Genomic DNA, 144,179 nt, shown 5'->3' with positions numbered 1-144,179 from the left:
GTAACCCTCAGCATCCGAGCCGAAGACTCCCGGAGCTCGGGCGAAGACATCCTCTCCCCCGGGGCCGCACACGTCCTCATTAACTCTCTAGCGAAACTATCAGACACCCCAAGCCTTCCCATCGCAGTACCTAATTTTCTCTTTTTCGAAGAGGTGGCAGCCGCCAGCGCAGGGTCGCCTCCGGTCTCCACCGCCGGTTTCTTCCCGCGGCGGTCTGCTTCGTCCTGACCAGGGTAGCCGCCGTACGGCAGTTGATTTAATTCGAAGACCCTGTTCAAACGATCGTTTGACCCGCGGATGTCAAAACTGCGCTGGCCTTCCGTCCTCGGCACGTAGCGCCCCACGAGTCGCACCGCCAAGTCCTCTGCATCACGCACAAAGGCGGCCGGGTCACGGTTCCGCAAACTCAGTGCGAAGGCAGGACTTCGCACCTCCCTTCCTCGGTGAAAGGGCATCTGGCGAGGGCATACTTCGCCCAGCGCCCAGCCGTGCGCCAAGGGCCAGACCCCGTACGCCGCAAACTCTTCAACTAAATCACGACCGCTGCTCTGACCGGCGGCGTACCGAAGGGCCCCTTCGTCTGCATCCTCTTCTGCCACTTCGAAAGGCGGATACGCAGAGTAATAGTGAGAGCACATTTCGGACACGGGGAGCCCTTGATAGCCTTCGACAGTAGCCTCAGCAACATAAAACCAAAATTCATTCCAATTGCCCCACTTGTTGCGGGCGCACGGGACCAACTCCACTACTGGCATTGTGGTCTTGCCGGTCTTCGGCGTAAAAGTGCATGACCCGAACTGAGCAACTACACCCTCAACCACCCTTTTCTGCCAATGCAAGCAATAATTCTTTGCAAAAACTTCAACCGACGGCTGCCCGCCGTACGAAGTCGTCGCCCAGACATACTTCGCCAGCGCCACTATGGCGTTCGGTGTCAGCTGATGTATTTGAACGCTGAATCTGCGCAGGACTTCGCCGACAAACCGGTGCGCAGGCAAGCGGAGTCCGGCGGCGAAGAACGCCTCGAAAACAACCAACTCGCCCTCCGGCTCGGGGACTTCCTCCGTCCCCGGAGCACGAGCGACTCCGCCGCCAAAGTAGCCCAACCGCTGCATATCTTCAATACGGGCTGACGTCATCCGTGACACACCAAATTCAACAGAGTCGCCGGCGCGCAACTCCTCCACCATCACGTTACTCAACGTCTCCTCAGACGAGGCGGCGGCCGGCGGCGTGGCGGTGGCGGAAGAAGAAGAGGATGGCATTGCTACGTACCGTCGGCGGCGGTGGGCGGTCTGCTTCACTCGAGCCAGAACGCCGGCGAGCAAAGGGAGCAGCGGAGGAAAAGGAGCAGCAAGACGGCGGGCGGCTAGGGTTTTACGGAGCGCGGAAAGCAGAATTCAAACAGCGCCGCCCCCGCCCCCCTTTTATAGGCAGGGCGCGGCTCTTCGGAAAACCCGCAATCCGACAGGCCGCGACGCTTCGGGAAACCCGCAATCCAACAGTACGTCGTCCATCAACGGTCACATCAAAAACCCCCGCGGAACCACTTCGAGCGAGGGCAGCGTCTCCGCCATCTAGCGACGTCTTCGGCACCAGGTGACTTTGTCGAACTGGTCCCTCGGAGGGCAAATGTTGGGGCGAAGGCAAAGACGCCACCCTTCGCTCGAGGCCTTCGCTGCAGCCGCTGGTCCGACGGAGACAAAGCGGGCAGGGACACCCTTCGCAGGACTCGGCACTTTGACGAAGGCCTGCGGCGACGTCCTCCCACGGCGCGGCCTCGTTCAGCCCCAAGGCCCACGTGTGATCTGGCCCATCGTAACGGGCCCCGCGTGGCCGCCTCTGTATTACGGGCCTAACTTGTAAAGGCATACTTGTAATTACAGCTTGTAACCCTGCTTTATGGGAATCTTCCGGGGATAAACCAGGCGTCTGAGGGCACATGCGTCCTTAACACGAGATGCTGGGCACTCAGATACCTATAAATACCCCCGCACAGTGCCCGTGAGAGGCTAGATTAACAGAGCTATTGCCCCCGTGCACGTAACCCTGTTGTCACCACTGTTCACCCTTGTTGGTCTACTTGCAGCAGAGAGCAAGTTCCAACAACAAGGAAGGCTTCCGACCTCCTTTCCGACCTTGAAGTGACATTCCGATGTCTCAAGGCGAAAGGCGTCAAGCTCAATCCCGAGAAGTGTGTCTTCGGGGTCCCCCGGGGCATGCTCTTGGGGTTCATCGTCTCCGAGCGAGGCATCGAAGCCAACCCGGAGAAGATCGCAGCTATCACCAGCATGGGGCCCATCAAGGACTTAAAAGGCGTACAGAGGGTCATGGGATGTCTCGCGGCCCTGAGCCGCTTCATCTCACGCCTCGGCGAAAGAGGTCTGCCTCTGTACCGCCTCTTAAGGAAGACCGAGTGTTTCGCTTGGACCCCTGAGGCCGAGGAAGCTCTCGGGAACCTGAAGGCGCTCCTTACAAAGGCGCCTATCTTGGTGCCCCCAGCCGATGGAGAAGCCCTCTTGGTCTACGTCGTCGCGACCACTCAGGTGGTTAGCGCCGCGATTGTGGTCGAGAGGCAAGAAGAAGGGCATGCATTGCCCGTTCAGAGGCCAGTCTACTTCGTCAGCGAGGTACTGTCCGAGACCAAGATCCGCTACCCACAAGTTCAGAAGCTGCTGTATGCAGTGATCCTGACGAGGCGAAAGTTGCGACATTACTTCGAGTCTCATCCGGTAACTGTGGTGTCATCCTTCCCCCTGGGGGAGGTCATCCAGTGCCGAGAGGCCTCGGGCAGGATCGCCAAGTGGGCGGTGGAAATCATGGGCGAAACAATCTCGTTCGCCCCTCGGAAAGCCATCAAGTCCAGGCGTTGGCGGACTTCGTAGCCGAATGGGTCGACACCCAGCCGCCGACGGCTCCGATCCAACCGGAGCTCTGGACCATGTTTTTCGACGGGTCGCTGATGAAGACGGGAGCCGGCGCGGGCCTGCTCTTCATCTCGCCCCTCGGGAAACACCTACGCTACGTGCTACGCCTCCATTTCCCGGCGTCCAACAATGTGGCTGAGTACGAGGCTCTGGTCAACGGGTTGCGGATCGCCATCGAGCTGGGGGTCAGACGTCTCGACGCTCGCGGTGACTCGCAGCTCGTCATCGACCAAGTCATGAAGAACTCCCACTGCCGCGACCCGAAGATGGAGGCCTACTGCGATGAGGTTCGGCGCCTGGAAGACAAGTTCTACGGGCTCGAGCTCAACCACATCGCTCGGCGCTACAACGAGACTGCGGACGAGCTGGCTAAAATAGCCTCGGGGCAAACAACGGTTCCCTCGGACGTCTTCTCCCGGGATCTGCATCAACCCTCCGTCAAGATCGACGACACGCCCGAGCCCGAGGTACCCTCGGCACAGCCCGAGGCACCCTCGGCACAGCCCGAGGCGCCCTCGGTTCAGCCCGAGGTACCCTCGGCCCCCGAGGGCGAGGCACTGCACGTCGAGGAGGAGCGGAGCGGGGCCACGCCTGATCAAAATTGGCAGACCCCGTACTTGCAATATCTCCGCCAAGGAGAGCTACCCCTTGACCAAGCCGAGGCTCGGCGGGTGGCGCGACGCGCCAAGTCGTTCGTCTTGCTGGGCGATGAGGAAGAGCTCTACCACCGCAGCCCCTCGGGCATCCTCCAGCGATGCATCTCCATCGCCGAAGGTCAGGAACTCCTGCAAGAAATACACTCGGGGGCTTGCGGCCATCATGCAGCGCCTCGAGCCCTTGTCGGGAATGCTTTCCGGCAAGGCTTCTGCTGGCCAACGGCGGTGGCTGACGCCACTAGAATTGTCCGCACCTGCGAAGGGTGCCAATTCTATGCGAAGCAGACCCACCTGCCCGCTCAGGCTCTGCAGACAATACCCATCACCTGGCCCTTTGCAGTATGGGGTCTGGACCTCGTCGGTCCCTTGCAGAAGGCGCCCGGGGGCTACACGCACCTGCTGGTCGCCATCGACAAATTCTCCAAGTGGATCGAGGTCCGACCCCTGAACAGCATCAGGTCCGAGCAGGCGGTGGCGTTCTTCACCAACATCATCCATCGCTTCGGGGTCCCAAACTCCATCATCACCGACAACGGTACCCAGTTCACCGGCAAAAAATTCTTGGATTTTTGCGAGGATCACAACATCCGGGTGGACTGGGCCGCCGTGGCTCATCCCATGTCGAATGGGCAAGTAGAGCGTGCCAACGGCATGATTCTACAAGGGCTCAAGCCCAGGATTTACAACGACCTCAACAAGTTCGGCAAGCGATGGATGAAGGAACTCCCCTCGGCGATCTGGAGCCTGAGGACAACGCCAAGCCGAGCCACGGGTTTCACGCCGTTCTTCCTGGTCTACGGGGCCGAGGCCATCTTGCCCACTGACCTGGAATACGGCTCCCCGAGGACGAGGGCCTACAACGATCAAAGCAACCAAGCTAGCCGAGAAGAATCGCTGGACCAGCTGGAAGAGGCTCGGGACAAGGCCTTACTACACTCGGCGCGGTACCAGCAGTCCCTGCGACGCTACCACGCCCGAGGGGTCCGGCCCCGAGACCTCCAGGTGGGCGACCTGGTGCTTCGGCTGCGGCAAGACGCCCGAGGGAGGCACAAGCTCACGCCCCCCTGGGAGGGGCCATTCGTCATCGCCAAAGTTCTGAAGCCCGGAACATACAAGCTGGCCAACAATCAAGGCGAGATCTACGACAACGCTTGGAACATCAAACAGCTACGTCGCTTCTACCCTTAAGATGTTTTCAAGTTGTTCCTATACCTCGCACCCACGCAAAAGTTTGGTCATCAAGGAAGGGTCGGCCTCGCCTCGGCGACGCCCGACCCTCCCTCGGGGGCTAAAAGGGGGGAGACCCCCTCTGCGTCGAAATTTTCCTCGAAAAAAGATCTCTTTTAGCAGAATATCTTTCGTGCTTTTTGACTACTTCGAAAAGCGGATCCTGGAAACGACGGAGTACACGTAAGCAGCCAAGGCTGACCGAGCCGAGGGACTCCTACGCCTCCGGGATACGGATACCTCACTCATCACCTTCTGCGATAAGTAACTCGCGTTCGGATAAAGTGATTCCGCGGACCGAACAAGTCTTTACGTTCAGAAGTTCTTCTGCCGAAGCAGATCCTTCGAGCCCTCTCGACTGAGTCGGAGACAGGGCCTCATGGATGGGTGAAAGTACGCGTAAGCGGCGAGGCCGACCGAGCCGAGGGACTCCCACGCCTCTGGGATACGGATACCTCACTCGTCACCTTCCGCGAGAAGCAACTCTCGCCCGCACAAACATCCCTGTTACCGACAAAAAGTCCAGATACTCGAAATAAGAGGAAAGGAGGCGCAGCTTTACAACGCAGCGAGGGTGTGTTTTCTGGCCCCCGCGGCCGCAGAAGGCACACGCTACAAGACAATCTGATCCTGCAGGCTCGGGTCTTCACGCTGGAAGGGGGCTGGCACCCTCGGCATCGACGACACCTTCAGTGAGGTCCGACCCAGCCTCGGATGGCGACGCGGTCCAGGGACTTCTCCGGGAATCCGGCCCGAGCAGGCGGCTCGGCCGGTTGCCTCAGGGGCCTCGGCCAACCATCTTCCAAGGGCGCCAGCCCGGCCCGAGGCCTCGGCTGGTCAACTCCGGCGTCGGTCCCGCTGACGGACAACCCGGCTAGGCTCCGGCCAACCAGGTTTTCATTTTCGAGCCAACTCCGCCTCTGTTCGTGCTGATATCGCTACCTCTGGCCTCGGCTCATCGAAGAGTGGCCAAGGGGTCTCTTTAACTAAGCTAGAGGAGCCTCAGACAACAAGGTCGATCGAGCCGAGGGACTCCTACGCCTCCGGGATACGGATACCTCACTCGTCACCTTGACACGGGGCGACTCATGCTTGGTGAAGCGGTTCAGATAATCAATAGGCGAGACTTAGTGCTCGAAAATGAGGAAAAGACACAGCTCCGTGCCGAAATTACATACATGTTCAGGCCTCGACAGCCACAATGAACAAAAAACACTGGCATTCAAGGTGCCATTACCAACGGAACTCCAGTTCCATCCCCGCGGGTACGAATAACCCCACAAGATCGGGGAACCCGCGGAGCGATCGCGAACAGACGGGCGGCCCGCCGCCGCCCGCTCCGGCAGCAGCGGCAACCACCCTCGCCCCGGGCGGCGAAGCAGCTTCGGCAGCGGCTTCGGGGCAGGTGTTGCGACAGGAGGGCTCTCACCCGCAAAGGACGAGAACCAGCCATTCAGGCCGGGAGACGGAGACCCAGGGCTACTGGCGGAATTGGCAATCTCATCGGTAGAGAAGCCATCTCCGGCTGGCGACGCCTCGAAGCGCGCCGGCAGGTCTTCGCCCTGGTCAGAACCGCCCAGAGCGTGGGCGCCGCCCTCGCGGGACGCGCAACCGTCGTCCGGACGGAGGGCGTAGTGCTGCGCCCTAGCCGAGTGATGGCGGCCCACCCATCCCGGCATGGCTGGAGGAAGTCTCCGCGAAACTGGAGGATGCCATTCTCCCCCAGACGCTAGGGGAAGAAAAGGGCAGCTGACCCACGCGGGGGCAGCCCCCCGACTCGCCTCATCCTCCATCTTGGCCTGGATGACAAAAATCCTTGAGGCTGAGGGAGGGGCAGAGGCCGCAGCCCGACTCGCTTTCCCCCACCATCAAGCTGGGGGTCACCATCTTGGGTGACCGCCGGTGGAGGGGTGCAGCCGGGCTGCATGATGAAAATCCTTGAAGCCGAACGATGGCTGAAAGGTACCAACTCCCACGGAGTTGCGTTCCTCCAACGATGAGGCGGAAAGACGGCGGGTACCCCCCATCCGGGGGCATGGAAGATGGAAAGACACGACGCATAAGGGAGGAAGAAGACATGGTCGCCTTCCGAAAGGGGTCACCCTCCTTTTAAAGGCAACTCTCCCTACGTGCGCCCTCAAACGTCACGGGCTGAGTCTTCTCCAACACGCTCCAAGGCCCTCCCCTGCGGCGCGGGGGCTGGGTCCCGCATGTCATGCAAACCGGCTCAGAGCAGAAGAAGCCAAAGCGCCGCGCGTGGTGCACACAACCACCCAGCGGTTACAAGCGACCCCCCACTTTTGCCCAGACCAACGGGCGGAAGGAGCGGGCAGCCATGCAGGCGGCATGCAACCGCGCCAAGTGGGCACACTTCTCCGACTCCCAACACGCTAGCATGGAGGCCCAGGCCCACGCGTCACGCGACCGGCGCGCCGGATGCTGCATGCAGGCAACTGCACCGCCACTTGCGCCACCATCACGCCTCTTCGGTTGCGGAACCAATGCCGCGGCTCGAGGCGACCCAGCGCACGACCCAGCGGCGCCAGCCTGGCGCGACGGTCAACGCAGCCGAAAGTGGGCCGGCAGTAATGACGGTGGCAGGCGAGCGGGAGCAGCAGTCACGTCGTCAGCCAGGCTCACGTCCCATCCAGGGGCAGCAAGAGAGCCTCCTCTCACGACGTGAAGACGGCGCGCCCGTGATCCGTCCCTCGAACGGCTCGCGCACGCGCAACGGCCGCCCCGCCAACCACTCGCCCCGTCGCATTAACTCCGCGGCGGGACAGGCGGCGCTTCTGGCAGGAGAAGCGGGCGACGCTTCGCCTTCGCCGTAATAACCGCGCCAAAAAAGGTACGCCACGTCGTTCGATTTCGTATCCTTTTCCTTTTTTCCTCTTTCTCTATCTCTTGCAACAGGGACCGGGAAAGGGGGATACCCTGAAAAGGATCCTTCCCTGTGAAGGAACCGGGCTCCGAGCCCCCCTACTGATCAGAGGTTCGAAGGCTGGCCCTCCGAGGGGTTCAACAGTCGCCTCAGATCGCGTGGGCCCTACACCCACTACTGGTCAGAGGTTCGAAGGCCGGCCCCCCGAAGGGCTCCACGGCCGCCTCAGGCTACTCGGGCTCCGCGCCCATTACTGATCAGGGGTTCGAAGGCTGGCCCCCGAAGGGTTCACAGTCGCCTCAGACACCGAGCGAGGGATGACCAGGGGTACGTTCGATACATAACCAAGGCTCGGGCTGCGCTCCCGAGGTACCCTAGGACATTTCCGAGACCAGCGGGAGCGATCTTGTAACGGAATCCCACCAGAGGGAGGCATCGAGCCCTCGGACCCCGTCGCCAGGGGACCGGGTCCGGCAGATCACCCGCAGGTACTTTTGGGCGTGCCTCTGGGCCCCTAGCCGACCCCCAACGAACGGGGCACGGACGTCCACTCGGATTACCCGCTTGCAGCTCACCGGAGACACCATGTTCGGTGCCCATCGAGGGTAACATGGCTGAAAGTCGCCTAGAGGGGGGGTGAATAGGGCGAAACTGAAATTTACAAATATAAACACAACTACAAGCCGGGGTTAGCGTTAGTAATAAAGAAACGAGTCCGCGAGAGAAGCGCAAAACAAATCCCAAGCGAATAAGCACGTGAGACACGGAGATTTGTTTTACCGAGGTTCGGTTCTTGCAAACCTACTCCCCGTTGAGGAGGCCACAAAGGCCGGGTCTCTTTCAACCCTTCCCTCTCTCAAACGATCCACGGATCGAGTGAGCTTTCTTTTCTCAATCACTTGGAACACAAAGTTCCCACAAGGATCACCACAAGATTGGTGTCTCTTGCCTCAATTACAAGTGAGTATGATTGCAAAGAATGGATCAAGAAGGAAGAAAGCAATCCAAGCGCAAGAGCTCGAAAGAACACAAGCAAATCACTCTCTCTAGTCACTATGGCGTTGTGTGGAATTTGGAGAGGATTTGATCTCTATGGTGTGTCTAGAATTGAATGCTAGAGCTCTTGTAGTAGTTGGGAAGTGGAAAACTTGGATGCAATGAATGGTGGGGTGGTTGGGGTATTTATAGCCCCAACCACCAAATGTGGTCGTTGCTGGAAGCTCTCTGTTCGATGGCGCACCGGACAGTCCGGTGCACACCGGACAGTCCGGTGCCCCCTGCCACGTCATCGTTGCCGTTGGATTCTGACCGTTGAAGTTCTGACTTGTGGGCCCGCCTGGGTGTCCGGTGCACACCGGACATGAACTGTTCATTGTCCGGTGCACCGGTATGGGCGCGCCTGCCGACTGCGCGCGCAGAGCGCGCATTGAATGCGCCTGCAGGTGACCGTTGGCGCGGAAGTAGCCGTTGCTCCGTGGTTCACCGGACAGTCCGGTGCACACCGGACAGTCCGGTGAATTATAGCGGAGCGGCTTGAATTAAAGTCCGAGGCTGGCGAGTTCCTGAGGCCGACCTCCCATGGCGCACCGGACACTGTCCGGTGTACACCGGACAGTCCGGTGAATTATAGCGGAGTCGCCTCTGGAAATTCCCGAAGGTGGCGAGTTTGAGTCTGAGTCCTCTGGTGCACCGGACACTGTCCGGTGGTGCATCGGACACTGTCCGGTGAACACCGGACAGTCCGGTGCTCCCAGACCAGAGGGCCTTCGGTTCCCACAATGCTCCTTTGTTGAATCCAACACTTGGTCATTTTATTGGCTAAGTGTGAACCTTTTACACCTGTGTAATCTATACACTTGGGCAAACTAGTTAGTCCAATTGTTTGTGTTGGGCAATTCAACCACCAAAATTATATATAGGAACTAGGTGTAAGCCTAATTCCCTTTCAATCTCCCCCTTTTTGGTGATTGATGCCAACACAAACCAAAGCAAATATAGAAGTGCATAATTGAACTAGTTTGCATAATGTAAGTGTAAAGGTTGCTTGGAATTGAGCCAATATAAATACTCACAAGATATGCATGGATTGTTTCATTCTTATATAACATTTTGGACCACGATTGCACCACATGTTTTGTTTTTGCAAATTCTTTTGTAAATCTATTTCAAGGTTCTTTTGCAAATAGTCAAAGGTAAATGAATAAGATTTTGAGAAGCATTTTCAAGATTTGAAATTTTCTCCCCCTGTTTCAAAATGCTTTTCCTTTGACTAAACAAAACTCCCCCTAAAAGAGATTCTCCTCTTAGTGTTCAAGAGGGTTTTGATATATCATTTTGAAATACTACTTTCTCCCCCTTTTGAACACAATAAGACACCAATTGAAAATATTCAACACTTAAGGTTTTGAATTTGGTGGTGGTGCGGTCCTTTTGCTTTGGGCTCACTTCTCCCCCTTTTTGGCATGAATCGCCAAAAACGGAATCATTAGAGCCCTCGAAGTTACATTCTCCCTCTTTGGTCAAAAATAAATGAGTTAAGATTATACCAAAGATGAAGTACGGTCCTTTTGCCATGAGCTCATTTCTCCCCCAAGGATGAAGTCCGGTCCTTTTGTTTGAGCTCATTTCTCCCAAAGACACGGTCCTTGTGCTTTGAATTTTCCCCCAAAAGATGGAGAGAAGCGTGGAGTGACGGCGAAGGATGTTTTACGGAGTGGAAGCCTTTGTTTTCGCCGAAGACTCCAATTCCCTTTCAATATACCTATGACTTGATTTGAAATAGACTTGAAAACACATTAGTCATAGCATATGAATGAGAGATGATCAAAGGTATACAAATGAGCTATGAGTGCAAGTTAACAAAAAAATTTCCTAGAATCAAGAATATTGAGCTCATGCCTAAGTTTGTTAAAGGATTGTTCATCAAGAGGCTTGGTAAAGATATCGGCTAATTGATCTTTAGTATTAATGTAAGAAATCTCGATATCTCCCTTTTGTTGGTGATCCCTAAGAAAATGATACCGAATGGCTATGTGCTTAGTGCGGCTATGCTCGACGGGATTGTCGGCCATTTTGATTGCACTCTCATTATCACATAGCAAAGGGACTTTGGTTAATTTGTAACCATAGTCCCGCAGGGTTTGCCTCATCCAAAGCAATTGCGCGCAACAATGACCTGCGGCAATGTACTCGGCTTCGGCAGTGGAAAGAGCAACCGAATTTTGCTTCTTTGAAGCCCAAGACACCAAGGATCTTCCCAAGAACTGGCAAGTCCCCGATGTGCTTTTCCTATTGATTTTGCACCCCGCCCAATCGGCATCCGAATAACCAATCAAATCAAATGTGGATCCCCTAGGATACCAAAGCCCAAACTTAGGAGTATAAGCCAAATATCTCAAGATTCGTTTCACGGCCGTAAGGTGAGCTTCCTTAGGGTCGGCTTGGAATCTTGCACACATGCATACGGAAAGCATAATATCCGGTCGAGATGCACATAGATAGAGTAAAGAACCTATCATCGACCGATATACCTTTTGATCCACGGACTTACCTCCCGTGTCGAGGTCGAGATGCCCATTGGTTCCCATGGGTGTCTTGATGGGCTTGGCATCCTTCATCCCAAACTTGGTTAGAATGTCTTGAGTGTACTTCGTTTGGCTGATGAAGGTGCCTTCTTGGAGTTGCTTCACTTGAAAACCTAGAAAATACTTCAACTCCCCCATCATAGACATCTCGAATTTCTGTGTCATAATCCTACTAAACTCTTCACATGTAGACTCGTTAGTAGACCCAAATATAATATCATCAACATAAATTTGGCATACAAACAAGTCATTTTCAAGAGTTTTAGTAAAGAGCGTAGGATCGGCTTTACCGACTTTGAAGCCATTAGCAATAAGGAAATCTCTAAGGCATTCATACCATGCTCTTGGGGCTTGCTTGAGCCCATAAAGCGCCTTAGAGAGCTTATAGACATGGTTAGGATACTCACTATCTTCAAAGCCGGGAGGTTGCTCAACATAGACCTCTTCCTTGATTGGTCCATTGAGGAAGGCACTTTTCACGTCCATTTGATAGAGCTTAAAGCCATGGTAAGTAGCATAGGCTAATAATATGCGAATTGACTCAAGCCTAGCTACGGGTGCATAGGTTTCACCGAAATCCAAACCTTCGACTTGGGAGTATCCTTTGGCCACAAGTCGAGCTTTGTTCCTTGTCACCACACCATGCTCATCTTGCTTGTTGCGGAAGACCCATTTGGTTCCTACAACATTTTGGTTAGGACGTGGAACTAAATGCCATACCTCATTTCTAGTGAAGTTGTTGAGCTCCTCTTGCATCGCCACCACCCAATCCGAATCTTGTAGTGCTTCCTCTACCCTGTGTGGCTCAATAGAGGAAACAAACGAGTAATGTTCACAAAAATGAGCAACACGAGATCGAGTAGTTACCCCCTTGTGAATATCGCCGAGAATGGTGTCGACGGGGTGATCTCGTTGGATTGCTTGGTGGACTCTTGGGTGTGGCGGTCTTTGTTCCTCATCCTCCTTGTCTTCCTTATTTGCATCTCCCCCTTGATCAATGCCATCATCTTGAGGTGGCTCAATTGCTTGATCTTCTACTTCATCAATTTGAGCTTCATCCTCATTTTGAGTCGGTGGAGATGCTTGCATGGAGGAGGATGGTTGATCTTGTGCATTTGGAGACTCTTCGGATTCCTTAGGACACACATCCCCAATGGACATGTTCCTTAGCGCGATGCACGGAGTCTCTTCATCACCTATCTCATCAAGATCAACATGCTCTACTTGAGAGCCGTTAGTCTCATCAAACACAACGTCACATGAGACTTCAACTAGTCCAGTGGACTTGTTAAAGACCCTATATGCCCTTGTGTTTGAGTCATAACCAAGTAAAAAGCCTTCTACAGTCTTAGGAGCAAATTTAGATTTTCTACCTCTTTTGACAAGAATAAAGCATTTGCTACCAAAGACTCTAAAATATGAAATGTTGGGCTTTTTACCGATTAGGAGTTCGTATGATGTCTTCTTGAGGATTCGGTGTAGATATAACCGGTTGATGGCGTAGCAGGCGGTGTTGACGGCCTCGGCCCAAAACCGATCCGAAGTCTTGTACTCATCAAGCATGGTCCTTGCCATGTCCAATAGAGTTCGATTCTTCCTCTCCACTACACCATTTTGTTGTGGCGTGTAGGGAGAAGAGAACTCATGCTTGATGCCCTCCTCCTCAAGGAAGCCTTCAATTTGAGAGTTCTTGAACTCCGTTCCGTTGTCGCTTCTAATTTTCTTGATCCTTAAGCCGAACTCATTTTGAGCCCGTCTCAAGAATCCCTTTAAGGTCTCTTGGGTTTGAGATTTTTCCTGTAAAAAGAATACCCAAGTGAAGCGAGAATAATCATCCACAATAACTAGACAGTACTTACTCCCGCCGATGCTCATGTAAGCAATCGGGCCGAATAGATCCATGTGTAGAAGCTCTAGTGGCCTGTCAGTCGTCATTATGTTCTTATGCGGATGATGAGTGCCAACTTGCTTCCCTGCTTGGCATGCGCTACAAATCCTGTCTTTCTCAAAATGAACATTTGTTAATCCTAAAATGTGTTCTCCCTTTAGAAGCTTGTGAAGATTCTTCATCCCAACATGAGCTAGTCGGCGATGCCAGAGCCAACCCATGTTAGTCTTAGCAATTAAGCAAGTGTCGAGTTCAGCTCTATCAAAATCTACCAAGTATAGCTGACCCTCTAACACTCCCTTAAATGCTATTGAATCATCACTTCTTCTAAAGACAGTGACACCAATATCAGTAAAAAGACAGTTGTAGCCCATTTGACATAATTGGGATACGGAAAGCAAATTGTAATCTAAAGAATCTACAAGAAAAACATTGGAAATAGAATGGTCAGGAGATATAGCAATTTTACCCAATCCTTTGACCAAACCTTGATTTCCATCCCCGAATGTGATAGCTCGTTGGGGATCTTGGTTTTTCTCATATGAGGAGAACATCTTCTTCTCCCCTGTCATGTGGTTTGTGCACCCGCTGTCGAGTATCCAACTTGAGCCCCCGGATGCATAAACCTACAAAACAAGTTTAGTTCTTGACTTTAGGTACCCAAATGGTTTTGGGTCCTTTGGCATTAGACACAAGAACTTTGGGTACCCAAACACAAGTCTTGGAGCCCTTGTGCTTGCCCCCAACATATTTGGCAACTATCTTGCCGGATTTGTTAGTCAAGACATAAGATGCATCAAAAGTTTTAAATGAAATGTTATGATCATTTGATGCAGTAGGAGTTTTCTTAGGCAACTTAGCATGGGTTGGTTGCCTAGAACTAGATGTCTTACCCTTATACATAAAAGCATGATTTGGGCCAGAGTGAGACTTCCTAGAATGAATTCTCCTAATTTTGCTCTCGGGATAACCGGCAGGGTATAAAATGTAACCCTCGTTATCCTGAGGCATGGGAGCCTTGCCCTTAACAAAATTGGACAATCTCTTAGGAGGGACACTAATTTTGACATTGTCTCCCCTTTGGAAGCCAATGCCATCCTTAATGCCCGGGCGTCTCCCATTATAAAGCATGCTACGAGCAAATTTAAATTTCTCATTTTCTAAGTTGTGCTCAGCAATTTTAGCATCTAATTTTGCTATATGATCATTTTGTTGTTTAATTAAAGCCATATGATCATGAATAGCATTAACATCAATATCTCTACATCTAGTACAAATAGACACATGCTCAACAATAGATGTAGAGGGTTTGCAAGATTTTAATTCTACAACCTTAGCATGTAACATGTCATTCTTAGTTCTAAGGTCAGAAATAGTAGTATTGCAAATATCAAAATCTTTAGCCTTAGCAAGCAATTTTTCATTTTCAATTCTAAGGCTAACAATGGAAGCATTCAACTCATCAATCCTAGCAAGCAAATCAACATTATCATCTCTAGGATTGGAAGTTGAATCAATACAAACATGAGAATCAACCTTAGCTAATAAATTAGCATTTTCATTTCTAAGGTTGTCTATTGTCTCTCGGCAAGTGCTTAGCTCACTAGATAATTTTTCACATTTTTCTACTTCTAGAGCATAAGCCTTTTTAACCTTAACATGTTTCTTGTTTTCTTTAATTAGACAATCCTCTTGGGAATCCAAAAGGTCATCCTTTTCATGAATAGCACAAATTAATTCATTTAATTTTTTCTTTTGTTCCATGTTAAGATTGGCAAAAAGAGTACGCAAGTTATCCTCCTCATCACTAGCATTATCATCACTAGAAGACTCATATTTAGTGGAGGAGCTGGATTTAACCTTCTTCTTTTTGCCGTCCTTTGCCATGAGGCACTTGTGGCCGACGTTGGGGAAGAGAAGTCCCTTGGTGACGGCGATGTTGGCGGCGTCCTCGTCGTCGGAGGAGTCGCTTGAGCTCTCGTCGGAATCCCATTCTCGACAAACATGAGCATCGCCGCCCTTCTTCTTGTAGTACCTCTTCTTCTCCTTTCTTCTCCCCTTCTTGTCGTCGCCTCGGTCACTGTCACTAGATATAGGACATTTAGCAATAAAATGACCGGGCTTACCACATTTGTAGCAAACCTTTTTGGAGCGGGACTTGTAGTCTTTCCCCCTCCTTTGCTTGAGGATTTGGCGGAAGCTCTTGATGACGAGCGCCATCTCCTCATTATCAAGCTTGGAGGCGTCGATGGGTTGTCTACTTGGTGTAGACACCTCCTTTTTCTCCTCCGTTGCCTTGAATGCAACGGGTTGAGCTCCGAATGTGGTGGGTTCATCAAGCTCGTTGATCTTCCTCGAGCCTTCAATCATGCACTCAAAACTAACAAAATGCCCAATAACTTCCTCGGGGGTCATTTTTGTATATCGACGATTACCACGAATTAATTGAACTTGAGTTGGGTTAAGAAAAATGAGAGATCTTAGAATAACCTTAACCATTTCGTGGTCGTCCCATTTTACGCTCCCGAGGTTGCGCACTTGGTTCACCAAGGTCTTGAGCCGGTTGTACATGTGTTGTGGCTCTTCCCCTTTGAGAAGCCGGAATCGACCGAGCTCCCCCTCGATCGTTTCCCGCTTGGTGATCTTGGTGAGCTCATCTCCCTCGTGGGCGGTCTTGAGTACATCCCAAACCTCTTTGGCGCTCTTCAACCCTTGTACCTTGTTATACTCCTCTCTACTTAGAGAGGCGAGGAGTATCGTTGTTGCTTGAGAGTTGAAGTGCTCGATTTGGGCCACCTCATCCTCATCGTAATCCTTATCCCCTATTGATGGTACCTGTGCACCAAACTCAACAACATCCCATATACTTTTGTGGAGTGAGGTTAGATGAAATCGCATTAAATCACTCCACCTAGCATAATCTTCACCATCAAAAGTTGGTGGCTTGCCTAATGGGACGGAAAGTAAATGTTTAGATGTACGAGAGTAGTGCAAGGGGATCTTACTAAACTTCTTACGCTCTTGGCGTTTAGAAGTTACGGAGGGCGCATCGGAGTCGGAGGTTGATGTTGATGAAGTGTCGGTCTCGTAGTAGACCACTTTCCTCATCCTCTTTTCCTTGTTCTTACTCCGATGTGGCTTGTGGGAAGAAGATTTTTCCTTCTTCTCTTTGTGGTGAGAAGAAGATTTCTTCTCCTTCCCTTTGTTGGAGGAGCTTTTCTTCTTCTCCCTCCTTTTGGTGCGGGACTCTTCCGATGAAGTGCTCCCTTGGCTTGTAGTGGGCTTTTCGCCGGTCTCCATCTCCTTCTTGGCGTGATCTCCCGACATCACTTCGAGCGGTTAGGCTCTAATGAAGCACCGGGCTCTGATACCAATTGAAAGTCGCCTAGAGGGGGGGTGAATAGGGCGAAACTGAAATTTACAAATATAAACACAACTACAAGCCGGGGTTAGCGTTAGTAATAAAGAAACGAGTCCGCGAGAGAAGCGCAAAACAAATCCCAAGCGAATAAGCACGTGAGACACGGAGATTTGTTTTACCGAGGTTCGGTTCTTGCAAACCTACTCCCCGTTGAGGAGGCCACAAAGGCCGGGTCTCTTTCAACCCTTCCCTCTCTCAAACGATCCACGGATCGAGTGAACTTTCTTTTCTCAATCACTTGGAACACAAAGTTCCCACAAGGATCACCACAAGATTGGTGTCTCTTGCCTCAACTACAAGTGAGTATGATTGCAAAGAATGGATCAAGAAGGAAGAAAGCAATCCAAGCGCAAGAGCTCGAAAGAACACAAGCAAATCACTCTCTCTAGTCACTATGGCGTTGTGTGGAATTTGGAGAGGATTTGATCTCTATGGTGTGTCTAGAATTGAATGCTAGAGCTCTTGTAGTAGTTGGGAAGTGGAAAACTTGGATGCAATGAATGGTGGGGTGGTTGGGGTATTTATAGCCCCAACCACCAAATGTGGCCGTTGCTGGAAGCTCTCTGTTCGATGGCGCACCGGACAGTCCGGTGCACACCGGACAGTCCGGTGCCCCCTGCCACGTCATCGTTGCCGTTGGATTCTGACCGTTGAAGTTCTGACTTGTGGGCCCGCCTGGGTGTCCGGTGCACACCGGACATGAACTGTTCATTGTCCGGTGCACCGGTATGGGCGCGCCTGCCGACTGCGCGCGCAGAGCGCGCATTGAATGCGCCTGCAGGTGACCGTTGGCGCGGAAGTAGCCGTTGCTCCGTGGTTCACCGGACAGTCCGGTGCACACCGGACAGTCCGGTGAATTATAGCGGAGCGGCTTGAATTAAAGTCCGAGGCTGGCGAGTTCCTGAGGCCGACCTCCCATGGCGCACCGGACACTGTCCGGTGTACACCGGACAGTCCGGTGAATTATAGCGGAGTCGCCTCTGGAAATTCCCGAAGGTGGCGAGTTTGAGTCTGAGTCCTCTGGTGCACCGGACACTGTCCGGTGGTGCACCGGACACTGTCCGGTGAACACCGGACAGTCCGGTGCTCCCAGACCAGAGGGCCTTCGGTTCCCACAATGCTCCTTTGTTGAATCCAACACTTGGTCATTTTATTGGCTAAGTGTGAACCTTTTACACCTGTGTAATCTATACACTTGGGCAAACTAGTTAGTCCAATTGTTTGTGTTGGGCAATTCAACCACCAAAATTATATATAGGAACTAGGTGTAAGCCTAATTCCCTTTCAATGGCGCACTCCCCCTCTCCTCCTTGCGGAAAGGCGACGTAGAGGCGTATGTAAAAAAGCCGAGTCTGTCCCTGATCGCCCTCTCGCCCTGCGCGGAGGCTCGGGGGCTGCTCTCGCAAACCCGGCTCCGGCCGAACCGTTGACAGCGTCAACATACCAGCCCGAGAACTTGGGCCCCGACCGTGCACCCGGGCTACGGCCAGTTCGCATGAGGGAACAACCAGACCAGCCGAAGCGTTACGCAAGGCACTAAGACCTCAAAGGAGTGAAACCACTCCTCTGAGGCCTCGGGGGCTACACCCGGTGGGTGCGCTCACGCGCACCCACCGGAACAAAATGCAACCGAGAAAGGCTGGTCCCCTTGCAAAAAAGTGCGATGAAAGCCTCCAAGCGAGTGATAACACTCCCTTCGAGGCTCGGGGGCTACTGTCGGGGACCATAATTAGGGGTACCCTCAAGACGCCTAATTCTCAGCTGGTAACCCCCATCAGCATAAAGCTACAGAGGCCTGATGGGTGCGATTAAGTCAGGGATCAGTCCATACAAGCGACTCGATCACGCCTCGCCCGAGCTTAGCCTCGGGCAAGGGCAGCCGACCCCGAGGGATTTCCGTCTCGCCCGAGGCCCCCTTTAACGGCGAACACATCTCCGGCTCGCCCGAGGCCTTGCCTTCTCTCAGAAGCAACCCTGACTAAATCGCCGCACCGACCGACCGAGTCGCAGGAGCATTTAACGCAAAGGTGGCCTAACACCTTTATCCTGACGCGCGCCCCCCGGCAGAGCCGAAGTGACCGCCGTCACTTCGCCGCTCCACTGACCGGTCTGACAGAAGGACAGCGCCGCCTGCGCCACTCCGACTGCAGTGCCACTTGACAGAGTGAGACTGACAGGCAGTCAGGCCCTGCCAAAGGCGCCATAGGAAACTCCGCTCCGCCCGACCCAGGGCTCGGACTCGGGCTAAGCCCCGGAAGACGGCGAACTCCGCTCCGCCCGACCCAGGGCTCGGACTCGGGCTAAGCCCCGGAAGACGGCGAACTCCGCTCCGCCCGACCCAGGGCTCGGACTCGGGCTAAGCCCCGGAAGACGGCGAACTCCGCTCCGCCCGACCCAGGGCTCGGACTCGGGCTAAGCCCCGGAAGACGGTGAACTCCGCTCCGCCCGACCCAGGGCTCGGACTCGGGCTAAGCCCCGGAAGACGGCGATCCGCCCGACCCAGGGCTCGGACTCGGGCTAAGCCCTGGAAGACGGCGAACTCCGCTCCGCCCGACCCAGGGCTCGGACTCGGGCTAAGCCCCAGAAGACGACGAACTCCGCTTCGCCCGACCCCAGGGCTCGGACTCCGCCCTGGCCTCTGCCGAACGACCTCCGCCTCGCCCGACCCAGGGGCTCGGGCTCGGCCTCGGCAACGGAAGACAGACTCGACCCCAGCTTCGGAGGAGCCCCCACGTCGCCCGGCCTCGGGCGCGGACCCGCCACGTCAACAGGGAGCGCCATCATCACCCTACCCCGAGCCGACTCGGGCCGCAGAGAACAAGACCGGTGTCCCATCTGGCTAGCTCCGCCAGATAGGCAATGATGGCGCCCCGCGTGCCCTGTGACGACGACGGCTCTCAGCTCCCTTACGGAAGCAGGGGGACGTCAGCAAGGACTCGACCGCTCCGACAGCTGTCCCTCCGCCAAGCTCCGTTGCTCCTCCGACAGCCACGACATCACACCAGCAGGGTGCCAAGATCTCTCCGGCTACCACATTGGCATGTACTTAGGGCGCTAGCTCTCCCTCCGCTAGACACGTAGCACTCTGCTACACCCCCATTGTACACATGGATCCTCTCCTTACGACTATAAAAGGAAGGACCAGGGCCTTCTTAGAGAAGGTTGGCCGCGCGGGGACGAGGACGGGACAGGCGCTCTCTTGGGGCCGCTCGCTTCCCTCACCCGCGTGGACGCTTGTAACCCCCTACTGCAAGCGCACCCGACCTGGGCGCGGTACGAACACGAAGGCCGCGATATTTCCACCTCTCTCACGCCCGTCTCCGGCCACCTCGCTCTCCCCCTTCGCGCTCGCCCACGCGCTCGACCCATCTGGGCTGGGGCACGCGGCACACTCACTCGTCGGCTTAGGGACCCCCCGGTCTCAAAATGCCGACAGTCAGCTTCGGCAACAACACATTTTAATTTGGCCTCAGCCAGTTGTTTTTGAAGGTCTTCAATCTCATTCTTTTGAATTTCATATTGAGCCTTGAAGTTAGCTTCATCTCCCTTTACTTTGTCCACCAATGTAAGTAGAATTTTGTCTTTTTCCATGGCTTCGTTTCTTAGCTTGATAACCTCTGTTCGAAGGTTGTTGAGAGCAATAGTGCAGCTCTCATCTTCAGCATTCTTTTGCGCCCTTAAGGCGTTGCTAAGTATTAAGCCCTACAAGAAAGAATAAATGGATTAACGTGAGAACAAAAGACTCCAATATAGAATCCACAAACTTCAAAATTTACAACTTTTGTACCTTCAGACTATTGTATGCAAGGCTATCCGCAAGATCGTCCTTCGTCATGGCACAAAGGCCAGCTTCAAGCTTCGGAAACCCCATACTTCTGGTCATCTCCCAACAGACGGATAATTCTTTGTTGTCTGGGAGGAAATACAAGAAATCATCTTCACCCGTACCTTTAAACACTAAGGCCCCTTTCAGGTACTTTAGTTCTCGGGCATAGTGTTTAGCTTCAAAAATTTCTTCTTCAGATAATCTTTTTCCCGAAGCATGTCGAATAACATAATCAAGGTCTTCGGAAGGTGCTTCGGGAGTAGGAGTGGCAGCTTTTTCAGGCAAAGTTTGTTCTATAGCCTCTTCCTCCGCTGTCTTTTCTCCAATTTCCGAGGGTTTCTCCTTGGCAGGCTCTGAAGGCCCAGCTCCGGCGCTAGCCTGGCTCATTGCAGCTTCGGCTTCGGTTAGTTTTGTTTTGGCTTCAATTTGCACTCTCGAAGCCTTGGCAATTTTCCCTGGAGTAGAGCTTGAAGCCTTTACCGTCTCCAACACATCTAGTACACTTGCCATCCTTTTTCTCTTGGGGGTCGTCGCAAGACCTTTTTGTGCCTTCGGCATTGTCACTTCTGCCGAAGGGTTTAAAACTCCTAATGTTTTTGTTCCTTCGATTCTTGGCTCCATAGGTTTATCAGTCTTTGGCTCAGCTGGCTTGGCTGAGGGTGTCTTCGGCAAGGTGGCCGGTTCTTCAGCCTTATGCATAGAAGGAATTGGCTCCTTTGGAGCAGCAACTGAAGAAGTTTCCCCACCAAACTCAGGCACCATGGCCAGCTCAATGTAACGGGGCCGGTGGGTGAGGACTTTTAACTTTTTACTCTTCAGCGCAGGCTCGCTTGGAGCAGCCGAAGCAGTAACCTTTTTAGAGGTTGCACCCTTTCTTTTTTGCCCTCGTGGTGGGTAGCGATAGTCAGGGTACACAAATCCGATAACATCAAAAACTCTATTTAATATTTTCTTTGTTCGGCTCCCGAAGGCCGCAGATAGTGCATTATCTTCGGACTTGGAATATGCTCCAAGTAACTCATCGCTAGTATTTTCAACACACTTCAGCCAGTCATCATCTGGTTCGACAAACTGGTCTCCAAACCTGAAGGTATATTTCAATCGAACCAGGCTGTCTTCACTAGGGTTAGTGATGGTTTCTTTCGGCATTTCCCAGCTGTCTATCAGTGGCCATATCCTGTAGGCTACATGTTCTTGAACTAAGTCTCTTGTCCCAATAAAAGAGCAAACTATGCTGAAGGCCCTTCGGCATGCTTCAGTCGCTTCATCAATTTCTACCTTCGGCTTTCGAAGGCTGAAGCGGGACCAGATGGGGCGTATGATGATCTCTTTAATGTCTTCTCTCGCTTTTAAATCGTTTTTCACATAAAACCACTCTTCCATCCAGGCCCCGGGCCATCTCTTCCGAAACGTTGGCACTAGGTAGCTTGCGCCAGAGCGAGCAACAAAGCTATAGCAACCGAAATTGTTATGATATTGTTCTTTACCCCAGGGCTTCGTCTCATATGAAAGTTCATGCATACTGCAAAAACATCTTGCACTTGGCTCTAGACCTTGACTCCTCACAGCCCAGACGAAGATCCCCATTCTAATAACTGCTTCGGGAATGATCTGGTGAAGGAAAATCTGGTATGTCTTTAAAACTTCAACCACAAATCTGCTCAATGGGAATCGAAGTCCAGCTTTGAAGAAGCTTCGGAAGATCATAACTTCATTTTCTTCGGGAGCAGGAACGGCTCTGTCTACGTCAGCCCTCATAATAGACATATCTCGAAAATACCTTCCTCTCATATTATCAAAGATGACTCTGTTTGATAGTTGATTTCCCAAAGACTGCATGGCTTGGTCACTAGGGCCGATCTTCAAAGTCTTCGCCTCCACTCTCCACATCATAACTGTCGCTATCATCAATATCTTTAGACAAGCCTTCTAGTATCTCTTTAGTAATCTTCTCCGTATTTGTCTTTGCTATTGACTCAACAAATCCAGCAGTCTTTTCCTCAAGGAGCTTCTCCTCTTCGCTTAGCTTTATCTCAGCAGCAACTTTTTTGTCTTGAGACATCTTTTCTTCGGAAATGACGAAAATGTGTCCTTAAAACCGAAGCTTAGGAAGTCTGAGAAACTAAGTAGGCGTTGGCAAGCAAGAGCTAAAAATTGAGTAAACAAAGCAAGCGGCAAGTAGCGTACCAAATGTGCTCAGGGTGAGTTCCTATTTATACGATCGACGCGCTCCAAGTTGGAGGGTCCCGTTTGTCATTGACTGTTGCTATTCTAGCAAAGGGAAGGTGTTTTTTCAGACCTTCGGCTTAGGGCCTTCATCCATGTCGCAATCTGAATTCGTTATTCTAACAAATTAATATTGCGAGGGGCTATTGTTGGGGGCCTTCGTCTTCCAAAGGCCCTCAAAAACATAATTTAACAATGTTTTCCGAGTGTAACATGTGAACAGTGCCTTCGGTCTCGGATCAGAATCACGCAATGTGAAAAGCACGAATAATACGAAGGTTGACGCAGCACCGAAGCTACGTGCAAGGAAGCTTCGGCATAACGACAAAAAAGGGAACCGACCTAAAAGAGAAAAGGCTATTTAGACCCTAGTGATTTACCTTAAAGTTATTAGCAAATGTAAAGGGCTTGGATGTAATTTTACACGGGCTGTGTCCCATGCCTATAAATAGATGAACAGTACCCCGTATTGTTCACGCTATCCTGTAATTGCTCGCGTGTCACACTTGGATTTTTGCCTTCTGTCAAGCCGAAGGTATAAATGTAATCAAATATTATGTTTAATATTCAAGTTTACATAATGATAACATATGAATACCATTATATGTCTGTTCATATAACCTTTCATGTTTCATACGTTTCATCTTTCATTATCTTATAACCGTGGTGATGAAGGTACGTCCTTCATGACCTTCGTCCGAAGATCGTTATATCCTATGGGAAATAATGCTTCGAAGGACGAAGGACTTTAACATTTAATACTTTGTGTTGTCTTGTTCTTGATTCATAGCATTTGAGAACAAGTCGCCAACATTGGCGACCAGAACGTGTGTGTAGCCTCGGGTGCCTTTTTTAGGGGTCTGACCAAATCAAGCCCAAAACCGTGAACGGCTAGGTGATGGCATTGTCTAGGGTGTCTGTGTAGACAGGCGGGTTTGTTGTGCATAGTATTGGCATCCTTCGCACGTTCGCACCACTCGATGTGTGTCGTACACCATAGTAGGCCAGTAGAAACCCTATCGGAAGTTGTTCCCTACGAGGCTTCATGGGGCGACGTGGTGTTCATAGGTTCCGCTATGGATGTCCTCCAGGAGCTACATCCCTTGTTCGATCGAGATGCACCATTGCTTTATTCCGATGTGTCCCTTTTTGTGTAGTTCTTCCCCAATCAAGACAAAGAACTTGGCTCATCAATGGAGCCTTCGCGCCTCCGTCTCATCTTGGGGGAGTGAGCTGTTGGGGGCCTGCTTCGTCGCCGAAGGTCCTTTAAGAAGAAACACCTTCGAAAGATTAGCACATAAGCAAATACAACGCGAATGTGCACGCCGAAGCTACGATCCAGGGAGCTTCGGCATAGCGACATGCCTTGAGACAAAGGGCTGCACCGACTTAAAGAGGAAAAGACCGATCAGTCCATGATGACTTGTGTCATGATTGTAACTAGTCTTCAAGGACATAAATGTAATTCTAACCGGGTTGTGTCTCGTGTCTATAAATAGCTGGACAGTACCCCCGTACTGTTCACGCTGGATTGTATTCGCTCGTGTATCACACGTGGACTTTTGCCTTCTGTCGAGCCAAAGGTACAAACGTAATTCAATATTGTTCACGTTCATTCTTGATGGTATAATTAAGATATATTGATGATGTCATATGATTATTCACATTATCTCTCATGTTTCATATGCTTCTTCTTTCATTAATATATATTGCGATGATGAAGGTACGTCCTTCATGACCTTCGTCCGAAGATCATTATATCCTAAGGGAGATAATGCTTCGAAGGGCGAAGATCATTAACCATTAATCTCTTTTTGTGTTGCCTTGTTCTTAACTCATAGCATTTGAGAACAAGTCCCCAACATGAGCATTGGACAAGAAGTTATGGTACGATGTTTTTCCAATCAACTGTGGAACTTGTTGGGGGGTCCCCACCTTCTATGACAGCGACAGACTCGAGGGCCAGTGGGATGTTGCCTGAGAGTTGCCTACCCTCTCGACAGGTTTCATTATAATGGATGGTCGGTTCGAAGAGGTCGGTAACAAAAACCCTTGGGGAGCGTTATTCGTCCCGATGCCATCTTCATGAGGGCATCCACCACTTCATTATCTCGTCGGGGGACAAGATTCAGCTCGAGGCCATCGAATCTATCTTCAAATTGTCGTACCTCCCGACAATATGATGTCGTCCTAGGGTCACAACATTATGAATCCTTCATCACCTGCCCTACGACGAGTTGAGAATCCCCCGGATGTCAAGGCACCGGATGCCCCAACTCCACGGTGATGTGTAAGCCATTCACGAGGGCCTCACATTCTGCCACGTTGTTGGAGGCCTGGAAGCTAGGAATCGACATTCAGTTACCTAATTTTTTGGTTCGATTTTTAGTTTTTTGAACGTTTGTTTTTGAATAATAGTAACCGAAATTCTATATGAAAAAGGGAAAATCGACCATCCGGGTTACCATCAAGTTCAACTCAGATTTTGGTTTAACCGAATAAACTGAACTTTGCGATTGGTGATTGACGATGAAGGTTGCAAAGCCTGGGATCCTAAACCATAATGACTGGTGAAGGTTGCGGGTCGTGACAAAGGCATTGCGCACGACGGCTGGCGGCTAGCTCGTGGTCGTGATGTGGGTGGGCCGTTGGTGACTTGTTACAACTGATGGACACCAGGAGACAAGGGTAGGCTGCGACTTGACAACTATGGCTCTGTGCTGCCATGTTGGACATGACCATGAGGGTTTGAGGCCTGACTACCTAATGGGCACATCCACGTGAGGGCTCTGCATGCGCATGTGGGTTGTGGCTGGATAGTTAATTGGCTTGGGCCAACGTTGCAAACTCATGGCTGGAATGTATGCGAACTAGGGCAGAAAAGGGTGTGCTAAATATTTTTGGTTTTCCGCTACAAAACGTACAAAAAATCGAAAACCAAAATTTAGTTCGGGTTCTAAAGAATAGTAACCGAAGAGTACTTTGGTTTGATCGGTTCCGGTTTTTTCGGTTTCGCTTCCTTTTTTGATTTCGATGATTGGTTTTTGGTTTTTATGGCCAGGCCTACTGGAAGAGTAGTCGAACAGTGTATCACAACTATTCCCCTGAGGGTGATGTGAAAACGACGTGTAGGAAATCTTGTACCCCATTAGCTCAAGGGCCCATTTGGCGATCCTCCCTATAGTGTTCAGGTTGTGGATTGCTTCTCCCAAGGGGAATGACGTCACCACTATGATAGGGTGTGATTCGAAATAGTATTTCAGCTTCCACTTGGTAATTAGAACGATGTACAAGATTTTTATTACCTAGGGGTAGTGGGTATTTGCGCCTATGAGGACCTCACCTATGAGGTAACGAGACGTTGGAGCGGGCGCGCACTTCCCTCCTCTTGCCTTTCAACGACGAGCACCACGTTGACCACCTGGGCAGTCCCCACCACATAGATCAGGGCGACTACTTGCCCTCTGTCCTCCGGTGGGACCAGAATGGGGGCATGGGTCAGGGGACTCTTGAGGCCGTCAAGGGCCTTATGTGCTTTGGTTGTTCACTCGAAGCGGTCGGTCTTTCATAGCAACTTATAAAGCGGAAGTTCACGCTCTCTAAGGCACGAAATGAAGCGACTGAGGGAAGCCATGCATCTCGAGACTCATTGGACTCCTTTAAGGTCCTGTATGGGCCCCATGTTCGTGATGGCCATGACTTTCTTAGGGTTGGGCTCGATCCCACACTCGGAGACTAAGAAACCCACCAACATGTCCCCTATGACACTGGAGACGCATTTTTAGGATTTAACTTGATGTCGTTGGATTTTAGCCTATCGAACATCAACTTGAGATCGGATACGAGGCCCTCGGACCACCTGGTATTGACCACGATGTCATCAATGTATGCTTCTACGACCCCTCTAACGAGGTCGCCAAAGCATTTGATCATGCATCGTTGGTATGTTGCCCCTGCATTCTTCAGACCAAAAGGCATCGTCATGTAATTGTATGAGCCGAAGGGGGTGATGATGGAGGTGGTTGGTTGGTCGGATTCCTTCATCATGATCTGGTGATAGCCTAAGTAAGCGTCGAGGAAGTTCAATAACTCGTGGCTTGAGGTGGAGCCGACCACCTGGTCTATGCATGGGAGGGGAAACAGATCCTTCGGGCACACCTTGTTCTGGTTGGTGAGTCGACGCATATCCTCCATTTCCCACTCTTCTTCCACAGCAACATGGGGTTATCTAATTGTTGGATCCTTCTAACACATGGGTGGGTGGGCCCAACACTCGAGAGATAAAGAGTTCAGGTGCACAACGAGACAGTAGGTAGGGAATCGTGGCGTCTTGTTATGTGTGCCCCATCCGTGTATAGTGTTGAGGTATTTATAGTTAACTAGGAGGGGTAGTGGCTCCCCAAGTACTATCATACTGTGGTTACCTCCTACATTCCCGGAATATTCCCCTATTTGCAAACGTTCCTGAGCACTAATTGCAAACATCGCTGCACATCTTTCAGCGCCACTCGCGCCAAGGAATCACACACCGCCTGTGAGTTGGCCCATGTGAAGCAGGCTGCTTGTCACTGTAGATGGTACATGATGTCGTCTTATTTGACGTCGTCGTCCGTCGCGACTTCGTCGTCGAGTGTGACGTCCTCGGAGAAGACGATTAGTTATTCAGCAGTGGTTGTGGATTTGTTGCCGGGGCACACAATGGAGTTTGGCACGTCCAGGATCTATCGGGATGCATACAGGAAATGCAACGTTTAGGGTATTTCAGAGACGGTGTGGGGCGCGCTCCGGGACCGAGGAGGTCCCGGAGCCAGATAGAGATTTGGTGGTTTTGAAACATTTTCACTATTGATCTTCGACTGCCTGCACATCAATTTGTTGTCGAAGTCCTGCAACGTTTCGAGGTCCAACTTCACCAGCTCATGCCCAATGCCAAGGTGGCATTGATAAAGTTTATGTGGGCAGAGGCTACATATGGTGGTGAGCCTACGATTGAGGTCTTTGTTAAGAACTACTGTCTATGGAGGGATTTCCCTCACCTTCATCATCACTACTACTTTCATCACTAGAGGATGGAATACTCATTTTACCTCTTGCCATAAGGCACTTGTGTGATGACCGTGATGAGGATCGGTGGCTGCGCGTCCTTGGAGGTTTATCTTCTCTTGAAGAATCGTCCCAAGTTTTGACACTTGTTAGCGCCTTGCCTTTGCTCCTCTCCTTTTTGGGTTCGACAATAGTTGTACAGCTGTCCTTGAAGTAGCCCTTCTCCCCGCATGCGAAGCATCCTTTCTTTCTTTGCTTTTTCCTGTCAATATTAAAGAGATGATCCTTTACCTGCAGGGGCACACATATTAGATTAATCTTGTGGATCATCCCCATTACCTTTCCGACGCGTCAGATTGTTACTTCGTCCTCGGAGGATGATGTTGATGGTTGATTATCTTCTTCATCATCACTTTCTTCTTCTTCTTCCTCTTCTTCACTTGAGGAACTTGGAGTGGAAGCCTTCTTTTTACCCTTCCTTTCATCACATGCAAAAGCATATGGCCTTGAGGAAGTTGGCTCCTCTCCCCGACACATTTTTCGCGACATCTCAAAGGCCGCGATTTTCCCAATCACAATGGTCGGGGTCATTGTACTCAAGTCCTTCATGTTGTGAAGAATAATGATGATGCTCCTATATCTTTGTTGTGGTAGCAGGGAGATAATCTTCCTCACAATGTCCGCATCACCTAACTTATTAATGCCAATAGAATTGAGCTCATTGATGATTAGATTTAGACAAGAATACATATCTCTAACAAGCTCATTATCTTTCATAGCAAAAGAATTATACTCATTTAAGACTAGGCAATATTTTTGCTCACGGACATTGGATGTACCGTCATGGAGCTCATGCAATTTTAGCCAAATCTGATTAGCAACTTTCAATGTAAAAACTTGATTAAAAATATCCATGCTAAGAGATTCATACAAGCAATTTTTGGCTCTAGCATTTAAATGAATTCCTTTTTCCTCACTCGTGGTGGGTTTCTCGGGTTTTTTGGGTGGTTTCATCCCATCACGAGTGACTCTCCAAACACCTAGATCAACGACCTCTAGGTAATAAGCCATTCTAGCACTATAATATGGAAAGTTAGTGTCGTCGAAGTGTGGTGGCCTATGGGTATCCACCCCTTCCTCTAAAAAGCGTCGGCTCTTTTAGCGGTGAAGCTAAATCGTTTCAAATGAGCCAAACTAGGCTCCGATACTAATTGAAAGAAACAGGTGACACATAAGAGGGGGGTGAATTAGGACTTCTAAAACTTTCAATAAACTAGGCCACAAATAAATCCCTGGAGCAAAACCTATGTAATTAATCAAACTAGAATGTGCAAACTAGGTTTTGTCTAGTGTTGCTATCTCTAGCGCAATGGCTAAGTTTCAATCTACAACAATATAACCATAAATACAAGATTGAGACTTAAATTCTTAATATAAATGCGGAAGCTAAAGAGCAATGTAGACATGCAAACTCTCGTGGATGACGCCGATATTTTTACTGACGTATCCAGAACCACGCAAGGTCCTGACTAATCCTCGTTGGTGCCCCAACGCAAAGGGAAGCCCATGCGAGGGCCAAGCACCTCGATCGAGTAACTCTGTAGAGAGTCGCGGGCCTTCTCCACACACAAGTGGTGCTCCACTTTCGGCTCCTCTCGGACGCTCCCTGCCGTCTCCACTATCGAGCTTCCGGTCGAAACGCCGCAGGCCTCGTTCCCTCCGGTACACAGTGGCGGCCGTGACACAAATGCGGTTGCCACGGTCTCGCAAGACTCTCGCCCCACTCGGTACAATTATAATGGCTCGCGCAAGAGCCGAGGGGTTATGTGGTTTGTCTAAACTCACTCAACTAACTAGGATTCACCTAGAGCAAGCGCTAATGCGGTCTAACTAATCTAAGCACTTCGCAAAGCACCTACGCTAATCACCGAGTGATTCTATTAAGCATTTGGGTGTTTGAGCACTTGGAAATGTCTACAATATGCCTTGGTATGTTGCTTGGGCTCCCACACCTTCAAAATGGTTGGTTGGGTGAAGTATATATAGGCCCCAACTCAACTAGCCGTTGAAAAGCAGACCGTTGTAAGGGTGGCACACCGGACAGTCCTGTTAGTCAACGGTGTGCTAACGGTGCGCCAACTGTGTGCCACCGGTGAGCCAACTGTGTGCCAATGGTGTGCAGCCAATGACTAGTTCTGGTACACCGGACAGACCGGTGCGCCAATAGTGTGCCAACGATGAGCCAACTGTGTGCCACCGGTGAGCCAACTGTGTGCCACCGGTGAGCCAACTATGTGCCAACGGTGTGCAGCAACGGCTAGTTCTAGCAGCTAGCCGTTACATGCATCAGACAGTGAACATTGATTGTCCGGTCAGAATGGAAACTCTGTTAGCTATCCTATGCGCCAACTGTGTGCCACCGGTGCGCCAATTGACAGCCCATCTTTTAGGTCTTCTGTATTTTGTTCTTGGGCTCATTTGGTCTTGAGTCTTGGACTTTTAAGCTCTTTTTATGTCTTTCATTTGAGGTGTTGCATCCTCAGTGTCTTAGTCCAATCGTTTTCGTATCATGTGAACTATAAACATAAAGACTAGCAAACACATTAGTCAACAGATTATGTTGATCATCAAACACCAAAACCTATTGAACCAAATGGCCTGGGGTCCATTTTCCTTACAGCAACCGTACACTAGTTTCTCAATTCATTTTAACTAATCAAAGACCCTAGCTTCACCTTCTGCTTGGACATGAAAATTTGCAGCTTGGGCGCTGCTAGCCTAGCAACGCGAATGACAAGAAGAGCTGACTATTGTTGTGTCTCTGAAGCACCCATCATATCCTCCCATTGCAAAATACTGATCATCTCCCGCATGAGCAATATCAACACGAAATCAAAAGAGACAAAACAAAATGAAGTCGCAGTAGCTAGACTCAATATAAAATAAGAGCACTTTTGGAAGTAGCCCCCAAAGTTATCCTGTGGGGTACTGTCGATAAGAACTCTATAGTTAAGGCAATACACCCTCATCCGTATAGGAGCAATACTCGATGCTTGAGGCATCGTTTCCACGCAAAGATGCAGTAGGGAATGAGAAGAGAAAATAACCTCATAAAATGGGATGTAGATAAAGGAAGTGCTTTATATGCGCAACGACTCGATCCAGATAGCTAGCGGTAAAGTTCTTGCCAAAATTCGAAACTCCTGCATCATGGAGGGCAAATGGAAATTTAAAGATTGGAAGTAGGGGTAAAAGTATTATTTTATTTTATTCTTAATACTAGTTTGGAAACTCAATTCTCTTTGGATCCTATTCTGTTTCTAGGATGAAGGAATCCCAAGGGGCGTCATTTGAATAAGATATTTAATTATTTAGGAGAGGTCTTTTCTCCCTAGGTTTATCTCACCTTGTTTTCAAACTAGCACCCAGACCTCCATTCGTGTGCCCCACGGTGAGCTCTCTAGCCGCTCCAGACCTCCGTCCGTGTGCCGCTCCGGCCCCACGGTGAGCTCGCTGGCCGCTCTGCCTCCCCTAGCGTGCAGTTGCTGGTTGGATTGGGAGCTTGGGAATCAGCGAAATTTTGCGCTGCGAGGAGTTTATACACGTGCGAAAAATAAGGACCCTAGATAGGTCAGTGAACGTGTTTTTTCTTTCTCTTTTTCCTTAAAATAGAGATTGACTCTAGAGTTTTAAGTAGTTGTTGGAGATGATCCAAGATATTTTAATTTTCATGAGAATCCAATCATGTCAAGTTCAAATAAAATCATAGAAAAAATACAAAGGTTTATAATATTGAATATATATACTACAAAAATATAACCAAATAAAAATATAATATGTTTATTTGTTTATTATTATTATATAAAATTGGTTAAATGATGATTGGGTTTAAAAAAAATAATCATAGAAAAAATACAAAGGTTTATAATATCGAATATATATACTATAAAAATATAACCAAAGAATAATATAATATGTTTATTTGTTTTTTATTATTATATAAAATTGGTTAAATGATGATTGGGTTTAAAAAATAGATATAAGGTAATTTTTCATAATGGCTCCAGGCTCATTAAAAATACCCTGCCCCAAACCAAAATCCGCGGCGCCCAAAATTTTCCCTCCGTCGCTAGGGTTTCGTCCTATAGCAGGAAACCGTTTGAAGCGCCCAAAGGGACGGCAGCTTGCCAGCTTTCGCCTCACTCCGCCAATAGTCCACACCGCGCTCCGCCTGCTCCCCGGCGCCGACTCGTTTCCCCTCCTCCTTGACGCCGCGGCCGCCAGCAGTGGGATCATGGCTTCGGTCGGTTCGCGGCGGCTAACGGTGCTGCGGGAGTTCCGCCCTCACGGGCTCGCAGTCGAGGAAGCCGACGGCCAGGGCGTCCCTGGGGCGCCACCGCCGCAAGACTACGACTACTTCCTCTTTGACCCTGCACTCGCCATTTCCCCCACCCCTGACCCCAGCGATGAGGCCTCCTCTTCTGGTGCAGACGGCGACCACGAGCTCTTCATCCGTGACAATCAGTGCGCCTCGTCTCCTTTTTCTCTATCAGTAGCTCTCGATTAAGTATTGCAGCGGAAACGAGAACTCTGAAGTAGCAAGAGCTAAAATGTTACTGCAGTAGTAATGCTTGTTGAACATTGAGTTTCGAATTCCTCTGCTCAGCTTCAATGACTAATAGTCTCTCATCTGACTCTTTTGCCGCATACCTTGTAAGGTGTCTATTAGGTGGTTTACAATGTCAATCGCGTGCTTGCTCTTTTGCAACGCTTGATTGCTCACTTTTATAATTTTTCTGTTGCTCATTTTTGTCTATTTACTCTCTGACGTAGTCATGGTTGGAATTGGTTATTTAGTCTTGCCGTGCAAGAATAATATCCAGCCATTTTTATCCCGCAACAGTTTGTAACTAGTATTTCCAACTGGAAGTCAACGGTAGCGCTTAAAGAGTTCACAGGTGTGGGTACCACTAATATACAATGACTCTTAAATTTGGATCCTGGAATTGTATGACAAAATAGTGCAATTGGCTACATGTGTGCTTGTTGGTGTTGTTTCAGAGACCGCCATCTTTTTTGTTGGGGGTGGGGGTGAGGCTATCTGTTCACTTTCTCAAACAAAACGGTTTCCGCTTATACTGTCAAAGAATTGGATGGAGGCCACAAAAAATACTAGTGTAACTGAATTGAGTTCAATATTAGTTATTGATACTAAATATTGTGCTATATTGTCTTTATTTTTGCACTTTAGTTGATTCTTGCATTTTTTTACATTTGTTGAATTCTTGACAATTGATATTATCTGTTTTTGTTTTATCTTTCTTCTAGGATAATATGGAGTAATGGTTCTCGAGTTCACAAAAGATATGTATCACCTAATACAGTCATTATGGTATGGTTGCTCTTATGTCATGGTTTCTCTTGATTTTTCTCGCACTTCACCTTCTCTCGTATTTCTTGTATACCTCTATATTTAACTTTTCTTTTGCGTATCCAAGCTGGTATCATTGTTTCAAACTTGTCGCATTTGACTTTGCATGGTCTTTGATGCACGTCTGGCAACTAATATTCTTCTAGACTATATTATATTTCAGCATTTTGAATATAATTCTACACATATAAATCACATGTTTTCAAGCTAAATAATTTAAAAGTTATTAATGTTTGTAGTTTTTAAGGTTTGACTAAATTCTGTTCTAATGACATGTTTTTATAAAAAAAACTCGGTCAGGGAGAGAAAGACCACCATCCCGGTATTATATTAAGAAGATAACGAAACATGGTCCCGGTCGAGAAACCCTGCCCCCCATCACTAACGGGCTGATCAACTGCTCACTCTGCAACGACCCAACCGGAGGGTGGCACGCAAGTTATCGATCCCCGAGAGCGGGCGAGGCATAGCGAGTGGATTTTTTTAACCAAGCCCTGTCGGTACCTCAGAATTGGGGTACCCACTACTGCTAGGTCAAGGCGGACCCTTTGGGACTACCCTTAGCCATCATGCTAATGGTGGTCCGTCCTAGCCCTGTGGCTGGGTGGGCTGCCTAGTAAGGCCACTGGTCTCGGGTGGAGGCTAGCACCTGTAATCAGCGCTCTAGAACCCCAACGGAGGGGGTCCGGTTTTGCCACGTGTCTTGAAGCCGTGGGTGCTTAGCACCTATGCTCGGGGGCCGGACCCTCGGGAACGGCCCTGACTCTCGTGGCGAGCCACTCGAACCTCTGGCCTAAGGGGGTTTGATGCTGCCACGTGCTGGCCAACACTGGAGGAGACATGACCTCCCCCGAACACCATCAGGACCCTCAGCCAAGGGAGGTCCGGAGCTGTTACAAGGAAGGGCACTACTCCCCACACAAGGCGAGGCCCGGTGCTGCCACTTGTTCTACGACGCGTGACGTAAGCCGTTGGGGAAAGCCCGACGTCAGCCTCTGAGTGTAGTGCGCCTCTGCATTAACTGTCGATAAGACGTGTACCTGCCCGCCCCAGTGGCAGGTGGTGCGTCCACAGCATGGGCCGCACAGTAACTTGCGCATTACCGAGGTAAGACCATTGACTCCCTGCGCCGCGTGGGCTGCTATCATCATGACTCCCACTGTAGCCCGCACGTTACCGAGGCGAAAGGAAACATACGGAGAAGACAGGACGTCGCCGCCTGAGCACCCCTACGTGTGGTAGCGCATCAGCCTACGTCGCAACCTACTCATGCTCCCTGTCCGATTAGACGGGGCAAGGGCACATCAAGCCAGGAGATCTACACTGTGACCAAGAGAAGATATCTGTTCTCCAAGAACCGATGCTCCATTACTTCATATCCAGCAATAGATTGCTGTGCTCACTTGTCGGGGCTCGGTCACCATGTACGTGCCTCCCTTGGGCTATGAAAGGGAAGGCACACCCACGGTAAAGGGGGAACTCAAACTAAGTCTGAAACGAGTCCCAACTCAGGCTTTGGAGATTCACAACGACTCCTAGGCAATACAACTCACAGTGGATGTAGGGTATTACGCTCCGGCGGCCTGAACAACTCTAACCCTTGTGTTCTCGTGTTCTCGTGTTCTCGTGTCCTCATCTTAGGATCAAGGCGGGTGCACTCTGTCACCCGACCGGAGGATTTTCTCTCCGACAAGCCTGAAATTCGCCCTCGAGGGGGATCGAACCCGGGACCTGGAGGTGCTACTCGGAAGCCTTAACCATTACGCTATAGGCCCTTTCACACATAGTTGTTAAAGCGGCAAGGCGACCGACCCCCTTTTACCTTTTAAGCGATAAGGCGTAAGGCAAGGCGATGCCTTAGTAATATACAAAAATAGGCAATAAAAATTGAATATATAGGAACATAGTCTCAAATAGATAGGGATAATAGTATTATAGTAGCAAATAAGAGTACAAGTTCAACATAAATCAACATAATAGACTAGTCCAACTGAAGCAATAGATGGTAGTAGATAACACCCTCATCTCTCAATAGCCATCATCAAACTCATCATGAAATGTAGGAGGATTCTCTTCATCATCTTCCACCTCGTTCGCCTCATCACTATCACTCACATTCATATCCGGATTTAGAGAACTAAAACTGAGTTAACTAACTAAGAAAACTGGCAGTTAACTGAAACTGAGTTATTTGAAACAGAGAGAGAGAGAGAGAGCAGAGAGGGAAAGAACATAGAAAACAGAGAGGGGAGATAACAGAGCGAGCAGAGAGGGAAGGGAAGATAGCGCACCGGGGGAGAGCAAAGAGGGAAGAGAGCACACCGAGGGAGGACAGCCATCCAAGGCGTCTGCAAAGTGTCGCTAAGGCGACACCTTATTGTCTAAGGCGACGCCTTATTGTCTAAGGCATACGCCTTAGTCACAGACGCAAGGCGAGGTGGACGTTTGCCCCTAAACCTCGCCTTACCGCTTAAGCGATGCCTTAACAACTATGCTTTCGCATGACATGTTTTTATGACTAAAGGTACAAAAAAAGACGCCTCTACTAATATCTACTTTACATATTTCTCGAAAAATACAAGAGTTGTTGCAGATATTGTGTGACATAAAATATCTAGTTCAAATCGGGAGAAATTTAACCTCTTTTTTGCTACTCGTACCATTCATTTTACTCATCACGTTTCTGATTTACTTAATGGTAGTTCTCATTTGGTGATGCAAAACTTTAACTGTAGGCTTGCTGGTGTAGGATGAATGCTATCAGTGATGCTCTTCTATGTGTCCTGCAAGTTGATACTTTATCTCTATACAATGTAACTGGTTAGTTTACCCTGTTGGTCAATTATGATGCTGATTAATATTGAAATTTAATGTCTTCAATAGTTCAATTTTTTGAGGCTGGTGATTTATGCATATGTTGCAGGTGAAATTGTTTGTATTCCCTTACCTTATGCTGTTTCATCAATATGGCCACTCCCTTTCGGTCTTCTACTTCAGAAATCAACTGATGGAGGTCACATGGTGTCATCCTCGAGTTCACTGTTAAATGCAAGGGATTTAAATCGTCCTAGCAAGGAATATGGATTGACCTACAATATTCCATTCCAAGCAAACATCTTGGAGACAGACAACAAAGCTAATGGCGCCATTATCTCGTCACACCTCATCTTGAAACATCCATTTGAAGAGCCTCAGGTATATAACGTACAGTAATACAATATCATCTTTGTGGTGTACACTTGGTCAATGTACTGATTTATATGCATATTCAATGTTATTATTTTATATAATTTCTGTTAGTGGTTGTGCCATGTGGTCTCAATATTTTAGCTGCGACTACCTGCTTGGTGCCATTTTGATTTCGTAACTGTTAGAATCCGTTGATAGATGTTATGACTGGAAAGAGCTACAAGAGAAGAGCTAAGGGCGGCCAGGGCCAGCCCACCTAATAGGATAAGTCTGTTATGAACTTATGATATTATGCAGTCTAGTTTGTTAGGATAAGCAGTCCCAGTTATTAGATAAGTATTAGCATTTAGGATCTCCTATCTAGGGTGGATTCTGTTGGGCCAGACACCTATAAAACCAGGGATATTGTAATCAACGATCAGGCAAGAAGTAATAAAGAGAGCTTACTTTCAGCTTCCCTTATTCTCAATCCCCTTCTCCCACCTTCCTCACGACGGCACCTCCTGGACCATCCTCCAGGCGGCGTGTCATTGCCCAGCGATCCCCAGTTCATCACCCCTACCCGCTGCGAAGCTCGAGCCATACCAATAGTTAGATTGGTCTCTATTAGGCAAGGATCTTTGTTGATTGGTGTTAGAAACCTGCTTATATGGCTACGGCGGATATATCGATCTCTATTAGGCAAGGGTCTTCGTTGACAGATCGATTGACCTATATTAGGCATGGATCTCCGTTGATTGGTTCTGTTTCTATAAACCCTCAGCTATCCTTGCTTATATATGTGAAATACCATATCTCCTACAATACATCGATAACATATCTCCTACAATACATCGGCAACCTTTCTATCAATAACCAATGACTCTTTACAGGCAACATATGTTGAAGAAAAGGACAAACTAACTATGATGAGAGATTTTGATGAAAAAACTATCTGGACAAGTGATGTGATACCTCTAATAGCATCATATCATAAAGGTTTCTGTTTCACATTTCTCTAGTCTTGTGTTTTCCTGTTTTTTATTGTTTATTAAGAAATTTAGTTGTGGCATGCAGGGAAGTTTCAGCATTCTGTCTGGCAAATTGACGGTGCTAGTTACCAGGAAGCAATGAACGAAAATACAATGCTACCTGTCGATATTTCTTCACATAAATGTGCATTCCGCAAGATATGGCAAGGGAAATGCTCCCACTCTGCTGCTAGCAAGGTTGCTCCATTCTAATCATGGATTAGGGAACTCCATCCTGTTATATTTTATCTATATATATGCTTATCTTCACCTTCCTTGTCTTTTTCAGGTTTTTTTGGCAACTGATATTGATGGGATGCCGATAATTAGTTTTTTACTGCATGAGCAAAAAATATTGCTTGCTGTAAGGATTCAAGTTGATGATGCTACTGAAGAAGCTTTTGGTGATATTAAGCCTCACATGAGCTGGAACATTCCTGCATTTGCTGCTGCGCCAGTTGTTGTGACTCGTCCAAGGTGATTGCCTAAGCACATTGTTTTGGATCCATATCTACTACTCTAATGTTTCTATGTTATCTGCAGAGTACGAGTTGGAGTTCTTCCCTTTACAGACATCCTTGTTTTGAGTTCAGACAATGATCTACTTCTCTATGTAGGTTCCCTGTTCAAACTATGCCATCTTTATATATTTTGTTATGTAGATATGATCATGAAGTCAAGTTCGCACTGTTTTTGTAATTTGGTCTTGAAGACCCAGCACTACTATTTATCACATGGAAGACCCCAGTTGTTCATTCTTTTATTTTGACCAGAAATCGATATAATTAATTTCTATTGCATTATGAATTCAAACAGGTTTTAGAGTTAAAACATCAGTAACTTTAGATATTGTAATTCTTTTGGACATGGTTTTTAAAGCGGTATGGCGAGACAAGACGTTGGACCACCGCCTGGACGCCTAGGCGGCGCCTAGGTGTTGGACCACTGCCTGGACGCCTAGGCGACACCTTTAAAACAGTGCTTTTGGAGCTTACTCTTCCAATCTGAAGTGAATTTTGAAGAGTTACAAGTCTTGTGGAATACCATTGTGGGTTGCACCTTCTCACGCAGAAGGAAACAATGGCCCCAATTACCCAGGTGGCGTGGGCATGACGATAAGCTTCTATGCTAATTAGTAAAGATTGTTAGGGCTGGCCTATATAGAAGGCTGCAGGCACATTGCTTTCTTTTAACAAGAAACATACCTAAAATTTCCCCCATTCAAGGGATCTGTGACCAGAGCGTCCTCCTTGTCCTTGGCTTATGGCTTTATCAAGTCCAGCTGAGTGGCATCTAACTTACCTTGAGCCTCTGTTCATATTAAAAAGCTGTACAGACTGCATTTTGAATTCTGTAAAAAAGATCCTCACTTCAGACCTTATTGTTTGGTTATTGAATAGTATGCTTTTTGATTGTTTTTTTTACGAAGTTACCTGACAGTTCAGCGTAGATTTTATCCAAAAAGGACATCACTAGAAAATCTGGCTGTACTGTTCAACTTTTTGTCTTTCTCTTTGCAAGATGTAAATTAGTAATCACTGGCTCATTTTAATATGTCAAATGCAGTCTGGGAAGCAGTGCCTCTGCAGATATACTCTCCCTAATGAATTGGGAAAGGGGTTCTTTTCAAATCATGAGCTAAATTCAGATATTTCAGATACTTACTCTGATCTGAAGATCACAAGCATAGCTGATGCTGTTGAAGGGCGTATAAATGTGACATGCAGTAATGGCTTGGTAAGATGTCCATGTACTTTGTCGTTATGTGTCCTGGTTTACTCCACATATTATTGGTTTATAACTGTCTTTGCTCCTTTCTTTTTGACAACTATGCCATCTGCAAAGGGTGTGATATGTTGGGGTTGTGTTTTGGTCCTTTGTTCTGCATCAGCTTTGTGTTTGCTGTGTTCATTTTTGATTATTTTATATGGTTTATAGTCAAATTAAATAGCAAATAGGAAAAATGCTATTGTTTTGTTTTATATTTTTTTGCATGTTGCTCATTGACTAATCTATTATTATATCAAGATTAATCATAACTTTCCTATGCGATCTATTCTGAAAATATTAATCAAGAAATCTATTTTGCTTAACTCTACAAAAACTAAAATTTATATGTCCTTTTCAACTGTGCTCTTTTTCTCACTGTAATTTTCAATTTTAGTCTGCTTTGATATGTAGCCTTCGGTTGATCTTATTGCAATTTTGTCCATTTACTCCTTTCCAGATGCTCAGATGTTCGTTGCGCAAAAATCCTTCCTCTTCTTTGGTTAGTGACTGTATAACTGCAATGGCAGAGGGTTTGCAGAGTTGCTTTTACAATCAGTTCATTTCTCTTTTTTGGGGTAGTGATGCCGCCTACCTATATTCAAGCTCTCAGGTTGATTCAGAATGGGAATTTTTTAGTCATGAAATAAAAAGAGTTTGTACAAAGTATGGACAAACTTTGTCAACTAAATCACTCACTTTTCCAAGTAAAGCTTGGGACTTCCTGATCAACAGCAAATACCATTCCCAATACTGCAAAAGAGCCCTATCATCTTCCAATTCTTTTTTGCCTGTGTCATATAATACAGGCAAAACTGTTTTTAATTCCTTTCTCCAGGATGAACATAGTTCAGATGTGTCATATAATATTCGGTTCATGAGAGAAACATTGGAGACATTGCATGCCCTATATGAGAACCTCAAGCTTAATATTTTGCGGAAAGAGTTAAGTTCTGTTTCTTTCTTTTGTTTAAAGTATCTTGTTAATGTTACTTTTCCAGTTTTTAAGATGTTAGTTTGTTACTTTGTTTTATAGTGTAGATTCACTGAAAAGTAAAACATTTGGTTAAACGCTCATGTCCTTTAGTTATGTATGGCATTCATGAAAGTCATAGTTTAATCTTTAATGCAATTCTCTACAAACATATTTAACTGTTGTGTTGACTCATAGGAGAGTGTAGCTTTGGTTCCTCTTTGTGGTTGCCTCTAGTTATCTGATTAATATTCTCAATTTTAAAAGGTAGCATTCATTATCCTGTCTTGACAGAACAGTGTTACCTATACCTACTTAAAATAATTCCAACATAACCATGGTTTTTGAGAACAAAAACCTCATGCTGTCATGCATTGAAGCTGCTGCCTTGGCATTTGCTATATGCATGAAAATAATGGTACATACATACATAAACTAATGTTATCCTCATTGCATGCTGTTATAGCATTCATCAACATATAAATAATCAAGTAGTAATGTAAGCCTTAAATTTTCTGGTTTTTATCATGGCTTATGGGAAACTCAGCTTCTCTTGAGTTTTATATTAGAGGATGAAGCTAATGGCATAATAATAATTCCTTTGTAGCCTATCAAGTAGTATGAATCAATGTGTCTGGCAGCCAAAAGGCACTTAAGGCGCCTGCTAAAGTGATTTCACTAGTTATTTTCGTGTTGTAGGCACCAAATTTTACATAAAACTCCCTCTTTTCCAAGTTTAGGTCATGTGAGTTTTGTCCTAAATCAAACTCTAACTTTGATCAAGTTTATAGAAAAAAAGTGCATCAACATCTATAAAGTAATATTTGGTATGTTAATATACTACTGGTGCTAAGTGTCTGGGATCCTTAGACTTAGCTAGGGCATTGAATGTGGCCGGTTCCATTGCTATCTAGCTCTCCCTCCGATTAGGCTTTGGTCTTGCTTTTTTAGCAGGTTCTCTGCTTTGTAAACCCTTTTGTATTCCTTCCCTAATTTATATAAAGATGCGCAGTTATCCTGCGCGTTCGATAAAAAAGTTTAAGAAGGTTGACTTAGGACAAAAACTAAACTACCTCCATTTTGGATGGAGGGGAGTAGGTCTCGGTCTGTATTTTACTTCAGTTTACGGTGCAAAACTCAGAGGTTTTGAATGGCTGGAGACCCTTTTTATTTATATCAGTGTTTTACTATCATATATGACCATATTTCAAATCAGTCTTTGACCTTTTGGATTACTTTTTCAGGGATCTAGGATGTCTCGCTTCATTGTTATGTACTGTTGCTTCATCTCTGGGTGAACATAGTTATGTTGATTATTATTGCCGTGACTTTCCACTCAACTTGACTGAATCCCCATCCCTAGTCTCTTCAAATTCTTTAACAACTCCACCGTCCCTGTTTCGTTGGTTTGAATATTGTCTACGTCATGGTTTGAACTCCGCAAAGCTGGAAGACATTCCTACTCTAATGCGCAAACAGAAAGTTTCTGCCGTGAGTTGGAGTAGGAAGGTGTTGTCATTCTATAGTTTGTTGTTAGGAGCAGAAAGGAAAGGCAAAAATCTCTCTTCTGGTGTGTATTGTGAAGTTGCCAGTGGTTCAGCGAGAAACACTGAAGAACTTACTGTTCTGGCTATGGTTGCTGAAAAGTTTGGTCATCGGCAGTTGGATTTGTTACCAGTTGGTGTATCTCTTGTGCTTCGTCATGTGAGTTAACTCTCTAGTCTATGTTTTGATATGGTGCAGTTGAATTTTTCTTGAGACGTGGTTTCGTATTACAGGCACTGGACAAATGCCGTGACTCCCCACCTGATGATTGGCCTGCAACTGCTTATGTTCTTGTTGGCAGGGAAGACCTAGCTACGGCAAAGATGGGGACAGTTAGGAAAGAAAACCTGTTGTGGAACAATGATAATTTGACATCAATGTCAGTCCCTTATATGCTACATCTGCAACCTGTAATCATACCGACAACTGCACCTGACATCCCTGCATCAGAAGTTTTGAATTCTGATGATTCAGATTCTGTCTATAAATCTGTTGAGGATGGCATGGAACATATCTTTACTTCAACAACACAACTCCGATTTGGTCATGATTTGCGCTTGAATGAGGTTTATCCTTTCTTTTGAGTCAGACTGTCTTTCTGAATTACTGGATTGCAATTGCAATATTGCATTGTTATTTGCTTAATAATAATGTTTTGGTTCTTACTTTCAATCGTGCAAGCCTTTTTTGCTTTATTTCTATGATTTTTATGCTTCATGTATTTTTGTGACAGGAACACTCTGGCTTGTGTAAGTCACATTAGTCTGCTGTATCTTGTTTCATTCTTTATATGTCTGCTTAAAATTCTGTAATATTCTTTTGATTAGGTTAGACGCCTCTTATGCTCAGCAAGGCCTGTGCCTATACAAACACCTACTAATCCTAGCGTGTCGGATCAAGACCTACATCAGGTATTGCTATTTCTTTATTTGCTCATAATTGCAGATATTAAGCTATTAGTTAGTAAACACAAACAAAGCCATAGGTCTTTTGGATCCCTACGTTTTTTGTCATTTGAGGCTGCTGGTCGCTTAGTCCTGTTTCCCTAGTTTACTTTCTAGTATGCTGTATTGACTAAAACCAGTGTGGGGGTGCCTAGCAGGGGGGTTTCTTACTTCTTTCCCTTTTGTATCTTATTTCTTCTTAGGACCCGTTCGTTCCCTTCATTTTGAGGAATTGGAATCCAGCTAATGGAATATGCTATTTTTTTTAGAATGTGACATTCCACAAGTTTCCAAAGTTTATATATAAGCCTATCTCAAATTCATGGGGTGAGAGATGAAAATTGATTTTATAGATTTACATGCTACTTTTCTAATGTACAATTTATAGCACACTCATCTACTTGCTTCTCTATATCATAAATGTAGCGTATAACTCTCTCTCATATGATTTAGGATAATATACAAATATATTACATATACAAATATATTAACTTAATTAGTTTTGTCTAATTTATAATTATTAGAATGAAATTGAATTCCAACGAAACAAACAGGGCCTTAATTGTTAGACTGTGTGTGTGGGCCGGCACCACTGTTGGGCTGCCGACCCATTAGGGTTAGGGTTGAGTCTCTATATATATGTACCCCACTCTATGCATTATATCAGTCACTTTCATATTCTTACATGGTATCAGAGGACTAGGTTAGGGTTAGGGTTTCTCTTCTCCCACCTCCCCTAGCCACCCCCACAGCCGCCAGCCCAGGTCTAGCCGTCGCCCCGTGAGGCTCATTCGTCCCCTCATTCCTCCCACCCGGGGCGGCTCCCTTCCCAGCCGCCGGCCACCCCTCTGCCCTGGCCCTCTTCCCTCCGATGGACGCGACCGTCACGGCAGGGCTCCAGGAAGCTCCGGTTCGAGCGTTCGCTCGGCAGCCGAATCCGGCGGGAGTAGCAAAGCCCCATCACGCGCCTAAACGTGGACGTCGACGCCGCCACCCCAGGTGCCCCTCCCCGCGGCGGCGCCCTCCCTCCCCAACTCCGGCGCGGGCTCGTGGCCTCCGGCCAGGCATGGCTCAGCGGGGGCGCGTCCCGGCGCGGGCGCCAGATCCAACCCGCCGGCACCGCCCAGGCGTGGGTGCAGCTGCCGGGCTGGGCGCGGAGGCCGGGCTGGGCGCACAGGCCGTTGCGGTCCTGGGAGCGAGCACTGCCACAGCCGCCGCCGTCAGCGCTGCCACGACCCTGGGCCTCGCCGCCGCCGCCATGGCCGTGGATCTGGCCGCTGACTCTGTTCCCCGCCCCCCCTCTGCAGGCCGTCGTCACACGCACATGCGCTCACCCAGCTGCCGGCCTCCTCCCTCTAGCCGCCTGTCCTCCTTGGCGCTGGCGCGCTTCCTGGCTACGGCGTGACAGCCCCTCCCCGCCAGCCACCCTTCCCCCTCCTTCCGCTGCTGACCGGCCATCAGGCCGCTCCTGCGCTATGCAGCCCCGTCGTCGCGCTGTCCATCTCGTCCCTGACTGTGTCGATGCCCAGCAGCGCCTCTTTTCTTTAAGCTTCTATCGCTGCCAGCGTCAAACTGCCGCGCCCCTCCCTTCTTCGCCGCCTTCGTTGGTTTCGTCGTTGCCGCGGCCTTCTCGGCCGGACCCACGTTGCTACGGCCATCCCGGCTAGATCCGCCATCCCTTTGGCTAGATCACCGTCTTCATGGCTTGACCCGTCGCTGTCGTGGCTTTCCCAACCGGATCCGCCGATACCCCTTCTTTTCTGCCGCGGGCGCGACCATCCTGACCGGCGCAGACGCGTGCGCTGTCGTCAGCCTTCCCTGGCGAGGCTCCTCGACGACCGATCGCGGAACGAAGCAAGAAGGCCCTGAGGTTGCTGCTGCTCTTTTGTTGTGTCGCCCTGTCGATCGTTGATGCTCGAACGTCGACCCCTCCCGAAGAACAGGCTTCTGCTGCGTGTCTCCCTACCGCGACCACCTCGACTTCTGCTACCTCGGCATCTAGGGGCTATCGTCTTCTTGGAGCACACACTGGTCTCTACTCCAGTCGCAACATTCGCACCATCACGACGCTGCGACTGCGGGGGGATTTCAACCCGTCGGCTCCTACCTTCGGCCTCTACTACAGTCTCATCGTATGTGGTGCCCCCGTTGCGACTGCGGGGGGATGTTAGACTGTGTGTGTGGGCCGACACCACTGTTGTGCTGTCGGCCCATTAGGGTTAGGGTTCTCTCTATATATGTACCCCACTCTATGCAATATATCAGTCACTTTCATATTCTTACATTAATGAAATGCCACATAGCTCTCACCTGCATAGTTTGAGTAGAAAAAAAGGAAAACCGTAGCTGAGCTTCAAACGACTTATTTCCTGCCTCCTGTACCACCAACAATGCCCGTACCCGCTCGCGGGCATGAAATTGTACCCATATCCGTACCTACATGGGTAAAAAAACCCGTCGGGTAACCCACACTCGATTAAATACCTACTAAACACATATTAAATAACATAAATCTAATGAATATATGGCATATTTAAAACTAGAAATCATCAAATGTAAGTAAATAAAGTAAAAAAGAAAATAATTAATAGCGTAGAAAGTTGCAAGCTGGTCATATTTTTAGCTATTATATATTTGTATGTACTTAATTGAGTAGATTATAAATATGACTGAAGCGGGTATAAATTACCCATGGGTATGCGGGTGTGGGTAGTACGTACCCATACCCGCACCTGTCTACCCGATGGTTAGAGTATTATGCCCATTAATGTACCCATGGGTAAAGAATTTATCCCATACCCGTCTTTATATCGGGTAAAACACGCCGTGTATATGGGTTTCGGGTACCCATTGCCATCTCTAATGGCCCCACCCGTGGAAAAATATGCAAACCTATGTCTTGCGCAGATCTGCTCGCGACTGTGTTTTTGCCACCACTTGCGCGCTAGGGCTCAACAAAGTCAACGTGAATCTACTCGACACTAGGCAAAGCGACGACGGTTAGGTCTTGGAAACCGATCAAGAGGCGCTGAAGCCAATGTGGGTGTTGGGCAAGCGGTCCATGGTAGGGGGTGGCTCTGGCCGGAAAGAATACCAGTGGGAGGCCTGTCTGCCCTCTTCAGCGGTGCCTCAGGCGGCGGTGCTGGAGCGCTACTGGGTGCCTTGCGCACCCCCGGATGTCAGCGCATGGTTGGCGAGACCATGGCCACAGTCCGCAGGCCACCTTGACCTAGCGTTCTAAGCAGTTGGTGCCTAGGTGGCGGAAAAGTGTGGACGTCCGCAAGTAGCTGCATCAGCGAGCTGGTGCTGACAGTGCTTTGATCAGAGCAGCTCTATGTGTTGAACCTGCCCCCTGTTCTTTAGCAATTTCTTCTCAAATTTGTTTGTACATTTACAATCAATCTTAATAAAATATGTTCATGATATGTAGCTCTATAATTCTTGTTTAAATACTACGATCTAATTCATGGCATGTACCTCTGTATTTACAATCAGCGCCTCTTGACGAGTGCTTTGGCCTCGCCACCAGGAAGAAGCCGTTGTTCAAGGAAAAGATGCGGTCACCAAAATAGTTTCATGTGGGACAATGATTTCAAGTCGGGCGACTTGCTAGTCGATACACCTGGGCGACCAGGCGATTAATCGCGATTAGGACGATGACTAGGTCGACTAATCGGGTCCTAGTCGACCTGAGCGTCCCTACAGCACTCCTGCATATTTGCAGGACCTATGTGTATATATATATACTGTATTTATATATTACACTTGGGTGCATTCAATATAGAGAATGCACCCAGGTCGAACCTACGCGCCAGGTCCGAGCCAACCGCCCCACTCAGGCCGTCTTCGTCCCTCCCGCACGCCTTCGTCCCTCCCGTACGCTCCCGACAGAACCTTTTCACTTTCCCGCCCCCGCCCCTCTTTCTCCGCGAACGACTCAACCTCTTCACATAAGTTGCAACCACACCAGACCAGCAGTTGCAATTACAGCAGACAACAGTTGCAATCATTGTTTTGTTTAACAGATTTTTGGACATAGTTATATAGAAGTTGCAATCACACCAGACCAGCAGTTGCAATTACACCAGACAGCAGTTGCAATCATTGTTTGTTTAACAGATTTTTGGACATAGTTATATAGAAGTTGCAATCACACCAGACCAGCAGTTGCAATTACACCAGACAGCAGTTGCAATCATTGTTTTGTTTAACAGATTTTTGGACATAGTTATATAGAAGTTGCAATCACACCAGACCAGCAGTTGCAATTACACCAGACCAGCAGTTGCAATCATATTTTTTAACAAAATTTCCCAGAGTTATTCAGTACTTGCAATCACATCAGAGCAACTCAGCAGTTGCATCCACACCACAGTACCACACCAGCAGTTGCAATTACAACACACCAGCGGTTGCAATTACAACACATCAGCAGTTGCAATCATTTTGTTTACATTTTTTAACAAATATTTGGGTAGAATTATACAACAGTTGCAATCACACCTAATGCGGGGGACAGGGAGGCGCGCTGACAGAGAGACGTGCGGCGGCGCGGGGACAGGGAGGCGCGCGGCGGTGCGGGGACAGGGAGGCGCTCGGCGGCGGTGGGGGAGAGGGTGGCGCGGGGACAGGGAGGCGCGCGGCGGCGGCGGGGGTCAGGGAGGCGCGCGTATAGGAGGGCCGAGGGCGTGCTCGAGGTGTTATTGCAGCTGGGTGCATTCAATATAGAGAATGCACCCAGGTGCATTTTAGTGCCGCCGTACACACACACACATAGCATATAGAAGCCAACACCAAACATAAGTACATACCAAATATGAATACTGGAACTGGACAATTCAGATTTCAGAACATGAACATCAGTCACTGACTCAATTATATATAGCAATATAGCATATATAGGAAGTAATACCAATTACCAAACATAGCAAATATGAATACTGGAAGACAGAATTCAGATTGCATGTTTCAGAACATGAACAATTGAACATCAATTACTACTCAGTAGTCACTAACCCACTAATTCATATGATGCAGAGTTGCAGACTTACTAGTTACTACATAAATGCCAAGTACAGACTTACTATTGACCTAAACTAGGAGTCCAGGGCAACTAATCGCCCCCACCCAAATTGGACGACTAATCGCGTTTAGTCGACGACCGGACGATTAGTCGAGCAGATCGGGTCGGCCTCCCTAGTCGTGCTAACAAAACCGACTAGCCCGACTAATCGCGATTAGTCGGGCGACTTGAAATCTTTTTAATATTTTAGGAGTGATTTTTTGGCACTGTTAGAGAAACTCTTCTTGGTGCTCTCAATACTTTTTGGTGACTTGGAAAACTCAATGGTTTTGGGAACAATTTTTGAGGACCTCTTGGAGATGCTCTTAAGTTCTTTCATGTTCTTAAATATATCACTACTTCGAGTTACTGAGGAACAATCATTTTAATTGGAGCATCTCTTTTATTACCTTTTTCTGGATTTCACTGATTATGAACTCTCCTTGTTACTGTTTTTTCCATGCATTTTCAGCAACAATTATGGAATTTTGCACAAAGGACAACTGCTTTACCTTTTGGGCGTGGAGCTTTTACTTTAGCTACAACGTACACTTTGTTGACAGAGGTAAGAGCTTGTACCAAAATGTCATGATAGCCTGGATGGTCGATGTTGGTCTCTGTTAATGTTTTGTACAGCAGACAGCCATGCACCAGCTATTTTCTCCTGTTTCAGTACTTCTTCCCTCGCTGCAGGTTCTGGTGTTCCCAAAGCTTGTGTTGGCTGGTCGATTGCCTGCACAGCAGAACGCAACAGTAATTCTTTTTTAGTTTCAATTCCATTTTCTTCATAGTTCTTTTGCTATGTCCAGAAAATCACTATTCATGTCACTTGAGGGAATAGTATCATTTTAGCAGTACTTAAAAACGACTTACTAGTTCTACTAGCTCATATCAGGAATTCAGTTCTCGAAGGTGATTAGATTTGGGTAGAAAGTTGAATAGCAAACCTCACTACTGTTATGATATCAATCAGAATTTCTGAGCTTTTGGGAACAATACCTTGCCTTATGATAGGTTGCTAGTTCTCAGTTATATCTTTTTCCTAACTGCATTTTATACAGGTAAATCTTGATCTAAGTAGTAGAAGTGTCTCAGAATTCAAATCTTGGGCTGAGTTTCATAATGGTGTTGCTGCTGGCCTGAGGCTTGCTCCTTTTCAGGTTATACACAAGATAAGAGGCAACTGTAGCAAAATTCAGAGTTCACTGCCTCTGGCAGATGTTTTTTTTGCTACTGTATTGTTTTCCTGTAGTTATAAGTGGAGCTTATTATAATGCTTTTTTGCAGGAGAAAATGTTGAGAACTTGGATACAATACAATAGGCCTTCTGAACCAAATTTTACTCATGCTGGTTTGCTTCTAGCATTTGGCTTGCATGAGCATCTAAGAGTCCTAACTGTGACTGATGCATATGGATATCTCTCACAGGTGATCTTATTATTTTTTGGTCTTGTGTCATAGGATTGTGTTTTACGGTTATAATGGATGTGGTAATTGTTTTTTTTATCGAACCGCGCAGGAGAACTGCACCATTTCATTAAGAGAGGAAAAACCCCTGGGAGATTAGGATCCCCTAGGGTTAAAACAGTACATCGGACTCACGGACTTACAGACCAGGCAAAGGCACACGACCACGACCTCTAAGACCTGTAGGTCTGTAGGAGCCGATCCTACCGACTAACTCCTGGAGGGCTTTTGCCCCAGCCAGACACCATAGGTGCCCCTCAGCCACAACTGACTGGATCACAACATGAGCATACGGCCTGATTTTTTCAAAGACACAAGCATATCTATGCTTCCATAACTCCCAGCAAACAAGGATGGCCAGAGAGTTAAAGCCCTTCCTTCCCACCTTAGGCAGGGAGTTTGTTGCGCGACCCCACCATGATTTGAGTCGAGCAACATGGTCAGGCGGCAACACGCCCCGGGCCTAGCCCATGCAGCACTGAAGCCCATACCTCCCTGGCCAACACACAGGAGGAAAGCAAGTGGTTGATCGTCTCCGGTGCTTGGTTGCAGAAGGGGCATGCCGCCTGATGGGGCAAACCACACTTGGCCAAGCGATCTGAGGTCCAACAACGGTTATTAATGGCCAGCCATATAAAAAACTTGCAGTTCGCTGGGGCCCAAGTTTTCCAAATCCGCTTCCAAGGGGAGAATTTGATGGTGCCAACGAACATTGCGTTATAGGCAGATTTGCTGCTATAACACCCAGAAGAAGAAAGTCTCCAAACATGCTTATCTGGTGTGTCAGGTTGAAGGACAGCACCCTCCACCAGATCCCAAATATGGAGGTAACCAGCCAACACCTGAACTGTTAAGGCTCCCTTGATATCTGAGATCCAACATCTGTTTGAAAGAGCCTGACACACTGTACGCCTTTTAGCTACTCTCTTGGGGATTGCATGGTAGAGCTCGGGGGCAAAATCAGCCACACATCTGCCCTGCAACCCTTTGTCTGTCCAAAAAAGTTAGGCAATTCGTTTTTTTGGTATTTCGGTTTGGTATACGGTGAAAATCGATTACGATACCGAAAACCGAACTTTTGAGATACAAAAACCGAAACCGAACCGAACTACCGAAATTTCGGTTCGGTTTTCGGTTTCTGGTAAAAATGTGCCCACCCCTAATCATGTCACTGTTATGACAGGATATATATATATATATATATATATATATATATATATATATATATATATATATATATATATATATATATAGAGAGAGAGAGAGAGAGAGAGAGAGAGAGAGAGAGAGAGAGGATAGGCAGGGGTACACTAAGAAAATAAGAACTAACATAATATAATACTGAATTAATCGAAAATTAAGCTTAAGCTAACAAAATACCAAATAAAGCAATATGTGATAAAAGTCTCATCTCTAGGACTGAGTGAACGGTGCGGTGTTGGCATAGTTACTGCTGTTCTTGGTCTGCCGAGACTAGGTACGACACACTGCCAAAGTTTTGCTAGGCGCTAGGCGGAAGAATCTAGGCGATGACCCTTAGCCTAGGGAGTAGGGACTAATCCAGCCTAGGCTTGCCTAGGCGATGCTAGGCGTTTTGCCAACTTATATAATAATATATACATTTATAGATAAAAAATAGAGAAGGACCAGTAGACATACAACCGTGCAGGAGAGAAGCAAGCAGTGGGAGAGAAGCAAACATGAGAGGAGAGAAGCAGGGGTTCGGCGTCAGCCGTGCTGGAGAGAAGCTGCAGCCGCATCTCCGGCGTCCGGCGGAGCTGCAGCCGCGTCTCTGGCGTCAGCGTGCAGGAGAGAAGGGAGAAGCAAGCGTCGAAAGGGGAAGAACTGAAGAAGCAAGCATGCACTTTTCAACCGCAAACCCTATCCCGCGCGCGCACCCTTTTCCCGCGCGCTATTTCTCGCTCGCGCGCGCGCGCCTAGCTCGCCTAAGCGCCGCCTGAGCTCCTGGGCGCCGCTTAGTCGCCGCGGAATCGCCGCCCGGCGCCGCCTAGGCGCTCCAATCGCCTAGGGGCCCGTCTACCCCCCCTAGTCCATGCGGGAGGCCGTGTCCTAGCGACTAGGCGCGTCGTAGGAGACGATTTTCAAAACCCTGCACACTGCGAAACATGACTATTTGGTCCTTCGTCAGAAAAATAATTTGTTTTACTATATTCTTGTGTTCTTTGGTATAGCATTAATGCATTATGCTCACAGCATCTTTGGAGAGAGTTTCTCTGCATTTTATTGAGTAAATTTAGCAAAACTTATCTGGTCCAAGCTATCACAAAACTATAATTAAGAAGTTGTACCACAAGTCCACAATACTACAGATTTAACATGTCATAGTTTCACAAAAATACGAAATTAAGAATTTGTATTGCAAAGCTACAAGTTTAGTGTGCCATACTATCCCAAACCTACAGATTCAGTATGCAATGTACACTTACAAACATATTTCACTTGTCCAAATCTATAGTTTTGACACACTATTGGATTAAATATGTGGTTTTGTGATTGACATGCGAAACCTATAGTCTGTGATGTATCTTCTTAAACCTGTAGTTTTATGAAATTTACTCTATTGTTCAGTGAGCATATGTATATTTTGTATAATTTGATTAATTATCTGAATGCAGGAGCATGATATAACAACACTTGGTTTGTTACTTGGTTTGGCAGCATCTCATAGGGGAACAATGGATCCTGCAATATCAAAGGTATTAACTTAAGTATGTTGGATGTATGTATACTATTATTAGGTGGATTTATGTAATAATCATGGATGTAAGTGAACTTGTTTAAGGGAGTGTTTCAAAGTGTTGTATTCCAGTATGCACATATCAGATCTTTTTTTTTGGAATTTGGTTCATTTTTTCTGTAGGCAATTTCATTTTGCTGTTCCTACTTCCCCATCTGGTATTATTGTTACTCAACTAAGAGCAACTCCAATAAGTCCTTAAACCCTGGTCCCAATTCCTTTTTTAGGGGAAATGGAAAAATGTACCTCCAACAGACTCCTATCTGATCTCTCTAAAGTCCCGCACGCGCAAACGTCCTGTTTCGTGGCACAAATGTTCGCTGCTGGCCAGGCTCCCAATCCACTTTCTCTTTTCCGTTCCCGCGCCTTTGCCCAGTCCGCGCCTCTGTCGGTCGTTCAAATTTAGCCACTGTTCGTCAGCAACACGAGGTCAGTCAGTCTACGTTCCACATGCCACAACCTAAATATATTTGCTTTACAGTAATTCAATCTGCAGGGCACCGTCTAGAAAACAAATACGACCCACACCTGCTACTCTGGCCACGTGACAGGACTGATTGCTGCCGCCGATTACCTACAGCAAGGAGACGATGGCGCAGGATCGTCTTCGTCGGCCACTTGGGATCCCTTGGCGGCGCATGCAAGACAGAAATAGAGCCCCAGAGACCCATATTTGACCAGTTCAACAGGTTTTAGGGAAAAAATGGGATCTCTTTTCGTTTGTGTAGCTCTTGTTGCTGTCTTCTTGCTGCTAATTGCATCCAATGTTAGGTTAATTGTGCATATGATCTCAGTCGCTATAGGGTCTGATTGTTTGCTTGCATTAGCCTTAGCCTGCACTTGACCTTATGCAGCACGAATGCAATGTCTTGGTGTTTGGTTGTTCTGCACTGGCAAGCCACATTTGATAAAATAGTATTTGGCTGTTTGCATGTTGTTGCATGTAGTCACATTTATATTCTAGTTGAGGTCTCATGTTTCTATTAGAGGTATGGGGAACGGGAACATTTCATTTTTTGTGTATGCATCGGCTTGTGCAACCTGTATTGTCTTCATAGGACCAAATCTGGCATACTAGCTAATGCACCATTGGGCCTGCTGTGAGCACAAACACGAGCAAACTGCACTGCAAAAGCCTGGATATGCAACCAATCAGGCATACTATTTTGTCCTTAATCACATGGGATGTTCATCAGACAGATCTTGAGGATCCTATCTTGAAACAATCGTTTGTGTTTGTGTTACTAACCAAATGTGTACTGTATCACACACGCTGTTAGCAGTTACAGGTCTAAATGACCTTCCTAACAAGGATTTGGGCACTTTGACACAATTTGTGGCTAGATTTTTAGAAGGACAAACAACCCAATATTTTTATGACCCTTTCTTTTAAGGCTTCTTGTTTGGTGCATGTGTATAAACTATCAGTTGCTCCCTCTTTTCTGTATATACGACCCGTTCTCCTCTGATCTTGTTTCTGAACATAAGGCCCCTGGCTTAAACTGGGTGTAGCTACTAGCTAATGAAGTACCTTGCAGGCTTGCACCCTTACCTAAGGCACTACCGCACTACAGCTACGACCATTGTTTTTTCTCGAAAACACGCAGGACCTACTACGACCATTGTTACCTTGCACTTTTGCCTTCCAACCAACATGGTGCAATATCATGAAATGAAGTACTTTTAGTTTAGTTGCTTTAACGTAGTTCAAAACTACATGCTTTGAAACCCCTTTCAGTTGCTGTCCAACCTAATGGTTTTTGCAAACATGTAGCTTTGAGATAGTATGGCCGAAGTTTGTTTAGTTCTTTTTTTTTGAAGGAAAAAAAGTTTGTTTAGTTCTACAAAATAAGTTCCAAAAAGTGTGGTTTCGGTATCATTTAAATCCCACAGGTGTACTCTTAATTTTTACTCTTACAGAGTTTTGTTCTGTTCCATCGTTGCTGCATGGTCACTTGGATTTTGTGACCACCTAATATTCTGCTCTATGGCAACTTAAAATGATTGTGGCTTTACTCTTCTCCCTTTTCTCTCTTGAATTTATACAAAATACATAGCTCTCTTGTGTCCAGAGCAAAAATGAATATAGCTTTCTATGATAACTTTACAGATGCTCTACTTTCATGTTCCTTCTCGACATCCATCTTCTACTCCAGAGCTGGAGTTACCAACTCTTCTACAGGTAACACTGCAGTAGGCTACTGTTTTTTTGCATGTTCTCCTTTTAGTTTAATACTTGATTTTATTTCGGAGCCTGGTCTGTGTTTATGGTATTTGTACTAATGCTTTAAGAATCTTTACTGAATAAGATGCTAAACCATGCAATTCTACACAAGTTTTGTTGGTTGCTTAGAATACTGACTTGACTTAGTACATGATTTGCCTTATCTTTGTTTCTGTCACCCTAATGGGATGTGTTTAGGTGTAGATATGTACAGCAACAACAGACTTTTAGTCCCAAGCAAGCTGGGGTAGACTAGAATTGAAACCGAACAGAAACCACAAGTCAAGGTTCAAGCACCACCTCCACTACCTCGGCGATCAATCTGTACTCTCTATGCATGATCCTCGTGAGCCCTATCTCGCGTTGATCAAGAGTATCCTTCGGTACGTCAAGGGCACGGTGTCCTACGAACTTCACATCAGTACTGCCTGGTTCACACCTTGACTGCTTACATAGATGCAGATGTTGTCTGTCTTGATTTTTGGCGTTCTACCTCCGATTGTTGTGTCTACCTTAGCGATGATCTCATTTCTTGGTCCTCAAAGCCCCAGACGACTGTCTCCCGCTCTAGTGCCGAGGCAACGTATCGTGCCATCATCCGTGCCGTTACTATGTGCTGCTAGTGCGAAATGGCCTCTAAATGAGTTGGTTAGGTGGTCTGAGTAGCACTCCTCAGGTCATGAGTTCGACTCCCCGTGGGAGTGGGAGAAAATTTGAGGCTGTGGTTAAAAAAATCCCCTCGTTTGTCCCACGCCAAAGCATAGGTCCAAGGCTCGGTCCTGGTCGCGGTTGTTTCTCACATGGGCTACGGTGCTGCTGTGTATGGGTGAGGTAGGGGTTCAGTGGTTTTCTCGACTTGTGTGAGGTCTTTTTAATATAATGGCCGGGGGCTGTCATACTCACCGCAGGTCAAGTTTTTTACTATGTGCTGCTAGTTAGGACAACTGCTACATGAACTTCATATCTTTGTTCCTAAGGCGACCAATGTGTATTGTGAGTGCTGTATGCCTGTATATATGATGGCCAATCCAATGCATCATCGTTGCACGAAGCATATTGAGATTAACATACACTTCGTCCACGAGAAGGTCACCTTGGGCCAAGTTCGGTGTTCCATGTGCCGTCCTCTCACCAGTTTGTCGACATCATGACCAAAGACTTGCCTGTGCAGCTTTTTATTGATTTTCAGTCCAGTCCTTGCATCCGTGATTCTCTTGCTGCGACTGCTGGCGGGCGTTAAAGATTGCATATGATTCTATCTAGGCATATCTTTTTGATTTGTAATTACCTTGTACTCTAAGCCATATTGACTTGCCTTGTACTCCAAGTCGGCCCTATATATATGGAGGCCACCCCCACCTAAGGGTATGTGGTGTTTTCCATCTATCTTTATATTGTTCCCACTACACACTGTTGTCTCTAGAGGTTTTCGTTGGACATGTTCAAACCATCTCAACCAGTGTTCGACAAGCTTTTCTTCAATTGGTGCTGCCCCTAGCCTATTATCTATATCATCTTTCTAGGCTCGATCCATTCTTGTATGACCCTAAATCCAACACAACATACACATTTCCACATCACTCATTTGCTGAACATGTCGTCTTTTGTTGACCAATGTTCTGCACCATTCAACATAATAGGTCTAATCACCGTCCTATAAAACATGCCTTTTAGCTTCTGTGGTACCATCTTGTCACATAGAACGCTAGATGTTTGACGCCACTTCATCCACCCTACTTTGATTCTATCTTAGTAACCAGGTTCCTAGATTGATGGGATCGAGGAACGGGAACGTGGTACACGGTACGCTACTAAAACTAGGTTTTAACACTACAGGAATGAGATTGTTCCCACGTTCCCGGAACAGAACGAACGTTCCTAAAACGAGGAACGCGACCATGTTCCCAGTTCTCGGTTACTAAGGATTCTATAGCTAACATCTTCATCAATATCTCCCTCTATATCATTGACCCTAAATTTCGAGGAAAGGGAACCATATGGAACATCATATGGAACCATGGTTGGGACACGATCCTCACTCGAGTGGGATGTCGGATGGATCATCATCCCGCACAGGCAAGGGGTGTTTTCCTTTGTATGCTGGGTTGTCGCGGAAGCCGAGCACCGTGAAGATCTCGGAGGAGCGGAGGTCGGAGGTCGGAGGTCTGGAGGAGCACTGAGACGAAGGGATCGCTAATCATGTGCTTATATTAAATGAAGTGCAAATCGTTAATCATGTGCTCACGTTGCTTTCAATCATTTTTTCTATACATGAATATCTACTAGTTGACTGTTTTGGGAACCTCATTTCACATTATCGTTCCAAAATTTTATGGTTCACATTTCGGCTATCGAATAAATCATACAAGGAGGTATACCTCTTTGTTCCATGCCTCCAAAAAATATCCTCGACCCGTGTTCCTGTTCCTCGATCCCTTCGTTCCGAGTACTTGGCTTCTTTGGTCTAGCCGGAGAGAAAGGCCCTATTCCTTCATCCCACGAAATCTGATATTTCTGTGACCCTGGATATCTTGCAGTTTTTTTGAGATGCATATGGACTATATAATAATGCTTTGAAGTATAATATATACCCTATCAAATGCTCTGTTGATGCTATGCAAGAGGTCCAATCCTTACTTCCATGTACAGTGGCCTCTTTCCCTTGCAAATATTTGGGTCTCCCCCTCTCATTACACAAGCTGAACAAACAATAGTTCTGGCCTCTTGTGGACAAAATTGCTGACAAGTTGCCAAATTGGAAGGCATGCCTGATGACTAAGGCTGGAAGAAGGGTCTTGGTTCAACATGTTCTCTCAGGCATGACAATCTATGTTGCCATGGCAGTGGACATTCCTCAAGGAACTCTGGATGCTATTGATAAGATCAGAAAAGGCTTTCTCTGGAAAGGAAGAAAAGAAGTGCGGGGTGGCTATTGCTTGGTGGTTTGGGGGAAGGTCTGCAGACCCTTGCAGCTAGGAGGTCTGGGCATCTCTAGCCTGAAGGAGGTTTGTTGGGCCTTAAAAATGAGGTGGCTTTGGCTCAAGAAGTTTTATATCCTGGCCCCTGTGATGGTGATATCCTGATCCAAGGATTAATAGAATTAATAGACTATCCATACCAACAAGGTGCATCTTCTTTTTTGGAAGCCTATCTCGAAAGAATCTTCGAGTTAAGCGTGCTTGGCTTGGAGCAATTTGGGATGAGTGACCGATCGGGATGTTTTCTCGGGTGTGCATGAGTGAGGACAAAGTGCACATAAAAGACTCGTGTTGGTCTGTGGGGATAATATATGATTTTAGAGAGCTGCCAGGAGTAAGTACCGCCGGTTTGTGATTGGACGGGGTGTTACAAGTGGTATCAGAGCTGACCCTCGCGATTTTACGGGTGTGTGTGGGTTAGGGGTCCGAGTATATGGCGCATGTGGGCCCGGAGTGGTCACATGACATGGCATATGACGACACTAGACACACAGACGTGGCTAAGAGGGAGGTTTCTGGGTTGGGGTTGACCGACGAGGACGTCAATCTTCTAAGGGGGGTGGATTGTGATATCCTGGCACAAGGCTTAATAAAATTAATAAAGTATCCATATCAACAAGATGCATCTTGTTTTTCGGAAGCCTATCTCGAAAGAACCTCCAAGTTAAGCATGCTTGGCTTGGAGCAATTTGGGATGGGTGACCGATCCGGAAGTTTTCTCGGGTGTGCATGAGTGAGGACAAAGTGCACACAAAAGACTCGTGTTGGTCTGTGGGAATAATATATGATCCTAGAGAGCTGACATGAGTAAGTACCGCCGGCCGGGATTGGATGGGGTGTTACAAGAAGACTGACCATCATCGACCCTGGATAGGTCTCTCTATCCAGGTTCCTAGGAAGGTTCAATCTTTCTTTGAAACAATACCTTATTCTGGACAGACAATTGGGTAAATGGAAGAAGAATTTCTGATTTGGCCCCTAGATTGCTACATGCAATCCCAAAAGCTGTTGTTTCCAAGAGAACTGTCCAGGAGGCCCTGTCAAATAGAAATTGGATTTCAGACATTAAGGGTGCACTTACCGGTTGGATCTTTGATTGACTATCTTCACTTATGGGACCTGCTCTCAAATATTGAGCTACAGCCTGGTAGGGAAGATAGACATATTTTAGTGTGGCAACTAATGGCATTTATTCAGCAAAGGAGGCTTACAAGGGTTTTTTCTTGGGGTCAAGCTCTCTTGGGCACTATAGCAGGGTTTGGAAATCTTGGGCTCCCTCAAAATGCAAATTCTTCATTTGGCTTGTGGCCCAAAACAAATGCTGGACTGCAGATAGGCTGGCCAAAAGAGGTTTGAATCATCCAGATAAGTGCCCTCTATGTGATCAGGAAGAGGAGACAATAAACCACCTTTTGGTGTCCTGTGTGTTTGCTAGGACCTTCTGGTATAGGCTGCTGTGAAAATATGGTATCCACTCTCTTTCTCCTCTTCACGGATCTGAGATCTTCTTGGATTGGTGGGAAGAGGGTTCTGATGCTGTGACTGGGTTGATCAAGGGTTGGACTCCCCAATCATTCTGGGGGCTTGGGTAATATGGAAACATCGTAACAGATGTGTTTTTGATCATTTGCCTCCAAGTCTGAATCTGCTTCTTCGGCTTGCTGATGATGAAACAAGGAAGTGGGTTGTGGCTGGGGCCAAGGGATTGTCTCACCTTGCTGCTCTGCCAATATTATAGGTCGTTTGGTTTTTACCTTATGGATTGTTTCTTGTATGCTTGTTTTTGGCCTCCGTAAGGAGAACTCTGTATGGTCTTTTTGGGCTGCCTTTTGGCCCTGTAAAACTCTTCTGCTTAATGATAATGATGCGCATTTCTCCCGCGCTTTCGAGAAAAAGAAAAAAAAGCTGAGGGCAGTTTGGTACTTTCATGTGGGCCTAATTTGTTTCTCTATTTTTTGTTGTTTAATCCAATGCCACTAAATTAACTTAACTTGATAACTTTCGTGAGAGCAAGCTGTTTTTGTGTTAATTGTTGGTGAATATTGAATATTTCAGAACTTTTAAGTGGAAATGTTCAGCTCAACAACTGTAAATCATATTACAGCTGTGAAAGGGTCTCTAGCCTAGTGATTAAAGGCTTCCGAGTAGTACCTCCAAGTCCTGGATTCGATTCCCCTCTGGGGCGAATTTTTCGGCTTGGTTAAAAAAATCCTCTCATTGTGCTCCATCCGCTCTCGGGTTACGATGTCTTGTGCGCCACCCTCCGGTTGGGCCGTTGCAGAGTGGACGGTTGACGTCGGCCCGTTAGTGATGGGGGGCCGGGGTTCGGGGATTTTTACGGTTGAGGCCATTGTTTCGGTCTCTTTTTAATATAATACCGGGAGGGTGGTCATTCCCTCCCTGGCCGAGTTTTAAATCAGATTACAGCTGGTCCTATGACAGGTCACGTAAGTAAAATGTAGAAATGGTGTTTTTTTACTGTTTGTACTACCATGATATGTACATCATGTGTGTTAGAACTGAATTAATAAATTTTGTAATGTGACTTGCTGCTTTATAGCATTGTTGTAGTTTCTCACATTGGTTCTCTAGTTCATCTTTACATAGCTATTTATAAACTGTGATAAAAAACCACTTGATTAGTAATCTGTTACAGTTTTGTTGTGTCATCTGATCAATAGTTAAGCTAATTAATTGCTATTATTGGGCAATATTAGATGTCTATCCTTATTTTTTTATCCGTTCAGTCAGCAGCAGTAATGGGAATTGGACTTCTATATGAAGGCTCAGCTCATGCACTCACCATGAAGATACTTCTTGTAATCATGGCAATAAGTCTCCCTTCTCTTTTGATTCTGTATCAAGTTATCCTTCCCTTTTCTTGGTTTCGAACCAATGAGCAAAACAAACATTGCTGCAATTTTTCTGGTATATCACCATGCACACACATTATATTGCTTAATCCTTTTGGTATACAAAAGTTCTTGCAAAATAGAAAAACGAACATACTGTACTCTTAAATGTTTACACTTTAACTTGTACACTTATACTCAAGTCACAAATAAGTGACATTTTGAGGTTATCTTAAGTAAACATTAACAAAATTTGACTACAAAATTTTGCATATTGAGTTTGATATTTGGAAGACATATTATATTTGCCTTTGAAAAATATTTTCATGAAATGTATAATTTTGCATATTATATTACTAAAAAATTAAGCCAAAGTTTCAAACTGCCTCACAATGTCACTTGTGTGACTGGAGGGAGTACTACATTAATATTTTTTATAGCGCTATCTTTTTTTTTGTCATCTGGCTCTTGTGAGCTTTCATCTCTAGGCTATCCCAACTTGGTAATAGTTGGGTTTTGGGACTGAACACCTTTTGTTGTATCTTAAGGGTGAGATTGGCCGAAGAAGTGGTGGTGACAACGTGCTAGAAAGGGAAGGGTATGCTGTTGCTGCAGGTTCTGCATTAGGATTTGTTGCCTTGGGTGAGTTGCATTTCATGACTAATATTCCTATTGCATTTTTGAGTAACATGCTTGCAGAAAAGTAACAAAGGAGCCTTTCATAGGTCATGGCAATCGTGCATTTGGATTCATGGATACTTTCCTAGATCGACTTTTTGAATATATTGGCACCAAAGAAGTCTACCATGTAAGTTTTTTTTTCATAGCCTTATATGCTTCATAAACTGTTGCTCTCTTCGGATATGGAGTCCTTTATGATACACTACTCTCGTACTTTTATTTTTTAGAATATGTCACTCTTATGTCCTGTTCAATTTATGTCATGAAAACTCAACTTTAAACCGTGGCAAATATTGTAAACCCCCTTAGGATATTTCTTTCTTGATTTCACGATAAGAGTTAAAGTGGACACACTAACCAGTTCGACCCAAAAGTTTAAGCTATTAGGAGAAGGTATGCAATCCACTTATGCACTTCAACACCCCCACTCACGTGTAGCCAGAGGGGGGAGGAAAGCGCAAACGTGGAAATAAGGGGACGGAGGCACAAATAAAAGCCTTTGCCAAGATTCGAACTCGAGACCTTTGGCTCTGATACATGTTTGAGTGGACACACTAACTAATTCAACCCAAAAACTTAAGATGTTAGAAGAAGGTAGGCAATCCACTTATACATTTAAACACACCACTCACGTGCAGCCAGAGAGGAAGGCATAAAGCGGAAATAAAGGGGTGGAGGCAAATAAAGCCCTTGTCAGGATTCAAACTCGAGATCTCTGGCTCTGATATTATGTTAGAATATGAGCTGCCCGGTATTCCTATATATTAAAGGGCTGCAGAATAATCTGCAGCTAGACTGCTAGAGTGTCCACATCGCCTTAATTATGTCCACCGTACGATATGAAACGAACGCACCAGCGCAAAGCTGCAAGCCCAGTATGTCCACGTCGTTCATTTCTTTTTCAGCCATTTGATCGAATCTGAACGGACAGGAACCGCAGTCCTAGTTCCAAGCACAGCGTCCTTAGGACGACTCGAGAAATACGCCATCTTTCAAGGTTGGGACCTCAGGGCGACGTCACCCGTCAGCTTAGTTTACTGCTCAGACTAGCACCAGGAGCAGGAGTTTGTCCACCTCCTCAAGGGCGGCATGGTCGCCGACTCCTATCGTGCGCCCATGACTGCAGCTGCCACGACCATTGACGCGTCGGCGTGCGAGGACGACAACGATCCGATGGCGCCTCCTTCAACCTTGACTTCACGTTACTCGACAACGAGAGCGTGCGAGGAGCGGGTCTGTGCCGCTGGCGTCACTGCTTCGTCCGGCCATCAGGTCCCGCGTGCTGCAGCGCCGCGTCTGACGTTGAGGAGGAGCGGTCGGCAGTCTGAATCCGTGCCACTGGCGTCGCTGCATCGTTCGGCCATTAGGTTCCACGTGCTGTTGGTGAACTACGAAAGCCGAAGGGCGCTTCAGCGTCGGCGGACGCGGCCGGTGCCAGCACCGTGCCGGTGGCGAGTCTGCAGTGATGGTTCCTGATAAGTTCCAAGTGGACGAAGCGCCGCTGTCATTGCTCTTCAATCGCGAAAGTAGCTCTCGCACCTCGGCCGCCGACGCGTGCAGGTGCAGTACGCACAGGTGCAGTACAAGCGTGACAACAGCTCAAGAAGGTGCAGTACGCACGCGTAGGCACGCACAATATACTAGTTGGATTAATAGCAGAGGTACAAGGGGTGTACAATATATAGGCAATGATCGTCTAAGCTTTATAGAAAGCACCAAATCAATGGAGATCCTTTTCTAATCTAAAACGCCCAATCAATTGTGACCCTTAATTTATGATCAACTACCATAAACACCAAGACACATGATCAACCTAATTACATAGTCTAACAATTTTATTCAGGGAGTCGATAGTTAAAATGCTATTCGAAGAGTAATCAACGTCATGATATGTTTACAGTGTCATGATTCTTTACTTGTAATTCTTTATTTTGGTTTAGCAGTGTGAAGATTCCTTACCTGTAATTCTGTTTTACATGATAATATTCTCAGGAAAAGTACCTAAATGCAACATCTGCCGATGATCAAAGTTGCAACCCTGGACAGGTCATTTTTTACTTTACTCGGTGATGTACAAAGTTCTATAAGAAGCTGTATATTTTGAGTATCCTTTTCTATCTTGATTTTTTGAACAGATGATGGATGGAGCACAAATAAATGTTGATGTTACTGCACCTGGAGCAATACTTGCTCTAGCCTTGATATTTTTGAAGGTGTGTTTTCTTAGTCACTTGGAATCTTTTTATACTTTTTTGTGTGCAAACAACACCTTCTGATTTCTTTATTATTATGTCTGATATTACAGGCCGAGTCTGAGGAGATTGCAGCTAGACTCAATATCCCCAACACTTACTTCGATTTGCAGTATGTGAGGCCTGATTTTGTTATGCTTCGCATTATAGCCAGGAATTTAATATTGTGGAGCAGGTAATCTTGTGATTTCAACCTGAAGTTCTTATGCGGCTTGTTGACAGTAGTATGAAATGAAACTAAATCATGTCATGTTGTAGAATACAACCTACCAAAGGATGGGTTGATTCTCAAATTCCTGAAACAGTCAGGTGTGGTATTTCCAACATGAGTGAAGGGACTATTGACAGTGATGAATTGGATGCTGAAGCTCTTTTTCAAGCTTATGTTAACATAGTGACTGGCGCATGTATTGCACTTGGTGAGTCTATTGTTTTTTTTTGTGGCAGCTCTGACATGAGTCACCAACTATTTGTGCTTCATACATAATTTCTTGTAATATTAGTTTGATTTGGTCTTTACATTGATATCAAACAACCAACAGTAGTCATTGTTAAACGATCCTGTTGGTCTAGGCCTGCTAGTTCTATACTGGCCAGACAATCCTCTTATGCTGTTCTTTTACTACAGAAGAGCATATTCTTTGTTTTATTTTCAGCATGGCTTACTTTCCTATGGGTCTGAATGTCTTATTGGTTGCAGCATAACCTAAGTCTAAGTCAGCGTAAACGATCCAGTGTCTTGGTGTTTGGTTGTTCTACATAAGCAAGCCATATTTGGTAAAATTTTGTTTGGTTGTTTACAACTTCACATTTTGTTGCATGTAGTCACATCCACGTTCTGGTTGAGGTCTCATGTTTCTAGTAGAGGTAAGGGGGTAGACGCAACACTGGAGGCTCCCATAGAAGGGGGTCTAGGGAATGGATAAACTGAGGCAAGCCTTTCCCCCGCAAATGGAGAGAGGCTGTTTTGAACCTTCAGTGAGACAATTCTCACCACTGCACCACATCTGTACCTTTACTAGAGGTATGGAGGAGAATATTTTATTTTTTGTGTGTGCATCGTCTTGTGCTATTGTTTTCAAGTCGTCCGATTAGCTGGTCGAGTAGTTGTGGCGAATCAGCCGACTAATCGCAATTAGGACGACAACTTGGACAATTAGTCGGTCCTGGTCGCCCCTGATCGTCCTGGTCTTCCAGGACATATATTTATATACATGTAGTATACTTGCGCGCACACACACACACACTTATGCACTGATGCACATATATTATATATACTGTGCAGCTTGCCTCCTGTCAGCACAGTATAACAGAGAACAAAATGACCAGCATGTAGATAGATAGTATTCAGAATTTCAGATAGAACAAGACAGCAGCATATCAAATTTCAGGTTCTGACTGCAAGCATTTCAGAAAGCAACTAAGCATTTAGCAAATACTTAACTACAAACTTACAAGACATAAAGGAGCATATCATCATCTAACCGAATGGCTTCACCAGTAACTGCTGCTCCAGCTGATTCAGACTCATCATCCCCCATTGCACATGTTGCTGCAGCATCTGGTGGCTCTTCATTTGAGGGTGCCTGATCATTACCACTGTCATCTTCTTGCTGCAATTCCTAAGTTGCTGCATGCCAAGGGCGTTGGGGGATAGAGTGGGTGGCCCTCGGCTACGTAGATCATAGCCGCAATCTGTGTTGGGGCGATGCCCTGCTGTTAGAGAAGAGAGATAGGATAATTGTTCTTGCTTATCTCCAAATGACGGCTTACAAAGATTCTTATAGGCCATGGCCTTTAACCAATCCTCCTAAATTCTAGGATCCTTTATTCTAGATTCTATCTAAACTGAGCGTGTTAGAGTACCCGTTTAGGGTTTTGGGGTTAGCCCCTTGTAATTACTGTCATACCCTTGTGTAATGGGCCAGGCCCAACTTGGTCTATTCATACAACTCCCAACACTGAGTTAGGGTTAGGATTTCCCATCTTCCAACTAGGTATCGGAGTCAGTTTTACCTTGTTCCATCCCACAGCCGTCGCTGGCCCACGACCATCTCTTCGGCCACCGGCCGTCGGCCCTCCCTTTCCTCCCCCGTTGCTGCCCCTCTTCATCTCCCTCCCCCACGCCAACAGCCGTCGTCCACCTCGCCCTCGTCCGTCGGCACACCAGGCTGTGCCATCCACTGGTGCCGCTCCTCGTCGTTCGCCGGCTGCATCAGGCCGCGCCTCCTGCCGGAGGCCACACTCCTCCGCCGTTGCCCCTCCCCCTCGAGCTTGGGATCCCAGTCGCTAGATCCGCCCAGCCTGGGCTCCAACCACCCCGATCGCGGTCGCATCACCGTGCTGCACCGCCGGCTCCCTTGCTGGCTTCTCCCTTCCTCTTCCGCTAGCCCGCCGCGCCGTCCCTTGCAACGCGGCTGCCGCCCTTGCCCGCGCTGCACCTCGTCGTGCTCTCGGGGCTGCGCCTTCTCGCCGTGGCAAGACCACTCGCCCTCCCGAGGCTGCGCCTTCTCACCGCGGCTAGGCCACCTGCCGCCCTAGCGAGCTCCACCCATCGCGCGACCGTCCATTCCGTGCACTGCTTATTGCTCGTGCGCCCTCTGGCACGCCGCCGACTATTTTCCCACCGTGGTCCAGCCCCCCTATGCTGCTCCCTCCATGGTGGCCCTCATCTCATACTCCTTCGGCGCCTTCCCGTTCGCCCCGCCGCCGCCCATACCGATCATTTGCTCGGTGGCCACCCTCCCCAGCGGTGCGACCGCACCCACTGGTGTTCTTGGCCCTGCTCCTATGGCCGCAGACCCTCGGTTCTCGTGCCTTCAACTTCTCTTGTGGCTCCTGACTTCTCTGGCCCTGCCTTTGCACTGGCTGCCGGTACCCCTCCTTCCTTGCTTTGCCCAGTTTTGCCAAGATCGCTGTGCGCGTCCTCCTTCATGACAGCCAGCTTGTCCGTGGCACTTTCGTGGCCTTTGATCAGGCCATGAACCCCATTCTCCGTGACTATCTCGAGATCCACCCTCAGGTGGCCCGCCACGTGCCTGGACCGATTGTCTTCCCCTGTGCTGTGATTGCCTCCTTGGCGCTCAAGACCTTGCTGTCTCCCTCCCCTCCTAGTAGTTCTATCGGAGCACCTCCCCTGGCTCTCTCCTCGCACCCAGTGCCTTTACCACCCCTTCCTCTCCCATCGATTGGATGGTCGACTCTGGAGCTTCCTTCCACACCACTCCTACCACCAGCTCGTTATTCCACTATCATCCTCCACACTCACATCCTCCCTCTATCGTGGTGGAAAACAGATCCACCCTCCCGGTCACCTTAGTAGGTGCATCGGTTCTTCCGGGACCCTTCTACCTTAACGATGTTCTCGTTGCTCCCACCAATGTTCTAGAGTTAGATCCCTGGGGATCACCATACGACACCTTCCCACTCGTGCCGTGCTCGCACGCCGTGATAACTCTGGCCCCCTCTACTCTATTCACTTGCCATCCAGTTCTCCACCGGCATGTCTTCCCCCTTGCTCTTGCCACTACCACCACCTCCACCATTTGGCATCGCTGCCTCGGTCACCCTGGACCTGACGTGATGTCCTAGCTCTCCAGTCGCTCAAATATCTCCTGTAGCAGCCGAGCCTCCTCTGAGTGCCTCTGTCATGCCTGCCAACTCGACCGTCACTCTCGTCTTCCATTCTCCACTTCCCCGTCCAGGGTTGATCAGGCCTTTGATCTTGTCCACTGTGACCTCTGGGCCTCTCCTGTCCCCCACCTTGCCTTTCTGGTTACAAATACTACCTTGTCATTCTGGATGATTTTTCTCACTTACTTTTGGACTTTTCCACTCCGGCTTAAGTCCGATACCTTTCCCAGCCATACCCACTTCTTCGCCTGGGTCTCTACCTAGTTTCGCCTGGATCATTCGCACCACCACAAACATGATCCGCTGCCTCTGTCATGCCTGCCACACATCTCAACTGTCTTCCCTCGAAGGCGGTGAATCATTCCACCCCCCACTTTGCCCTATATGGCACCGCCCCTCCTACGATTACCTTCGCGTGTTCGGCTATGCCTGCTATCCCAACACTTCCGCCACAGCTCCGCATAAGCTAGCACTCAGCTCCACTCGCTGCATCTTCCTCGATTACTCCCCTGACCACAAGGGGTATCGTTGTCTTGACCTTATCTCCCACCGCATACTCATCTCTCGTCACGTTGTTTTCGACGAAGATGTGTTTCCCCTTGCCGACTCCTCCCCACCCTCCGATCTTGACTCTCTCCATGAGTTCGATCCGGTTCCTCATCCACCCCGGCCGCTCCCGACCGCCCTTCCCTAGGCTCAAACGCCACCGCTCGTGCCTCTATCCATGTCACGTGCGACCGCGGTGCCTTCGTTCGCATCTCTTCCCGCGCCACGCGCGACCACGTCGACCCCGCCAGTGCCACGCGTGGCCTTGTCGACTAGCGCGGGCCGCTTCGCCGACTCCGCCCTCATCTACCACCGCCGCGGGTGGGCCACTCCCTTGGCTCCCACCTCACCGGCCCCATCGATGAGCGCGGCTCGCTTTGCTGACCCCACCCTCGTCTACCACCGCTGTGAGCGGGCCACACCCTTGGCTCCCGACGACATGCCGGCCTGCACCGTGCCTCTCGTGTACCACCCGGTCGCCATCGACCGCGACCACGGGCGTGTCCACCCGTTGGTGACACGTCGCACCGCCGGTGTTCTCCGTCCCGTCGACCGACTAATCCTAATAGCTGACGCTCCTACGAACGCCTCCCCAGTCCCCTCCACTGTTCACGCCGCCCTTGCCGACCCCCACTGGTGTCACGCTATGGAGGAGTACGTGGCCCTACAGGCCAACCACACCTGGGATCTGGTGTCGCGTCCACCAGGAACCAACGTGGTCACCAACAAGTGGATTTTTCGCCACAAGCTAACCTCGGATGGCTCCCTTGACCGCTACAAGGCCTGTTGGGTCCTTCGGGGCTTCACCCAGCGCCCCACAGTCAACTACGACGAGACCTTCAGCTTCGTCGTCAAGTTCGCCACCGTTCGAGACGTTCTCACTCTCGCGCTCTCTTGGGACTAGGCGATTCATCAGCTTGATATCAAGAAAGCCTTCCTCCACGACACTCTGACGGAGACTGCCTACTGCAGCCAGCCAACCGGTGTTGGAGCGAAAGTGTACCGCCCCCCTCGCTCGACTGTTTCGGGACAGAGATTAATCATCACGGAGGAAAAGTGAAGGCAGACAAAGACTGATGAAGCGAAGGCCCTGAGACGGAGGGAGCGTACGAAGCAGGCGAAGGCCTTGCCATTCCCCGTCAGAGCCAGGAACGGAGAAGGCCTCAATGACTGCCGAAGACCTAGCGCATGGAGCACGAAGGCTTCTGTCGCCACCTGCGCGTTGTTGAGACGGTGGGCCCGTGTAAAACCGCCCTGGGCTGCCTGGTCCCACTTGTAAGCCACTGTTTGGGTAGAGTTAATTGTGTGTCCGTCCGTGTTATACCTAATCATGCTGTAATGACCTGTAATAACTAACCCTTGAGAGGGAAATTTTCCAGGGATAACATAGGTAACCGGGGGCATAACTGTATTTGACAAGGTGAAACCGTCCCTCGGTTACCTATAAATACCCCGCACTGTACCCTATTGCAAGAGGCTGAAAAACATTGTTGCCCTAATACACTGTGTTGACAAGCATCGAATCATCCTCGTTCTCCCACTGTTTAGATTAGCTAGACCACGTGTCGACAAGTTCCAACAACCGGCTTCGTCGACTCCCCTTGTTCGGATTTGGTCTGCCAACTGAACCGCTCCCTCTACGACCTCAAGCAGGCGTCGCAGGCCTGGTACATTCGCTTCGCCTCCTACTTAGCCTCCATCGGCTTCGTCGCGGCCAAGTCGGACACATCTATGTTCATTGATCGGTGTGGTGACGACACCGTCTACCTCCTGCTCTATGTCGATGACATTGTGATCACGACATTCACCACCGACCTTCTACAACGCACAATCGACGCCCTTTAGTGGGAGTTCGCGACGAAGGACTTGGGGCCTCTTCACCACTTCCTCGGCTTCACCGCCGAGCGCCAGCCTCAAGGTCTCTTCCTTCTCCAGCGCCAGTACGCCATTGACATCCTGGAGCAGCCGGGATGTCCGACTGCAAGCCCTGCTCCACACCTGTCGACACTCAGACGAAGCTCTCTAAGGACAACAAACCCCTAATCGCTGACACGATGTTCTACCGGAGGCTGACCGGCGGCCTGCAGTACCTGACCTTCTCCAGGCCTGACATCACCTATGCCGTCTAGCAGGTGTGATTGCACTTGCAAACCCCGAGGGAGTCCTACACTGCTCTCAAGTGGATCCTGCGCTACCTTCGCGGCTCCCTCGACTACGGCCTTCTACTCCGACCCTTCCCGACATCGGAGCTCATGGTCTACACCGACACTGACTAGGCTGGCTTTCCTGACACACGCCGATCCACCTCTAGCTACGCCGTATTCCTGGGCACCAACCTCGTTTCCCGGGCCACCAAACGGCACCCCGTCGTCTCCCGCTCCAGCGCAGAGGCCGAGTACCACGCTGTGGCCAACGGCGTAGCAGAGGCCTCCTAGCTGCGCCAGCTTCTCTAGGAGCTCCACAGCCCTCTCCAGCGTGCCACCCTCGTCTACTGCGACAACGTCACCACGGTCTACCTCTCCACTAATCCCGTGCAGCATCACCGCACGAAGCATGTGGAGATCGACTTGCACTTCGTCCGCGAGCGTGTCGCTGGCAGTGACGTTCGGGTTCTCAGCGTCACCACCACGCTGTAGTTCGCCAACATCTTCACCAAGGGGCTACTGTCAAGTGTATTTGTTTTCCCACATAAACTCTTCAAGAACCAGTGGGTTTCTTCTCTTTCCTTTGGAACCTAACTCTCTTATAGTTGCAAACCGGTTTCCCATCTTCCTGTTGTCGCTCACATAGACCAATTTATTTAGCCTTTGGTGCTATAGTCGGTTCATCTTCTTGGTATGTACCTGCACCTACACATACAAGAAATCAGAAAACAAAAGGTTGTGCACAGTCTAGAATAGGTGAGTACTCTAACTCGGTTATTCTAACAAACAATATTACTCATATTGCTCCATATGAACAAACAAAAGTAGTACTTAATGCTGCAAATTCACTCCAGTTTCTTTCACAACCAGGTGCGGAGCAACAGAGGCTTATAATCTTTTAGCCAGGTTTTGTATACGCACCCCACTGTAGGACTGTTATAAAAATTATTTTGTTAGCTACGTACCAAAGACAAACTTACTAGGACTATTTTGTCCCTATCTCTTATTGCTCCTGGCTTTAAGAAGCATTCCCCTTTGGACCTCCGTAATCGTTTGCTTGCTTACTTATTTTTGTTTACTCACCGTCAGCAAAGACCATCATCCACAAAACACCATTAAACATTGATCTTACTATCTTAGCCTTCCTGGCTTTACCTCTTATGTCAAAGAAATGGAGGGAACTGTTTGGTAGCTTGTATAAGTTGACCAGACCTTTGAGGGGCGGGGGGCTGGGCATTCCTAACCTACAATTCATGGGTTGGGGCCCTACAGCTAAGGTGGCTATGGCTGATGAAAACAAACCTTGTTAGGCCTTAGGTTGGTCTCGACTTCCCTATCCAATCTCATGTTGAAATTTTCTTTGCAGTATCAGTGGATTCTTGTGTTGGCAATGGGGAGAATACCCTCTTCTGGGCTGATAGCTAGGTTAATGGCTGCTCTATCATTGACACAGCTCCAGAAGTGGTCGCTCGTGTGCATAAAAATGTTATTGCTTCTAGGACTGTGGCCCAGGCGTTGGATGACATGGCTTGGGTGAGAGACATCTCCACCACTCTCTCTCTACAGGGAATACACCAATACCTCATGCTTTGGGATATCATGGAAGGGGTGGTGCTTTCTCAAGAAGACCATCATATTTGGAGACATGAGGCTTCAGGAAGGTTTTCTTGTGAATCGTGCTACAAGTCATTCTTCAGAGGTTCCATCACATTTGAACCTTGGAGGAAGGTGTGGAAATCTTGGGCACCTATGAATTGCAAAGTATTCTTATGGTCAGCCATTAAGAATAAGTGCTGGATTGCAGATAGGCTGGAGCGGTGTGGGATGAACCACTCGATAGCCTGCCTGTTCTGTGATCAAGAACATGAGACGACCCAACATATCCTAACTAGTTGTGTCTTTGCCCGTCAATTTTGGCATGATCTGCTGGCTCCCCTTGGACTTGCGGCGCTTGCCCCCCCCCCCCCCAAATTGATGATGAGGTCTTTGGGGAATGGAGGAAAGTGGCTAAAATAGTTCACAAGTATTGGAGGAAAGGTGTCAACAATGCTCTTGGTGCCTGGAGCCTATGGCTTCATAGAAATAGGTGTGTGTTTGAGGGGGCTCGACTGAGTCTGCACAAGCTGAAGCATGACTTCTCTAATGAGGTTGTCTGCACGTTCAAGGAAAAAAATTAAAGGGCTACCCTATTAGTTTTTGCTCCATCTGATTTTCCCATCTCTTCTCAAAATATGAGAGTACTTCTGCAAGTAATCTCAGCTTCTCTTTCAATGACTCCTTAATGGTGGTCTTTGCTTTATCCATAGCTGCCATGATCTCTGGAGCTGCTGGTGTCTCATCACCATTAGCAGTCCTAAGAGTAATGAAAAGTGGTTGTGAAGCCCGTAGTCAATTTTCCACATTGTGCCAAAACTGTATGGAAAGCACAATATTCTCATCTTGCACACCATCTTGAGTGGTGGGGAACTTAGTTTGATGCCACTCATCACTAACAAACAAAGCCCATAGACCATTCTTATGACTATACATGCTTGCCAAAGTGGGGAATGATGTGGCAAACCGAGTAACACCCGACCTAACAAAGTCGCCACCTATCTTCTCTCCGTGCTTGTATATGAACTTCGACACCTTCTTTGCCATAGTGATGCAAGTGTTGAACTCCTTGATCTTTTCAATGCCCTCCAACAACAAATCCAAGTAGTGCGTAGCACAAGGTGTTCAAAACAAATGTGGAATTCTGTCCATAAGGACCTTCTCGTTGCTTTGAAGTCGGCTCCATTGTTTGAACGACATGTTCTCTTCTAACCTTGTCAATTTACTTCTCCAACAAATCTACCAACATATTGGCATTTGCTACCTCTCTGATGCATCAAGAGAACCTAGAAAGTAGGTCCCCGCTAGACTATAATTGATCACATTGTCTAGTCTCGGTCCACCCAATGGACATAATTGTTTTTTTCTCGAACACGTAGGAGTGTTGTGTATCATTATATTAAGAAGGAAAAAGGGGTAAGAACCAAGGTTTTAAAGTCGACAAGTCGATTCTAGTCGCCTGAGCACCGATAAGGTGACGAATCACGATAAGTCGTCGATTTGCTCGATTAGTCGAGCCTAGTCGACTCCTAGTCGTCCACCTATAACATGACCCTTACAAACGAACACTTAAATACCAACCTGATGAGCTACAAGCACACACGCCTGACAAGAAATCAACACGACCACGGGACATAATTCTGCAGCCATATTCCTTCCAAGATTCTTCATGCTTCGACCTCGATGTTGATGTGTTGGCGGCTGTTCATATGGAACTGTAGCCAGGCTGAAAAAAAGAGGCCCCAAAAAAACCTAACACGCCTTGTTAGTTTCTAGTCCAAAACGGACAACTAATCGAGATTAGTCGCCGATTAATCAGACGACTGGATGGGTAGCACACCTAATTGGGTCGATACTCCTAAACGCCCCTTAATAACCAACCTGCCCGACTAATTGTGATTAGTCGGACGACTTGAAAACAAAGGCTTGTGCAAACCTGCATTATCTAATATAACCAAATCGGATGTAGTTACTGCAGGTCTGCTTTAAGCAGAACCTTTATTTTCTGTTCTTGGAAACTGTTGCTGCTTATATCCTATGCCTGACTATTTGGTGTAACCAAGAACTCGTGAACTGGAATTCATTAGTGTGTTGCTGAACCCATATTTGGTTAACCTGTAGAAGCCACATTGGTTGTTCCCATGGGCCTATAATACTCCATGTTTTCTGCCCTTCTACAATATAGCTAATGTTTGCAGGACTCAAGTATGCTGGCAGCAGAAATGGTGATGCCCAAGAGCTACTCTACGCTTACACCGTCTATTTTCTAAATGAGGTATGCACATCCAGTTCAACTATTACTGTAATAGTTCAACTATTACTGTAATGATATATCAATATATAATTGCTGATTATTATGCAGATTAAGCACATACCTGTTCGAACATCAAATATACTACCAAAGGGATTACTACAATATGTTGACCGTGGAACTCTTGAACTCTGCTTGCATCTTATTGTTCTCTCCCTCTCTCTGGTGAGAAATTGTTCATGTTTTTTACATAGAATTGTTCCATTGTTTGGGCTCATAACGGGTTGGGTTCTCAAGTTGGTATACATTGGATGGGTGAGAATATGTTTATATTTTCAATGGATTGGGCTGAGTGTAATAGAAAATTGAACTGAATATGGTTGTATTGTGTCGCGAAAGGGCCTCTAGCATAATGGTTAATGCTCCCGAGTAGCACCTCCAGGTCCAGGGTTCGATCTCCCTCGGGGGCGAATTTCTGGCTTGGTTAAAAAAATCCCCTCGTTGTGGCCCGCTCGCTCCCAGGTTACGTCCTTCGCACCACCCTCCGGTTGGGCCGTTAAAGAGTGGGCGGTGATGGGCCGCTAGTGATGGGGGCTAGGGTTCGGGGATTTTCTCGGCTGGGACCATGTTCCGGTCTCTTCTTAATATAATATCGAGAGGGCGGTCTTTTCCTCCCCGGCCGAGTTTTTTTATGGTGTATTATATCCCTTGTTTGAATGGGTTGAAACCATGGGTTGGTGTTGGCCGTTCTATACAACAACAACAATAAAACCTTTTTGTCCCAAGCACGTTGGGGTAGGCTAGAGATGAAACCCCATATGAAAACCTCAGAGCTCAACCCCAAAGAAAAGAAAAGGGAGACAAAGGCAAAGGAGAACCGAAAAACGACGAAACGGGGAAACACATAAAAAGAGATAAAACCCACAAGAACCAGCAAGATCTAAAGGGGCACAAGAAAAGGTCAAACGATTAAGGAGGAAAAGCGAAACTACAAATCAGGGTTCTGGCACGTGAATTGCACACTTCCACCCCTTCCTATCCACGGCGAGCTCTTTATCAATATTCCACTCCTTCAGGTCCCTCTTCACAGCCTCTGTCCACGTCTAGGTTGGTCGACCTCTACCTCTCTTCACATTCTTGGGACGCCTAATTATTCCGATATGCACTGGTGCCTCTTCAGGTCTTCGTTGGATATGTCCAAACCATCTCAAACGATGTTGCATAAGCTTCTCCTCAATTGGCGCCACTCCTACTCTCTCTCGTATATCATCATTCCGGACTCGATCTCTCCTTGTGTGGCCACATATCCAACGCAACATACGCATCTCTGCCACACTTAGTTGTTGGACATGTCGTCTTTTAGTGGGCCAACATTCTGCTCCATACAACATAGCCGACCGGATTGCTGTCCTGTAGAATTTGCCTTTTAGTTTGTGTGGCACCCGGGGGTCGCATAAGACTCCCGCAGCTTGCCGCCACTTCAACCATCCAGCTTTAATTCTATGACTGACATCCTCATCGATGTCTCCCTCCTTCTGAAGCATTGATCCTAAGTAACGGAAAGTGTCTTTCTTGGGTACCACTTGCCCATCAAGACTAACATCGCCATCCTCATACCCATGGCACTGAAATCACACTTCATATACTCTGTTTTAGACCTACTAAGCCTAAAACTTTTTGCTTCCAACGTCTGCCTCCACAATTCCAACTTTTGCGAAACACCACTCCTACTCTCCTCAATAAGTACCACATCATCGGCAAAAAGCATACACCACGGTATATCTCCTTGTATGTCCCTTGTGACCTCATCTATCACCAAAGCGAAAAGATAAGGGCTCAAGGCCGACCCTTGATGTAGTCCTATGTTAATTGGAAAGTCATCGGTGTCTCCATCACTTGTTCGGACACTTGTCACAACATTAGTTTACATATCTTTAATAAGATTAATGTACTTTGTTGATACTTTGTGTTTTTCCAAGGCCCACCACATTACACTCCTAGGTACTTTGTCATAAGCCTTCTCCAAGTCTATGAAGACCATATGCAGGTCTTTCTTTTGTTCTCTGAATCTCTCCATAAGTTGTCTTGGTAAGAAAATGGCCTCCATAGTTGATCTCCCAGGCTTGAAACCAAACTAATTTTGGGTCACGCTCGTCATCTTCCGCAGGCGGTGTTCAATGACTCTCTCCCATAGCTTCATTTTATGGCTCATGAGCTTAATTCCACGGTAATTAGTACAACTTTGAACATCTCCTTTGTTCTCGAAGATTGGTACTAACGTACTCCACCGCCACTCGTCGGGCATTCTGTTTGTCCAAAAGATGGTGTTGAAAAGCTTTGTCAGCCATACTATCGCTATGTCTCCAAGGCATCTCCATACCATCAGGGCCCATCGCCTTTCCTACCTTCAGGGCCCATCGCCTTTCCTACCTTCATCCTTTTTAGCGCCTCCTTAACTTCATATTCTTGTATCCTTCGTACAAAACCCATGTTGTTGTCATCGAATGGTTCGTCCAATTCTATTGTAGAACTCTCATTCCCTCCATTGAACAATTTGTTGAAGTACTCTTTCCATCTGTTCTTGATCTCTTCATTCTTCACAAATAGTTGGTTTGCTTCATCCTTGATGCATTTGACTTGGTTGACATCCCTTGTCTTCATTTCACGAATCTTGGCCATCCTATAGATATCCTTTTCTCCCTGCTTTGTGTCCAACCGTTGATAAAGGTCGTCATAGGCTTGACCCCAGGCTCTACTAACCGCTCGCTCTGCAGACTTCTTCGCTATCCTGTACTTCTCTATGTTGTCTGCACACTTGTCATGATGTAAACGTTTGTAGCAATCTTTCTTCTCCTTGATAGCCTTTTGGACATCGTCGTTCCACCACCAAGTGTCTTTAACTTCCCTTCTGTTTCCTTGACTCAACCCAAACTCTTCTGAAGCTATCTTTCGGATGCATGTCGCCATCTTCCTCCACATGATGTTTGTGTCTCCCTCTTCTGCCCTAGGGCCCTCCTCGATAACTCTCTCCTTGAAAGTTTGGGCCACATCCCCTTTAAGTGTAACACCCGGATTTTAGGGATCCAAAACCCGGGGTTAACATAAACACCAGGTATGCTGGGACCAAGTCTCACACATATGATGTATAGTGGCACAGGATCGAATGTCACATCTTTACATATAACAGGAGTTCTATACAAAATAAATAATTACATTATAAGAAGACAACGGTCCAGCAACCCAAAGTTGACTGGGAGACGACGGCCTAGATCTCTCTCACGAACTCATCGCAGCATCCTCCATGCGCCTCATCCTGCGGTACCTGGTCTTGTCCTGTGGTGTGTGTGAGACAGCAAGAGTGAGCTCACATACGTTCATCGCTCAACAAGTTGTGGGGAATAATGTGCATGAACTCGCCAAAGGTGGGAGCTCACGTGAAGTGTAAGGCTTACCAAAGAGAATGGTTAGAGCTGAGCATTGCTTTTAAAGTTGGTCAAAATTTTATTAGCAATTACTAAGTATAAGTAAATACCAACCCAATTAAGTAGTAGAACAAAAGTAACAACATCACCTGTGATGCAATGCATATGACAAATTGAATTTAGTTCCATAAATTAATCATGTGAGGGTCCGAGCCGCTCTTGACCGTGAGCACGGCTAGTATACCAGTTTTACACTCTGCAGAGGTTGCGCATCTTTACCCACAAGTCGTGTTACCCATCTGCCAAGGGATCGCGACTTCCCATACACCTCTACCGAGGAGGCGAGGCAGGGTAACACTACGAGGCCTTTACAAAGTTCCACTAGCTTCAGAAAACCCGCTACAGTTTATAGGAAGCTCCAATGCAGGAATCCCTTGCAGGACCGCCATCACAGCGAAATCCTCCCGAGGGCCTCCCCAGGAATCCCTTGCAGGACTGCCATCACAGCAAAATCCTCCCGAGGGCCTTCCCAGGAATCCCTTGCAGGACCGCCATCACAGCAAAATCCTCCCGAGGGCCTCCCTACACTGACCACTCCCCTACTGCCCTTGCCCCTTTCGGGTAAGGTAGTCCTCCACTAGCTTTCCTAATTAATCAGCCAAGGGCGTCCCATTAAACCCTTGTGGTAGCACTGTTTTCCCGGGTGGTCGCTCCATGTTCCAATTAACATAATGATCTTATCATGAACAGTAATAATAAACAGATAATAAAAGTGTGATCATGAATAATGTATCTTCATACCCAAAACCACATAAAGCACTAGCAAGTACTACCCAATAAGTTCAGTGGTAACAAGGTATAAAGATAATCAAACTAGGGTAACCTATTGGGTCCCATCAAAATTAACCTATGCAGATCATTATGATTAATCAGAACATGGCTGGGTAAAAAGAAGTGATCAAGGGCACAACTTGCCTGAGACTTGAGATTCCAGGTACCAGGATGATCTTCAGGTGATACGTGACCTCGCACTAGTCGTAGCAATACAAACAAACAGTGTATAGGCAAAAATTAACATTACACCAAACATGTATGCCAAAATACATATTAATAATCTACATATTAAAATAAGATCACAGGAAAAAGAATTATTAATTTTGGAGTTGTAGATTTTAAGTTATGAATTTTCAAAGATTTTATGTGTTTAAAATGGATTAAGTGAGGGATTAAATTTCCAATTGTTTTCATGACAAAACAGAGGCTCAAGGTGATAGAGAATAAAATTACAAAATTTTAGAAACTGGAATGGTTCAATTTGGAGCTAAAATGAATTTTCTATGAATTATCTAAGTTCTAGCAATTATTTTCATATTAAAAATCCCTTTTCTATTTTATCTATTCAATTTAAACGAGTTCTGGACTGGGCCTCAATTGCAGGAAAGTCCAGGGGGCTAGGCGCAAATAAACCTAAGACTCAGAAAACTATTCCCAGGACTGCGGGTTGATTTCAAATAAGGGGAAGGGCTCTTTAACAAAAGCGCCAGCGTGAAGGGGTATCGGATGGGCTGAGCCGTCCGATCAGAAACGGAGGGCTCAGATCAGATCTAACCCCACCCCAATCGGTACGCAATCCAATCCGTTGGATCGCGATCCGATGGTTCCGGATTCCATTACCTTGCATTAAATCCAACGCGTTCGCCCCGCATCGGACGGTCCTAACAAACCCAGATCGAACCGTTACCCGGCTTCTAATCCTGGCCATCCGACCCCGCATCGACGGCCCCGGTGTCTCCCCCAATTTCTCGCCGAGCGACGGTGGCGCCGCCCAGGGCACACGGCGGAGCACGCCGGCGAGGTATGCAATCGGCCATTTCCGAACGCTAAACACGAAATTGAACCGGGCAACACGTAAAGGAGGGCAGCGCAGAGAGTTGGGAGGTGGATCTACCGGAAATCGGGCGCGCAGACGGGTTGTGCATGTGTTTGGGCGGCTCGGCGGAGTTCTTGCAACACCGGCGAGGAATTACCGAAGCAAGACCGCCCCGATTCTTCAACTACGTGCTCCAAAGCTTCCGCAACGACCCGCCGAAGATCCAGAGCCACGAACGGAGCGAGGTGACGGCGGCGGTCCCCGATGCCCACGACTCCCGATCTTCCGCGGCGGCACGGTGGCGTACAGCTACGGCGGTGGTCGCGTTAGTAGGGAGATATGGAGGAGAGGCGAGCCCGGTGAGCTTTATACCCGGAGCGCACCCACGATCGTTGCACGGACGCCGAGATTACCGGCGAGCTTCGGAGTCCGCGCGCGTTTGTTGCGGCGAGCTGTTGAAGACGAGCCCGACATGCGGACCCCGCGGACCAGAGAGAGGGAGGGAGGAGCGAGCGCGGGTGAGAGAGACTGGGCAGAGGGCCCCATGATGTCAGCGAGAGAAGGAATACGCGGGCGCGGGGGGGGAGCGACGTATGACGCGCGGGCCCGACCTGTCAGTGCCCGTTTGGGCGCGCGCGTGGGTTAAATGGGCCGCACGGGGGAGAAAGGCCAAGTGGGCCGAATTCCAGGTTGCGGCCCAGGTAAGGTTTTTTTTTTCTCTTTTTCCATTTTATTTTCTATTTCTTTTCTTCAATTTCAAATCCAATTTGAGTTCAAGTTTAAATTCAAATTTTGTGAAATAACTTGTCCTCAGTTTGAAAGGTATAATTTAATAATATAAGTGTGAAGGATGTTTATCCTGATTTTTATTTTATTTTATGTAGTATTTTTCTTAGTTCTTCCCTTCCCATTTATTTTCTATTTTCTATTCCAAATTCAAATTTATACTTCTATTTTAGTTTTCAGATTTCTTCTACCAATTCCAAATTCAGAATTTGGGTGTTACAAATCCTACCCCCCTTAAAAATAATCTCGTCCTCGAGATTTGTAAGAAAAGGGTTACAGAGAGATTGGTTTGAAATCTATATTTCAGTGTCTAAGTGGTTTTAGTACCAAAAGATTTTTTTTTTAAGTCTAAACCCAAATTGGCAGGTGATTAGGAAAGCATGGGTGTATATATGTATGTCTACTTTATTATGTAGGATAGAAGATGTCTTTAAAGCATAGATAGGTTTGGGTAAGAAAGTGTAGGGTAAGGAAAGACTCTATCCAAGATTGTGGATCTTGACTTAGCTTGGTGACCTCACTTGATCCTTGAAGACTTGAGTTGGTGCTCATCCTTCCTTGATGTCGTTGATCCTTTCTTCTCCGGTCTTGAGCTCATTAATTCGAGGTTAGTGTATATTTGGGGAAATATGGTTAGAATAGTTATGAGTGAGATGGACTACATGATGTAGGTCAAAGGTTTGTTTGATGTTAGGTGGGGATAGACATATTATGTAACTCATCGTGACTTTATTAGCTAGGTTAGATCTTATGCCCATGGTTGAGTTGATCTATTGTGCGAAGTTAAGTCAATACCTGGCCAGTAGTGTCTAATCTCTTATACCAGTATCACTATTTTTTTTTTAAATAGATCACATTAGATTAGACCATATTAGATTAAATATAATCTAGATTAGGTTGGATATAACTAGATTAGACTAGCTTAAGTCAGATAGGTCTACCAAGGTAGGGTATATATTATTAAGATATGTTAGAATCTTTTGAGATGGGATGAATTATATGGTGAAGGTAGATCATAATCTCTATTTTTGTTGTTAGGTTAAAACAAAGGGGTTATGCAACTATCTCATGGGTAAGGTAGTTGCATATGTATATGGTCAAGTTAATTCAGGGCACCAATTTAGATTAAATCATTTTTTTATAGGAGTGAGGTCTAATCCATTTCACTAGTACTAACTAATCTATTAAATGACTTACTTTAGATTGGATCCTATTAGATTAGATGAGATCTAGATTGGTATCACCAGGTTAGTCTAGACAATATCTAATTACTTTGAATTAGATCATGGTTGATATTTTAGACTAGGATAAATATGCTAATTAGGGTAGGATGAATTCATAAGGATAAGGTATAATCTTTTGAGGTAAATTAGATCTATTAGGATAACAAAATCTTTTCAAGATAAGATGAATTTATTAAGGCAAGAGAGTATCTTTTAAGATGAGATGGATCTATTAAGATAAGGAATAATCTTTTAAGATAAGATGAGATCTTTTAGGATAGGATAAATCTCTTAAGCTAGATATGTTCCAATGGGGCAGTCTAGGTTGTCTAGTTACTTTATAAATATATTTTTATACCTATGTGTATATACAGATGCAATTGTGGACATTACTCCACAACCCATCACACTCAATCAAAGATCCAAATCAGACAGGTATCATAAGAACAAACATTCAAATATATAAACACTTATAAAAAAAATAGTTTTGTTTTTTGTTCCTAGGATTAGGTCTCCTATTCCTAAAGTCACTTTAGGCACAGGGTTTCAAAGTGTGAAATCCATTTTTGTCTTTAGAAAAGAAAAGGTAAGAATAATCAGAGTAAAGCGGAAATAGATGAGAAAGATTAAGAGAAGTTTAGAAAAGAATCAGAGTAGCAAAGGTAAGTAAGTATTGGTTGTCCAGTGCTATCTAGGTTTCGTCCTACAGTCAACATTCCTCTGATACCACTTCTGTAACACCCGGATTTTAGGGATCCAAAACCCGGGGTTAACATAAACACCAGGTATGCTGGGACCAAGTCTCACACATATGATGTATAGTGGCACAGGATCGAATGTCACATCTTTACATATAACAGGAGTTCTATACAAAATAAATAATTACATTATAAGAAGACAACGGTCCAGCAACCCAAAGTTGACTGGGAGACGACGGCCTAGATCTCTCTCACGAACTCATCGCAGCATCCTCCATGCGCCTCATCCTGCGGTACCTGGTCTTGTCCTGTGGTGTGTGTGAGACAGCAAGAGTGAGCTCACATACGTTCATCGCTCAACAAGTTGTGGGGAATAATGTGCATGAACTCGCCAAAGGTGGGAGCTCACGTGAAGTGTAAGGCTTACCAAAGAGAATGGTTAGAGCTGAGCATTGCTTTTAAAGTTGGTCAAAATTTTATTAGCAATTACTAAGTATAAGTAAATACCAACCCAATTAAGTAGTAGAACAAAAGTAACAACATCACCTGTGATGCAATGCATATGACAAATTGAATTTAGTTCCATAAATTAATCATGTGAGGGTCCGAGCCGCTCTTGACCGTGAGCACGGCTAGTATACCAGTTTTACACTCTGCAGAGGTTGCGCATCTTTACCCACAAGTCGTGTTACCCATCTGCCAAGGGATCGCGACTTCCCATACACCTCTACCGAGGAGGCGAGGCAGGGTAACACTACGAGGCCTTTACAAAGTTCCACTAGCTTCAGAAAACCCGCTACAGTTTATAGGAAGCTCCAATGCAGGAATCCCTTGCAGGACCGCCATCACAGCGAAATCCTCCCGAGGGCCTCCCCAGGAATCCCTTGCAGGACTGCCATCACAGCAAAATCCTCCCGAGGGCCTTCCCAGGAATCCCTTGCAGGACCGCCATCACAGCAAAATCCTCCCGAGGGCCTCCCTACACTGACCACTCCCCTACTGCCCTTGCCCCTTTCGGGTAAGGTAGTCCTCCACTAGCTTTCCTAATTAATCAGCCAAGGGCGTCCCATTAAACCCTTGTGGTAGCACTGTTTTCCCGGGTGGTCGCTCCATGTTCCAATTAACATAATGATCTTATCATGAACAGTAATAATAAACAGATAATAAAAGTGTGATCATGAATAATGTATCTTCATACCCAAAACCACATAAAGCACTAGCAAGTACTACCCAATAAGTTCAGTGGTAACAAGGTATAAAGATAATCAAACTAGGGTAACCTATTGGGTCCCATCAAAATTAACCTATGCAGATCATTATGATTAATCAGAACATGGCTGGGTAAAAAGAAGTGATCAAGGGCACAACTTGCCTGAGACTTGAGATTCCAGGTACCAGGATGATCTTCAGGTGATACGTGACCTCGCACTAGTCGTAGCAATACAAACAAACAGTGTATAGGCAAAAATTAACATTACACCAAACATGTATGCCAAAATACATATTAATAATCTACATATTAAAATAAGATCACAGGAAAAAGAATTATTAATTTTGGAGTTGTAGATTTTAAGTTATGAATTTTCAAAGATTTTATGTGTTTAAAATGGATTAAGTGAGGGATTAAATTTCCAATTGTTTTCATGACAAAACAGAGGCTCAAGGTGATAGAGAATAAAATTACAAAATTTTAGAAACTGGAATGGTTCAATTTGGAGCTAAAATGAATTTTCTATGAATTATCTAAGTTCTAGCAATTATTTTCATATTAAAAATCCCTTTTCTATTTTATCTATTCAATTTAAACGAGTTCTGGACTGGGCCTCAATTGCAGGAAAGTCCAGGGGGCTAGGCGCAAATAAACCTAAGACTCAGAAAACTATTCCCAGGACTGCGGGTTGATTTCAAATAAGGGGAAGGGCTCTTTAACAAAAGCGCCAGCGTGAAGGGGTATCGGATGGGCTGAGCCGTCCGATCAGAAACGGAGGGCTCAGATCAGATCTAACCCCACCCCAATCGGTACGCAATCCAATCCGTTGGATCGCGATCCGATGGTTCCGGATTCCATTACCTTGCATTAAATCCAACGCGTTCGCCCCGCATCGGACGGTCCTAACAAACCCAGATCGAACCGTTACTCGGCTTCTAATCCTGGCCATCCGACCCCGCATCGACGGCCCCGGTGTCTCCCCCAATTTCTCGCCGAGCGACGGTGGCGCCGCCCAGGGCACACGGCGGAGCACGCCGGCGAGGTATGCAATCGGCCATTTCCGAACGCTAAACACGAAATTGAACCGGGCAACACGTAAAGGAGGGCAGCGCAGAGAGTTGGGAGGTGGATCTACCGGAAATCGGGCGCGCAGACGGGTTGTGCATGTGTTTGGGCGGCTCGGCGGAGTTCTTGCAACACCGGCGAGGAATTACCGAAGCAAGACCGCCCCGATTCTTCAACTACGTGCTCCAAAGCTTCCGCAACGACCCGCCGAAGATCCAGAGCCACGAACGGAGCGAGGTGACGGCGGCGGTCCCCGATGCCCACGACTCCCGATCTTCCGCGGCGGCACGGTGGCGTACAGCTACGGCGGTGGTCGCGTTAGTAGGGAGATATGGAGGAGAGGCGAGCCCGGTGAGCTTTATACCCGGAGCGCACCCACGATCGTTGCACGGACGCCGAGATTACCGGCGAGCTTCGGAGTCCGCGCGCGTTTGTTGCGGCGAGCTGTTGAAGACGAGCCCGACATGCGGACCCCGCGGACCAGAGAGAGGGAGGGAGGAGCGAGCGCGGGTGAGAGAGACTGGGCAGAGGGCCCCATGATGTCAGCGAGAGAAGGAATACGCGGGCGCGGGGGGGGGGGAGCGACGTATGACGCGCGGGCCCGACCTGTCAGTGCCCGTTTGGGCGCGCGCGTGGGTTAAATGGGCCGCACGGGGGAGAAAGGCCAAGTGGGCCGAATTCCAGGTTGCGGCCCAGGTAAGGTTTTTTTTTTCTCTTTTTCCATTTTATTTTCTATTTCTTTTCTTCAATTTCAAATCCAATTTGAGTTCAAGTTTAAATTCAAATTTTGTGAAATAACTTGTCCTCAGTTTGAAAGGTATAATTTAATAATATAAGTGTGAAGGATGTTTATCCTGATTTTTATTTTATTTTATGTAGTATTTTTCTTAGTTCTTCCCTTCCCATTTATTTTCTATTTTCTATTCCAAATTCAAATTTATACTTCTATTTTAGTTTTCAGATTTCTTCTACCAATTCCAAATTCAGAATTTAGATTTCTTCTACCAATTCCAAATTCAGAATTTGGGTGTTACATTAAGCTTCCACCACTTTGTTCTAGTGACCTTGTTATGCTTATTCCGTTGTAAACGAATCTTAAAACGGAAGTCAGCTACGACAAGCTTATGTTGGGTTACCACACACTCTCCAGGTATAACCTTGCAATCTAAGCAGGCATGCCTGTCCTCTTTTCTCAAGAGGACGAAATCAATCTGGCTAGTGTGTTGGCCACTACTGAAGGTCACCAGGTGGGATTTCCTCTTCCTAAAGGAAGTGTTTGCTATAAACATGTCATAGGCTAGGGCAAAGATCAGGATTTCCTCTCCTTCTTGATTCCTAGTCCCAAAGCCGAAGCCTCCATGCACGCCCTCGAAACTGGTGCTAGATGTACCCACATGGCCATTGAGATCTCCTCCTATGAAGAGCTTTTCGCCAACTGGCACACTACTAACCATGTCCTCCAGGCCTTCTCAGAACTCTTTCTTTGAGTTCTCATTAAGGCCTACTTAAGGAGCATACGCGCTGATAACATTGAGAACCAAGTCCCCAATGACCAGTCTGATAACATTGAGAACCAAGTCCGATATGGCGCGTCGCTAAGAGGGTTACGCCCCAACGATTTTCTTTGTGGTTTCATCTCCATAAGATTTGGCTGGTTTTTACGTTGGTTTGCCGGACCTAACACAACCCTCCTCTACCGGGCTTGGGACCGGCTATGTTGAAACGACTTAAGGAAGTCTTCCAATCAACATAGGCGGAGTTCCAACAAATTTCAGTCAATTTTGCTAAAATTTTAAGGGATGAACATGAAACTTTGTAACATAGTCTGGTTGTCGAAATAAAACCCATAGCTCAGATGGACTCAAGACAATTTATTTTCTGGGTTTGCATTTGACTGTCCCTGTCCACTGATGGTCGCAAATCAAGTGTTATAGACCTTAGTAACCGGGAACTGGGAACGTGGCCACGTTCCTCGTTCCGGTAACGTGGGAACAATCTTGTTCCCGTAGTGTTAAAACCTTGTTTTAGTAGCGTACCGTGTACCATGTTCCCGTTCCTCGATCCGGGATCCTGGTTACTAAGTTATAGACGCCTCGGGACAAATCGCCCAGGATGACTGAGATTAGGTCAGCAGGATTTCTAGGAGATTTTATTGATCTGTTTGCATCAATCACCAGGATTTCTAGGAGATTTTGATTAGTCAGGTTTCTATAGAGAGAGATATCTGTTTCCATCATTTAGATTGTTTCTATTCCTGTTCTTTTCATTTAGCAGTGGGCGTCCTATCCTATAAGAGCATCTCCAAGAGAGAGTCCTATAACTGAGTCCTAAAATTTAAAGTAGGACCCTATTTGGATGGTTTTAAAGCCCAACAAAATTTTATGTTCCAACAATGAGTCCTATAATCATTGATTCTGTTGATCTATGGGCTATCAAGCCTCTGGTTATCATATGATACTATGTGCGTTGCATTTGCTGGCATCCATCCTGCCGCCAGGGATCCATCATCCATCGTCCTGCAGCAAGTGGGCAAACACTCCTGCTGTCCTACTGGTCCTGCTGCATTTGTCTGCTGCCAGGAAAGTGCAAAAGGATCTGTGTCCTGCTGCATTGGTGTCAGGCACTGCACAGCATGGGGAAGGCGCAACGATCATTCACAAAAGGAGGAAGCTACATGCATGCAGTACCGATGCCAGGCACTGCAGCACAGTACTGCACACTCCAACGGCGAAACAGACCTGACGGGTGGACGTGAAACTTCAAGGGATGCGGGAAAAAGATAGGACTCCGATGGCCGGGTACTGTATTTAGGACCTTAGCCTTCGAGTCCTAAACTGGTTTGATGCATTTTGATAAAATAGAACCTCTGTTGGAGGCTTTTTATCTTCTCCGAGCCCTACAATTCAAGATAGGACCCCATTTGAGACTCTTGTTGGAGATGCTCTAAAGGAGAGCAAGTTGTACCAGGCTTGATCATGGAAGGAAATAGAACTCCATGCACAGGGGCTGCTTCCTCGGCCACCCTGGCCGATAGGAGCAGTCCTCTTCCCTCCTACCCCCTGCGCTCTCTGCCCCAATCTGCTCTTCTTCTCTACTCCCCTCTCAAGACACGCCAAGGAGGCAATCCTGTATCATCAAGCTAAGAGTGATGGGCTTGGGCCAAGCCAAAAAGTCCCGTCCAGCACAAAGTAGCTTCATGCTACACTTCAGTTCAAGGGTTTGGCTTTGATCTGGGGCTGACATGTCAATCATGCAGTGCCAACTGGCATGAAGTTAGCTCCCTAGCAAATTTCGGTCAATTTTGATAAAGTTTTAATGTGTGAACGCGGGGTTTTAGTTTCAGGTCCAGCTTTTGACGTGAGTTCGCATGTTTTATTCAAACTCATATTTTCTGCAAACACATGGATTATAGTAGTAAACGTGTGGGTTATACTACTTGGTGGGTTGGAACAATAAATTTTTGAGGGCTTGTTTGGCTGCACTCGTAATCACCTCAATTCACGTGTAATGAGATGGATTGGGGTGAAAATTAACCATCTCAGTTCACGCGGATTGAGGTCGATACGAGTGCAACCAAACAAACCCTAGGGGTGGACAAAAGAGTTAATTTGCCATGGGTTGGGATGGGTAAGGTGTGTGTTTTAACCCATGAGCTGGGCTATCCATAGTACACTTATTACAGATGATGTTTGTACACATTCGTGAAGTCTTAAGGATTTATACCATTTTCATTGTCCTAAACAGTTATCTGCACTTGTAAGTGGTGAGTTTTAACCCATGAGCTGGCTATGCATAGTACACTCACTACAAATGCTGTTTGTACACATTCATCAAGTCTTAATTATTTATACCATTTTCATTGTCCTAAACAGTTATCTGCACCTATGTGTTTTGATTTCTTATTTTCCTTTGTTAAGGTAATGGCAGGATCTGGAAATTTGCAGACTTTCCGCTTACTGCGCTATCTTAGAGGAAGAATTTCTGCAGAAGGCCAAGTGAATTATGGATTGCAGATGGCAGTGAGTATCGCCAATATCTCTGATTTTTTTCTTGAACATGCAGAAGAGCAGCGTATCATTCCAGTAAAATAAAAAAGTCACAACATACCCATACACCCCTAAAAACGGATTACATTTACACCTGTTAGAGATTAGAAGACAAAAAACAAACCTGATCTAGAGAGCCTAGCTATCTTATTCCTCTGCGCTCTCGCCGTCGATTGTTGCTGCTCCACCATGGCGCCATCTTTGTCTTCTTCGAACAGGGGTGTACCCATTACACATTGTTCGCTCATTTTTATGGCACCAACTATCGTGCTTGGGTTCCTCTCGTGCGGTGGCATGTGCGGTGTCTCCATCTATTGGATTTCTTACTGGCGAGCTTCCATGCAGACCACGTTGGTGCCTGGTGGATGCGGCACCAGGTCCCAAGTGTGGTTACCCAGCACAGCCACATACTCTTCCATGGTGGGGCGCCCGTGGGAATCGGCGAGAGCGGCGCGAACAGAGGAGGGGACCGGGGAGGCAGCTGGAGCAGTGTCGGCTGTCAGAACCAATGGATTGACGGGACAGAGAACTCCAACCAAGCGACATGTCACCATTTGGTGGACGTGGCTGGGTTGCATGGCGGACGGGTGGTACACCGATGGCTCAGAGCAGGAACGAGCCGGCAGGGCGGGGGGATCGGTGGATCGATCCGCCTGTGACGGTGGTAAATGCGGGCGGGGTTGGTGAAGCATGTCGGGTGGGATGCAGGTGACGGGGCCGCGCATGGCGCATGCAGAGTCGATGGGGGTCGCGCGTGGCACGAGTGGGGTTGACGGGGCCGCGCGTGGCGCATGCAGCACAGGAACAAGCAAAGGCAGAGGGGCCACGCGAGGCGTAGTCGAAGGCGACGGGCCGAGGGCGGCGTAAAAGAGGGCATCGAAAGAGGAACATCGACATAATCGACATCTAGGACGGAATCAGGGCGGGTTGGGGAGGAGTCAGCAAGGGGGAAAACCTCCTCATCAAAAACAACATGATGACAGGTGATGATGCGGTGGGTGAGGAAGTCAAGGCATCGATACCCCTTGTGGTCAATGACAGCGAGTGGAGCTGCAAGAGAGCTTGTGTTGAGCAGTGGCGGAAGTATTGGGATTGCAGGCACAACAAAAGACGCGAAGGTGGGCATAGGAGGGGGTTGTGCCATATAGGGCGAAGTGGGGGTGGGGTGATTCTCCGCCTTGGAGGGAAGGCGGTTGAGGAGATGAGTAGTAGTGTTCAGATCCTCTGCCCAATAGCTGGCATGAAGAGACGCCTGAAAGAGGAGGTAGCAGATCATGTTAGTGGTTGTGCGGAATTGGATGGAGACCCAAGCGAAGAAGTGGGTGAGGGTGTGAAAGGTGTCGGATTTGAGCCGCAGAGGAAAAGTCCAGAGAAAATGAGAGAAATCACCCAGGATGACCAGATAGTTTTTGTAACCAGAGAGGCTGAAGAGGGAAGATGGCCAAAGATCACAATGAACAAAATGAAAGACTTGAGTAGTTTTGGACGTGGAAATAGAAAAAGGAAGACAAGAATGGCGACCAAGCTGACATGCATGACAAAGGCTCTCAGAGGGGCGCCCCTGCTACAAGATATATCTGAGCTACTTGAGAGCTTGGACATGATGTCAGGTCCAGGGTGACCAAGACGACGATGCCAAATGGTGATGGTGGTGGTAGTAGGCAGAGCATGGGGGGAGGACGCGCCAGTGGGGAAAGCGGATGGTCGGAGCGTGGCTAGGGCATAGGGTAAGGGTCTGTCGCCATAGGGAGACCGTTGTTGGGGAGGTCGTTGTGGGCATACAGGCTGGAGGGGGACCAACGCGCTGGTGACCGGCAGGAAAGGCAGAGAGAGCAGACCAGGCACATTCATGCAGTGCGGCGAGGCGGCGACGCTGGGAAGAAGTTGGTCGGCGCCGAGGAGAAATGAGGTGGGCGTGCCACGGTCGCCGTGGAAGAAGGCTGAACCGGCGGACATCGATCTGGGCCATGTGGCGGTGCCTGCGAGGTTTGGCTAGGAGATGGCGGCTATGAGGGGAGGTGGAGATGGACAGTAGTTCGTTGGATACAAGACGCCGGCCGCCAGCGGGGAGGATGGGAGAGCGCATGGGAGAGGATGAGGGCCTCACAGGTGGCCGCGTCAGGGAGGCTAACATCGGAGCAGGCGGCAGCAGAATGGGAGGTGCTAGATGGAAGTTCGCACGCGTAGAAAGTAGAGGGCGTGCACGTAGGAGAGGAGCAGGGCCACGCGTCGATGGGCACATCAGGGAGGCTGGCGCCAGAGCAGGAGGCGGCGGATTGGGCGGCGCTGGATGGGAGCTCGTCCGCGTAGGGAGCAGAGGGCGCGATGGACCGCCGAGAGGCGGGGGCAGCCGCCTCCAGCAGGGGAAGAGCGCCACTCGCAGTGGGGAGGCGGTGGCGGCGGACGACATGCCGGATGCAGGGGGCACGTGGGCCCGAGCGGAAGCTGGAGCGCCTAGAGAGAGGAGGGGAGCACAGATGGTGGAGGAGGCCGCGACGGAGGGGTTGCCGGCGGCCACAACCGCCCAGGAGGAGGGGTCAGCCATGGGGAAGGAGGAGGCCGACGACCGCTGTTGGGAGAGGGAGGAAAGAGGAGAGAGTCTCGATACCATGTTGGAGTGAAACCCTAACCCTAATACTGGGTTGGGAGTACATTATATAGATGAGTTAGGTGGGCAAAGCCCATTACAATAGGGGTAATAAGGTAATTACAGGGGAACTCTAATTCTAACCCTAAACAGGAGTCTAACAAGCTACTTGCCCTCCAAGCCATGTACTCCTATATATTCACCTTAGAGGCTCAATGCAATGAATCCCAAATATTGTACGTAATCTCTTCTTCCTACAATAACAAAATGAGTTGAGATGTAAAAGACTTGTTTTTAGGTGTTAGATTTGTGGTGAGTCGACTCGTTGCTATAAGCTGGCTAGGTTGCAGCTCGAGGATGAGCTACTTGTCCAGGAGACGTGTAATGTTAGGTGTATGTAGTGGGCCTGTTGGTCCTGGTTTGTGGTAGTATAGTCCGTTAGTGTTAGGGTCAAACAGAGATAAGGGCTTCTTACTTAGCGGTTAAATAAGCCTCACTATATAATGGGATGTATCAATCTAACCAAGCAGAAAATTAGAAGGAAAAGCCTTCTCTCTTGCTCGGTCGTGGGCAGATTCCCCTGGTCGTCTCTCTGTCTCTCTCAACAATAGCCGCCACTATTTTCTAGTCGTCCGACTAATCGCGATTAGTCGTCCAAGTCGGTTTGCACCAATCACGATTAATCGCCCAAGTCGTCCGACTTGAAAACTGTTATGTAAGTTACGTACCAGGAGATTGAGAATAGATGATGGTTTCCCCTAGTGACTCTCATATATATAGATAGGTATATGGGCCAATATACAGATTGAGCAGTTAATTTGGTGCGCTCGCGGGGTGCTAGCAGAACATAACATGTGCAGCCAAAAACTCGAAGATGGTCATAGCTAGGAGGAGTACCAAAAAGTACCTCACCCGGGCATTTGTTGGCTAATTTAGTTGATGGTTGTCTGTTGATTAGATAAATAGCAGTAGACACAGCTTCACCCCAGAAGTGAGATGGAACAAAGGAAGCAATAAGAAGGGTGCGAGCTGTTTCTATAATATGGCGATGCTTTCGTTCAGCCACACCATTCTGAGCATGAGCTCCATGACATGAGAGTTTGGCAAGAGTACCCGCGAATGTCAAGAACTGACGAAACCTATCAGACAAGTATTCACCACCAGAGTCAGAGTGAAAATTTTTAATTGGGCTAGAGAACTGAGTATGTACTTATGACTGATAAATAGAATATGCCCAGAACGATGTTTCATGAAAAAACCCCAAGTGTATCTGGAATGATCGTCTGTAAAAATGACATAGTACTTATGACCCTCCTTTTGTGGGAAAAGGAGCTGGACCCCATACATCAGAATGAATAAGATCAAAAGGGCGAGCTGAGTAAGAAGCACTAGATAAATATGGAAGTTGTATTTTCTTACCAAGCTTACAAATCTTACAATGAAAATTTGACTCAATGTTGGTATGACCTAAACATCCTTTATGAACTAGAGTAGATAACCTAGACCCACATAAGTGACCAAGACGATGATGCCATCGAGCAAAAGATGATGTGGACGCAGCAGATGAAACACTAACAGTGTAGACATCAGGTAGACGTAAAGAGTCCAGAGTATAGAGTCTGGAAGAGTCTCTACGGCGATGGCCAGTCCCAATCACAGTCCCGCAGCGACGATCCTGAACAAAACAAGATGAGCTGTCAAAACCAACAAAACAGCTGTGGTTTGTAATCGGACCAACGGAAAGTAAATTCATGGAGAGCTTAGGTACAAAAGAAATATCAGATATAGAAAACTGGGAGGTACAGAGGGAGCCTTGTGAGTTACAGAGCAGGAATTACCATCAGCCGTTTGAACAGAAGACCCATTAGTGATTGGTGCACATGTATCCAACGGAGACTGATCTGAAGTTACATGAAATGAGGCACCAGAATCAAGAACCCATGTGGACTGAGAAGCACTACTAGAGATAGCAGCAACTGACACTGAACCCTTGGATGGCCCACACCCTTGGTTAGTACAGCGAGAGCGAAACATAGCTAACTTCTCTGGATGCTTAAGAAAACATTGATTAGACCGATGTGTATTCTTTGTTGCGATGCTTGCAAGGCTCAAAGTAACCACCTTTTCCACCAGACTTGTGAGAAGCTGTGTGAGAAGATGCCAACACATTATGGGACACATGAGTATGAGAGACAGACATAAATGAGAGACGAGTCTCCTCAGCAAGCAAATCAATTAAAGCCTCTGTCATAGTCAGACTTGCAGACCCATGAAGCAATCTGGTACGAATAGCCTCAAAATCTGGCCTGAGACCCATAACAAATCTGTATGTGAAGAATTTTTCAATGAACTTATGTGTAGTGCACTCATCAGCATGCATGAAGGAAGCTTATAGGGGTTTCTTTATTGGGTCAATTGAGTTTGAGCCTTTTCATATAATTTGGAAGACTTGGGCTGCTCCGAAATCTAAGTTTTTCATGTGGTTGGTCGCTCATAAGAAGGTGTGGACAGCTGATAGGTTGCAAAAAAGAGGTATGGATCATCCGGAGAGATGTCCATTATGTGATCAGGATCAGGAAACCTTAAATCATATGCTGCTGGGCTGCGTTTTTGCTAGAGAATTTTGGTTCAAGCTGCTTCTTCTTGTAAATCTACAACACTTGGCCCATCAGTCCTGTGAAGGGGTTTTTATGGATTGGTGGCAAGACTTGAGCACCAAGATTCCTGGGGTTGCAAGAAATGGTCTTAATTCTCTTGTCATTCTTGGTGTTTGGACCCTTTGGAAACATCGCAATGGCTGCGTTTTTGACAATAAGAGTCCTAGTGTGGCTGCTGCTATTAGAAGCATTGGTTTGGAGATTGATCTTTGGGTTATGGCTGGTGCAAAGAAGCTGTCCTTGCTTACTGCCCCCATCCCAGATCTACCTGTTAGCTAGATAGCTGTAGTGCTGTTTTGGTAGCAGTGTTTTTTGTCATGGATGGTTTCATTTATGCTTGTTATTGGCCGCCGTAGGGCGGCCTTATCTGTATCTTGGGGTCCTTTTTGGACCTTTTTTCCCCTTCTTAATATATTTTCGCGCAGCTCTCCTGCGCTTTCGAGAAAAAAGCATGCATGAAGGAACCATAGACATCAAAGGACCCATCAGGCGATCAAAAGCTGAATAATACTCATCGATGGATAGATCATGCCGCTCTATCAAATGTATTTTCTATATAAGAGTATGAAGAAGAGCACCACTACCTTGAACATAACGTTTCTGTAAATAAAACCACATAGCTTTTGCAGTCTTTAATGAAGAAAGACTCATAATCATGGATGGCATGACACTGTTAACAATAGCAGCCATCACTTTTCCATCATTAATTGTCCAAGTCTTGATTTCAAAAGCATTACTGTAATATGCAGTAGGCGCAGGTGGATCATCAATCAAATGAAAAGCAAGACCATGACCTCGCAAAGCAGTTTCTACATAGAAGGACCATTCACAGTAATTTTGACCATCCAAAATTATGTTGATAATAATTGCAATAGTTTGCGACATGGTATACTAGCACTGAAGGTTGTTCCAATCAAAATTGTAAGGAAGGAAAACCCAGCAGTATCCAAACTGACCAGAGGAGCAGACTTGATGCAGAGAGGGGCCAACTAGCTTGATGTAGACAGGAGCCATCGGTGGATCTTGACCGACGATGAAGAAGGCCTCGACTGGACGATGTGACGACGCAGAGCCTGCGGGCCTGAGCGCGAGATCCGGGCAGAGCAGAGGCCGGGACGTGAGATTCAGGCGGAGCAGAGGCCTGGGCGCGAAATTTGGGCGGAGAAGAGCCTGCGGGCCTGGGCGTCTAGTCCGACCGCCTGTGAGAGGAGACAACCAGGGTGGGACAAATGTCGTGCAGAGAAGAGATAGCCGAGGCAGGACGGTCCGAGCGGAAAGGGTCTGGCCACCGGTGGAGACGCGCGCCACCTGAGATAATCTGCCGGTGGAGGACGTGGTAGGCTGCGATGACGGCCGAGTGAAGAGGAAAACCACGATGGCGGCCTAAAGGTGGAGGCGCGACGGCACCCGACGAGGAGCCGCGATCGGTGGCATGGGCGAGCTGCGACGACGGCCAAAAAAAGGAGGGCGCTAATAAACCGGATCGAATTAGCTCTTTGATACCATGTTACGTAAGTTACGTACCAGGAGATCGAGATAGATGATGGTTTCCCTGATGACTCTCTCATATATATAGATAGGTATATGGGCCAATATGGGCCTTAACAAAAACAACGATAGCTGCCGCCATAATAAAAGTTGTAATAACTCTTGATCTATTAGGCTTGTAGGAGTCTTAGACTCCATCTTCTTAATAATAAAAAAACTCGATCGTGTAGGGAAAGACCGCCCTCCCGGTATTGTATTAAGAAGAGACTGAAACATGGTCTCGGCCGAGAAAACCCCGAACCCTGCCCCCTATCACTAGCGGGCCGTCACCGCCCACTCTGCAACGGCCCAACGAGGGGATTTTTTTAACCAAGCCAGAAATTTGCCCTCGAGGGGGATCGCACCCGGGACCTAGAGGTGCTACTCGTAAGCCTTAATCATTACTCTAGAGGCCCTTTCGCTCCATCTTCTTAATATATTGATGCACAACTCTCCTACGTGTTTGGATAAAAAAACTCAATGAAAGATAAAAAAACAAATAGATGGTGGAAAATTCTTGGGATTAGCTGGTGTTTTCACTTGATTTTCTTGAACCGCGCTTTGACATTTTAGTAGCTTACTATGTGAGAAAATAGACTGATCTTGTTTATCACAATGTAGGTAAGCTTGGCAATAGGATTCTTATTCCTTGGAGGTGGGACACACACATTTTCAACTCAGAATAGTGCAATTGCTGCATTACTAATCTCACTTTACCCACGTTTACCCACTGGACCAAATGACAATCGCTGCCATCTCCAGGTTATTCCCTTACTTCCATGTCTCCCTGAGCTCTCACCTTCACTATATATCATAGCTTTGTTTGTTGCAAACAAATTTAAGTCTGTTTGTCACTGGAAGTAGGCATTCAGGCACCTATATGTAATAGCTACAGAGCCTCGATGGATTCAGACAGTGGACATTGACACAGAACTTCCAGTGTATTGTCCATTGGAAGTGACAGTTGCTGAAACGGATTATTATGATGAGACCAACTATTGTGAGGTGACACCTTGTCTTCTGCCAGAACGCTCAGTGGTATGTATGGTTGATTCGATTTATGCTTACTTACTGGTCAAACAGTGTCCTAAACAAACATTAAACTTTAAACATGTACATCATATGTTTATCATTTAACACAATGCTCTAACAAGGTGCACTGAAGTTACTGACTTTTTCACCAATTCATTTTTTTCTGAAGTAATGGCATACCCAGGATAAGTTCCTGTATAGCTGTTTTCTCGAACACGCAGGAGAACTGCGCGTCATTATATTACGAGGAAAGAAAGGTCCCAAGTGGACCAAGAAAACAAAGTGCCCGAGAAGGCAGCAAACGAGAAGAGGGGGACCAAAAAAGAAAAAAGAAAAGAAAAAAAGAGAAGAAGAAAAATAAAAGAAACTAGAAACAAGAGGGAAGGGGGGGAGGGGACAACCCCCCACCACACCATCTAAATTAAGGCCATAAGTCCATAACTGTCTAATATCTTTTGCTCCTGCCATTCCCCAAAGCTTAACATCCTCATGAATCTCTTGCAAAATGTTGCGGATACTCGGGAGTACCCCATCAAACACGCAAGCATTCCTTTGTTTCCAAAACCGCCAAGACACCAAGATAACTAGGGAATTAAATCCCTTTCTCTGACTATTTGGCACTTTCTGCTCAGCCTTCCTCCACCAATCTTGGAAAACCACATCTGTTATTTCTGGAGCCAAAGGCAGCAATCCCACCTTGTTCAAAATCTGGGCCCAAATGTCTCTAGCAAAAACGCAAGCCACCAGAATGTGTTGTGCTGTTTCCTCTTGCTGATCACATAGAAGACATTTATCAGGATGGTCCAATCCCCTACGAGCCAGTCTATCCGCAGTCCAACACTTGTTAAGGGATGCTAGCCAGATTAGGAATTTGCATTTCTGAGGTGCCCAGGTCCTCCAGATTCGCTCGGACGGTTCAAAATAAACGGAACCAGCTAAGTAGCGATCATAAGCTGACTTAGATGAATACTGCCCATTGGCCGTTGGCAGCCATCTATGCTGATCTGAAATTAGGTTGCAAATGAATTCTCCGAGTGACATCCCATATACAAAAGAAGCCCATAAGAACATCGGCCGACAAACTACCAGTAAGGTCCGACACCCATCTATTATTCAGCAAAGCCTCGTACACAGTTCTGATCTTCTGAATTTTCATGGGGATGCGACTCAGGAGAGCTGGAGCAAGCTCACCCACAGATTTTCCATGTAACCATCTATCAGTCCAAAACAACGTATTCTGGCTATCTCCCACAAAAGAGCAAATAGAGACTGAGAAAAGTGCTGCTGCATTTGGATGCACCTGAAAGTCAAATTCTGACCATGACCGTTCAGGCTGGGTCTTTTTAAGCCACAACTAACGCATATTCAGAGACCAGCCTAGCACATCCAAATTGTGGATTCCCAGCCCCCCCCTATTGATAGGTCTACAAACCTTGGACCAACCAACAACACAATGGCCTCCTCTAACATCTGTCCTTCCCTTCCATAAAAACCCCCTGCGAATCTTGTCTATAGCTCTAATTACCCATTTGGGGCAATTAAGGGCAATCAAATGATAAATAGGGATTGCAGTCAGAACCGACTTAATCAAAATAGCTCTTCGAGTCGGGCTAATAATAGCAGCCTTCCAACCCGGAAGCTTGTCAGCAATTTTATCAATGAGCTCATGGAAGGAGGATCTGGGAAGTTTCCTAATTGACAGAGGCAAACCCAAATACTTACAGGGAAAAGGCATAACCTTGCAAGGAAAAATGCTCCTAATCTCCACCAGCTCTGGATCGTCACACTGAATAGGAGTCATACTGCACTTGCTCAAGTTTGTGACCAATCCCGAAGCTTCTCCAAAAATTCTAAGGATTTCTTTCACCACAAACACTACCTCATCTCTTGGCTGCATGAACAGCACTACGTCATCTGCATAAAGGGAGACCCTTTGCCCATTTCTGTTTCTCAAAAGAGGCTGCAGCAGGCCCATATCGCTAGCCCGCGAGAAAAGTGAATTCAAAACATCCATAACTAAGATGAACAACATAGGAGATAAAGGATACCTCTGCCTTAATCCTCTTTGGTGGCAAATAAGCTTTCCGGGTTCTCCATTCACCAACACCCTAGTCGAGGATGAGCACAATAACTTGGCATTAGATTTTTGTTATGTTTCTGCTCTCTCTCTCTCTCTTGTCAAGACAAGTATAGGAAGCTTAGCTAGCTAAGATGGCCGAGGACCTGGATGTATACCCAGACCACCCAGGTTCAAATCCTCGACAAGGTTAAAATTCTACCTAGTTCCTCCTAGGTTGGTCTAGTTATTTTTGGGGTCAAGTACAATTATTTCGATGGACAAATTGCTCACCTCCTTGGCTCAGAAATGTAACCTCAAGAGAGATGAGGTGTGCCAAATGTGCAAGGTGTTCTGCCTTGTTCGTTTGTGATGATTGGAAATGAGATGCTGAAGAACCAAGGAAAGTAGGGATTTTTTATAGATTGGATGTTTCTGAAGTTTTTTGGGGCTAAAACTAGTTTGATATTGATTTTTAATTTTCTAAAGTTTTTTGATGTATAAGGAGCTGATTCAATGGATCTGCCCTACAAGAACATGCAAGTGTAATGTAGGAAAGAAAATTTGTTGATGATATACAGATTTAAAATGTATCTATCATACAAACCAATGTACTTAGTGCACTAAACCACAATTTTCGAAGAGGGTATTAGTATGGAAATGTATATTGCAAAATTTCATGAAGGAGAGTATTGCTAAAAGTTCCTTGTCATTTGATTAAGAGCATGTTTGGTTACTTTAGTCCAGGGACTAAAGTTTAGTTAAGAGACTAAAGTTTAGTCCCTACCTTGTTTGGTTCTAGGGACTAAAAGTATTGAAATGCATTAAATGAGTCATAACCCTTAGCATTCTTCCGTCATTAGTGCAACTGAAATAAAGGAGGGGCAAAATGTGGAATTTATATGGTTTAGTCCCCTTTAGTCACCCTTTGAGGGACTAGAGACTAAAACAATTTAGTCCATGTTTTAGTCCCGCCGTTTGGCAATTTAGAGACTAAATATGACTAAAATGAAGGGACTAATCTTTAGTCCCTCAAACCAAACGGGGCCTAAAAAACTAAAGAGTTCCTAGTGTTTTACGTAGTCAACTTTGATCATGAATTATGTGGGATCACATGTAATCTCCCCCATTTCTATTTTTTTAGAATTTTGGGAAGTATGTGGAAAGTGCATAGGTTTAAACCAGGTGGAACAGCCGATAAACTGCTCAATTTAAAAGGCTAATTCTATTGCAGCTTAAAAGCATTCGAGTTTGTGGGCCTAGATATTGGCCTCAGGTGATAAAACTTGCACCTGAAGGTATAGTACTTATCCTGAATACTTCACAACTTGTCAAAAAAAGTTGCATTATATTCTTATCATAATTCTCAAATAGACAAGCCATGGTGGAGATCTGGAGACAAGACAAATCCATTCAATGGGGGAGTACTCTACATAAAGCGAAAAGTTGGATCTTGCTCCTACTCTGACGATCCAATTGGATGTCAATCGTTAATTTCACGGGCAATGCATGAGGTTTATGTTTTTTTACAACTGTTGTTATATCTTAGTTTATTGACTATGTGTTATATTGACTTCTAATTTTACTTTTCTTACATGAAACTTCAGGTCTGTGATGCACCATCTGCTAGTTGCAGTAATCAACCAAACAGCACTAATGGTAGCTACTTCAGAGTTGATCAGCTAGTAAGCACTTTCTCGGCCAATCCAAGCTTGATTGCTTTTGCAAAACTCTGCTCCGTGTCATGGAAGAGCAGGCAAGTTTTTTTTCTTACTATTTCCTTATATCTGCAGAAGAGTGTTGCCTGGATAATAAGCACATGTTTCGCATGTAATTCAGCCATCTGCCCCCCTAATGTTGTTGTCTTCTAACTGCAGATGCAATAGCAATTTTCAGGAGTTCTGTTCTCAAGTGCTATATGAATGTATGAGCAAAGATAGACCATCACTGTTACAGGTTTCTTACTGTAGACATCTATATCATTTTTTGCTGCTCAGTTCTTATCAACTAACTTCCATTTAATGACTATCATGTTTCTCTTCCAGGCCTATATCAGTTTTTACACAACAATAGAGTTAATGTGGGAGCATTTGAAGACTGGGAATTTTCCTTTTTATAATTCCCTTTTCCTTCCCAACTTGAAGGTTGGAATGGAGCACTCTATTCTGTGACATGTTGCTCTTTATTACCAGTTCGGATTCGTTTCATTCTCCGTTCAAAAACTTATTTCAGGCCTAACGCCAGAAGTGAACTAGTTTATTTTTTTATTATTTGGGTGACCATATTGCGTTTTTAAAGAAGTTCCATCATCCCTGCATGTGGATGTTCCTATGATTCTTTCCGGGTTTTGATGTTCTTATTATTCTTCCCATGTGCAGGTCGCTTTGGCCTACAACGAAGCATTAGTTGATTCTAGAATCACAAATGGAGGAATTATTCATTCGACATTCTTGGAGTCACTTATGAAGCGAGTGGGAGACATCTTTGCGGAGCTGCCAAACCTCAAGGACAACCTCCACCGATACTTGAGCACGGGCACATGGCCTGACACACAAAACGACGTGGTGGTTCTCTCGTGGTACCTCCAATGGTACAATATACCACCTGCCCATGTTGTGGCTTCTGCAGTTGAGAAGGTCAGACCGAGAGTCCCTGCCGGTGTATCTATGCTCCCACTGCTTCGCCTCCTGCTGCCAACCACACACCTTGTGGGACTGATGGAGATCGAGAAGGTACAGATTGTCATGGAATGCTAAAGGATGAGCGTGGAAAATTCAATCAACCTTCTCTGCATGCGGGTTACTTGTGATGAACGGTAGCAAGTATTGCTTAGTGCACTTGTGATGAAATCTGCCAGGGACTAAGCTGTTCTGAATTAAGTTTGAGACAAAAGAATCCCATAATTTTTATTGTGCTTTGCTTTAGATTCATATTTTCTGCATGAATTGTTTCGATTCTACCCATGAGAAGTACTCCCTCTGTCCTTATCAGAGGTCAAACCCTCTAAGTTTGACAAGTTTATAGAAAAGAGCAACCATATAAAAATGTAAGTCTTATATATATATTTCATAATATACCTAATAAATTTTATGCGGTATTATAAATATAATTGTGGTCAAACATTAGATGGTGTGGTTTAGAATAATAAAAAATCTATATTTGGTGACAGATACTCTCTCTTTCCTAAAATATAATTTTTTTATCCCACTTTTCTGTTCAGATTCATCCAAATGATAATGAATATATATATACATGGAAACTATATTTATATGTTACTTAATTTATCCAAATGATAATGAATATTGACATACATAAAAACTATATTTATATGTTACTTAATAAATATGTGATTAGTTCAAAACGAACTCTATTTTAGGACGGAGTGAGTAAGTAATTTGAGTTGCACTATGATTCGAAATAGGTAAATGGACAAGTGCAACTGTTCACAGCACTTTCCGATTGATAAAATATCTTAGGTGTCTCATAATCATCACACGCTATGTGACCGTCGATCAAGCTGAGAGCTTTAGGTTAGGTCCAGTGCTGGTCCTTATCGGTTGCTTGTATGGCATGGCCGGTGTTCGGTACTGACTGCGGTGGCCACAACAACAAACGTCGGCCGATAGGTGGGTAGGTATGACAATGGATCGGATTATCTATGGCCGTAACCAGTATCCGTTCACGACTATATTTGCGGTAGACATGTTCAAGCATCGTGCTGGTCGGGTTAAGGTCGGGTCGTTGGCCATTTATCACGGCCTGTGCCTAGTGTTGGGTCGGATCGGTCCGTAACTCCCTGTTTAACGTGTCGCTCTGGTTTTTTTTTCTGGTTGGGTCGGGTTTTTTTGGGCTGGGTTTTGAGTCAAAATCGCGGTCCGTAGCCGGCCCGTGAATTATTATGGGTCAAAAATTATGGTTTGTACTCGCCCGTTGCATTGGTTGGGTCGGCTTGGTCGGGTCGGGTGACCCATTATTAGGTCTACCCGTGGGTAGAACTTTATATTCATACCCATGCCCATCGAATTTTGCACGAGTTTCGGATATCCGTCGGATAAGACATCTTTTTTCAACAATTCAATAATATAATTAATCAAATTTCTTCCCAATTCACCATCATACACAATTAAAACTTACAAGTGCAATAAACCCCAATTGAAAGTTTTAGTGATTAAATGACAATACAAATAAAGTTTCTAAAAAAGTTTGCTCATAGTGTATATTCAGTTTTGTAAAGATAAAAGAAGTATCAACTTTATTGAAAGGAAAAAGGAAGTATCAAGGCCAAAGGAAATACATCATGTGGTGGTTTGAAAAGATTCCATGCGATGATCATGCAAAACTTTCTATATTTCTTGAGTCGCAGTATTTATTTCTTCCTCAGTAGTTTTCGCACAGGTAATGGTGTTTGCTATTGCTGAAGCCTCTAAATTTAAAAGCTATTTTGAAAACTAAATTCCTTTGGACACTTTGTGGGTTCGACTGATGTTAGGTTTGTGAGACGGAGATTCTTCGTATTGAAAAGCAACTGAACTTACCTTCAGAAAAGTTCAACTTGATTTCAGCTGAATTCAACTTGTCTTCACGATAGTTGAACTTAAGTTGACCTGAGCTGAGCTTTTCTCTAAGACAGCTCAACTTGACTTCAGCGGTGAAACTCTCGGATCAAAACCAGTTGAACCTGCCTTAGGGCCATCTCAACTTGGGTTTTCTCTCTAAACCTCTCTGGTTAAAACCATTTGAACTGGCCCTGGGGGCGGTTCAACCAGTGCCAGGGTCAGCTGACCAGTTTGACTTCCTATCTGCCAGTCTGACCACCAGGCGGTTGAACCGGCCCTATGGGCAGTTCATCCGGTCCTCGACCCTTTAACCATAGTCAAACTACCCCGTTTTGAACTAGGTCAAAACCAGTTCAACTGGGGGTTGGGGGAGGTTCAATCGGCCTCACGAAGAAAAGTTTAGCCCAACAACTTTTTTAGGAGACTCTATAAATACCCCCTCATATGTCTCTCCTCATTTACCCTGGTCACCTCCCACACTTATTGCTCACCTAACTTGTCACACCCAGATTAAGGGATAAAGTCGGTTGCGTCTCATATGTGCGCCAAAAAAGAACATCACATATAATAACAAAGTGTATAGAGGTAAATGTCACAAGTATCATTGTTACATAGCAGAAGTCTTACAAAAAAAATGATAACAATAAAACGAACTAAATATTATTCCTTGGCGCCATCAAGCTGACTGGGAGACGCCACCTAGATAAGCTCATATTTCTCGTTGTAGGGCTCCTCTTGGACCACCTGATCTTCACCTGTGGGTAGTTTATATATTGCAAGAGTGAGCTCACAAAAGATCATAGCTCAACAAGTTGTGGGGAATAATGTGCATGAACTCACCAAAGGTGAGAGTTCATGTGAAGTGTAAGACTGATCAATAAATAGTGGTTAAAGCTTAGCATTGCTTTTAATAAGTTGGGTAAATTTTATTAGCAGTTACTAAATGTAAGTATATACCAAACTAGAGTAATTGTAGATCAAAATTAATAATAAACCACAATGCAATGCAAATGACCAGTTAAATTTAATTCTATAAGTTATTCATGTGAGGGTCCGAGGCGCTCATGACCGTGAGCACGGCTGATATACCGGTTTTACACTTTGCAGAGGTTGCACATCTTTAATCATAAGTCATGTTACCCGTCTGCCAAGGGGTTATGAATCCCATACACCTATTCCAAGAAAGCGAGGCAGGGTAACACTACGGGGCATTTACAAAGTTCCACTAGCTTCAGAAAACCCACTACAGTTCTAGAAAGCGCAATGCAGGGATCCTCCGTCTGACCACCATCGCAGCAAAATCAACCCGAGAACCTCCCTACACCGACCACTCCCCTACTGCCCTTTCCCCTTTCGCCTTTCGGGAAAGGTAGTCCTCCACTAGCTTTCCTAATTAGTCAGCCAAGAGCGTCCCATACCACCCTTTTGGTAGCATTGTTTTTCTAGGTGGTCGCTTCATGTTTCAATTAACATAATGATCTTTTCATGAACAGTAAATAATAAATTGATAATAAAAGTATGATCATGAATAATGTGTATCTCAATACCCAAAACCACGTAAAACAATAGCAAGTACTATCCAAAAGTTCAGTGGTAAACAAGGTACAAAGATAGCCAAACTAGGGTGACATATTGGGTCCCATCAAAATTAACATATGCAGATCATAATGATTAACAGGAACATTATTAGGTAAATAGAAGTGATCAATGACACAACTTGCCTTCAACGAGCTCCTGCTCAGCAGTCTCCACGTGCTGAACACCTGGGTCCTCGGTGGCTTGCTCGTCTACTCGCAACAATACAAACAAAAATAGTATAGGATAAATTAACATCACACAAAACAGCAGAACATAATGCATGATAATATTCTACACGTCGTAACGATTTTGTAGGAATAAGAATCACTAAATTCGGAGTTACGGTTATCGAGTTATGATTTTCTGAAGTTATTAAGTGATTGCTATAGATTAAACCAAATGAATAAATTTAATATATGTTTCACAACTAAACAGAGTTACCAAGTGATAAACAATATTAATACAAAATTATTGCAACTAGAATGGATTAAAAAGAAATTAAAATGGATTTTCTATAAATTAAATGAATTTCTGTAATTGTTTTTGTGCCAAAATCAATTTCTACTTTCTTTTATCTGATTTAACAACTAACTGGACTGCGCTCACTATTACTGAGAAGCTCAGGGTCCAATCTGTAAAATCCAGGACCTGACCGTATGGATTCTTATCTCTTTAGTGTACCGCAGGTTCATTCTTTAAAACTACAGGGGCTCTTTTATAAAACTGCAGAGGCCGAAGGGTTATGGAGAATCCCCATCCGTCCGATCCCTAATCGATGCTTCGGATTAGTTTCTGCCAGATCCAAACCGGTATGCATTGCCATCCCTCAGATCTCGATCTAACGTCCACAATGTACTTGGCCGAAACGTTACCTACACCTAGGTTTCCACCGTCCGATTAGAATTTGATGGTCGCTATTCCTCCAAGTGAAGGGGTACACGTTGTTTTAATCACGACCGCCGGTCAAGATCCGACGGTGGGCGCCGCATCTTCCCCGCACGCCGCCCCCCCTACGGCGGCGGCGCCGCGTTGCCATGGCGGAGGAGCCCGACGAGCTCTCGCCCGGCGCTACGGTGCCCCGAATCACAACGGTCAACGGACAGGTGCTACACACTCCTACAAACGCGACGAAGGTGGTTGAGGATCATACCCAAGGGCTGGGGCGACGACTGGCCACGCTGTACAGCGACTTCCGCGACGGAGGAGTAACTACGACGAGGAACCCCGAGGCAAGATTCGCCAAATCGGTGGAGCTGAAGCCTTTCTGCACCCAATAGGCACTCGGGTTTCACCACGGAAGTCTAGCCACGTCGCCGGCGAAGGATAGTGGCGACGGCAGGGCTTCACTCGCTCACAGGTCCTGGTGATGGCAGAGAGACAGGTGCGTGTAGCTTTTCGAGTCTCCGAGAGAGTATTTATCTCCCGAGCGGATGAATCGTGAGGGGAAGTCGTGGATCCTCCAGAGCCCGCGGTTCTCGCGCGGTTGGTATGGCGCGCGGAAGTCGGCGTCCCACGATCCGAGGAAGAAGGAAGCGTCGGCCTGACCACTGGGGTCCACACGGCGAAACGTGAGTGAGATGACGGCTAGGGCCACAGGGCAGAGGGAGTTGCCCAGCTAGGGATGGGAATTTGACCCGTGGATATGGATACCCACGAGTTTCGTACCCGGTGGATATGGGTACGGGTTTGAAATCTCACTCGTGGATCCTATCGGGTCGGGTACCCGAAATATGTCGGGTAGCGTATGGATAGTATATTTTACCCATGGATATCCACTGGATACCCGAAATACTAATTCATAATTTCACATGTTGTGTTTTTCAGTTTTTGGCCCATGAAGCAAAGAAAAGAAGCCCAAATCAGTGAACCGGCTAAGGGCTAACTCTCACTCCCTAACCTAAGTTCCCTTCTCGGCCACCCACCCCGCCAGGCCGCCACCCGTGACCCGCCAGCCGCCATCGCCCTGCCCCTGCGTCTGCGCCCAGCGTCCAGCGCCCCAGGCCCCAGTCGCCACTCCCAGCCGGCCAGCCCCACCCAGCCGCCACCAGTCTAGCCCGCTGCGGCGCTCTTGCCCCGAGCGGCCGAGCTGCGGCTGCACGGCCTGCGCCCCCAAGCTGCTTATATTTGGGTTGTGTGAACTATGATTTGTGAACTGGACGTGTACTATGAGTCTATGATTTGTGAACTGAACGTGTACTATGATTTGTGAACTGTACTATGATATGTGAACTGGACGTGTACTAGTCATGATCTGTACTATGAATCTATGATTTATAAATTGGTGATGTTGCTTATCAATTTCACATGTTGTGATGTTGTTCATTAACTCCCATCTGTCATAAACTGTGTTGCTCATCAATTTACATGCAGATTTATATTTTACAGTATCATATCCACCGGATACCCGATACCCGACGGATACCCGGTGGGTACGGGTACAGATCCATTTTTTTACCCGATTGACTTGGTGGGTATGGATATTTGTATAAGTGTCGGGTATGATATCGGGTCGGATATTATCATACCCGAACACAACCCGACTGAAAGGGAATTAGGCGTACACCTATTTCCTAATTGATTTTGGTGGTTGAATTGCCCAATACAAATTATTGGACTGACTAGTTTGCTCTAGATTATATGTTCTACAGGTGCCAAAGGTTCATCTATAACTATACTAAATCGACTGTCCGGAACACCGTAGATTATTCCGGACAGGAGAAGCTTTTTGGAAAAACAGGCCAAGCGCGGACCGTCCGGGCCCCTGCGGCGGACCGTCCGCGACACCAGAATAATCTTCGGACAGAACCAATGCAAAAAAACAAGTCTACACTACGGACTGTCCGGAGGAAAAGCAAGGACCGTCCGAGCCCTCGCGCGGACTGTCCGGCCAAAGGCGCGGACCGTCCGGTAGGTGAGAAACCGAAAAACCCGAAGGTAACGGGTTCGGAAAAATGAATTATAGTGGCCTCGCGGACCGTCCGGGGTGCACGACCGGACCGTCCGCGACTGGCTTTATCTGACATCTGACGACGCATTAAATGCAATATAGCCGTTGATATAGCCGTTACTGCTGACCGTTGCGTTTTCAGCCGTTGATCTACAGGGGCGGACCGTCCGCGCTCAGCGGAATGGAGCAACGGCTAGGAAGTGGTTGGTGGCTATAAATACAACCCCAACCACCTCCATTCACCTCACCCAAGCATTCCAACCTTCAACATTCAATACAAGAGCTAGCAATCCATTCCAAGACACACTCAAAGCCTCCATCTCTCCAAGTTTCACAATTAAGAAAAGAGATCATTAGTGATTAGTGACTTGAGAGAGAAAGTGATCCATGTGTTATTTGTCACTCTTGTCGCTTGGCCTTTTCAATCGTGCTTTCTTGATTCTTTCATTGCGATCAAACTCACTTGTAATTGAGGCAAGAGACACCAATCTTGTGGTGATCCTTGTAGGAACTTTGTGTTCCAAGTGATTGAGAAGAGAAAGCTCACTCGGTCCGAGGGACCGTTTGAGAGAGGGAAGGGTTGAAAGAGACCCGGCCTTTGTGGCCTCCTCAACGGGGAGTAGGTTTGCGAGAACCGAACCTCGGTAAAACAAATCCGCGTGTCACACTTCTTATTTGCTTGCGATTTGTTTTCGACCCTCTCTCTCAGACTCAATTATATTTCTAACGCTAACCCGGCTTGTAGTTGTGATTAACTTTGTAAATTTTAGTTTCGCCCTATTCACCCCCCCTCTAGGCGACTTTCAATTGGTATCAGAGCCCGGTACTTCATTAGAGCCTAACCGCTCGAAGTGATGTCGGGAGATCACGCCAAGAAGGAGATGGAGACCGGCGAAAAGACCACTACAAGCCACGGGAGCACTTCATCGGAAGAGTCCCGCACCAAGAGAAAGGAGAAGAAGAACTCCTCCAAAGGGAAGGAGAAGAAGTCTTCTTCACACCACAAGGAGAAGAAGGAGAAATCCTCTTCTCACAAGACGCGTCGGAGTGGGGACAAGAAAAAGAGGATGAGGAAAGTGGTCTACTACGAGACCGATTCTTCATCGCCATCCACCTCCGGCTCCGACGCGGCATCCGTCACTTCTAAGCGCCAAGAACGCAAGAAGTATAGTAAGATCCCCCTACGCTACCCTCGCATTTCTAAACATACACCTTTGCTTTCCGTCCCATTAGGCAAACCACCAACTTTTGATGGTGAAGATTATGCTAGGTGGAGTGATTTAATGTGATTTCATCTAACCTCACTCCACAAAAGTATATGGGATGTTGTTGAGTTTGGTGCACAGGTACCATCCGTAGGGGATGAAGACTATGATGAGGACGAAGTGGCCCAAATCGAGCACTTCAACTCTCAAGCTACAACCATACTCCTCGCTTCTCTAAGCAAGGAGGAATACAACAAAGTGCAAGGGTTGAAGAATGCAAAGGAGATTTGGGACTTACTCAAGACCGCGCACGAGGGTGATGAACTCACCAAAATCACCAAGCGGGAAACGATCGAGGGGGAGCTCGGTCGCTTCCGTCTTCGCCAAGGGGAAGAGCCACAAGATATGTACAACCGGCTCAAAACCTTGGTGAACCAAGTGCGCAACCTCGGGAGCAAGAAATGGGATGACCACGAGGTGGTTAAGGTTATTCTTAGATCACTCATCTTCCTTAACCCCACTCAAGTTCAATTAATTCGTGGTAATCCTAGATATACATCAATGACCCCCGAGGAAGTTATCGGGAATTTTGTGAGCTTTGAATGTATGATCAAGGGCTCAAAGAAGATCAACGAGCTTGATGATCCCTCCACGTCCGAAGCACAACCGGTGGCTTTCAAGGCGACGGAGGAGAAGAAGGAGGAGTTTACACCAAGTAGACAACCAATCGACGCCTCCAAGCTCGACAATGAGGAAATGGCGCTCGTCATCAAGAGCTTCCACCAAATCCTCAAACAAAGGAGAGGAAAAGACTACAAGTCCCGCTCCAAGAAGGTTTGCTACAAGTGTGGTAAGCCCGGTCACTTTATAGCTAAATGTCCATTATCAAGTGATAGTGACAGGGGCGACGACAAGAAGGGGAGAAGAAAGGAGAAGAAGAGGTACTACAAGAAGAGGGGCGGCGATGCCCACGTGTGCCGCGAGTGGGACTCCGACGAGAGCTCCACCGACTCCTCCGACGACGAGGACGCCGCCAACATCGCCGTCACCAAGGGACTCCTCTTCCCCAACATCGGCCACAAGTGCCTCATGGCAAAGGACGGCAAAAAGAAGAAGGTTAAATCTAAATCCTCCACTAAATATGAGTCCTCTAGTGATGATAATGCTAGTGATGAGGAAGATAATTTGCGTACCCTTTTTGCCAACCTTAACATGGAACAAAAAGAAAAATTAAATGAATTAATTAGTTCTATCCATGAAAAGGATGACCTTTTGGATTCCCAAGAGGACTTCCTAATTAAGGAAAATAAGAAACATGTTAAGGTTAAAAATGCTTATGCTCTAGAAATTGAGAAATGTGAAAAATTATCTAGTGAGCTAAGCACTTGCCATGAGACAATAGACAACCTTAGAAATGAAAATGCTAATTTATTAGCTAAGGTTGATTCTCATGTTTGTAATGTTTCAATTACCAATTCTAGAAATAATAATGATGATTTACTTGCTAGGATTGATGAATTGAACATTTCTCTTGCTAGCCTTACAAATGAAAATGCAAAATTGCTTGCTAAGGCTAAAGATTTTGATGTTTGCAATGCTACTATTTCCGACCTTAGAACTAAGAATGATATGCTACATGCTAAGGTTGTAGAATTAAAATCTTGCAAACCCTCTACATCTACTATTGAGCACACTTCTATTTGTACTAGATGTAGAGATGTTGATATTAATGCTATTCATGATCACATGTCTTTAATTAAACAACAAAATGATCACATAGCAAAATTAGATGCTAAAATTGCCGAGCATAACTTAGAGAATGAAAAATTTAAATTTGCTCGTAGCATGCTTTATAATGGGAGATGCCCTGGCATCAAGGATGGCATTGGCTTCCAAAGGGGAGACAATGTCAAACTTAATGCCCCTCCTAAGAAACTGTCAAACTTTGTTAAGGGCAAGGCTCCCATGCCTCAGGATAACGAGGGTTACATTTTATACCCTGCCGGTTATCCCGAGGACAAAATTAGGAGAATTCATTCTAGGAAGTCTCACTCTGGCCCTAACCATGCTTTTATGTATAAGGGTGAGACATCTAGTTCTAGGCAACCAACCCATGCTAAGTTGCCTAAGAAGAAAATTCCTAATGCATCAAATGATCATGACATTTCATTCAAAACTTTTGATGCATCATATGTTTTAACTAACAAATCCGGCAAAGTAGTTGCCAAATATGTTGGGGGCAAGCACAAGGGGTCAAAGACTTGTGTTTGGGTACCCAAAGTTCTTGTGTCTAATGCCAAAGGACCCAAAACCATTTGGGTACCTAAAGTCAAGAACTAAACTTGTTTTGTAGGTTTATGCATCCGGGGGCTCAAGTTGGATTATCGACAGCGGGTGCACAAACCACATGACAGGGGAGAAGAAGATGTTCTCCTCCTATGAGAAAAACCAAGATCCCCAACGAGCTATTACATTCGGGGATGGAAATCAAGGTTTGGTCAAAGGTCTTGGTAAAATTGCTATATCTCCTGACCATTCTATTTCAAATGTTTTTCTTGTAGATTCATTAGACTACAATTTGCTTTCTGTATCTCAATTATGCAAAATGGGCTACAACTGTCTCTTTACTGATGTAGGTGTCACTGTCTTTAGAAGAAGTGATGATTCAATAGCATTTAAGGGTGTGTTAGAGGGTCAGCTATACTTAGTAGATTTTGATAGAACTGAACTCGACACATGCTTAATTGCTAAGACTAACATGGGTTGGCTCTGGCACCGCCGACTAGCCCATGTTGGGATGAAGAATCTTCATAAGCTTCTAAAGGGAGAGCACATTTTAGGACTAACCAATGTTTATTTTGAGAAAGACAGGGTTTGTAGCGCATGCCAAGCAGGAAAGCAAGTTGGTGCCCATCATCCACACAAGAACATCATGACGACCGACAGGCCGCTTGAGCTACTCCACATAGATCTATTCGGCCCGATTGCTTACATAAGCATCGGCGGGAGTAAGTATTGTCTTGTAATAGTGGATGATTATTCTCGCTTCACTTGGGTATTCTTTTTGCAGGAAAAATCTCAAACCCAAGAGACCTTAAAGGGATTCTTGAGACGGGCTCAAAACGAGTTCGGCTTAAGGATCAAGAAAATTAGAAGCGACAACGGGACGGAGTTCAAGAACTCGCAAATCGAAGGCTTCCTTGAGGAGGAGGGCATCAAGCATGAGTTCTCTTCTCCCTACACGCCACAACAAAATGGTGTAGTGGAGAGGAAGAATCGAACTCTATTGGACATGGCAAGAACCATGCTTGATGAGTACAAGACTTCGGATCGGTTTTGGGCCGAGGCGGTCAACACCGCCTGCTACGCCATCAACCGGTTGTATCTACACCAAATTCTCAAGAAAACATCATACGAACTCCTAACCGGTAAAAAGCCCAATATTTCATATTTTAGAGTCTTTGGTAGCAAATGTTTTATTCTTGTTAAGAAAGGTAGAAAATCTAAATTTGCTCCTAAGACTGTAGAAGGCTTTTTACTAGGATATGATTCAAACACAAGGGCATATAGAGTCTTTAACAAGTCCACTGGACAAGTTGAAGTTTCTTGTGACGTTGTGTTTGATGAGACTAACGGCTCTCAAGTAGAGCAAGTTGATCTTGATGAGATAGGTGAAGAAGAGGCTCCATGCATCGCGCTAAGGAACATGTCCATTGGGGATGTGTGTCCTAAGGAATCCGAAGAGCCTCCAAATGCACAAGATCAACCATCCTCCTCCACGCAAGCATCTCCACCAACTCAAAAAGAGGATGAGGCTCAAGTTGATGAAGTAGAAGATCAAGCAAATGAGCCACCTCAAGACGATGGCAATGATCAAGGGGGAGATGCAAATGAGGAAGACAAGGAGGATGAGGAGCAAAGGCCGCCACACCCAAGAGTCCACCAAGCAATCCAACGAGATCACCCCGTCAACACCATCCTCGGCGACATTCATAAGGGGGTAACCACTAGATCTCGTGTTGCACATTTTTGTGAACATTACTCTTTTGTTTCCTCTATTGAGCCACACAGGGTAGAGGAAGCACTCCAAGATTCGGATTGGGTGGTGGCGATGCAAGAGGAGCTCAACAACTTCACTAGGAATGAGGTATGGCATTTAGTTCCATGTCCTAATCAAAATGTTGTAGGAACCAAATGGGTCTTCCGCAACAAGCAAGATGAGCATGGTGTGGTGACAAGGAACAAAGCTCGACTTGTGGCCAAGGGATACTCCCAAGCCGAAGGTTTGGATTTCAGTGAAACCTATGCACCCGTAGCTAGGCTTGAGTCAATTCGCATTTTATTGGCCTATGCTACTTACCATGGCTTTAAGCTTTATCAAATGGACGTGAAAAGTGCCTTCCTCAATGGACCAATCAAGGAAGAGGTCTATGTTGAGCAACCTCCCGGCTTTGAAGATAGTAAGTACCCTAACCATGTTTATAAACTCTCTAAGGCGCTTTATGGGCTCAAGCAAGCCCCAAGAGCATGGTATGAATGCCTTAGGGATTTTCTTATCACTAATGGATTCAAAGTCGGAAAGGCCGATCCTACACTCTTTACTAAAACTCTTGAAAATGACTTGTTTGTATGCCAAATTTATGTTGATGATATTATATTTGGGTCTACTAACGAGTATACATGTGAAGAGTTTAGTAGGATCATGACACAAAAGTTCGAGATGTCTATGATGGGGGAGTTGAAGTATTTCTTAGGATTCCAAGTGAAACAACTCCAAGAGGGCACCTTCATTAGCCAAATGAAGTACACTCAAGACATTCTAAACAAGTTTGGGATGAAGGACGCCAAACCCATCAAGACACCCATGGGAACTAATGGGCATCTCGACCTCGACACGGGAGGTAAGTCCGTGGATCAAAAGGTATACCGGTCGATGATAGGTTCTTTACTCTATTTATGTGCATCTCGACCGGATATTATGCTTTCCGTATGCATGTGTGCAAGATTCCAAGCCGACCCTAAGGAAGCTCACCTTACGGCCGTAAAACGAATCTTGAGATATTTGGCTTATACTCCTAAGTTTGGGCTTTGGTATCCTAGGGGATCCACATTTGATTTGATTGGTTATTCGGATGCCGATTGGGCGGGGTGCAAAATCAATAGGAAGAGCACATCGGGGACTTGCCAGTTCTTGGGAAGATCCTTGGTGTCTTGGGCTTCAAAGAAGCAAAATTCGGTCGCTCTTTCCACCGCCGAAGCCGAGTATATTGTCGCAGGCCATTGTTGCGCGCAATTACTTTGGATGAGGCAAACCCTGCGGGACTACGGTTACAAATTAACCAAAGTCCCTTTGCTTTGTGATAATGAGAGTGCAATCAAGATGGCGGATAATCCCGTCGAGCATAGCCGCACTAAACACATAGCCATTCGGTATCATTTTCTTAGGGATCACCAACAAAAGGGAGATATCGAGATTTCATATATTAACACTAAAGATCAATTAGCCGATATCTTTACCAAGCCTCTTGATGAACAAACTTTTAACAAACTTAGGCATGAGCTGAATATTCTTGATTCTAGGAACTTCTTTTGTTGATTTGCACACATAGCTCATTTGTATAACTTTGATCATATCTCTTTCATATGCTATGACTAATGTGTTTTCAAGTCTATTTCAAACCAAGTCATAGGTGTATTAAAAGGGAATTGGAGTCTTCGGCGAAGACAAAGGCTTCCACTCCGTAACTCATCCTTCGCTGTCACTCCAAGCAACTCTCCATTTTTGGGGAGAGAAAGCATGAGCACCAAGCAAAAGGACTCCATCTTTGGTATAATCTTCACTCATTTATTTATGACCAAAGGGAGAGAGAGTAATTCGAGGGCTCTAATGATTCCGTTTTTGGCGATTCATGCCAAAGGGAGAGAGAGTATGAGCCCAAAGCAAAAGGACCGCACCACCACTAATTTTAAAATTGGAGATTTTCAATTGGTAAATTTCAAATTGGTATCTTATTGTGTTCAAAAGAGGGAGTAAGTAGTATTTCAAAAATGATATATCAAAACCTTCTTGAACACTAAGAGGAGGATCTCATTTAGGGGGAGTTTTATTTAAGTCAAAGGAAAAGCATTTGAAACAGGGGGAGAAAATTTCAAAACTTGAAAATGCTTTACAAATTATTACTCATTTACCTTTGACTATTTGCAAAAGAACTTTGAAAAGAATTTACAAAACAGTTTGCAAAATCAAAACATGTGGTGCAAGCGTGGTCCAAAATGTTAAAAACAAAGAAACGAACCATGCATATCTAGTAAGTATTTACATTGGCTCTTTTCCAAGCATCCCTTGCACTTACAATTAGGCAAACTAGTTCAATTATGCACTTCTATACTTGCTTTGGTTTGTGTTGGCATCAATCACCAAAAAGGGGGAGATTGAAAGGGAATTAGGCGTACACCTATTTCCTAATTGATTTTGGTGGTTGAATTGCCCAACACAAATTATTGGACTGACTAGTTTGCTCTAGATTATATGTTCTACAGGTGCCAAAGGTTCATCTATAACTATACTAAATTGACTGTCCGGAACACCGTAGATTATTCCGGACAGGAGAAGCTTTTTGGAAAAACAGGCCAAGCGCGGACCGTCCGGGCCCCTGCGGCGGACCGTCCGCGACACCAGGATAATCTTCGGACAGAACCAATGCAAAAATACAAGTCTACACTACGGACTGTCCGGAGGAAAAGCAAGGACCGTCCGAGCCCTCGCGCGGACCGTCCGGCCAAAGGCGCGGACCGTCCGGTAGGTGAGAAACCGAAAAACCCGAAGGTAACGGGTTCGGAAAAATGAATTATAGTGGCCTCGCGGACCGTCCGGGGTGCACGACCGGACCGTCCGCGACTGGCTTTATCTGACATCTGACGACGCATTAAATGCAATATAGCCGTTGATATAGCCGTTACTGCTGACCGTTGCGTTTTCAGCCGTTGATCTACAGGGGCGGACCGTCCGGACCAGGCGGGCGGACCGTCCGCGCTCAGCAGAATGGAGCAACGGCTAGGAAGTGGTTGGTGGCTATAAATACAACCCCAACCACCTCCATTCACCTCACCCAAGCATTCCAACCTTCAACATTCAATACAAGAGCTAGCAATCCATTCCAAGACACACTCAAAGCCTCCATCTCTCCAAGTTTCACAATTAAGAAAAGAGATCATTAGTGATTAGTGACTTGAGAGAGAAAGTGATCTGTGTGTTATTTGTCACTCTTGTCGCTTGGCCTTTTCAATCGTGCTTTCTTGATTCTTTCATTGCGATCAAACTCACTTGTAATTGAGGCAAGAGACACCAATCTTGTGGTGATCCTTGTAGGAACTTTGTGTTCCAAGTGATTGAGAAGAGAAAGCTCACTCGGTCCGAGGGACCGTTTGAGAGAGGGAAGGGTTGAAAGAGACCCGGCCTTTGTGGCCTCCTCAACGGGGAGTAGGTTTGCGAGAACCGAACCTCGGTAAAACAAATTCGCGTGTCACACTTCTTATTTGCTTGCGATTTGTTTTCGACCCTCTCTCTCAGACTCAATTATATTTCTAACGCTAACCTGGCTTGTAGTTGTGATTAACTTTGTAAATTTCAGTTTCGCCCTATTCACCCCCCCCCCCCCTCTAGGCGACTTTCACTGACCCGCTGACATCCCTATGCCCAGCGCGCGCGGCGCATGTGACTGAAGGCGTGGGCCCGCCTGTCGGCGCGCAAGCGAGCCGGACTGAGGAGTAGTTGGGACGGGGCGAGCGTCATGGAAAATGGCCCAGCAGGCACAGGTAGGTTTTCCCTTTTTCCTTCACATTTTCTGTTTTCCTTTTTTATTTTTAGATTTCAATTTTAATTTCAAATTTTGTTGTGAAATTCATTTTTAGATTAAATGCGCAAATTCGAGTACCAGTTTGAAAAGCATATATTTATTGACATATATTTTCTTTATATTGTGTGGTATTTTCCCTTTTTATGTTATTTGCAATCTCTAAATTGCAAATTAGGTTAAACTTCATACTCCTTATCATTATAATTTTATCACTATCATTATTATTGTTATTTATAAATGCACAACAAATAAACTCTAACATGATGCATAGATTATTTAGGTGTCATTAGTTAATTATTCACTTTAAATGTGGTTATGCATATGTTCTAATAAATAGATGACATTACATATAAGAAGATTAGCTCTCTTCTTATTATTCACCAGTTAGGTATTACATAACTTGAGACAAAGCACTCCTCTCTTTCACACCCAATCTCGCTCCCAAATCAATCTATTGAAGGATCCCCTTTGGTGTGAGGTTTGCGCTTGTGACTTTCGGATTTGGTTTTCCTCTACCCTCTCTTTCTCATCTATTGATCTTGTTGCAAACACCTCTTGTGCGAACTTGTTGTTCTTGAAAACTTTGAGTTCCTTGATGGATTGATGTTGCTTGGGACTCTCCAAAGTTATGGACGACCCAAGAAGTTTGTATCACCCGCTCTTGCGAGCCAATTTGAGAAAAGATTTCCTTTGACCTTTGTGGTTGGTTATGGCGAATTGGGGTTGAAAAAGACCTGGCCCTTTGTGGGCTCCTGAATGAGGAGTAAGACACATTTGTGGTGTGGTCGAACCTCGAGATAAATCTTGTGTATGGTGCTCTTGCTTGGATTCGTGGTTGTGTTTTGTAGTTGGCAAGAAAGGCATATAGAGTTGTTCTTCGTGTGGATCTCGTAGTGGATTCAATCTTGTATTTCTCACTATCCACACTCAGCTTATCCATTATGTTCCTGTCCTAAAGGAATCTCTCATTATATTTATGCGTAGTTCTAAGCCTAGATTTACTCTAGCAGTTAGACTGGTTTAGAGTGGTTCAACTCGCCTCTATAGCAGTTGAACCGGCCATCACCAGTTGAATTGTTGATTTGACATTATCTCAAAGTTTGTGGTGAAATTTTTCAGGTTTAGCCTATTCACACCCTCTAGGATACTTTCGATTGGTATTAGAGCTTCGTGCCTCGTTTTAGCACTTAACCGCGTGAGAAAACAATCATGTCGACTCCAAGGAACAATTTGGATCCTCTTCTTAAGGAGATCCTAGCCACATCTATCGGCGAGGAAATGGATGTCAAGATCCTTGACCTCGCCATGAAGATTGTCGAGAGGATGTTCCTCGGGATGAAAGAGGAAGATGCGAAGAAGAAGGCCAAAGAAGAAGAATCGAGAAGAATTGCCGAGGAAGACAAAGGAAAGGGCAAGATGGAGTACAACGATGACTTGGTTGAGCTTTTGGTGTCTAAGGTGATGAGCAAAGTAAGTCTCAACGCTGAAGTGTCACCAGAATCTTCAGATAAACCTTCTAGTATCTCTTTAGTAATTTTCTCTGTGTTTGTCTTTGCCATCGATTCAATAAATCCAGCAATATAAGGATCTGTAGCTTTCTTCTCCTCAAACAGCTTCGTCTCTTCAGTCAGCTTCGTCTCCGCAACAACCTTCTTTTCCTTGGACATTTTTTCTCCAGACATGGTGAAACTGCGTCTTTAAGCCAAAGCTTAAAAAACTTGAAAATCTAGCGAGCGCTAGTAAGCAAGAGCTAAAAGTTTGAGAAAATAATGCAAATGGCAGAAACAGCGTATCAAATAATACCGTGTGGGTTCATATTTATACGCCTAACACACTGCAACTTGGAGGGCCCCATCTGTCATTGATTGTTGCTATTCTAGCAAAGGGAATGTGTTTTTTTCGGACCTTCGGCGTAAGGACTTCGTTCACGTCGCATTCTGAATTCGTTGTCATAACAAATTAATACTGCGAGGGGCTAATGTTTGGGGCCTTCGTCTTCCGAAGGTCCTCAAAAACATGACTAACAATGTTTCCCAAGTGTGATACACATACAGGATAAAGATGTACACAATATGGGAAGCAGGGTCGGAACGAAGGCTGAACCAGCGCCGAAGCTGCGCGCAAGGGAGCTTCAGCTCAGTACCAGAAAAAGGAACCGACTTAAGGAGGAAAAGGCTATCTAGTCCCCAACAGATTGTTCTTAAGTCAATAGTAAACATGAAGGGCATGAATGTAATTTTACACAGGCTGCGCCCTGTGCTTATAAATAGATGAACAATACCCTCGTACTGTTTACGCTGACTTGTACTCACTCGTGCATCACGCTTATAACTTTGTCTTCTGTCAATCCGAAGGTACAAATGTAATTAATATTGTTCTTATTCATTCATGATTATATAATAAAATGTATAGCAATGATGTCATATGATTATCCATATTATTTCACATGTTTCATATACTTCGTCTTTTATTGATATATGCTGTGATGATGAAGGTACGTCATTCATGACCTTCGTCCGAAGATCGTTATATCATTAAGGAAATAATGATTCAAAGAACAAAGAACATTAACCATTAACCTATTTTTATATTGACTTATCTTAATTTATAAAATTTGAGAACAAGTTCTCAACACTAAGGAATCTAGATGATTCACCGGGAAGCAAACCCACGAGACTGGTAGTTGAAGAGGGTTAAAATCACTGCGCACCATCCACGAACCTAGGCAACCCTGCATAAGTAAATAAACTGTCTTAATTCCTGAAGGAATTCGACCTTTCCGTTACCAGTACGGATGTGTTTGTGAAAATTCTCTTGTGCGTGGCTTTATGTGAAGCACAAAGTTGTACCGATGTTTGTCGGTGCTACCTATACCACACAACATGATCAAAATCTTGACTGAAACTTTCTGGCATTTTATAGAGAAATACTGCTACACGAATGGAAACAATCGGATTCTGGTAAAATTATGTGCACGTGGTTGCCAGGTAGAAACACGAGAAGCACAGAAGCGCGCAGGGCATTTCCCCTCAGAGGCTCAAACAACCACATCCAGACACTGCGAGAAGGCTCCTCAGGTGACCGTGGCTGTTCACGGCTGCTTGGTGTTACCTTCCAACAAATGCTTAGGTGAACCAGCAGCATAGCATAGGCTTCTAAACCTAGAACAGACAAAAAAAAATAACTTATGGCCTCGATCACAAATCTTCTTCTCTCACTAAAATTGCGCTACCATGTGAAGTATTTTCTAGCCGTCATCTGTGAGGTTCATCCTCGGTTATCTTCTGCTGCTGCTGCTGCTGCGGCGGCGGGGTGCTCGACACGATATGGCCATAAACAAACTCGTTCCACGTGTCCGGCACACCGGGGAGGCACCAGTGGATGCAGTCCGCGAACTTCCTCGGGTTCGCCTTCTGCTCCGGCGTCAGGAGCTTCCCCTGCCGCAGCGTGTGCACGGAGGTGTGCGCGTCCTTGCGGATCTCCGACAGCGCAGTTATGTTGACGAAGTGCACGGGTACCTTCTTCATCGACCTCGTCACGCGCTGGGCGGTCGCGAAGAGGTCCCAGTCCGTGCCCACCTCCAGTTTCTTATTGTAGCTGATCGCCGGCTGTGTCTCGGAGAAGCATTTTACGGCGTTGGGGCTGCCCCAACCTTCGCTCCTGGAGTAGATCAAAGCCAGACAGTGAATGTGCCGCCGGTGGTCAGACACTCAGACCCAGCATCGCCGGAGCATTAAATTTGTGCAACAACAGAACAGCAATGCTGGGGGGAAATTCTGCATCCAAGGTACGGATACTTACTGCATATGTACTGGTGACACGCTCATGAATAAGACCGTTGTTCTCTTGGGATCTACGTGCGCCTCTACCCATCTAGACCATGTCTTGAGGACCTTCCGGTACGCCTCCACACGTTCGATTTCGTCATACTTGACATGTTTCCTCGAAAAAGATCCACCGTGCCTACAGTCAAGGTAGCTTGTGTAAGCATAAGAAAACATATGCAGAACATAAATATCTTGGCATCACTCTTAAGGTTGGGTCCATTGAACAGACAAGCTGTTTTCGTTGTTCGCGAGGATCCAAGGATTAATGTCTACAGTTAGTTACTCACAGAGTTTTCATCTGTGGCGTGTTCATCCACCAGATGTAAGTGTTGAAGATCAGGTAGTCCACCCCTTCCCAGTTCGCCGCATGCTTAGCGATCGATGTCGGCTTGATCATGCGGTCACTGATGCTATGAATGTCTGGGTCATCTGAGTTCGACTCCACTAGGAAAGGAGACCAATAGAACTCAACCGTTGCATTGTACTCCTGAAACATTCCATGTAAATAATTTGCATCAGGGTTAACCATAAGATTCATAAGCAAAGATAGGGAGTAAAATCTCAGCATAAACAGGATTTGAGCATTCTTATCATTTTTCTCTTAATTATCGAGGCAGGCAATGTAACAGAATCTTCAAAGCCGATTTATTCTAATGACCTCTAATGGATTTCATAGTGATCAGTAATCACTGCCTGATGAGTAAGTATACCTGAAGATGGAACACATTAAGAGAACCATTCTTGACAAGGGACTTTTTGTCCCATGGAGCCTCTGACTGGACCAGGCACACCATGGACTCCCACTGGTTCCGATTCAGGGAATCCCCCACAAACATCAGCCTTTTGTTCCTTAGCTTCTCCAGAAGCAACTTAGCTTCAAATCTGTAACAGGATTGTCAAAAATGCACATCAGTTTTATAACAGAATTTGCGCAAGATACATGTGGATCTACTTTCAAGATTAAGCTTTAGGCCATCATGCATTGACAGGACCATTCTGTGAGCTCTGCAACACTCTAGTTTATCGAAAACATTGTCCCCGATCGGGTACGCAGGGTCATTTTTGTTCCTACCATGTAAAAATCTCTCACAGGTAGCGTATCACGTTCCTCGATCTCATCGATCCGGGAACTTTGTGACTATGTTCTAGGGTATGTTGCTCAATTATTAGCTTATGTTTTGATTGTTGTTTTAGTATGAAGTAAGGTATTCACCAGTTTATCGAAAAATATTCATGGTGCAGATAATCGTTAGCAGTTAGTGAGAGCTAGAACTTGGTGGCACATCATGCAACAACTCCCACTTATTTTTCATCTTTTTCCTTTTTAGATTCCCATTCAACAACTTTCTCTAACGGACAGAACTTCACTATCAAACAATAAATTGTTTAATATATTAAAAGAAAGACTATAGCTTGATGTGAGTGTGGTCTTTTTTCTCATCAGTTGTAACACCTAACAAATTAAGTACCCCATATACAAATCTTAGTTGCCAAGAAATACAGCTAATGAGTAGACTTTAACAGATCAACTTCACCTAACATACTCTGCAGTCTAGATGCAGGGCAAACCCTGTTCAGCCACTTGCGTTGATGAAAATTTGAGGCTGCTAACAGCAATGATAGAGCTATGCAAAAACTAAGCACGAACACTCTGGATCACACTGGCAACCATTGCAACAGTAAGACAAAAGGGTTACAAGTTACTGCAAGGCTACACTGAGATGTTGGTAATGCTGGAAGACAGGTATTATTTTTCATCCATAATTTGTTGCTGCTTCAATCATGACAAATTTGGGCAATTGGTAGTGTTTTGTAGGGAGCCATGGTGTTGACTGTTGAGATATGGATTGGAACAAGATAACAACTACAATACACCTGTACTCCTGGCGCAATTGGGCCCGCAGACAAGTTGGGGGCGTATCACCACGTCAGCACAGAGCGCAAAAGAAAAATAAGACGAAAAGACTGCTGACCACTCCCAGATGCAGACACGGATCTGCTCAACTGACGCAGGTCCTAGACAGAAAAAGAAAGGGCGAAGGGATCTGGCCACCCGCAGCCACCCACCCATGAGGTGATGCGGAGAACGCGTCCACCCTTGCTTTCCAGTATCCAGCCCGCAAACGAAAACGCGCACCTACCCTACGACGCGCGCCGGGCCGCGTAAACCGTACACGTATACGTATAGGCACCGTTTCTGTAGAATCAGTGGCAGGCAAGCGAGGAAGCAAGGCGGTGGTACCTGGGGAGATCGCAGCCGTCGGGCTGCCAGCGCCACTTCTGATAGTCGTCGTCGCGTCGGCCGTTGCGCATACAGGTGACCTGCTCCGTGAGGAAGCTGCAGTCGGACTCCTTGTACAGCGGCGCGCGGGACTCGTCGTACACCCAGCGGCCCTTGTACAGGTCGCAGGTCCCCGGGGCCGGGGGCTGCTCCTGCGCCTGCGCGCCGCCGTCGCCGTCGCCGTCGCCGTCGTGGCCTCCGCTTCCTCCTTGCACCACCTCCTCGATTAGCGGCGCGTCCTGCAGGGAGCTCCCGGCCGTCGCTCCAGGCTTCGATGCGCGCTCCTCGATCTCCTCCTGCCGCTCGTGCGGGGGCGAGTCGGCCCGATCCGCGCCGTGCACCGGCACCGACTCCGTTGCCCGCGCCACCGCCGCCGCCGCCTCTTCCTGCACGAAGAAAAGGAAACCACCGTAGGTTTAGCTTTCAGACAGCAGCCAACCAACCGAGAGAGCAAGAGGTTGGCAGGAATGAGCAGGAGCGTTAGGTGCCGAGTGCCGACCTTGGCGATGCTGGGGACAGCGGTGGCGCCTTCGAAGGAGGAGAGCTTGGCGTACGTCCTCGGGCCGCCGTGCCTCCGCAGCGAGGCGGCGATGTGGGCGTTGTCGTAGAGCACGGAGACCCCCAGCAGTGCGGCGAGCGCGAAGACCGCGGCGACCTGCGCCCGCCTGCTGGGCACCCCGACAGCGAGCGGCCCGGCCCCGCCCTTCCGCCGCGGGATCCGCATCGGCGCGGGACGGAACCGACTCGATCGCCGGCCGCAGCTGAGAATTGGGGGTTCCGCGACCGGCTGGCCTCGCCTGCTTTATTCCCGTCGGAGACAGTCGCGGTTGATTCGCTTCCTTCCGTCCTCCGCGGCGGCGGGGGCTGGCAACTGCGAGCAGGCAGCGGCAGGCCGGCAGCTTTCTTCACTTTGCTTGTTTTGCCCGATGTTTATTTATGAGGCGGGGGGCACGCTCTTCAAGAGGGAGCCGAGGACAAGCGGGGTGGTTGGGCGCTACCTCGCGGCCGCGGGGCCGACTGTTCGGCCCAAGGGTAGCGGAATGCGTGGACTCGTAGAGAGAAGTGGGGTTCGGCACTTTTGGCTGGGGTGTTTTGTGAGCTAGTGGGACTACTCCTTTTTCTAACTCTATACCGCTTTTCATAGTCTATTTATTTAAATGCACTAGACATAATAGTTAGTGTCTAAAATTAGTTGCTGCATCCAAAAATCATAACTAAAAATTCAGCTATTAGCTATTTTTTATTAAATTAATTAATAGTTATGTAGCTATTTGTTAGCTAGCTAATTTCACTAACATTTTTTAGCCAAATAATTATTAATTCTAGTGCATTCAAACACTCCATTAGTAAAGTTTAGTATAATTCTATATCACAATATTCTGTATTTATAGCCCTCTAGAGTATATATTTTCTCTATACCAACTATCACATATTATATCATTCTAATCTAACTACTTAAAATGATGTGATGAAACTAAGCTTGAAAATAGCCTTAGGCGCACTACAACAATGCCCTGAATCGCTCCCCTGATTTCGGTGTATGGTTGCGCCATGTTGCTCCAATGGTTCACTTACTTCGTCCCCCTCTTTTGAGTGAGATAAGAAAACCCTCTTGAAAGGGGAGCTTTAATCTCCCTCCTCTTCACTAATTAGTGATATTAACTGTAAAATTAATTATTGTTATTTTAATTAACATGTAACCATGTGTATTACAGTACTACAAATATTGTATATTTTTTAAAACTCTAAAAACTTATCTATAAAAAGTTAAATAGCTCAATTAAAATGTAAAGAGAAGTTGAATAGGGGAAATGTTGGAGATGAGGTGAAATAGATGAAGCGATAAAGAGGGGAATAATAAAAATGAATAGAAAGTATAAATAAGAGGAGATAAGAGAGAGGAATGGTTGTCTCTGGATAAAGCATTATGTGATTCTTTTTCTTGTCGTCCGTGGAGAAGCTAGAGTAAATTTGAGGATGGTACATTTGGCTTGTGGATGTATAGAAATTTAATTTAAGGGTGTGATAGTCGCCTAGAGGGGGGGTGAATAAGGCGAAACTGAAATTTACAAATATAAACACAACTAAAAGTCGGGTTAGCGTTAGAAATAAACATGAGTCCGAGAGAGGGCGTGAAAACAAATCGCAAGCGAATAATGAAGTGAGACACGTGGATTTGTTTTACCGAGGTTCGGTTCTCTCAAACCTACTCTCCGTTGAGGTGGTCACAAAGACCGGGTCTCTTTCAACCCTTTCCCTCTCTCAAACGGTCCCTCGGATCGAGTGAGCTTCTCTTCTCAAATCACTTTGGGAATCAAACTTCCCGCAAGGACCACCACACAATTGGTGTCTCTTGCCTCAATTACAAGTGAGTGTTTGATCACAAGAAAGAATGCCAAAGAAAATAAACGATCCAAGCGCAAGAGCTCAAATGAACACTACAAATCACTCTCTCTAGTCACTAAAGCTTTGTGTGGAGTTGGGAGAGGATTTGATCTCTTTTGGTGTGCTTTGCAATGAATGCTAGCTCTTGTATAGTGGTTGGAAGCTGGAAAACTTGGATGCAATGAATGGTGGGGTGGTTGGGGTATTTATAGCCCCAACCACCAAACATGACCGTTGGTGGAGGCTGTCTGTCGTATGGTGCACCGGACAGTCCGGTGCACACCGGACATGTCCGGTGCGCCAGCCACGTCACCAAAGCTGTTGCGATTCGACCGTTGGAGTTCTGACTTCTGGGCCCGCCTGGATGTCCGGTGGCGCACCGGACATGTACTGTAGAGTGTCCGGCGCGCCAGTATGGGCGTGCCTGCCGTCTGCGCGCTCTGGCGCGCATTAATTGCAGTTGCAGGCGACCGTTGGCGCGAAGTAGCCGTTGTGCCGCAGTTACACCAGACAGTCCGGTGTACACCGGACATGTCCGGTGAATTATAGCGGAGCAGCCGTTATGATTTCCCGAGGCTGCCAAGTTCCAGAGCTGCGTCCTCTTGGAGCACCGGACACTGTCCGGTGTACACCGGACAGTCCGATGAATTATAGCGCGCCGGCTCTGAGAAATTCCCGAGGCTAAGAAGTTCTGCGCGAAGTCCCCTGGTGCACCGGACACTGTCCGGTGCGCCACCGGACAGTCCGGTGCGCCAGACCAGGGAGCCTTTCGGGATGCCTTTAGCTCTCTATTTTGAACCCAACATTGGTCTTTTTAATTGGCTTGTTGTGAACCTTTGACACCTGTATAACTTATACACTAGAGCAAACTAGTTAGTCCAATTATTCGTGTTGGGCAATTCAACCACCAAAATTATTTAGGAACTAGGTGTAAGCCTAATTCCCTTTCAATCTCCCCCTTTTTGGTGATTGATGCCAACACAAACCAAAGCAAATATAGAAGTGCATAATTGAACTAGTTTGCATAATGTAAGTGCAAAGGTTGCTTGGAATTGAGCCAATAAAAATACTTACAAGATATGCATGGATTGTTTCTTTCTTATTTAACATTTTGGACCACGCTTGCACCACATGTTTTGTTTTTGCAAACTATTTTGTAAATCCTTTTCAAAGTTCTTTTGCAAATAGTCAAAGGTAAATGAATAAGATTTTGCAAAGCATTTTCAAGATTTGAAATTTTCTCCCCCTGTTTCAAATGCTTTTCCTTTGACTAAACAAAACTCCCCCTAAATGAGATCCTCCTCTTAGTGTTCAAGAGGGTTTTGATATATCATTTTGAAATACTACTTTCTCCCCTTTTTGAACACAATAAGATACCAATTGAAAAATACTCTTTAAAAAAACTAAGTTTTTGAAATTGGTGGTGGTGCGGTCCTTTTGCTTTGGGCTCAACTTTCTCCCCCTTTGGCATAAATCGCCAAAAACGGAATCATTAGAGCCCGTTTAGAACTACTCTCTCCCCTTTGGTCATAAATAAATGAGTGAAGATTATACCAAAGATGGAGTCCTTTTGCTTTGTGCTCATGCTTTCTCCCCCAAGAATGGAGAGTTGCTTGGAGTGACGGCGAAGGATGAGTTACGGAGTGGAAGCCTTTGTCTTCGCCGAAGACTCCAATTCCCTTTCAATACACCTATGACTTGGTTTGAAATGGACTTGAAAACATATTAGTCATAGCATATGAAAGAGACATGATCAAAGGTATATAAATGAGCTATGTGAGCAAGTTAGCAAAAAAAGTTCCTAGAATCAAGAATATTTAGCTCATGCCTAAGTTTGTTAAAAGTTTGTTCATCAAGAGGCTTGGCAAAGATATCGGCTAATTGATCTTTAGTATTAATGTAAGAAATCTCGATATCTCCCTTTTGTTGGTGATCCCTTAAAAAGTGATACCGAATGGCTATGTGCTTAGTGCGGCTATGCTCGACGGGATTATCCGCCATCTTGATTGCACTCTCATTATCACATAGCAAAGGGACTTTGGTTAATTTGTAACCGTAGTCCCGCAGGGTTTGCCTCATCCAAAGCAATTGCGCGCAACAATGGCTTGCGGCAATGTACTCGGCTTCGGCGGTGGAAAGAGCGACCGAATTTTGCTTCTTTGAAGCCCAAGACACCAAAGATCTTCCCAAGAACTGGCAAGTCCCCGATGTGCTCTTTCTATTGATTTTGCACCCCGCCCAATCGGCATCCGAATAACCAATCAAATCAAATGTGGATCCCCTAGGATACCAAAGCCCAAACTTAGGAGTGTAAGCTAAATATCTCAAGATTCGTTTTACGGCCGTAAGGTGAGCTTCCTTAGGGTCGGCTTGGAATCTTGCACACATGCATACGGAAAGCATAGTATCCGGTCGAGATGCACATAAATAGAGTAAAGAACCTATCATCGACCGGTATACCTTTTGATCCATGGACTTACCTCCCGTGTCGAGGTCGAGATGCCCATTAGTTCGCATGGGTGTCTTGATGGGCTTGGCATCCTTCATCCCAAACTTGTTTAGAATGTCTTGAGTATACTTCGTTTGGCTAATGAAGGTGCCCTCTTGGAGTTGCTTTACTTGAAATCCTAAGAAGTATTTTAACTCCCCCATCATAGACATCTCGAACTTTTGCGTCATGATCCTACTAAATTCTTCACATGTAGACTTGTTAGTAGACCCAAATATAATATCATCAACATAAATTTGGCATACAAACAAGTCATTTTCAAGAGCTTTAGTGAATAGAGTAGGATCGGCCTTTCCGACTTTGAAGCCATTAGTGATAAGGAAATCTCTAAGGCATTCATACCATGCCCTTGGGGCTTGCTTGAGCCCATAAAGCGCCTTAGAGAGTTTGCAAACATGATTAGGGTACTCACTATCTTCAAAGCCGGGAGGTTGCTCAACATAGACCTCTTCCTTGATTGGTCCATTGAGGATGGCACTTTTCACGTCCATTTGATAAAGCTTAAAGCCATGGTAAGTAGCATAGGCCAATAAAATGCGAATTGACTCAAGCCTAGCTACAGGTGCATAGGTTTCACCAAAATCCAAACCTTCGACTTGGGAGTATCCCTTGGCTACAAGTCGAGCTTTGTTCCTTGTCACCACACCATGCTCATCTTGCTTGTTGCGGAAGACCCATTTGGTTCCTACAACATTTTGGTTAGGACGTGGAACTAAATGCCATACCTCATTCCTAGTGAAGTTGTTGAGCTCCTCTTGCATTGCCACCACCCAATCCGAATCTTGGAGTGCTTCCTCTACCCTGTGTGGCTCAATAGAGGAAACAAAAGAGTAATGCTCACAAAAATGTGCAACACGAGATCTAGTAGTTACCCCCTTATGAATGTCGCCGAGGATAGTGTCGACGGGGTGATCTCGTTGAATTGCTTGGTGGACTCTTGGGTGTGGCGGCCTTGGTTCTTCATCCTCCTTGTCTTCCTCATTTGCATCTCCCCCTTGATCATTGCCATCATTTTGAGGTGGCTCATTTGCTTGATCTTCTACTTCATCAACTTGAGCTTCATCCTCATTTTGAGTCGGTGGAGATGCTCGCATGGAGGAGGATGGTTGATCTTGTGCATTTGAAGGCTCTTCGGATTCCTTAGGACACACATCCCCAATGGACATGTTCCTTAGCGCGATGCATGGAGCCTCTTCATCACCTATCTCATCAAGATCAACTTGCTCTACTTGAGAGCCGTTAGTCTCATCAAACACAACGTCACAAGAAACTTCAACTTGTCCAGAGGACTTGTTAAAGACTCTATATGCCCTTGTGTTTGAATCATATCCTAGTAAAAAGCCTTCTACAGTCTTCGGAGCAAATTTAGATTTTCTACCTCTTTTAACAAGAATAAAGCATTTGCTACCAAAGACTCTAAAATATGAAATATTGGGCTTTTTACCGGTTAGGAGTTCATAGGATGTCTTCTTGAGGATTCGGTGTAGATACAACCGGTTGATGGCGTAGCAAGCGGTGTTGACCGCCTCCGCCCAAAACCGATCCGAAGTCTTGTACTCATCAAGCATGGTTCTAGCCATATCTAATAGAGTTCGATTCTTCCTCTCCTCTACACCATTTTGTTGAGGGGTGTAGGGAGAAGAGAACTCATGTTTGATGCCCTCCTCCTCAAGGAAGCCTTCAATTTGTGAGTTTTTGAACTTCGTTCCGTTGTCGCTTCTAATTTTCTTGATCCTTAAGCTGAACTCGTTTTGAGCTCGTCTCAAGAATCCCTTTAAGGTTTCTTGGGTTTGAGATTTTTCCTGCAAAAAGAACACCCAAGTGAAGCGAGAATAATCATCCACTATTACAAGACAATACTTACTCCCGCCGATGCTTATGTAAGTAATCGGGCCGAATAGATCCATGTGGAGTAGCTCAAGCGGCCTGTCGGTCGTCATGATGTTCTTGTGTGGATGATGGGCTCCGACTTGCTTTCCTGCTTGGCATGCGCTACAAACCCTGTCTTTCTCAAAATGAACATTTGTTAGTCCTAAAATGTGTTCTCCCTTTAGAAGCTTATGAAGATTCTTCATCCCAACATGGGCTAGTCGGCGATGCCAGAGCCAACCCATGTTAGTCTTAACAATTAAGCATGTGTCGAGTTCAGCTTTATCAAAATCTACTAAGTATAGATGACCTTCTAGCACACCCTTAAATGCTATTGAATCATCACTTCTTCTAAAGACAGTGACACCTACATCAGTAAAGAGACAGTTGTAGCCCATTTTGCATAATTGAGATACAGAAAGCAAATTGTAATCTAATGAATCAACAAGAAAAACATTGGAAATGGAATGGTAAGGGGATATAGCTATTTTACCCAAACCTTTGACCAAACCTTGATTTCCATCCCCGAATGTGATAGCTCGTTGGGGATCTTGGTTTTTCTTGTAGGAGGAGAACATCTTCTTCTCCCCTGTCATATGGTTTGTGCACCCGCTATCGATGATCCAACTTGAGCCCCCGGATGCATAAACCTACAAAACAAGTTTAGTTCTTGGTTTTAGGTACCCAAACGGTTTTGGGTCCTTTGGCATTAGAAATAAGAACTTTGGGAACCCAAACACAAGTTTTGGAGCTCTTGTGTTTGCCCCCAACATACTTGGCAACGACCTTGCCGGATTTGTTAGTCAAAACATATGATGCATCAAAAGTTTTAAAAGAAATGTCATGCTCATTTGATGCACTAGGAGTTTTCCTTTTAGGCAACTTAGCACGGGTTGGTTGCCTAGAGCTAGATGTCTCACCCTTATACATAAATGCATGATTAGGGCCAGAGTGAGACTTCCTAGAATGAATTCTCCTAATTTTGCTCTCGGGATAACCGACAGGGTATAAAATGTAACCCTCGTTATCCTGAGGCATGGGAGCCTTGCCCTTAACAAAATTAGACAATCTTTTAGGAGGGGCATTAAGTTTGACATTGTCTCCCCTTTGGAAGCCAATGCCATCCTTGATACCAGGGTGTCTCCCACTATAGAGCATACTTCTAGCAAATTTAAATTTTTCATTTTCTAAGTTATGCTCGGCAATTTTAGCATCTAATTTTGCTATATGATCATTTTGTTGTTTAATTAAAGCCATGTGATCATGTATAACATCAATGTTAACATCTCTACATCTAGTACAAATGGTAGTATGCTCAACAGTAGATGTAGAGGGTTTGCAAGATTTTAATTCTACAACCTTAGCATGCAACATATCATTCTTAGTTCTAAGGTCGGAAATAGTAGCATTGCAAACATCAAAATCTTTAGCCTTAGTAAGTAATTTTTTATTTTCATTTCTAAGGCTAGCAAGTGAAATGTTCAATTCTTCAATCCTAGCAAGTAAATCATCATTATTATCTCTAGAATTGGAAGTTGAAACATTACAAACACGAGAATCAACCTTAGCAATTAATTTGACATTTTCATTTCTAAGGTTGGCAATAGTGTCATGGCATGTGCTTAGCTCACTAGATCATTTCTCACATTTTTCTATTTCTAGAGCATAAGCATTTTTAAACTTAACATGTTTCTTATTTTCCTTAATTAGGAAGTCCTCTTGGGAATCCAAAAGGTCATCCTTTTCATGAATAGCACTAATTAATTCATTTAATTTTTCCTTTTGTTCCATGTTAAGGTTGGCAAAAAGGGTACGCAAGTTATCTTCCTCATCACTAGCATTATCATCACTAGAGGACTCATATCTAGTGGAGGATTTAGATTTAACCTTCTTCTTTTTGCCGTCCTTTGCCATGAGGCACTTGTGGCCGACGTTGGGGAAGAGGAGTCCCTTGGTGACGGCGATGTTGGCGGCGTCCTCGTCGTCATAGGAGTCGGTGGAGCTCTCGTCGGAGTCCCATTCGCGGCACACGTGGGCATCGCCGCCCCTCTTCTTGTAGTGCCTCTTCTTTTCTCTCCTCTTGCCCTTCTTGTCGTTATCCCTGTCACTGTCACTTGATAATGGACATTTAGCAATAAAGTGACCGGGCTTACTGAAAGGGAATTAGGCTTACACCTAGTTCCTAAATAGTTTTGGTGGTTGAATCGCCCAACACAAATAAATTGGACTAACTAGTTTGCTCTAGATTACATGTTCTACAGGTGCCAAAGGTTCATCTACAACTATACTAATTCGACTGTCCGGAATACCGTAGATTATTCCGGACAGGAGAAGCTTTTTGGAAAAACAGGCCAAGCGCGGACCGTCCGGGCCCTTGCGGCGGACCGTCCGCGACACGAGGATGTCACTCGGCCAGAACCAATGCAAAAATCCAAGTCTGTGCTATGGACTGTCCGGAGGAAAAGCAAAGACCGTCCGAGCCCTTGCGCGGACCGTCCGGCCTCTGGCGCGGACCGTCCGGTAGGTGAGAAACCGAAAAACCCGAAGGTAACGGGTTCGGAGAAATGAATTATAGCGGCCTCGCGGACCGTCCGGACCAGGCGGGCGGACCGTCCGCGACTGGCTCTGTCTGACATCTGACGACGCATTAAATGCAATATAGCCGTTGATATAGCCGTTACTGCTGACCGTTGCATTTTCAGCCGTTGATCTACAGGGGCGGACCGTCCGCACCAGGAGGGCGGACCGTCCGCGCTCAGCAGAATGGTCCAACGGCTAGGAAGTGGTTGGTGGCTATAAATACAACCCCAACCACCTCCATTCACATCATCCAAGCATTCCAACCTTCAACATTCAATACAAGAGCTAGCAATCCATTCCAAGACACATTCAAAGCCTCCATCTCTCCAAGGTTCACAATTGAGAAAAGAGATCATTAGTGATTAGTGATTTGAGAGAGAAAGTGATCCGTGTGTTATTTGTCGCTCTTGTCGCTTGGCTTTTTCAATCGTGCTTTCTTGATTCTTTCATTGAAATCAAACCCACTTGTAATTGAGGCAAGAGACACCAAACTTGTGGTGGTCCTTGTGGGAACTTTGTGTTCCAAGTGATTGAGAAAAGAAAGCTCACTCGATCCGAGGGATCGTTTGAGAGAGGGAAGGGTTGAAAGAGACCCGGCCTTTGTGGCCTCCTCAACGGGGAGTAGGTTTGCAAGAACCGAACCTCGGTAAAACAAATCTCCGTGTCTCACTTGCTTATTCGCTTGGGATTTGTTTTGCGCCCTCTCTCGCGGACTCGTTTATATTTCTAACGCTAACCCGGCTTGTAGTTGTGTTTATATTTGTAAATTTCAGTTTCGCCCTATTCACCCCCCCTCTAGGCGACTATCAATTGGTATCAGAGCCCGGTGCTTCATTAGAGCCTAACCGCTCGAAGTGATGTCGGGAGATCACGCCAAGAAGGAGATGGAGACCGGCGAAAAGCCCACTACAAGCTACGGGAGCACTTCATCGGAAGAGTCCCGCACCAAAAGGAGGGAGAAGAAGAAGAGCTCCTCCAACAAAGGGAAGGAGAAGAAATCTTCTTCTCACCACAAAGAGAAGAAGGAAAAATCTTCTTCCCACAAGCCGCATCGGAAAGGCGATAAGCACAAGAGGATGAGGAAGGTGGTCTACTACGAGACCGACACTTCATCAACTTCTACCTCCGACTCCGATGCGCCCTCTGTCACTTCTAAGCGCCAAGAGCGCAAGAAGTATAGTAAGATTCCCCTACGCTACCCTCGCATTCCTAAACATACACCTTTACTTTCCGTCCCATTAGGCAAACCACCAACTTTTAATGGTGAAGATTATGCTATGTGGAGTAATTTGATGCGATTTCATCTAACCTCTCTCCACAAAAGATTATGGGATGTTGTTGAGTATGGTGTACAGGTACCATCCGTAGGGGATGAGGACTACGACACGGACGAAGTGGCCCAAATCGAGCACTTCAACTCTCAAGCCACAACCATTCTCCTTGCCTCTTTAAGCAAGGAGGAATACAACAAAGTACAAGGGTTGAAGAACGCCAAGGAGATTTGGGACCTACTCAAGACGGCGCATGAGGGTGATGAACTCACCAAGATCACCAAGCGGGAAACGATCGAGGGGGAGCTCGGTCGCTTCCGTCTTCGCCAAGGGGAGGAGCCACAAGACATGTACAACCGGCTCAAGACCTTGGTGAACCAAGTGCGCAACCTCGGGAGCACAAAATGGGATGACCACGAAGTGGTTAAGGTTATTCTGAGAGCCCTTATTTTCCTTAACCCTACTCAAGTACAATTAATTCGTGGCAATCCTAGATATACACAAATGACCCCCGAGGAAGTCATCGGGAATTTTGTTAGTTTTGAATGCATGATTAAGGGCTCCAAGAAGATCAACGAGCTTGATGAGCCTTCCACATCCGAGGCGCAACCCGTGGCCTTCAAGGCAACGGAGGAGAAGAAGGAGGAGTCTACACCAAGTAGACAACCAATTGACGCCTCCAAGCTCGACAACGAGGAGATGGCCCTAATCATCAAAAGCTTCCGGCAAATCCTCAAGCAACGGAAGGGGAAGGACTACAAATCCCGTTCCAAGAAGGTTTGCTACAAGTGTGGTAAGCCCGGTCACTTTATTGCTAAATGTCCATTATCAAGTGATAGTGACAGGGACAACGACAAGAAGGGCAAGAGGAAGGAAAGGAAGAAGTACTATAAGAAGAAGGGCGGCGATGCCCATGTTTGTCGGGAGTGGGACTCCGACGAAAGCTCAAGCGACTCCTCCGACGACGAGGACGCCGCCAACATCGCCGTCACCAAAGGCCTCCTCTTCCCCAACGTCGGCCACAAGTGCCTCATGGCCAAGGACGGCAAAAAGAAGGTAAAATCAAAGTCCTCCACTAAATATGAAACATCTAGTGATGAGGATGATAAAAATGAAGAGGATAACTTGCGTATTCTTTTTGCCAACCTTAACATGGAACAAAAAGAAAAATTAAATGAGCTAATTAGTGCTATCCACGAAAAGGATGATCTCTTGGACTCCCAAGAGGACTTCCTAATCAAGGAAAACAAGAAACATGTTAAGGTTAAAAATGCTTATGCTCTAGAAAGAGAAAAATGTGAAAAATTATCTAGTGAGCTAAGCACTTGCCATGAGATTTTAGACAACCTTAGAAATGAAAATGCTAATTTGTTGGCTAAGGTTGATTCTCATGTTTGCATTGATCCTAGAAATAATGATGTTGATTTGCTTGCTAGGATTGATGAATTGAATGCTTCCATCGCTAGCCTTAGAAATGAGAATGAGAAATTAATTGCTAAGGCTAAGGATTTTGATGTTTGCAATACTACTATTTCTGACCTTAGAACTAAGAATGATTTGTTGCATGCTAAGGTTATTGAATTAAAGTCTTGCAAACCCTCTACATCTACTATTGAGCATGTGTCCATTTGCACTAGATGTAGAGATATTAATGTTGATGCTATCCATGATCACCTTGCCTTAATTAAAAAACAAAATGATCGCATAGCACAACTTAATGCTAAAATTAGAGAGCATGACTTAGAAAATGAAAAATTTAAATTGGCTAGAAGCATGCTCTATAATGGGAGACGCCCGGGCATTAAGGACGGCATTGGCTTTCAAAGGGGAGACAATGTCAAAATTAATGCCCCTCCTAAGAACTTGTCTAACTTTGTTAAGGGCAAGGCTCCCATGCCTCAGGATAACGAGGGTTACATTCTGTACCCTGCCGGGTATCCTGAGAATAAGATTAAGAAAATTCATTCTAGGAAGTCTCACTCTGGCCCTAATTATGCTTTTATGTATAAGGGTGAGACATCTAGATCTAGGCAACCAACCCATGCCAAGTTGCCTAGAAAGAAAACTATTAATGCATCAAATGATCATGCCATTTCATTTAAAACTTTTGATGCATCTTATGTGTTGACTAGCAAATCTGGCAAGGTAGTTGCCAAAATTGTTGGGGGCAAACACAAGGGCTCCAAGACTTGTGTTTGGATACCCAAAGTTCTTGTATCTAATGCCAAAGGACCCAAAACCGTTTGGGTACCTAAAGTCAAGAACTAAATTTGTTTTGTAGGTTTATGCATCCGGGGGCTCAAGTTGGATACTCGACAGCGGGTGCACAAACCACATGACCGGGGAGAAAAGGATGTTCTCCTCATATGAGAAAAACCAAGATCCCCAAAGAGCGATCACATTCGGGGATGGAAATCAAGGTTTGGTCAAAGGTTTGGGTAAAATTGCTATATCTCCTGACCACTCCATTTCCAATGTTTTTCTTGTTGATTCTTTAGATTACAACTTGCTTTCTGTTTCTCAATTATGTCAAATGGGCTACAACTGTCTATTCACTGATGTAGGTGTAACTGTCTTTAGAAGAAGTGATGATTCAATAGCATTTAAGGGAGTGTTAGAGGGTCAGCTATACTTGGTAGATTTTGATAAAGCTGAACTCGACACTTGCTTAATTGCTAAGACTAACATGGGTTGGCTCTGGCACCGCCGACTAGCCCATGTTGGGATGAAGAATCTTCATAAGCTTCTAAAGGGAGAACACATTTTAGGACTAACAAATGTTCATTTTGAGAAAGACAGGATTTGTAGCGCATGCCAAGCAGGAAAGCAAGTTGGCACACATCATCCACACAAGAACATAATGACGACTGACAGGCCACTGGAGCTCCTACACATGGATCTATTCGGCCCGATCGCTTACATAAGCATCGGCGGGAGTAAGTACTGTCTAGTTATTGTGGATGATTATTCTCGCTTCACTTGGGTATTCTTTTTACAGGAAAAATCTCAAACCCAAGAGACCTTAAAGGGATTCTTGAGACGAGCTCAAAATGAGTTCGGCTTAAGGATCAAGAAAATAAGAAGCGACAATGGGACGGAGTTCAAGAACTCTCAAATTGAAAGCTTCCTTGAGGAGGAAGGCATCAAGCATGAGTTCTCTTCTCCCTACACGCCACAACAAAACGGTGTAGTGGAGAGGAAGAATCGAACTCTATTGGACATGGCAAGAACCATGCTTGATGAGTACAAGACACCGGACCGGTTTTGGGCCGAAGCGGTCAACACCGCCTGCTACGCCATCAACCGGTTATATCTTCACCGAATCCTCAAGAAGACATCATATGAACTCCTAACCGGTAAAAAGCCCAACATTTCATATTTTAGAGTTTTTGGTAGCAAATGCTTCATTCTTATTAAAAGAGGTAGAAAATCTAAATTTGCTCCTAAAACTGTAGAAGGCTTTTTACTTGGTTATGATTCAAACACAAGGGCATATAGGGTCTTTAACAAGTCCACTGGACTAGTTGAAGTCTCTTGTGACGTTGTGTTTGATGAAACTAACGGCTCTCAAGTAGAGCAAGTTGATCTTGATGAGATAGGTGAAGAACAGGCTCCATGCATCGCACTAAGGAACATGTCCATCGGGAATGTGTGTCCTAAGGAATCCGAAGAGCCTCCAAGTACACAAGATCAACCATCCTCCTCCATGCAAGCATCTCCACCAACTCAAAATGAGGATGAGGCTCAAAATGATGAAGAGCAAAATCAAGAAGACGAGCCACCTCAAGATGATAGCAATGATCAAGGGGGAGATACAAATGATCAAGAAAAGGAGGATGAGGAAGAACCAAGACCGCCACACCCAAGAGTCCACCAAGCAATACAACGAGATCACCCCGTCGACACCATCCTCGGCGACATTCATAAGGGGGTAACTACTCGATCTCGGGTTGCACATTTTTGTGAACATTACTCTTTTGTTTCCTCTATTGAGCCACACAGGGTAGAGGAAGCACTTCAAGATTCGGATTGGGTGATGGCGATGCAAGAGGAGCTCAACAATTTCACGAGGAATGAGGTCTGGCATTTAGTTCCACGTCCTAACCAAAATGTTGTAGGAACCAAATGGGTCTTCCGCAACAAGCAAGATGAACATGGTGTGGTGACAAGGAACAAAGCTCGACTCGTAGCCAAAGGGTATTCACAAGTCGAAGGTTTGGATTTCGGTGAAACCTATGCACCCGTAGCTAGGCTTGAGTCAATTCGCATATTATTGGCCTATGCTACTTACCATGGCTTTAAGCTCTATCAAATGGACGTGAAAAGTGCCTTCCTCAATGGACCGATCAAGGAAGAGGTCTATGTTGAGCAACCTCCCGGCTTTGAAGACAGTGAGTACCCTAACCATGTCTATAGGCTCTCTAAGGCGCTTTATGGGCTCAAGCAAGCCCCAAGAGCATGGTATGAATGCCTAAGAGATTTCCTTATTGCTAATGGCTTCAAAGTTGGCAAGGCCGATCCTACACTCTTTACTAAAACTCTTGAAAATGACTTGTTTGTATGCCAAATTTATGTTGATGATATTATATTTGGGTCTACTAACGAGTCTACATGTGAAGAGTTTAGTAGGATCATGACACAGAAATTCGAGATGTCGATGATGGGGGAGTTGAAGTATTTTCTAGGATTCCAAGTCAAGCAACTCCGAGAGGGCACCTTCATTAGCCAAACGAAGTACACTCAAGACATTCTTGCTAAGTTTGGGATGAAGGATGCCAAACCCATCAAGACACCCATGGGAACTAATGGGCATCTCGACCTCGACACGGGAGGTAAGTCCGTGGATCAAAAGGTATACCGGTCAATGATTGGTTCATTGCTTTATTTATGTGCATCTCGACCGGATATTATGCTTTCCGTATGCATGTGTGCAAGATTCCAATCCGACCCTAAGGAATCCCACCTTACGGCCGTAAAACGAATCTTGAGATATTTGGCTTATACTCCTAAGTTTGGGCTTTGGTACCCTAGGGGATCCACATTTGATTTACTTGGTTATTCGGATGCCGATTGGGCGGGGTGCAAAATCAATAGGAAGAGCACATCGGGGACTTGCCAGTTCTTGGGAAGATCCTTGGTGTCTTGGGCTTCAAAGAAGCAAAATTCGGTCGCTCTTTCCACCGCCGAAGCCGAGTACATTGCCGCAGGACATTGTTGCGCGCAATTGCTTTGGATGAGGCAAACTCTGCGGGACTACGGTTACAAATTAACCAAAGTCCCTTTGCTATGTGATAATGAGAGTGCAATTAAAATGGCCGACAATCCCGTCGAGCATAGCCGCACTAAGCACATAGCCATTCGGTATCATTTTCTTAGGGATCACCAACAAAAGGGGGATATCGAGATTTCTTACATTAGTACTAAAGATCAATTAGCCGATATCTTTACCAAGCCACTTGATGAACAATCTTTTACCAGACTTAGGCATGAGCTCAATATTCTTGATTCTAGAAATTTCTTTTGCTAAGCTTGCACACATAGCTCTTTTGAATACCGTTGATCATATCTCTTTTATATGCTATGACTAATGTGTTTTCAAGTTTATTTCAAACCAAGTCATAGGTATATTGAAAGGGAATTGGAGTCTTCGGCGAAGATAAAGGCTTCCACTCCGTAACTCATACTTCGCCACCACTCCGAGCAACTCTCTCTTCTTTGGGGGAGAAATGAGCATCAAGGAAAAGGACTTCATCCTTGGGGGAGAGAGTAAAAGCTCAAACGCAAAAGGACTTCGTCTTTGGTATAATCTTAACTCACTTATTTATGACCAAAGGGGAAGATTGCACTTCGAGGGCTCTAATGATTCCGTTTTTGGCGATTCATGCCAAAGGGGGAGAAAGTATGAGCCCAAAGCAAAAGGACCGCACCACCACCAAATTAAAAAAACTTAGTGTTGAATATTTTCAATTGGTTTTCCTATTGTGTTCAAAAAGGGGAGAAAGTAGTATTTTAAAATGAGACATCAAAACCCTCTTGAACACTAAGAGGAGGATTTCATTTAGGGGGAGTTTTGTTTAGTCAAAGGAGAAGCATTTGAAACAGGGGGAGAAAATTTCAAATCTTGAAAATGCTTTTGCGAAATCTCATTTATTTACCTTTGACTATTTGCAAAAAGAACCTTGAAAAGGATTTACAAAAGTATTTGCAAAAACAAGACATATGGTGCAAGCGTGGTCCAAAATATTAAAAATGAAGAAACAATCCATGCATATCTTGTAAGTGTTTTAGCTAAATTCCAAGCAACCTTTACACCTACATTATGCAAACTAGTTCAATTATGCACCTTTATATTTGCTTTGGTTTGTGTTGGCATCAATCACCAAAAAGGGGGAGATTGAAAGGGAATTAGGCTTACACCTAGTTCCTAAATAGTTTTGGTGGTTGAATCGCCCAACACAAATAAATTGGACTAACTAGTTTGCTCTAGATTACATGTTCTACAGGTGCCAAAGGTTCATCTACAACTATACTAATTCGACTGTCCGGAATACCGTAGATTATTCCGGACAGGAGAAGCTTTTTGGAAAAACAGGCCAAGCGCGGACCGTCCGGGCCCTTGCGGCGGACCGTCCGCGACACGAGGATGTCACTCGGCCAGAACCAATGCAAAAATCCAAGTCTGTGCTATGGACTGTCCGGAGGAAAAGCAAAGACCGTCCGAGCCCTTGCGCGGACCGTCCGGCCTCTGGCGCGGACCGTCCGGTAGGTGAGAAACCGAAAAACCCGAAGGTAACGGGTTCGGAGAAATGAATTATAGCGGCCTCGCGGACCGTCCGGACCAGGCGGGCGGACCGTCCGCGACTGGCTCTGTCTGACATCTGACGACGCATTAAATGCAATATAGCCGTTGATATAGCCGTTACTGCTGACCGTTGCATTTTCAGCCGTTGATCTACAGGGGCGGACCGTCCGCACCAGGAGGGCGGACCGTCCGCGCTCAGCAGAATGGTCCAACGGCTAGGAAGTGGTTGGTGGCTATAAATACAACCCCAACCACCTCCATTCACATCATCCAAGCATTCCAACCTTCAACATTCAATACAAGAGCTAGCAATCCATTCCAAGACACATTCAAAGCCTCCATCTCTCCAAGGTTCACAATTGAGAAAAGAGATCATTAGTGATTAGTGATTTGAGAGAGAAAGTGATCCGTGTGTTATTTGTCGCTCTTGTCGCTTGGCTTTTTCAATCGTGCTTTCTTGATTCTTTCATTGAAATCAAACCCACTTGTAATTGAGGCAAGAGACACCAAACTTGTGGTGGTCCTTGTGGGAACTTTGTGTTCCAAGTGATTGAGAAAAGAAAGCTCACTCGATCCGAGGGATCGTTTGAGAGAGGGAAGGGTTGAAAGAGACCCGGCCTTTGTGGCCTCCTCAACGGGGAGTAGGTTTGCAAGAACCGAACCTCGGTAAAACAAATCTCCGTGTCTCACTTGCTTATTCGCTTGGGATTTGTTTTGCGCCCTCTCTCGCGGACTCGTTTATATTTCTAACGCTAACCCGGCTTGTAGTTGTGTTTATATTTGTAAATTTCAGTTTCGCCCTATTCACCCCCCCTCTAGGCGACTATCACTTACCACACTTGTAGCAAACCTTCTTGGAACGGGATTTGTAATCCTTCCCCTTCCGTTGCTTGAGGATTTGGCGAAAGCTTTTGATGATTAAAGCCATCTCCTCGTTGTCGAGCTTTGAAGCGTCGATAGGTTGTCTACTTGGTGTAGACTCCTCCTTCTTCTCCTCAGTTGCCTTGAAAGCCACCGGTTGTGCTTCGGACGTGGAGGGATCATCAAGCTCGTTGATCTTCTTTGAGCCCTTGATCATACATTCAAAGCTCACAAAATTCCCGATAACTTCCTCGGGAGTCATTAGTGTGTATCTAGGATTACCACGAATTAATTGAACTTGAGTGGGGTTAAGGAAGATGAGTGATCTAAGAATAACCTTAACCACCTCGTGGTCATCCCATTTCTTGCTCCCAAGGTTGCGCACTTGGTTCACCAAGGTTTTGAGCCGGTTGTACATATCTTGTGGCTCCTCCCCTTGGCGAAGACGAAAGCGACCGAGCTCCCCCTCGATCGTTTCCCGCTTGGTGATCTTGGTGAGTTCATCACCCTCGTGCGCGGTCTTGAGTAGATCCCAAATCTCCTTCGCATTCTTCAACCCTTGCACCTTGTTATATTCCTCTCTACTTAGAGAGGCGAGGAGTATGGTTGTGGCTTGGGAGTTGAAGTGCTCGATTTGGGCTACTTCATCCTCATCATAGTTTTCATCCCCTACGGATGGTACTTGTGCACCAAACTCAACAACATCTCATATGCTTTTGTGGAGTGAGGTTAGATGAAATCGCATTAAATCACTCCACCTAGCGTAATCTTCACCATCAAATGTTGGTGGTTTGCCTAATGGGACGGAAAGTAAAGGTGTATGTTTAGAAATGCGAGGGTAGCGTAGGGGGATCTTACTATACTTCTTGCGCTCTTGGCGCTTAGAAGTGACGGATGTCGCGTCGGAGCCGGAGGTGGAGGTTGATGAAGAATCGGTCTCGTAGTAGACCACTTTCCTCATCCTCTTTTTCTTGTCCCCACTTCGTTGCGGCTTGTGGGAGGAAGACTTCTCCTTCTTCTCTTTGTGTGAAGAAGATTTCTTCTCCTTCCCTTTAGAGGAATCCTTCTTCTTCTCCTTCCTCTTGGTGTGGGACTCTTCCGATGAAGTGCTCCTGTGGCTTGTAGTGGGCTTTTCGCCGGTCTCCATCTCCTTCTTGGCGTGATCTCCCGACATCACTTCGAGCGGTTAGGCTCTAATGAAGCACCGAGCTTTGATACCAATTGATAGTCGCCTAGAGGGGTGGTGAATAGGGCGAAACTGAAATTTACAAATATAAACACAACTACAAGCCGGGTTAGCGTTAGAAATAAACACGAGTCCGAGAGAGGGCGTGAAAACAAATCGCAAGCGAATAATGAAGTGAGACACGTGGATTTGTTTTACCGAGGTTCGGTTCTCTCAAACCTACTCCCCGTTGAGGTGGTCACAAAGACCGGGTCTCTTTCAACCCTTTCCCTCTCTCAAACGGTCCCTCGGACCGAGTGAGCTTCTCTTCTCAAATCACTTTGGGAATCAAACTTCTCGCAAGGACCACCACACAATTGGTGTCTCTTGCCTCAATTACAAGTGAGTGTTTGATCACAAGAAATAATGCCAAAGAAAAGAAACGATCCAAGCGCAAGAGCTCAAATGAACACTACAAATCACTCTCTCTAGTCACTAAAGCTTTGTGTGGAGTTGGGAGAGGATTTGATCTCTTTTGGTGTGCTTTGCAATGAATGCTAGCTCTTGTATAGTGGTTGGAAGCTGGAAAACTTGGATGCAATGAATGGTGGGGTGGTTGGGGTACTTATAGCCCCAACCACCAAACATGACCGTTGGTGGAGGCTGTCTGTCGTATGGTGCACCGGACAGTCCGGTGCACACCAGACATGTCCGGTGCGCCAGCCACGTCACCAAAGCCGTTGCGATTCGACCGTTGGAGTTCTGGCTTCTGGGCCCGCCTGGATGTCCGGTGGCGCACCGGACATGTACTGTAGAGTGTCCGGCGCGCCAGTATGGGCGTGCCTGCCGTCTGCGCGCTCTCGCGTGCATTAATTGCAGTTGCAGGCGACCGTTGGCGCGAAGTAGCCGTTGTGCCGCAGTTACACCGGACAGTCCGGTGTACACCGGACATGTCCGGTGAATTATAGCGGAGCAGCCGTTATGATTTCCCGAGGCTGCCAAGTTCCAGAGCCGCGTCCTCTTGGAGCACCGGACACTGTCCGGTGTACACCGGACAGTCCGGTGAATTATAGCGCGCCGGCTCTGAGAAATTCCCGAGGCTGAGAAGTTCTGCGCGAAGTCCCCTGGTGCACCGGATACTGTCCGGTGCGCCACCGGACAGTCCGGTGCGCCAGACCAGGGAGCCTTTCGGGATGCCTTTAGCTTTCTATTTTGAACCCAACATTGGTCTTTTTAATTGGCTTGTTGTGAACCTTTGACACCTGTATAACTTATACACTAGAGCAAACTAGTTAGTCCAATTATTTGTGTTGGACAATTCAACCACCAAAATTATTTAGGAACTAGGTGTAAGCCTAATTCCCTTTCAGGGTGCATATAGGGTGAAAATCGAACCATTTATATAGATTTTGTATTTTTAGGGGTGCATTTGCACCCGCTACATAGGGCATGTTTGTTAATCTTTTTTCTAACCAACTTTTCTGATAATCTGGTTGCGGGGAAAATCTGGATGTTGAGAGAATCTAAGTATCGTTGGGATTACATGTGGATGAAGATTAAGGTGTCTATAGGGTTCAGGATCTAGAAAGTGGCAGATTCTTACTATTGCAACGACTCGACCGATTATGTGTTTATATTGATTTTGCATGATTTTTATCAAATCGTTTTTTATAGAAACTGGCTGAAAAGTTGAACGTTTGGCAGTCGTATTTTGGTGGACAGAAGCTGAGAAAAGCTGAAACAAATAGTGCTTGTAACTTCGTACTTGATTGCCACCATGCATGATCGCAGGAGGGTGGCCCGGTAAGTGGTAACAGTCAAAAGTGGCGCACTGCACCACCCGATCGAGGCGGATGGCCTTTTTCTCATGTTAGAGCAGGGTAGAAATGATAAGCATTTCTTACCACAGGAAAAGTGAGATCTTATAATTTTTTATCAACAATTAGGCAAATTATATGTAGAACATAAGACATACACCAATAGATTTATATTCGAAGTAACTACGGAATGATATTGTTGTTTTAACATTTAACTATATACTATAAGAGAAATTAGGGATCAAAATTGTCCACCACGTTATATGATTTTAAATTTGATTAAGTACGGTTATAGTACACATGCTGTGAAAAGGCTTTGTCGAGCTTAATGCTCCTAAAACACGCAGTTATGCAACTATGCTTACTAGCACAAAACCAGTTCGATGAAACAAAGCCTATTCTTGCATGAGTACACGTAGGCAAACCATGTTACGGTGCAAGTCTTCAAACACGTGGTCCATACGTGTCGACAGTGGTTGAAGTATGATAAATAATTGTAAGGAGATGATTGATTTCGTTTGAGTTTGTGGACTAACCATGATGTGAGTATGGTATTGTGAGTATGGTATCGTGTAATATGTTTATTGTTTTGTGGTGTGTGGGTGTGAGAATAGAGACGGTAGTCGAAGATGAAGGTAAATGTCAAGTGGATTCGTGTCGATGGATCGAAAGTGGTAAAAGACAAACGTCGAGACTTAGACCAAGGGACTAGAGAAGCTGGAGGATTAATCATGGGTTACCAACACTTGTGGTCACTACTAACAAGTGCAAATGTATATGGAGTAGACCGTGTACGTTGATCATATTAAAATGGAAGTCGATCTTAAGTCAAACAAAAGCACAAGAGGACCTGGTGATAGGGCAATCAAGGATTATAGGTCACACATGTCGAGTTTTGTGGAGTGAGTGTAGAGTACACACTATTCTAAAGTGGTTTAGTCCTCAAAACCACTGGACGAAGGGTTTGTAGGTTTGCGCCTCAAAACCTGGGTGGAGTTGCGGCGAGAACTGAAGGTAGCACATGATGTCATCATAAAATTTGCATTAATGCAAAGTAAAATTACGAAGAGCTCATGGTCATCATATCTACGTATGTCTTGAGTTAGACCATAACGTCCTAGGGGGGTTAGGTGGTTTAGCTCCAATTACCTAGGGGCAAATTGGAAATGTGGAATAGCCCTATATATAAATAATGGAGATGCTAATACAAATAATGGTGTTAGTGTGTTGGATTTTCCTTTTGTTTGAGCGCTCACTATATTCTCTGATCATACGGCATCCCTCATCTCGTCACTAGTTGGCACAGGAACTACTATATTGTAAGTTTTTTAAGAGGATTGTTAAGACAACAGCTATTTTTGAAGAAAATTTAATTGATTTCCATTTATCTCTTTCTAATCGTCTAATTTAATCCTTTAAATACTACAGATAGTTTTTATTATTATTTTAGAATCGGTCTGGCTGGCCGACACAGAATATAGGCGGAGCCGCGGAGGGTCACCCTCTGGTTCG

General features: G+C 46.2%; 2 protein-coding genes across 8 annotated transcripts; one reads left to right on the top strand and one right to left on the bottom strand.

The window, feature by feature from the left end:
* The first annotated feature begins 31,778 nt into the window (after nt 1–31,778).
* On the top strand, nt 31,779–100,127 carry LOC103631492 (anaphase-promoting complex subunit 1). Of its 7 annotated transcripts, none has more exons than XM_020539528.1 (37): nt 31,779–32,203; nt 33,008–33,071; nt 35,846–35,930; nt 36,034–36,305; nt 37,172–37,277; nt 37,356–37,507; nt 37,599–37,786; nt 37,853–37,922; nt 38,876–39,046; nt 39,537–40,021; nt 41,294–41,753; nt 41,828–42,160; nt 42,422–42,505; nt 48,073–48,165; nt 48,294–48,353; nt 48,662–48,760; nt 48,888–49,028; nt 51,704–51,784; nt 53,936–54,007; nt 59,775–59,855; nt 60,428–60,521; nt 60,605–60,687; nt 62,553–62,606; nt 62,696–62,773; nt 62,866–62,987; nt 63,071–63,231; nt 72,927–73,003; nt 73,091–73,204; nt 87,171–87,272; nt 94,692–94,832; nt 94,935–95,108; nt 98,393–98,456; nt 98,533–98,672; nt 98,766–98,914; nt 99,036–99,114; nt 99,204–99,302; nt 99,537–100,127. In XM_020539528.1, the coding sequence occupies exons 1-37, from the start codon at nt 31,974–31,976 to the stop codon at nt 99,912–99,914; spliced, it is 5,436 nt and encodes a 1,811-aa protein (XP_020395117.1). In that variant the 5' UTR covers nt 31,779–31,973; the 3' UTR covers nt 99,915–100,127. The 7 variants fall into 7 exon arrangements, 5 of the variants coding, with proteins under 5 accessions (XP_020395117.1, XP_020395118.1, XP_020395120.1 ...); XM_020539529.2 differs by having other exon boundaries at nt 31,788–32,203; nt 59,775–59,846; XR_002262879.2 differs by lacking the exon at nt 98,393–98,456 and having other exon boundaries at nt 31,788–32,203; nt 59,775–59,846.
* An 18,174-nt stretch (nt 100,128–118,301) lies between these two features.
* LOC100191843 (putative DUF231 domain containing family protein) lies at nt 118,302–122,297 on the bottom strand. The gene is made up of 6 exons (NM_001137267.1): nt 121,908–122,297; nt 121,370–121,794; nt 119,838–120,009; nt 119,415–119,614; nt 119,102–119,263; nt 118,302–118,960 (listed from the first exon to the last, which is right to left on the bottom strand). Exons 1-6 carry the CDS (start codon nt 122,130–122,132, stop codon nt 118,555–118,557), a joined length of 1,590 nt encoding a protein of 529 aa, NP_001130739.1. The 5' UTR covers nt 122,133–122,297; the 3' UTR covers nt 118,302–118,554.
* Between the last annotated feature and the right edge of the window lie 21,882 nt (nt 122,298–144,179).

Source organism: Zea mays, chromosome 6, assembly GCF_902167145.1.
Source record: "Zea mays cultivar B73 chromosome 6, Zm-B73-REFERENCE-NAM-5.0, whole genome shotgun sequence".
Lineage (NCBI taxonomy): Eukaryota > Viridiplantae > Streptophyta > Magnoliopsida > Poales > Poaceae > Zea > Zea mays.
This window is presented reverse-complemented; position numbering and strand designations above follow the sequence as displayed.

What these genes read in the sequence shown, in the direction of transcription:
- LOC103631492 (XM_020539528.1), top strand. Translation starts at nt 31,974, where the DNA reads ATGGCTTCGGTCGGTTCGCGGCGGCTAACGGTGCTGCGGGAGTTCCGC. An exon ending in CCCACTCTGCTGCTAGCAAG is followed by an intron (nt 37,508 to 37,598) that starts GTTGCTCCATTC and finishes TGTCTTTTTCAG; the next exon opens with GTTTTTTTGGCAACTGATAT. An exon ending in GCACCAAAGAAGTCTACCAT is followed by an intron (nt 60,688 to 62,552) that starts GTAAGTTTTTTT and finishes TAATATTCTCAG; the next exon opens with GAAAAGTACCTAAATGCAAC.
- LOC100191843 (NM_001137267.1), bottom strand. Translation starts at nt 122,132, where the DNA reads ATGCGGATCCCGCGGCGGAAGGGCGGGGCCGGGCCGCTCGCTGTCGGG. An exon ending in CTGTCCCCAGCATCGCCAAG is followed by an intron (nt 121,795 to 121,907) that starts GTCGGCACTCGG and finishes TTCTTCGTGCAG; the next exon opens with GAAGAGGCGGCGGCGGCGGT. An exon ending in GACGGCTGCGATCTCCCCAG is followed by an intron (nt 120,010 to 121,369) that starts GTACCACCGCCT and finishes ATCCTGTTACAG; the next exon opens with ATTTGAAGCTAAGTTGCTTC.